Source organism: Mirounga leonina, unplaced genomic scaffold, assembly GCF_011800145.1.
Source record: "Mirounga leonina isolate KUSES-001 unplaced genomic scaffold, KU_Mleo_1.0 Mir_115, whole genome shotgun sequence".
NCBI lineage: Eukaryota > Metazoa > Chordata > Mammalia > Carnivora > Phocidae > Mirounga > Mirounga leonina.
In genome coordinates this window covers 59,801,956-59,946,134 of record NW_023270268.1, presented here as the reverse complement: position 1 = coordinate 59,946,134, position 144,179 = coordinate 59,801,956, and the positions used below count along the sequence as shown (strand labels likewise).

The 144,179-nt window shown below is 36.7% G+C and overlaps 2 protein-coding genes and 1 pseudogene across 3 annotated transcripts; 2 read left to right on the top strand and 1 right to left on the bottom strand.

Moving 5' to 3' along the window:
• The first annotated feature begins 13,694 nt into the window (after positions 1-13,694).
• Positions 13,695-13,927, top strand: LOC118000191 (annotated as a pseudogene).
• A 13,500-nt stretch (positions 13,928-27,427) lies between these two features.
• SERPINI1 (serpin family I member 1) lies at positions 27,428-98,237 on the bottom strand. The gene is made up of 9 exons (XM_034998494.1): positions 97,711-98,237; positions 54,495-54,761; positions 53,234-53,464; positions 51,040-51,234; positions 49,272-49,476; positions 43,101-43,198; positions 29,914-30,000; positions 28,211-28,300; positions 27,428-27,972 (listed from the first exon to the last, which is right to left on the bottom strand). The coding sequence occupies exons 2-9, from the start codon at positions 54,742-54,744 to the stop codon at positions 27,896-27,898; spliced, it is 1,233 nt and encodes a 410-aa protein (XP_034854385.1). The 5' UTR covers positions 54,745-54,761; positions 97,711-98,237; the 3' UTR covers positions 27,428-27,895.
• A 389-nt stretch (positions 98,238-98,626) lies between these two features.
• On the top strand, positions 98,627-141,428 carry PDCD10 (programmed cell death 10). 2 transcript variants are annotated; one of them, XM_034998480.1, is made up of 9 exons: positions 98,645-98,738; positions 99,198-99,281; positions 116,987-117,197; positions 125,932-125,985; positions 130,961-131,078; positions 131,731-131,857; positions 137,567-137,645; positions 137,938-138,020; positions 140,798-141,428. In XM_034998480.1, exons 3-9 carry the CDS (start codon positions 117,102-117,104, stop codon positions 140,877-140,879), a joined length of 639 nt encoding a protein of 212 aa, XP_034854371.1. In that variant the 5' UTR covers positions 98,645-98,738; positions 99,198-99,281; positions 116,987-117,101; the 3' UTR covers positions 140,880-141,428. The 2 variants fall into 2 exon arrangements, with proteins under 2 accessions (XP_034854362.1, XP_034854371.1); XM_034998471.1 differs by lacking the exon at positions 99,198-99,281 and having other exon boundaries at positions 98,627-98,738.
• Positions 141,429-144,179: the final 2,751 nt, after the last annotated feature.

Below are 144,179 nucleotides of genomic sequence, written 5' to 3'. Positions count from 1 at the left end.
TTTCATGATACTTTCATTAAAGTATGCATATCTCTATCACTTCACTTAACTCCATTTTTCCCGTATTTCTCTTTTCTAGACTATGAATAAATTGAGACCAGGTAATATGACATTCATTTTTGCATCCCTGTGAAATAGTACCTGAGAGAAAACAATTTAATAAATGCTATTGGAATGTATGAAATCAAGAGAAGTTCAGAAAGGCAACTGGAAGGAATCATTTTGATTTTGAGATACCAACAAATTCTTTAAGAAATAAAAAATTCAGAAAGCAGTAATTATATAGAGTAGAATTAAGAAGAAAATCCAGGGGCTCAGAATGTTGTGGTATTTAGGGTGCCTTTCATTTGCAAGTGGGATGCCTTGATTTTCCTCAGTCAGCAAAACTTGATTGGTGGTTTAAGAGATAATAGAGTTATTTAATTTTCTTAAAGCTGTGATACAAAATTCAAAGAAAAATTTTAGAAACTAGCCTTTATTTAAATAAGACAGTCAATCTGCAACAACATTTCTCTTAGAATTTTTAAAACAAGTGGTTTTCTAAATAATTGAATGGTCTCTAATTATTTAAGAGATTGTCTCTCCCAACCTCTTTTTTGTCTCCTACATCGCCTTCCCTCTCTACCACCTTTTATTTATTTATTTATTTATTTATTTATTTATTTATTTTTAAAGATTTTATTTATTTGAGACAGAGAGAATGAGAGACAGAGAGCATGAGAGGGAGGAGGGTCAGAGGGAGAAGCAGACTCCCCGCCGAGCAGGGAGCCCGATGGGGGACTCGATCCTGGGACTCCAGGATCATGACCTGAGCTGAAGGCAGTCACTTAACCAACTGAGCCACCCAGGTGCCCTCTCTACCACCTTTTAAACTAACCTTTTAAGACACAAATATATTTGTAATAAGCATTCAAGAGCAGTGTGAAGCAGTTTGACTGTGGGAGGCTTTCAGGGGAAGAGAGTCATATTATTTGAGGAGGTCAAAAGGAATTCATAATATGCACATATATGATTCATAGGCAGATAATCAAATCTTAGCCTGAGAAACACATTTCAGAACAATCCTGGAAGAGTAGAGGCTAATATATTTGAATATAAAATGGAATGGTTCCAGTGTACAATATAATTTCTATCATCTTAATCAGATCTATAAGGACATGATTATACTGCATTTTTATGCTCAAGTTTTTCATAAGCTTTCCTTGGAAGAATTCTTTAGGAATGGGTTGCATTTTCAGTATTATTTTTAGGCTTATTATCTTCATTTTCAAATTGAAACCTGATTTTCTTGAGATTTATTTGGATTACAGTATTCTATTACAGAACCTAGTGGGGGGAATGTCTTAGAGTTGTAAGAGACCTTGCAGCATTCCTAACCTAATCCTGGACAAGTTGAATAGAAAGACAAGTACTTGTCACAGTTTTGTGAAAAGAACATAAATTTTGTATCAAATAATCTTGACTGTTGTCCTAGTTCTACCACCTACCTTGTGGATTTTCTGTTAAGTGGGAATGAATTAAAATCATTGTCACAGTTTTGTGAAAAGAACATAAATTTTGTATCAAATAATCTTGACTGTTGTCCTAGGTCTACCACCTACCTTGTGGATTTTCTGTTAAGTGGGAATGAATTAAAATCACTAATTACATGAATTAAATAAAACTATTGGATTAGATTAAATGTTTTAAGTATTTTGATTGAGCACCTATTGAGTTAAATATTCCGATAGAATACGCACTCCAGTAAAGCAGGATTTTTTATGTTTTTCAGAGCCTGGAAACAATGCCTGGAGCATAATAGGTGTTCTATAAAATGCTTTAAAATCAATGGGTTTAAAAAAATTAGTTGCTGTGAAGAAATAAAACATTTTTTTGCATTAAAACTGTGCTGAATATAATTCAATTTTGAATAATTTGGAGTCAATATTATGATTTCCATATATTCTGATATCATTAAAATGTTTTGATTTTGAGGTGCCAGAAGGTCATTTTGGAGGTTCTGGGTTTATGAGTTGATGGAAATGGATTTTATTGGGCTTTAACCTCTGCTTTAAATTTGTTCAAATTTAGGCTTTGTATTAATGTGAGGCTGTTCTTGTGATTCATGGGAGAAGACCAAGAAATATGATTTCATTATAGGTAACAAAATTTTGGCAGCAAACTATCAAATAAATTTACTTATGAATCTATCGAGCCACCCATCTATCCATAACGTTTCTGTACTGGAAGCTGGCACAGTGGATGAACTGGGAAATGTATGGTGTAGAGTGATTCAATAAAGTCATCCTGTTTAATATTTATTGCGCCCCCCCTCCGTGTACTAAGCAACACACAGAATACAGATTAGATCACAGTTCTCACCTTCAAAAGTTAGACATGAGCACCTCGTAAAGTCTCTGTAGAATGAGGCAACTTGCCAAACCAACAACAACAAAAATAAATAAAAAAGCTTAAAAGGTAATGACTGCAGTTTTACTCTTGATTCTTGACTCTTTCTTGCTCAGTCTGAAGAAATAAATCGGAAACAGAGCAGATGGGGCATATCTAGCCTGTGTTCAGATACCAGGCCATTGAAAGTAGATCCATCCATCTGCGAAGGGTGACACTGAGCTGTCTTCATGGAAGAAAAGCTTGATTTGGGTTTTAAGAGATAACAAATTTCATCGATTTTTATAAAAGTTGTGATACAATGTTTAAAGAGAAGTTATTCTGAAAATTTGCCTCTATCTAATTAGGCAGTAACCTAAGTTAGAAAAAAATAGTCCTTTCAGATTTTTTTTTTTTTTTTTTTGAGAGAGAGTGAGAGAGAGAGAGAACAAGCAGGCAGAGCAGCAGGCAGAAAGAGAGGGAGAAGCAGGCTTCCCGCTGAGCAGAGAGCCAGATTCGGGGCTTGATCCCAGGACCCCGGGATAATGACCTGAGCCGAAGGCAGATGCTTAACTGACTGAGCCACCCAGGCACCCCAGATATTTTAAAACAACTGAGTTTCTAAATAATTGTTTAGTAAGTAAGGGCATATTAGGATGTGGTATTTCCAAGCCTGTAGAGAAAGAAGGAGACCTGCTTTAGGCATCTTCCCTTTCACTCAATTGTCTAAGCCACAAATATATGTATAATAGGAAGTTGGATTTATTCTATGCATGTTGTAAAGAACCCTTGTTAGCTTTTGTCACAAGATAATCTGTAATAACATAAATCACTTCGTCTAAAATGGCTTCTAGACACTTGGCATGAGTCTAGATCAAATTGAGATATTCTGTAATTATAAAATAAATACTAGATTTTGAAAACAGTATGAAGAAAGGAATGAAAATTATCTCATTAATAATTTTTTGTATTGATCACATGTTGAGATATATTTTGGATACATTGGTTTGAAGTATATTATAAAATTAATTTCAATTATTTTATCTCTTTTAATATGGCTACTAAAAAAATTTAGAATTGCATATGTGGTTTACATTATATTCCTATTGGGAACCAGTGTTGAATGAAACTTTTCCTGTTGCCCTGAAATTGGTTTCTAGGACCTATAGATAAGGACACGAAGTTCTAATTGGCCTCACATTCCAAAGAGAACAGCCAGAAATTGGGCTAAATTACCCTCTCAAAGGTGGGAGAACTATTTCTACAATCCCAAATTCAACCAAACAATGACTCCCAAGAACAATGTTTATAGACAGAAGCTTTCCCCACCTCCTTGTGTTCACAGTCCATCCACCCCCACAAGTCAAGGGGTAAAGTTTAGTGGTTCAGGATTGGGAATAAGAGCTTGAGGGTCCTTGAAAGAGATGGAGCAATGCATTTTACTTTTATCCCTGGTTGGATGCTTGATCAGTTACGGGATCTGGGGACCACTCTGGTGGAGCATCAGAGTACAGTGGAGAGCATGTTGAATCATTGGGAAAGTTTGATGGGTATACCCTGAAGGTGACTCTTGAACTGGAACATGGAGGCTGGTCTCTCCTTCTAGTCTAGAAATGTATGAAAGCAAGAAGCTTGCCTCGAAAGTTTGCTTAGCCAAAAGGACTATTCTATAATTTGCCTGTGAAGAAAAGCCAAAGGGAGGGAGGAGGATCATCATCCCCAAGTCCTGTGGCCCTTAGAAAGAATAAGAGGACCACTTTGATTCTCATGGCTTCATGCAAAGGGGCATGGAGGTTAGAGGAGGGAGTAGAAGCTATAGGGTTGTCCAGGCATCCTGGCCAACAGAGGGGCATTTCTCACCACCAAGAAGGTTACACTCCCTCTTTTCATTTTTCCCAGTGCTGCTTGTATGCGTTTGGTGGAAGTAGGGTGATAGTCAAGGGAAGTCAGGGTAAAGCCTGTTGACTGTTCGTTTTATAATATGAGACAGTACTTTGCACTGGTCTTCACCTATGAGTCCTGTTCCCAAGCACTTAGCCCTGGTCCCAACATGCTATTACATACTCACCCATGTCACTGTCCTACTCAAATGCTATTAATGGTTTCCCATTGTCTTCAAGACAAAATCCTAATTCCTTAAAAGATCAAAGTTGTAGCATTTGGTCTTTACCTATCTTTCTAGTCTCTCTTATCTGTTAACCTCAACCTTTCTGTTCTTTAATCAGATAGAACAAGCTGGAACTACTTACCTTTACTTGAAATCATGTTTTCACTCATTCAACAAATATATATTGATTACCTCTTATGCATCAGTCACTCTTCTAGGCAATAAGGATATAGTAGGTAAATCAGACATTCTTCCTCCTAACACAGAACTAATGAACAGGATATTTTTTTGTCTTGGCAAATTCTGTCCCTGCTTTTTGAATATGCTTCTTTCCCTCTTCCACCACAGATTAAATGTTACCTTCATTGTGAAGCCTTTCTTAAGATAGAATTTATGCTATCTGGCTTTGTACTTTGTATTTACTGTTTGATGGAATTCTGTCTCTATTACTTGATTTTCTCCCCACGTAGCCCGAGTCATCGAGAGGAGCTATGTTCTATCTATCTTTGTATTACAACATCTGGCACTTTATGGCTACTTAGAAAAAAAATGTATGCTGAAATGCCTCAACAATATTGTCTTTTATTTAATTCTTTCTCTCTTACTTTTGTATTTTTCAGAAGTTATGTAACATCCAGAGACTTCGCAAGCCAAGTTTAGTTCAGAACAGTTACACAATCAAAATATGCTTTAAAGAAGTCTATTCCAAGTAGCATTGGTTGAACGATTTAACATATTTCTTTCTGTATCTAAACAGTGAAGTCATTCCTGTCTTTTGGGTAAAAAGTAAAGTACATTAACTCCCCAAATTATTCTCAAAATTAAGGATAAACAGCTGCTATCGTTTGAAAATACAAAACTATTTTGACCATCAGAGGCTCATTTCAATGCATACAAAAATAGAGCTATATATAGCTAACACAGACTTGCATGTTGCTAAGTTATAATCACTGAGTCACTGATTAAGGAGTGGCTTACATCTGGGACTTGTCTTGAAAACAAGATTTTTCACCATCAAAATGGTTATTTCCCTTTCTTCAGTATTTGATAAAAACTAAAGTAATACAAGGTTTCAAATGGCAATCTGTGACACTTTCAAAATTGGCCATTAAATTTTATTGATTTACTCAATATGTAGGACTAGAATAAGAAGATACTGGTTGATTGGAGCCCTAGACAACCTCAGAATTTATAAGACACAGAAACATCAGGGGCGCCTGGGTGGCTCAGTTGTTAAGTGTCTGCCTTCGGCTCAGGTTATGATCCTAGAGTCCTGGGATCGAGTCCCACATCGGGCTCCCTGCTCAGTGGGAAGCCTGCTTCTCCCTCTCCCACTCCCCCTGCTTATGTTCCTGCTCTCGCTGTCTCTGTCAAATAAATAAATAAAATCTTAAAAAAAAATCTTTAAAAGACACAGAAACATCAGAATGATCTCAAGCATCTGAAAGTGGCATAAAAAGTGAGGGTCTCAGCCTCCACAGCACCTGGCATGGTATGTGGGAAGTAGAAGCAGTGGGCAAGATGGGACTGCAAGGAGGAACTCATGCAATAAGGTAGCAGTAATCTGTTTAGTACCAACAGGATGATGGCCAAGCCAGGAGAAGACAGGTGGATGGATTATGACATAAGACCAACTATTTGCACATACCCCGATGCCTCTGCTCTGTTCATGCCCCCTGCTTCTCAGCAGCAACTCCAGAAAAATGTCAGGAAACAAATCCTGAAATAATTGAGATTTATTTTTACCACCTGGTACAATGGGCTTGAAGTACAAATCAAGCTGCATTATAGCAAAAAGAAATTACATTTCTTATATATTTGAGTTTAGGAGCTGCTTTGCAAATATGTTGTACTATATTACTGTGCATCTGTATGTATTTCTGAAGGACATATTTATAGAAGTGAAATGCTGGCTCAAAATTTATCTTTCACATTTTGGTAGGTACTACCAAATTGTCCTCTAACGTTATATATTTTGTTATTTTTCTAATGATGATGTGTAGAAGTGTCCTTCGTGTGATGCCTTTACCAATATTTATCAATAGCTCCTAAAGATTCATTTACCTAAAATACCTCTTTTAGTTTATTCTCACAGAAATATCTCTTTTGGTTTGTTTGCAGAAGGCTTTGCCCAGAGATAATTACATTTAGCTCAATTCCATTCCAATCCAATGTCATTAATTCATTTTTATCATCTATTTCCTTTGCTTTGAAGACATGTGGAATAGAGGTGGAGGACAAGAGACTAACATTCATTAAGTGGTTACTTCGAATTGGGCACTTTACAACTAGTATTTCTCATCCTAATAACATTATTTCAGTGGTTCTCAAAGTGTGGTCTCTAGAGAAGCATCATCATCATAATCTGGGACCTTTTTCAGAAATGCAAATTCTCAGGTCCTTCACTAGACCTACTGAATCAGGAATTCTGTGGAAAGCCCAGAACTCCGTTTTTTCTTTTTACAAACTCTCCAGGTAATTCTAACGTACCCTAGAACTTGAGAACCACTGCATATACTCATCTCATAGATGAGAAACTGAACTGAAGAAGTAAACACCTTTCTCAAGGTTACTCAGCTATATGAGGTTGACCTAACTTCAAAGTCAGCACAATGCTTTTTGTGTGTGTGGAGGTGCATTTTAATAGGTTACAAGTGTAAGATGTGCTACTGGGGAGATAATATGGCAAAGCATGATAGTGTAGAGCTTTGAGAAAGCTAAGCAGCAGGGAAAGCCTGTAGATAATCATTATGGTCAGGCAGACCATAATGAGACAGAGAACACCAGGGCTCCAAAACTGGGAGAGAGAGACAGACTTTGCCAATATATCAGTTGGGACTGAAATCGACCTTGGGTTGGCAATTTCTTTTATTCTCACAAATATGCCAGAAATGTGGAGAATAGTCAGTATGCAGGGCATAAGCCCCTGATTTGTGGGTTAGAATCATTGCAGTGCTAATAATGTAGCAAAAGACAGGGGCAAAGTTGGAAGAAGACAAATTTATCTTATGCTAAAATTAGGGCATCTTTGTCAGAGATGATTATTAGTCACTGAAATGTTTGTAGGTTTTTGTTTTCTTAAGGAGAAATACTGCAAGTTTCATGGTAAAAAGGTTGGGTCACAGAAGTATATGGGAAATAGAGGGAAAAGTGCTTTCATTTTGGCAGAGGAGACAGTTCACTGTAATTCATTGTTAAATAAAAGGAAATAAGTTCTATGAGATGCAGACTTTCCCTCACTTGCTTTGCTTGCTCACATAGAACTACAAATCGGGCTGTATAAAGGGAATTACTGGCTACCATTCATTTGATTCAAGAATGTAACCTTGAAAATGGGGTTCAACCGATGGATCCATAAATTCAAGAGCCCTTTGAGTCTGGAAGTAGGGTAAAGACAACTTTGACTTCTTATCATATACCTGAGTACAAAGGCAGGATTTTTCTTTTTCTGCCAAATTATAAAACAACTAGAAAAAAAAATGACCAACTTAGGGGAAAATAGTGTGGGTATAGTGTGTAACGCGTGGTTCTCATACTTTAGGAGCATCAGAGTTACCTGGAAATCTTCTTAAACACAGGTTCCTAGTCTGGACTCCCAGAGTTTCTGATTCATTAGGTCTGGAGTGGGGCCCAAGAATTTGCTTTCCTAACATGTTCCCAGGAGAGGTTCATACTGAGAAACCCTGGTGTAGGGAAAAGAGTTTGGATTTGGGAATAAGAACACCTGTGTCCCTCTCCAAGTCATTACATGTGATTTCTGAGTACCCTTGGACAAGTCACTTAACCTTTCTGATTTGAGATTTCTCCTTTGTAAGTTATGCATGATGGTAATAACAGCAACTTAATGAGGTTTCCAGAATGATTGGGAGGACCAAATGTGATGGTGCAGAAAAATGTGAATGTTGGTTAATAATGCGTGTGATGGTCAATTTTATGTGTCAACCTGAGTGGACAAAGGGATGCCCAGATAGCTGGTAAGACATTGTTTTGGGGCATGTCTGTGAAGGTATTTCCAAAAAGGATTAGTATCTGAATCAGTACACTGAGTAAAGAAATCTCCCCTCACCAGTGCTGAGGGCTCTAACAGAACAAAAAAAGCAGAGAAAGGGGAAATACTCTCTGTTCTTGAGCTGGGATGTCCACCTTCTCTTGTTCTTGGACAGAGCAGCTCTCATTCTCAGGCCTTTGGACTTCAACTGCATTATATCAGCTTTCTTGGTTCTCCAGCTTGCAGACAGCAGACTGTGGGACTTCTCGGCCTCCATAATCTCATGAGCCAATTCCTATAATAAATCTCCTCCTATATATATAGATATATATATATATATATATATATCCTATTGGTTCTGTTTCTCTGAAGAACCCTGACTAATACAGTGTGTTTCTTCCTCTTTATTTTTATAGTTAAAAACAAAACAAAACTCCTCCATCCACAAATTTATCTCCAGATGGTTCTGCCTTGCTTTTCTCAGGCTGATGTAAGCCAGAGTAGGTGAGCAGTCTATCATAACGATAAATTAGAAATTCTGGTAGACAGCACTGGTAGCTTACCCAGTAGTCACCTCTTCCTCTTTTTCTTGTTCACAGAACATTAATTTTGTTCAAGGATGAGGTAGCTTTGTGCTCAAGGAATAATAGTCCTTCCCCTAGCCCGGGTTGTGAATAATGGTTGGTCTAAGCCCATCTTGGTAACCTCAGCTTTTTCTCACATGAATAATGCTAAGAGGGTCAAATTTACATTTACATTTACAAATTTTACACTCAACTTATATTTATTCAGTACTAAGCACTATTCTTGGTGGGGAGATAAATGTACAAGAGTAACTATTAGTTCCAAATGGGAGGCCTATGTTGAACAAATAATAACACAAATCATTTCTGCCATGAAGTAAAAGTACTGTGCATAGTAAGACTATGTAATTGGAATCCTAGCTTATTCTGGAGAAGCAAGAGGACAGGGGTGTCAAGGAAGATTTCTGTAAGTAAGTGGCACTTCGGCTGAGAATTAAGGATGATAGGAGCAAAAATATTTCAAACTTGTATAAAGTCTGTGAATGGGAAGGAGCTTTCTACATTACACAGATTGGTGATATCAAATGTGGTCAGATCAAAGAGGGAGTTAGAGGTTATGTTGGGCATTTCAGACTTTAGCTAAAAAGAATAAATGGGAAGTCACTGAAGGATTTTAGCTTGCAATTATAAGACAGATCTGCACTGAAAAAAAAGTACACTGACTGCCCATGAAGAATGAACTGAAAGGAAACCAAGTGGGCACGTGTGAAGCCCATTAACAAACACCACAAAAAGAGATGGTCACAGCTTGATCTAAAGCCACTCTATCCAATGTGGTCAGCACTAGCACTACTGAGGGCCTGAAATGTGGTTTGTCCAAATTACAATGTGCTGAGAAGTATAAAATACACACCAGATTTCAAAGACTTAGTAAGAAAAAAGGAATATGAATATCTTATTAGCAATATTTTATATTGATTACACGTTAAATGACAATATTTGGGATATAAATTGAGCCAAATAACATGTCTTACTAATTTAACTTCACCTGTTTCCTTTTACTTTTTTAATTTGGCTACCAGGAAATTTAAAAGTATATGTGTGACTTGTATGTGTGGATTACATTGTATTTCATCAGACAGTGCTGATCATCATGATGACAGTGCAGATGGAAAGAAGTAGACATATTTGAAAAGAGTTTCTGAGGCTAAATTGACTAATTTGACAATTTACTGTAGAGGAGAAAATTATCAAGGATCACATCTCTCTTTCTGGTATGAATAATTGGATGGAGACATCATTTCTTGAGATACCAAAGAGAGGAGATGTGCTAAGGAGAGTATGAAAGACAATGTGTTCACATTTGGTGGTGTTGAGTTTAATGTTCCCTGGAAAAGAAATCTGAGCAGAACATATGAAGGTAGGAGTTGCTTCTCTGTGGTAAATGGAACAATGGGAGTGGTTGGGTTCACAGGGAAACTGGTAGTTTAAAGAAAAGAGGAAGAGATTGAGAAGGAGCTGCCAGAGGGATAAGAGGCAAACTAGGATAGTGTGTTATCAGGAGAAAAGGAAGGTGATGTCATCATATCAAAGACTACTGAGACAAAACCAGCAAAATGCTGATGATTACTAAAATTCGGTGATGGACATATGGTTGTCCATTGTTCCTATTCTCTCTATATTTATGTGTATTAAAAATTCCTATAATGCAAAAATGTTGTTGAGTTTTCTGGAGACCTAGAAAGAAAAGGGCTGAAACATGTTCTTTGAAACATGATGATTCAGCCAAGTCATCCATAAATTTCTATCACAATTAAATTGTACACATTTATAGCTCAATTAATTAAAAAATACAACAGATGCAGATCTTAAAGCTCAGGGAGGCTTGTCCAACAAAGGAACACCTTATGTACATCCCCTCTTCCATGGTGATAACTGTAGAATTTCATGTAATTTGAGAAGGGAAAATATCAAAAAATGTAAGTACTTATTGTCCACAGGTGAGAATGAGGATAAGAATAAGAAAGTTTGGATCAGGGTGCCTGGGTGGCTCAGTCGTTAAGCATCTGATGTTTGCTCAGGTCATGGTCCCAGGGTCCTGGAATTGAGCCCCACATTGGGTTCCCTGCTCAGTGAGAAGCCTGCTTCTCCCTCTCCCACTCCCCCTGCTTGTGTTCCCTCTCTCGCTGTGTCTCTGTCAAATAAATAAATAATTTTTTTTTTTAAAAAGGAAAGTTTGGATCATATCCTTTGAATTTTCATCCTTTCCACTGACCCAAAGAAGGAACAAGACATGGAGGTATAAAACTGAGATTTCAATCAGTTGGATGATAACACACAGTAGCTTAAATCAAGGATAATATATCCTAGCTTTGCAGTTTCCTGTTATTAACATTTTAGCCAATGAAGAGTCAGTATTGTCTAAGTCTTCGTGCTTGATATATTGTAACTGCTGTGATTATAAATTCAGTTTCCTGGGATTTTCATTTTGATTATAATGATTCTAAATGTCAGGAGTCAATAGATCATGCCTCAATATTTTTTGTCTTCTCTAGGCACAAGTAGACTAGAATTCTAAGAGCAGTGAAAATAAGAAAAAGCAATAGTTCAAGTTATATCAATTGCATTAAAATTTTTAACACAATGTTAACTGTAGGAAAACTTATTCTTAAAGTTCTTTCAAAACCCTTAAGAACACAGTCACTTTCATGAGTATAGTCATGTGTAAAATTGTTCAATCACTATATTGTACTGTACTATATTGTTCTATATGTCAACTTTGTGTCCTGCACCAATAAAACTTTATTAAATAGAAAATTACAAGAAAAAATGTACTAGAAATATATCTTTTTGTGAAAAAATAATATTTTATTTGCCTATAGCAAGAGAATAGAAAATTCACCAACAGGATATATGAGAATAAAGTATTGAAAAAGATTCAAGCTAGCAGGTTAAGTCTGACTAGTCAATGAATGTCTTTGAGACAGCTGATCAACTATTTGTAATAATCTATAATAAAATAGAATAAGATTCCTAGCACCATATGCTCAAATATACTAAAATAAACTCCATATGTGTTGAATATCCAAATAGAAAGTGAAACAGAAATGCTAAAGATTACATAAATGACTATACATATAAGCAGAAAACATAAAGGGAAATATTGATAGATTTAACTTATACATTTCAAGACAGTAAAAATACTCTGAACTGAAAGGAAAGGCAAGCACAACATAGGGAAAATAGTCACAATGTATAAGAAAAGGTGAATATATTTAATATAATAATCTTATTGAACTATAAGAAAAAAGGATAAATGTCTGGCTAAGATATAGACAAAGGTGTGAAAAGGAAATTTCCAATAATAAAAAAAGTAAAATTCAATTTTATGTAACTATTAAAGATTTTTAAAATAAATGCTACTCTGAGAAATGGGCTCTCTCATATTATGTCGATATAACATAGTATCTTTGGGGAGAGCAATTTCAAAATATGCTTTAAATCTAAGAAAACTGTGTATAGTTTTGGCCCAGGAACTACTTATAAACTATATTTTAAGGAAATTATCATGGCTAGGTATAGAAAATACATGTAGAAGAACATTCACTAAAACATTACTTAAAATTATCAAAACTGAAACAGCCTGTATTTCCTGGAAGGAAGGATTGATTAAATAAAACATTTTATAGAAATACAATGAAATGTCATTCAGGAAAGATGTAAGAACGAGTATTTAATATTCTGAAAACATATTTACAATATAATTGTTTTAAATGGTAACAAAAAGTATTGTCCCATTTCCCATACAGAGGACTATAGAATACACACCAAAATGTAGAAGTGGCTATTCTGGATGGTAAAATTATGGTGATAGAATAATGAAAATTTCTTCTCTCCTTTTGGCTTGTCAGAATTTTTTTAAGTGATCTCTTATTTCTATTTTCAATAATTTACTTTTTAAAATTGTGACAGTTCAAATCTATAGAAGAGTATAAAGGATAATATAATAAACATCTCAGAACTGGGAAGTCAACGTGCCAGGTCTTAATAACATTTTACTATGTCAATTTCAAAGGTTTTTCTCTCTCCACTCCCCTCCCCTCCCCTCCTCTCCTCTCTTCTCTTCTCTTCTCTTCTCTTCTCTTCTCTTCTCTCTTCTCTTCTCTTCTCTTCTCTTCTCTTCTCTTCTCTTCTCTTCTCTTCTCTCTTCTTCCCTTTCTCCCCCCACCTTTTTGTTATTTTTCAGAATTAAATAAGATTTGCACTTCAAACCACAAGAAAATAAGAAGGTCAGGAGTTCCTTTCGTACCTTAAACAACTTGAAAAAATTAAATGATAGGAAAAAAGCACTTTCTGACATTGAACAAAAGGCTTTCATCACTGGGACCCTAGAATCACCTCTAAGTTCTACCTAGAGGGTAATTATTGATCTGTAGTACAGATAGATTTGATATCTTCCTCCCTCGGATGCCCTTCTTTGATCTCATTTCTAGTCTTTTCTCTCCATCTCCACTACCCTAAATTTGTTATCAATCCACACAGGTTTTCATATTTTTCCTATGTACATCCATTTAGTACTATATGGTATTGTTATATATGGCTTAAAATTTTATAGAAATGGTATCAGATGTAAGCGCCTCAGGTGCAGCATTGTAAACACTGTAACATCTCTCCCTTCCCGCCCACTCATCTGTCTGTTGGTTACTTGATGGCTCACACTATGGAACCACTGGCAAAGATGTTTAAAGGAGTTTTAGTAGTTGCACTTGTGAGCGTTTTGGGAGCACATTATTTGTTTAATAAGACGAACACAAGCCGAGATTTCAGGCAAACAATAAGCAAGAATTTCCCTTCATCTTGGAAGTTTATTACAAATCCATTGAACAGTCTAGAATGTACAGAGAACAAGATCAAGAAAAATGGTTGAAGAGCAAAAATTAGGACCAGTCATCAAATTCAGCCTCCCCTCTAAGCTGTTTGAGACCTTCGTGGGGGAGAAGAAAGATGAGCACACCACATTGTAGACTTCTGGCCCCACAGAACAAAACAGGAACTTTTCTGGTTTGCCAAGGCTTACAATCATTTCCCACCCACTATGCAAATCCCCTGCTTTTGTTTGTTGCTTTCCTTCTGCATTTATTGTTAAAGATTACTGTTTAACAACTAAAAGACTAGGACAAGAAAGAAAGAAAAAAAAGAAGTGGTATCATACTATATACATATATTTTGCTCAATACTATGTGTTTAATTTTTTTTTCCACATTAATCCCTGAAACTCTGGCTTATTTTCTTTAGCTGATACATATTGTTCTATTGTGTGAATCTGTGATAATTGACTCATCTATTCCTGTTTTGACGAACACTTAGTTCATGTTTTATACAATAAGTGGATATCACTTTTAAAAAAAATCACAGAAATTATTAAGATTATTGAGCAGTGGGGGCGCCTGGGTGGCTCATTCGTTAAACGTCTGCCTTTGGCTCAGGTCATGATCCCAGGGTCCTGGGATAGAGCCCTGCATCGGGCTCCCAGCTCAGTGGGGAGCCTGCTTCTCCTTCTCCCACTCCCCTTGCTTGTGTTCCCTCTCTCACTGTGTCTCTCTCTGTCACAAAATAAAAAATAAAATTCTTTAAAAAAAAAAAAGATTATTGAGCAGTGGTGCAAAACATTGCATGATGGATTCAAAAAATACATTTGGCTGCAATATCTTATAGGAATTACCTGATTTTTCCATGAAAATGCAAATACCTATGGATGAATTCTCCTATAGAGATGAACTCTGTTTAAATTCATAATAACTTAAAATTTTTTCATCTTTAATTTAATTTAATTTTTTTAAAGATTTTATTTATTTATTTGAGAGAGAGAGAATGAGAGACAGAGAGCATGAGAGGGAGGAGGGTCAGAAGGAGAAGCAGACTCCCTGCTGAGCAGGGAGCCGGATGCGGGGCTCCATCCAGGGACTCCAGGATCATGACCTGAGCCGAAGGCAGTTGCTTAACCAACTGAGCCACCCAGGTGCCCCTCATCTTTAATTTTAAAAAACCCTTTACTATCTGAAATACTAAGCAGAATTTAAAAGAAAAAACAAAAACCCATTTTAGACTCTGTTATAGAAGTTTCCCAGGCAATCACACATCTGGCAAAAAAGAGATAGTTTAAGCCTTTTTTAAAGGTCAACTGAATTTTAATGTACAATTCACCACCAAGTTGACATAGAGCTACTTATTTTTCTGAATGCAAAAATAGGACTAATGCTCACTCCTTATCCTAGGGGCCTGGTACATAATGGACAGCCAGGAACTATTTATTGAATAAATTGATATTGAATATATTGATTTTTGGCTTGGAAAAAAATTCCAGGACAGGGCATGTTGGTGTCAAAATGTGGAAATAAGGAGTGTGTTTTGTAATAAGGGGTGTGGGCAGAATATATATTTTAAATTTGTATTTTCCTAGAAATCTGAAACATAAGATTATGATAGATTAAAATGGATTCTTGTCTGCTTTGCTGGCCTTTTTATTCAATACCTGCTAGAAGTATCCAATGACAGTATATTGACAGAAACATCAACCTTCCCTTTAGGGAAGTATAGGTACGTATATATACATATCACTATATACTATATAGGCCATCCTTTTATTGGAAATTTTAAAAAGTTGATGTTATATTAATTCCTTAAAAAATTAATAGTTTCAATTTTATCAGTAATTATTTCTTTGTTGTTTACATTTATTCTTATTTTCTTCAGTATACACTCATATATCTTAGCCATACCTCAGGTCACAATTCTTGGCAGTTAATGCACACTTACCCTCTCTGAAGTATCTTTTATCTTCTGTTAAAATAGTGATTAAAATGGAGAGGTAATTTTGAAAGGAAATAAAGCATGTCTAACTAACTGTATGGATGGAGCCACTCTTTCAAATGTATTGAAGAAAATTTGCTACAGACAAATTTGTGAAGACATAGCATTATGTCTTGTGCATTTAATTTTCATTTATTCATTTGCTCCATAATATCTTTGAGTGCCTAAAATGGGACACATTTTGTCGTAACTGTACTGACTGCTTGATAGTCCTGAGCCCTGGGTTCTAACCATGACACCACAACCAATAAGCAGTTCGGTGCACTGGTTAAGAATCCGGGCTCTGAAGAAGGAGCCTCCAGGACTTATATTTTAGCTGTGTGCCCCTGAGCATGGTATGCAACTGCTTCGAACATTCATTTGCTCGTTCATAAGTAGGGTGAAAATAACATCTAGGATTGTTTTTTGAAAACTATTTTTTAAATATATGGCTCAAAGATCATATTTGATGACCTGTTATTTTCCTATACTCTCATGAAAAATTATTCTATTTATGTCCTTCTCTTATAGTATTTGGGGCACATAGTTTCGTTTTAGACTATTGCTTGTATTTGTTTGTTTTTGCTTGACATTTTGGGTTTCAGGGCTTTATCGGTTCTGATTTTGAAATTTATTCTCAGAGTTGATTTCGTATATTGATAGCTTGAACTCAATTTATCTCTCTGGGGGAAAGTGCACACAAAACTGCTAAATTGCTTGCAAGTTTTCACTCATCTGCTCTGTTATCATTTAGAGCTTCCATAGCCTGTTATATTTTCCCAGTATTTTAGCACTGTTTTAATTTGTGTGATGCCTGTGAAGGGAGAATGCCATAAATACCCCCAAAGTAGGTTAGTTTATAAAGGATCGGTAAACATCTTGATTTTTAAGGGAAAATAAAGGCCCAAACTACACATCAGAAATAACAGGTAAATATATTTAAATAAATGCAGTATGAAAACAAATCTAAAGGAAATGTTCCTTGCCGCAGAGGAAGGGAGAGGCTAATCGCAAATGTTATTTTTTAAAGAATGCTTTAATAGACTCCTTTTAAACAGTACTTTTTCGAATGTATTATGTTACTTACAACAAAATGCACAAGTCTCACATTTGCACAGCTCAATTAATTCTGACAAATATCACACACCCTCCACACAATCATAACTGCCTGTGTACATGTCCGTCTATCTCCCGGCTCTTTCTACAACAGTGTAAGCTCTCTTGAGGCTTGGGGCTGAGCCAGGCTCACTTGCTTCTCTGTGCCCCCGTAGAGCCTGATAGTGAATAGGAAGGGATTTGTTAAGAATTAATAAATAAGTAAGCATTCATTAATAGGATAGCCCATTATACTGCCTGGCTGCTTTTCTTAGTGGATCAGACCTGTAAGAGATGATGAGGTTAAAGATAGTCAGTAGCCCTCTGGCCACAGGCTGAGGGGGTGGGAGGTGATCCAGCAGTCAGGTCTCTTTTTCAGTGTAGTTCTGAGCTCCTCAGAAAGAGACAATCAGGAAAAAAAAAATGCCATGTCCTGGGGCAGACTGGTCCAGAAAACAAAAGGCTGCTACAAGTATTTGATTCTTACAGTCAGAAGTGGAGAGGTGGCAAAAATCTAATCAATACCTGGTAGTTGACCCACTGGGCCTGTGCAAGGGGGCTGATTAAGGGGCCAGCATTTGAAAATCCCTCCTGAAAGTAAGGTCCTGCATTATTTAGCCGTGTTTGGTGAGTGCAACCTTATAGAGATCAAGCACTAATTTAGAATAAATGTGTCTGCTATTGGGGACCACACTGTTACCTAGGATAAGTGTATTACAGTGTATTATTTTAGTAAAATGTCAAGGGAAAAAAGTGGAAAAAAGTGAAAAGGCATACAGCATACTTACGAGAAGAAATGGGTCATATATGTGCTCAGAGAAGCCACAGTAGGCTAACTGCCATAATAAACAGACTTGACTTGAGCTACTTAGCTATACAAGTTGTAGTGTTTGCTCATGCATTGGTTAAATGGGTGTTCTTGGTCTCATGGCTCTTTTGGACACCTTTTCTGCAAGTGGTAACTCAGGTAACCAGGCTCCTTCCCTCTTGGAGTTCTTCTAACTCCTAGGGCCTGAGCCCCTCTCCAGATATTCTACATCTAGCCAACAGGTAAGGGGAGAGAAAGAGGTAGAGGATAATATAACGACATACATATGTCCACTCACATACCTTTGGCCAGAATTTAGTTACTTGGCTGCACACAACTGCAGGGTATGCTGGGATATGCTGTGTGCCCAGGAGAAAAAGGAACTAGTGGTGAAAGGCTTTTTTTTTTTTTTTTTTGCCACAGGGCTGGGTCTGTCTTTTCCCTTCCTATCAACTGTTAGGTTTGTTTTATTTGCTTGTTTGTACATTTGGACCACCTTTCCCCATTTGCCCCCACTCTCCACGTCTGGCCTCTGGCAACCACCAGTCCATTCTCTCCTTCTATAAGTTCACGTTTTCTAGATTCTACATATGAGATCATACAGTATTAGTCTTTCTCTGACTTATCTCACTTAGCATGATGCCTTCAAGTTTCATCCATGTTATTGCAAATGGCAAACATTCCTTCTTTTTTATGGCTAATTAACATTCCATTGTGTATATATACCACATCTTCCTTATCCATTCATCCATTGTAGACCCTTAGTTTGTTTCCATGTCTGGGCCATTGTAAATAATGCTGCAGTGGACATGCAGGTGCAGATAGCTCTTTGAGATAGTGATTTTATTTCTTTTGGATATATATTCAGAAGTGGGATTGCTGGATCATATGGTAATCTATTTTTAATTTTTTGAGGAATCTCCATACTGTTTTCCATAATGGCTGCACCAATTTAAATTCCCACCAACAGTGTACATGGGTTCCCTTTCCTCTACTTCCTTGCCAATACTTGCTATTTCTTGTATTTTTTCTGAAAGCCCTTCTGACAGGTATAAGATGGTATTTCACTGTGAATTTGATTTGCATTTCCCTGATGATTAGTGATGTTGAGTACCTTTTTTTGACCTGTTGGCCATTTGTGTGTCTTCTTTGGAAAAATGTCTATTTATGTTCTCTGCCCATTTTGTGTGTGTGTGTATAAAATTTTTTTTTAAGATTGATTTATTTTAGAGAGGTGGGGGAGGGGCAAAGGAAGAGGGAAGGAGAGTCTGTTTCAAGCAGACTCCACACTGAGCATGGAGCCTGACACGGGGCTTGATCCCACAACCCCGAGATCATGACCTGAGCTGAAACCAAGAGTTGGCTGCCCCACTGACTGTGCCACCCAAACACCTCTATAATTGTTTTTAAATTAAAAAAAAAAAAAAATCCAATTCTCTGAGGCAAGTGTCTTCTGTTTGATAGAAGCTGGAACTTTTGCTTTAAGAAGAAGCCATCCCACGTGTTGGGCCAGACCAAAGAAGCCAGTTGGGGTTTCAGGGTGGATAAGAATGACTTGGGCCTCCTTTGCGTTGCCAGTGTGTGAGTTTGTGCTCCAAATAACAACGAAGCTGTGCAAAGGATATAAACAACAGCAGGTGTGGGTGGTTGGGCACAGTATTCCATACATCCCTCGTAGAAGTTGGCCAAGAGGTGGTGGTCCTAGTGACTTCATAGATGGAGATCTACTCGAGGCTGGAAGAGCATTAGGATGTAAACTTGTTTCTGTCCATTCCCAGCCAGGTCAGTGCCCGGTAAAAGCTTAGATGTCCAAGTTCTGGCCATAAAAATTCTTTCTGTGCCAGCACTAGAATAATCTCCCTTACCTGGGAGTAAACATCAGGGCCATCGATGCCTGTACTGAGTGAGGTTCTCCACAGATAGTTCTAACTGTGCCCTATCGCAGGTGAGAAGTCATTTTCCTAACTCTAGAGACTACGTGGTGGGGGAGGCGGGGGAGAACCTAAAAATGCTTTACTAATGGGGAGAGAACTTCTAGCTGACCAGATAAATTCATCTGGTCATCTAGCCATCAAAGTGATTCGTTAAGTCTTTTCCTTTCTCACAGGCAAGTGAATAAGCACTGGGTAAGCACCTTTTTTTGCAGCAAGGTATGTGCAAAAGCAAACAAGTATGGAGTTCAATATGAATATGCAGCCACAGCAGCATTACTTCAGAAGACACCTCTTTAGAAATGTTTTCTATCTTCAAGTGAATAATTTCTTACATTTCCTCCATGTTAGCAATGTCATGCAAATTAGAAAATGATTGGTTTGATTAATTAAGTAAATTTATCAAGCTGAAAAGAAAACTGAAGCCATGTATTTTCTCAGGCTTTCTTTCGGGACGGAGAAAATAAATCAGCATATCAAGTGAAAAAATAACCACCTGAAGATCTTTGTTGTCTCCTCTTAGGGATTTATATAGAACTGGACCTCTTTAGCCCATGTTCTGAAGAACTCATCATGTCATGTATGCCCCAGCTGCACCCAATACGAGCTTCTATCCTCATCATCTGATAACACAGTTGCCTTCTTCAGCTAGGTTTCAAGACTTTAAGAGTCTGTTGGCTCTATGTCTAATTCATCTTTGTATCTTTAGTGTATGTTAAATTAACAATTCTTAAGTGAATACATATGGAAAAACTTTAGTAAAAGGAAAACTGATCACCAAAGTTACAGATAGCAAAGGCTTTTACATACCTAGTTATAACGATTTCCTTTTTGAAATGTTTTCATGGAAACATTCTTTTTTTAAAAAAATTAAGGGACAACTTAAAAAAAAATTGCCTCCAAATCCATGTATGCCAGACAATTGTAACTATCACCTAAGCACTCTGAATATGCATTGTTTTACACATTCAGAGACATGGAAGAGCTTCCTTTCATAAATGATATGTTATTCTCTACCAGTAATGGTAAAAGCAATCTTGAAAGAACCAACTAAACACTTTTCCCCATGATTTTGTCACTATAGTTGATAGATTTTGTCACTATAGTTTATAGATGCCCCTTTCATTTGTGTGCTTTGACTATAGGACAGGAATCAGAAAAAGACTTTCAATGAGGAAATTAATAAGAATGGGTAGTTCAATTACTATTTGTGTCTCAAGAACATTACCCATTACCAAGCAGGATTTTTCTTTTCCCTTTTTTTTTTTTTTTTGGCCAAGCTGTGTTTTTCTCACAATTTTATCTCCATTCTGGCTGGCAATGGAAACTTTCATAGACATCGAAGACATCACAGAATGGGTCTAATGAGCTTCTACTGGATCTTTAACCTGGAGTTTTTATTTCCGAAAAGTCCAAAGTATCATTCCACTTCAAATCTGGATCAGAAATTGGCTAGATGAAATTGTGTCATGAAATGAAGATGATTTTCTTTTCAAAAGAGAGGAAGTTTCTTATTCTATTCTATTCTATTCTATTCTATTCTATTCTATTCTATTCTATTCTATTCTATTCTATTCTATGAGACTTGCCATTTAATGACAAGGGTTCACCCCAGGGTGCACTTTTTACAGTTATGTGTAGATCTGAAAAGATAGACTGTATGGTAGCAACTGTGTTGTGTCAATTGTGAGGGTTTTTCACCTAACTTCTTTAAACATTGAAATAAAAATGATTATTACCCTTATCCATTTATTAGGATTACAGTGACATCTTGTGGCATATCATTTTCCCTTTTAAAACTTGCTCAGGTAAGTAAGTATCTAACACTTTAGTTCTTGCTAAAGAATTTTAGCGCTCTGAATGTAATTTATACTGGTGAAAAACATTCAGAGACCACTACTTGAAGTAGAAGCCAAATGAACAAAATACATTTCACTTCATTTGCTTCAAGTAAATATTTTTAAATAATTTCAATTGGAATGATATTTTATTTCAAAGATCAACATCTAGTATTTATTTTAAACTTTCTTTCATTGGCATCATTAGGAGATAGGAAACACCCAGAAATTGGCTTCAGTGTAATCCATGTAAAGACAATGAAATTAAAAATTAAAAGTCTGCTTCCAAGGAAGTGTGGTGTGATCATAGCTTTTGCAAATTGTTAGACCAGCTAATTAAAACGATCTTATTGGAGAAAAGACTTTTACTGAAAGAGAAAAAATGTTTGCAGGGCAATATGAAACCTCTGCAATTTAAATCTGATCATTATCAGCCTCCTCGTGGACTGTCTCTAATGAGCATGGACTGTATGTAAAGTGAGAATGTTATTAAGCTACATTAAGAGATATAAATTTTTTAGAAGACAAACTGGATCCAACATTCCCAACTCTTCCCCTGCCCTCATAACACAGACATGTTTCGGTTATTAATGTTCACCTCTATGTGATGAAGACCAGAAACAATCTTCTTTCGGATATTTTTTTAATGACCAAGTATACCCACTCCAGGTACTGTAGAGTCATTTTGCTGAAAGCAGGTATCATTTGCAGGTAGCTTGTGAATATTTGCTTTTCTACTTCTTGCTTTCCTCCCTCACTTACCCCTCCCCTCTTTTTGAATTTGAACTTCTAAATAACCCTTCTAATAGCCGATAAAGGCACTCTTTTGGAAATTATAGGTGAAATTTCCACCTGCTATGTACTTTAATAAATGTGATTCCTTCAGAAGCGTTGATGTGAAGAATGTGCTATTTCATCCAATTCAAGACATAAATTGTAAGACACTCCTTTGTTTTATGTATTACTAAGAAAGAAAAAAAAATCATTCAAACTGTGGCACGTTGAGTAGAATAAACGTTTGTTTTATTTATTTATTTATTTTTAAAGATTTTATTTATTTATTTGAGACAGAGATAATGAGAGAGAGAGCACATGAGAGGGGGGAGGGTCAGAGGGAGAAGCAGACTCCCTGCCGAGCAGGGAGCCCGATGCGGGACTCGATTCAGGGACTCCAGGATCATGACCTGAGCCGAAGGCAGTCACTTAACCAACTGAGCCACCCAGGCGCCCTAAACGTTTGTTTTAAACTCATTCAAAACATTAAGTATCTTTTAGACTTATTTAAATAAATTTTATTACGTGTCATAGTTATGTACATTTTTAAGTGAAAATATGCAGAATCAATGCAAAGTAAAGCAAAATACAATGTTTCTAAAACACAGAGTACAGATCCAAGTCACTTTCCGTGCAGTGCTTGATGTCCGTGTTTGCCCACACTGTTGTCCTCTATGCCCCTAAGAGCATTGGTGACACAATCGTGCCCAGACTGCAATTTCTGTCTCTAGAACTTTCTTCTAAGCTATCGAAACTATTCTACCCATTTTGAAACTGGCGCTTTATCTTACAGAGAAAAATCAATGAAAGGTTTTTAGACAATAACCAGGATTTACGATGCTCTGTCAAATAGTCAGTATGATTTGTTCTCAAATAGTTTGCTAACTGAAAAGCCAAGGGACTACTGCTAGATGATCGTCATGCAACAAGATTACTACCTGCGTAAGCAACGCATCTATGTCATGGCTGCCACCTTTACCAGCCATTGTGAGACTCTATCAATCACTCCATTTTCGTAAGTGTTAAAATGTGAGAAGTTATGTGCCTTACAAGGTCTGCAGTACGAGACTGTTAATGCTAATAGCATTCCTTGAGTGACTAATATGTGTCAAATACTTATTATATTCCTCATGCGTATTATATAATTTAATCCTTAGTACAACCCTATGCAGTAGATGTTATTATTTGAAAGTATAGATAATACAACTTGTTCCAAGGACAGATATCTAGTAAGTGGCAGATCTGGTGTTTAAACTTGGTTCTCTCCCATATCACAGCTTGCGTTTCTTCCATAGCTATCTGGTTATAAATATTTAAGCAGAAAATGCCCGAAGAGGGGGGTCACTCAATCATAAAGAAAAAGATAATCTCTCCATCAGCAATTTTCTTTGAATAACAGATAGAGCAAAGAGCAATTGTGTGAACAAATGTCAGATTTATGTATCCATGAATTATCACAAAACTTTCAGAAAAGGAGAGAGATGAAACATTGTCTCCTATTTGAGGAAGAGGAAAAAAAACTGCTACATCAGCTGGAAGCTGTGATGACTGCTGAAGAAACATTTTCTGGAACATGCCATATGTCACACATACCCACTTTATTGCTCCCCAGTTAAACAAAAAAAACTCTGCAATTTTCAAATAGAGGAAAGGTTCATCTATACTTAATGTATAATAAAGGGTGTATTTGGACAAAGGACAGTACATGTTTTATTTGCACTGGTTTTATTTTCATTAATTAAACATCCTTTTCACAAATATATGGATCTTTGTCTCACCAAAATCAGAAACCAGTATGAACAGGATGCACTGTTAGTGCTTAGCTTATTAATGTTAAACTATCTCCTATACTTTGAGCCAAAGTAATTATTAAAAAACAAATAAACTGATTCTTCTGTGGAAAACTCTCTCCGTGTCTTCATGAAACACAGATTTTTTTTTTTCCATAAGCTATTTTTATGTGCATGTCGAGGCTTCAACATTCCTTCAAGAATAACTTTGTTGGCAGACTTGAAACAAAGTGGCTGGGCTAAGTATCATATTCTCCATGTTTGAACTCTTAGAAGAAAGCATAGGGAAAGAGCTCCTTGATATTGGCATTAATTTTTTGGCTGTGACACCAAAAACACAGGCAGCAAAAGCAAAAATGACATGTGGGACTCCATCAAATTAAAAAGCTTTAGCATAGCAAAGGAAATCATCAACAAAATGCAAAGGCAACCTACAGAATGGGAGAAAATACGTGCAAATCACATATATGATAAAGGGTTAATATCTAAAATACCTCCAAAGGAAACAGAATCAGTATCTTGAAGAAATATCTGTACTCCCATGTTTATTGCAGCATTATTCATAATAGCCAAGATATGGAAACAACCTAGGGGCCCACTGATGTATGAATAAAGAAAATGTAACATATATATTCCTTTGTAATATATGTACATATACATATATATACAAATAAAAGATTATTATTCAGCCATAAAAAAGAAGGAAATCCTGCTATTTGCAACAACATGGATGAATCTGCAGGACACTATGGCTGAGTGAAATAAGCCAAATCTTTATTTGAAACACAAAGATTGTATGATCTCATTCATAATGTGGAATCTTAAAAAAATAGTAGAACTCATAGACTGGATATTGCCAGGGGCTGGGGGGTGGGGGAAATGGAGAGACATTGGCCAAAGATGAACAAGTTATAAGATGAAAAAGTTCTGGGATTCTAAGGTACAGCATGATGACGGTAGTTAAGAATACTATATTGTTTGCTTGAAATTTGCTAAGAGAGTAAATGTGATGTGTTTATCAATTTGTGGTGACTATTTCACACTGTATATGTGTATGAAATCTCATTGTACACTTGAAATATACACAGTTTTGTCAATTACACCTCAATAAAGGTGGAAAGATTTAAAAGCAAAAGATTTATAATTGTTGTTGATTTTTCCCAAAATATATATTCAGAGAGAAAGAAATTTCCATAAGCTGTGTATAATGTGTGTGTGTGTGTGTGTGTGTGCCTGTGTGTGATCAACTACACTTTTTAAAGGAAGTGGAACTGAACTATGAGATGTTACCTTTTTAATAGAGCAGAAGATATTAAAAAAATATAAACAAAGTCAAACAATAGAAAAAACCTGGTACTATCAAGTATTCTATTTTTATGCATTCCACAGACATGCTAATAACAAGGCAGAATCCATTTTAATTTAAGGGAGATCTAAATTGTATTGAAATATGTTAAGGTAAACATTCTGGATGATAGAGTTTAATCTTATATCGGCTAATAAAAATTGCATTTGGGGCATTTTAAAATTCATATGCTCATCTAATGTTTACTCTTCCTTATAGGTAACTCATTTAGTTGACTGATGGACATACAGATATAGCAATGTATGTAATGCTTAACAAGTAGTGATATGGTAACGAAGAATATCACAAATTCTGAATATCAATACGGAATCAACAACAGTTAGCCCAATCTGTGTACCTTATAAATGAAAACAAGAGCACTGTTCTACAATAACCTCAGCTTTATGAATAAACTATAAGTCTTCTGAAAACACAAGCTGTAAAAGATTCAGTGTTAAGTATTGTGTCCTTGGGTATTCATAAATATTTTTGTGCACATTGCCTATAAATGTGTCTATATTTTTAAAAAATATATTTCAAGTGTTCTAATATGCAGAGGAAGTCTGCATTTTTCCATAGTACGTACATAAAAAAGAAGCTTTAGAATAAAACCATTTTTTCTCTTTTTGTGTAAGTGCATTGCATTTTTAATGTAGACTACTAGCCCACCCCCAAATCTCTCCAAGCTGTATGAATATTATGCAGCTTTCCTATTTCTACATATAAAAGTATCAAACATGCAAACCCTATGTTATGTGGAGTTTTGATACCAACCTGAGTCCATGTGCCAATAGCAATCACATCACCTGGGAGCTTGTGAGAAATGCAGAATTTCACGTCCCACCCCAGACCTACTAAATGAGGATCTGCATTTTTAATAAGATCCCCCAGGTTACTCTCTCACACATAAAGTTTAAAAAGCTCTGATACCTTACGATACTTTATTGATTGGTCTAATTTTCTATAAATTAACCATATCTAAACAACTACTATGTAAGTAAGCATTCCATGTGTATCCTTTATTTTTGTGATATTTAAGATTTAGTGTGTAACAAAATCACCAAGGGAACTTGTTAAAAACATAGATTTTCAAGTTTTTCCCCAGAGTTTAGAATTCAGTAGGTCTGGGGTCAAGCCTGGTTTCCCCGAACGGTTACTCCCCTGAACAGAATTAAAGTTAGTGATAATATCAGTTCTTGTTGACAGTTCCAAATCATAGCAAAATACCTAACACACAAGAGAGTCTCTGTTAAGTTCTGAAAATGTTTCAAACTTTTTCTGCAACCATTAATCATAGAATCAGAAATGTGGTGTCAAATGGGCCTGGTTCCGTTCATGGAACCTGATGAAATCCTTCTCCCTCAGCAACTTCCCCCACCCATCTCCTAGCCCCAAGGAAGATCATTATCTCAGCCAAAGGATAAGTCATTTACTGGCGACCTTAAGAAGTAGGACTCCACTGGAATTGACTACTTCTTGTATTAGGAAAAAAGACGAATACATTCTGCAAAGTACTTACTGTACTCTCTAGGGGTCCCAAACACAAATGCATCCAAGAGTCATCAGGTGACCAATGGGAGAAACCAGGACTGTGATACCCTAATTGCAGACATTCAAGTTCAAAACACAAAAACCTTCCACAAGGACAAACAAGAACCTCTCTGAGGGCAGCATTCAGCCCCTGACCTGCCAGTTTACTGTATCTGCACTAGTATGGTTTTTCTCATTAATTTTCTGGCGACCTATTGAAGGGCATATTTTTATTATTAATTTGCTCATATGGCTTATTTGGGGCCTTTGGGGAACTTTGTTGTAATTTGGATTTTACTAGCAGCACCAAAACATGGTGATATACCAGGTTTCTAATCTATATCAGGCTGCTGAAGCCCAGGGAGTTTTTAAAGACAGTAAATACGTTATAGCCATAATCTAGGGGTTTGCATAGTCCTATTTTTTTTCTATCAAGTTTTATCACAGAGCCTACAGAAGATGTTCAGTTTATATTCTTGTATACTACATTATATACCATCTCTGGAGAAATAACAATTAGAAATTTGGAGGAGTGCTTGTCTTCATCTGACCTGTTACTGCTTTATTACGGTAAGCATAATAAATAGTGCTAAATTGACTTCACGGCTTTGCTTTTGCCTGATTATGAAGATTTCAGATGTCCCAAAACATTACCATTTCCAAATTTTACCTAGAATTATCCTTATACTACAATTTGTAAAATGAAAACAGAGTTGTTCACATTATCAATATGCGCTTTTATTTTAAATACCAGCACAGTAGACACAATGACACCACGGGACTATTACCTCAATAATACTGAGAACATTCCTTGGCTTATGATTTACGTACATTGTTTTATCTGGAACTATTTTTAAATATTACCATAAGATATACTGTAAAACACAAATCTTAAATATACCAGTTGCAAACATAATGTGTTTAGTTACTATTTTGCATATGAAATGATTTAAAGTTCCTCAAAATCATGTCCACTTGTGTTCATTGTTTCAGGATGCATGACTCGGCCCATGAATAGGACTGTACCTGCATTGGGTTGGAAGTGAACAAAACAGGGTGTGAACAAAAAAATGGGATGTTTACTTTCCTTCTTGCTTACAATTAGCAGTATTCTAAAAATAAAAATATAAATAATTCTCTTTTTAAAAAATCATTTGAATGTTAGAAATTAGCTGATAAGTAATGTGGAAAAAATGATCTCAATTTTAAAAAAGTTATCTCTTTTTGGCCTATAAATAAAGTTCTGTTCTCATAACAGACTTACCTGTTCTCCTGTTCCTGATAAGAAAGAAAAATGGATGGTCGACAATAACTTGAGGGTACAGCACAGCCATCCTACTAATTGCAATCATTCCTACAGTGCAGGGAGAAAGCAATTACATGTCTGTGGATGTGCAGAGACTAATGAGTAATTTCTCCAAGACCATCTACATTTAATGCAAAGGCAACAATTTATAGGAAACAAAATTTTAAAGACTTTAAGAGAAAAAATTGTAAAGGTGGTAACATTTCTACTTGATCTTTAAACACACAACACACACACACACACACAGTTTCCTACCTCCATTCCACCAAAAATACTAGAAAAATTTATTCTGCCTCTTACAAAATTTTTATTCTCAGTTTCAGATAAATACATATGTCTTTACTAAAATGACCTTTGAGCTAAGGAAAGGGGGCGAATTAACAAACACCCCAAACAAAAAACCAAGTTTCCTTATATTCCCAAATCATTATTTCCTTTTGCGTAAAATGGGGATTTTTACACAGCAAGTCACCAGACTTCGAGTAAGTGACCAGAATGGTCGTGATGAAAGGGAAAATTCAGCAGTAAGAGAAGCATGATGTTTCCTACAGCTGAGAAACTGCATTCCCCTGAGATCCTTATTATGGGATAATCATTTTATACTTGCTGCAGGGTGATTCATTGTCAGAAAAAGGTCAAGATTAAATTATGTAAGATTTTCAACTTTCATGATGCCCCAAGACCACTGTGTTTCTATTTCCTCCTGAAAACACTGTTTTAACTGGTGATATCCTTTTATTGGACAAATTTATGCAGAAGTCAAAAAAAAAATGATAGTTTACATTCTACCAGAGGAAGGAAAAATCCTACTAAAATTTGAACATAGCAGTTGAACATGAGATTGAAACAGATCCAAAAAAAAAAAAAGGGAAAAAAAATCATTGGAAAAAATCATTCTTATTTAACTGGGGAAACCAAAACATTCAGAATAATCAAGGACATTTAACATTTTGCTTTGAACACATGATTTAGGTCAAAATTTTAGAATTATTTATTTAAAATTATTTTATCAGCATTATTCAGTTAAAATTATTTATTACATCTTGTTTATGTGTGTGCTTTTAAAAAATCATTGACAAAATTAAGAATTAGTTTCCAGGGGTGCCTGGGTGGCTCAGTCGGTGAAGTGTCTGCCTTCGGCTCAGGTCATGATCTCAGGGTCCGGGGATCGAGCCCCGTTGGGCTCCCTGCTCAAGGGGGCAGTCTGCTTCTCCCTCTCTGTTTGCCCCTCCCCCCTCTTGTGTTCTCTCTCTCTATATCTCAAATAAATAAATAAAATCTTAAAAAAAAAGAACCAGTTTCCACAAGTAATTAGGTAAGAAGAAGAATGTTTAAATGGGCGACAAGAAAATACTTAAAATATTTAAACAGGCAGCGCAGCGGGGAAATCTATTCCACAGAGCCCCCAGTGTCCTCCTGCCTCTCATTAGATATGGGAGTTACTCTGTATCGGGGCACTGCAGTTAAGTGCATGCTTCATATTCTATTTAGAAAATTCTAGCTGGTTCAGCATTAGCTTGATTTCTAAGTTAGAGCAGAGTCAGGTTTTTTTTTTTTTTTTAGCTTGGTTCTAAAAATGACCCCCACTCTTCACCCAAGATTGTTTTAAAAATACAAATCAAAAAAAGGTGAGAAGATTGTAGAAAATTATAACTTGGCACCTGAGGTTGCAGCAGCTTCTGAGCCTTCTTCATTAACCTCGATGAAGGACTTGTGAATTGCTTTGGAAAGGAAAATCTCCTTGTTATCTGCAAAAGAAAAAAAGAGAGAAAAGAAGCATTTCTTCAGTATCAGAAATAGAGGAGCATTTTACCCTTTATTTAAACAGCTTTGGAAAATATGAGTGACTTAAGGGACTGATATAAAAAGAAGCGATAATGTTGTTAGATTATATTATGATTTCAGAGAAGCCTTGAAGATGTGTTTTCTGATTTGTCCTTATTTTATATTCTCTTGTTAATGTTTCCCTTCATTTTTATTGATAATTTTCCCATTGTTTCTTATATTGCCAGAGAAAGCAGAAATGTGGCTCTGTTTTTAATAGCAACTTCAAATTAGTTCATAACTCAAGATAAAAACATTTCACACATTGCACTCTAATCTGAAATTGTAAAGCACAAAATTAAAACAGGTAGAAATCCACATATAATCAGAATAAGACATTTTAAAAATCTGATCTCTAATTACCGTGATAATGGAAATATCCTTGGCAAAGAAAAACAAAATTGACTCCTAGATTGTAGAAATGTGAATATAAAAGAGTTACTTTCCATTCCAGTTAATTGGCTTATCTAAGTATTCACAAACATGCTTTATCCTCATGTCAGAGGACAGAACACATTTTCAGGGTTAGGAGGGCTCTTTTTCCCTTAGAGTTGTCTTTCTATGTATGCTTACTTTTAAATGAATGGCTATTATGGGCTGAATTGTGTTCTCTCAAAATTCATGTGTTGAAGTTCTAGCCCCCAAGACTTCAGAATATGACTGTATTTAGAGATAGAGTCTTAGGTTAAAATGAGGTCATTAGGACGGGCCCTAATCCAATATGACTGATGTCCTTATAAGAAGAGGAAATTTGGGGCGCCTCGGTGGCTCAGTCGTTAAGCGTCTGCCTTCAGCTCAGGTCATGATCCCACGGTCCTGGGATCGAGCCCCGCATCGGGCTCCCTGCTCCGCGGGAAGCCTGCTTCTCCCTCTCCCACTCCCCCTGCTTGTGTTCTCTCTCTCGTTGTCTCTCTCTCTGTCAAATAAATAAATAAATAAAATCTTTAAAAAAATAAATAAATAAGAAGAGGAAATTCGGACACAGAGAGAGAGGGAAGACCATACCTGATGGCTAATTTTATGTGGCTAGGCCGGGATATCAGTACCCAGATACTTGGTGAAACTATTATTCTGGATGTTTTTTGCAAAAATGTTTTTTTGGATGAGATTAACATTTAAATTGGTGGACTTTGAGTAAAACAGATGAGGGCCTTATCCAATCAGTTGAAGGCTTTTTTTTTTTTTAAGATTTATTTATTTATTTGACAGATGGAGAGAGAACACAGGCAGGGGGAGCAGCAAAGAGAGGGAGAAGCAGACTCCCCGCTGAACAGGGAGCCCCATCTGGGGCTTGATCGCAAAACCCTGGGATCATGACTTGAGCCAAAGGCAGTTGCTTAACCAACTGAGCCACCCAGGCGCCCCCAGCTGAAGGCTTTAGAACAAAGACTGACCTCTAAGCAAAAAGGAATTGTGCCATTTGACTGCCTTTGGACTCTTCCCTCAATCTCCAGCTTGGCAGCCCACCCTGCAGATTTTAAATTTCTAAAGTCACAAGTGTGCCAGCCAGCTTCTTAAAGTAAATCTCTCAGTCTCATTGTCTCTTTCTCTGTAGAGATGTAGATATCTCTCTCTATATAAACACACACACACACACACACACATCCTGTTGGTCCTATTTATCTGGAGAACGTTAATACACTATAAAAAGACAGACCTCTACAAGCCAAGGAGAGAGGCCTGAGAAGATACCAAGCCTGAAGACATCTTGATCTCAGATGTCAAGCCCCCAGAATCATGAGAAAACAAGCATCTGTTTTCAAGTCCCCCAGTCTGGGGGGGACTTTGTTATGGCAGCGCGAGCAAACTATGCAATAGCTTTCAGCGATGAGTTTCCAACTTTTGTCCTCAGATTGAAACAAAATGAAGAGAAGATAGTTCAACTACATAAAAAGAAAAATAGCACAAGGAAGCAAGATACAAGATTATTCAAGTTTCTGCCACCACCACCCCCAGCCCCCTTTTCCCATTCCAGGAGGTCAAATTCAAATTTAAGATAACCTTGTTGCTGATGCACCATTCAGTAAAAGCACAGTGCATTTCTCATTAGGCTACTTAGTAAGACTTTGTCAGGAACCAAGTCCTATCCACAACATACATTTTCCTTTCAAGTTTTCAAAAACAGGTAATTATCTTATACTGATAGGGACTAATGTTCAACAACGTTTTTGGTACATCTGTTGCACAACACCTGCTTATTTTGAATAAAGCTCCAAGACAACTGAGTGGCAACTCTGAATATACTTTTAATAGGGATATTACTTCCTCAGCTTATGTTTAGTATTAAGATATAAGCATTGCATTTTGAAATAGTCTGTCTCACATATTATGATATTTTCTTCTAGAATGCATTTGATGACTAGAAGAAAAATAAAAAGCAATAGAGCTTTTACATTAAACAATTAAGTATAATTAGCTCCCTCAAATCCAGAAGACTAGTTTTTTTTTTTTCAACAAATAAAAAGAACAATATAAATTGCATTAAGTAACTAGTCAGATATATTTCGCTGGCAAAACAAATACATGAACTCCAAGACAGTAAAATATATTAACTATTTAGGAGTTAACTGATGCTGTGTTATATTCAGATTCAGCTACCCATTTTGTTCAGTCTGCCAGTGAAGGTGGGGTCACGCACCAAGAGCCAGTATTATGGCCCTGAATGCAAAAGTGACAGAATGTAGTTCCTAAAGGGTAATGAGTGTCCACCTTGCCAGCTAAGCCCTCTTTAAATATTCTGAGGGGAGTTCTCAAAGATAGAATGATACTTTAGCCATGTCAATTTGCACAGGAAAACCGCCTCCCAGCTCCTGAGCCTGATCTGTTGACTGCACTAGACACCTTGAAAGAAGGAATCTCATCCGTTCAACGCTGGCTTCTGCCACAAATGTACCCTCTTCCCCCAGTCATCTAACCTCCTATGTGCCCTCATTTGCCCCCACAAATGGTGAGAGGCTGGGGAGGAGGTGAGAGGCTGGGGAGGAGGTGCCAAGGCACCATGGCAGATAGATCAAGAAAGCAAGAATGCTGAGCATTCTCCCACAGAGCTAGTTATTTAAAAGATCATGAAATGGACAAACCTTCAACAAGATTCACGAAGAAGAGAGATTACCCAAATAAACGATATTAAGACAAGAGAACATGTCTAAAGATAGAATTTTTAAAAATCACAAAAAATACTTTGTATAATTTCCTGCAGATAAATGTAAAACAGCTTATGAGGTATAACCTATTTACTATGAACTGCATGTATTTACAATACAAAAATTAGGGGCGCCTGGGTGGCTCAGTCGTTGGGCGTCTGCCTTCTGCTCAGGTCATGATCCCAGGGTCCTGGGATTGAGCTCCGCGTTGGGCTCCCTGCTCAGTGGGGAACCTGCTTCTCCCTCTCCTACTCCCCCTGCTTGTGTTCCCTCTCTCACTGTCTCTTTCTCTGTCAAATAAATAAATAAAATAAAATAAAATAAAATAAAGAGTTACAATACAAAAATTACAATAAGGGAAAACAAAAATATATTTTACAGTCCACACCACAATTTGGTTAAGATTTTGTTTTCATTTTGGTTTTTTTTTTTAAAGATTGTATTTATTTACTTGACAGAGAGAGGGAACACAAGCAGGGGGAGTGGGAGAGGGAGAAGCATACTCCCTGCTGAGCAGGGAGCCCGACACGGGACTCGATCCCAGGCCTCTGGGATCATGACCCGAGCCAAAGGCAGACATTTAACCAACTGAGCCACCAGGTGTCCTTGGTAAGTTTTGACATATCTGTGAACCCACCTCCACAAATAAGATACAGAATATTTCCATCTCCCCAAATATTCTTGTGCTTCTTCATGCAGATAATTTTGAAAATAAAGAGATTTGCCATCAACCGGACAATTTTATAGAAATGTATAAATTATAAAATTGAATGAAGAAAAAAATAGAATATCTGGATAATCCAGTAACCATTAAAGTAGTTGAATGAGTAGATGAAAATTTCCTCCTTCCTCAAAATTAAAGAACGTGAGCCTAGGGGCACATGGGTAGCTCAGTGGTTTAAGTGTCTGACTCTGGATTTCAGCTCAGGTCATGATGTCATGGTTGTGAGATCGAGCCCCGCATTGGGCTCTGAACCAGGCCTGCTTGGGATTCTCTCTCTCTCTCTCTCTCTCCCTCTGGCCCTGCCCCCAGCCCCCTGTCTTAAAAAAAAAAAAAAAAATCCAAGCCTAGATGGTTTTCTAGGTGATTTAACCAATCCTTCAAGGAAAAGATAGGATTTTCTATTATAAATCCATTTTCAACTCTAGAAAGAGAATAAAAGCAATCTAAGTCATCTATGGATAGTCTTACCTTGATATTAAAATTGAACCAGGGCAATCTAAGAAAAGAAAATCATAGGCCAAGCTCACCTATTAATGTAGAGATAAAAGGGTTTTTTTTCTTTATTTTAAATCAGGACGTTAAACCCAGCAACATAGGCAAATACTTTTTTAAAACGAGTTTCCAAGGGACGTCACAGTGTATAATGGAACAGCAGTTGAGAACGGCTCTAACTGCCTCCATTTCACATCAAGCTTTCCTCTGGGATGATCTCATCAGACAGAAGCCAGTTTATGCCTCTCCAACCCTTCTTAAAACCCTGTCTCCCCTCTAGTGCTGGCTCTGCCTCCGACCTTTCCTTCCATATACTGTGTACCTGCAGACCTAGGGTACAATGTGAGGGTCTGTGAGGTTGCCCCTGCGTCACTCATTTAGTGTGCTTCACCCCACCCCCTATGCTCTAGGTGATTTGAACTGGAATCCCTAAGCATACCACCCTCGCTCACTTCTGTGTCTTTGCTTCCCCACAAACTCCCTCAACATTGTACAGTCGACCTAATCTACTTCTGAGGCTCAGCTTCAAGCCCTAGCAGGCCTTTTCTGCCCTCTTCTGGTTGCTGTTCCCCACCAAGGTAGAACGGACCACTCTCTCTGACTGAACCAAGGCTCTGATTCACATACAGCCTTTATGCTGTATCATATTTGCATCTACATCTCTCTCTTCCTGGACTGTCAAATTCCTGAAGGCAAGGATTGTGCCATTGCCCTTCATGTACCTGGTTTCTGGCACGTGGTGGGCCTCATGACTGAACTAACCTAAGAAAAGAGAGTTTGCTGGTAATGTGTAAGCTTCCAGTATTTAACCTAGCACGAACAGGAATTTAGGAATTGTTGAATGAAAGGGACTAGATATTTCCTAGTGTAAGACTTTGGAGGTTGTCCCTCTATGGGCACCATGACCACAATTCTGTTCACAAGTGTGCCTATAAAGTTTATTCTTGTAATAAATAAAACATATGACACTAATCCAAAAGTAGATACTCTAGAAAATGGATGGACAACAGCACTAGGGACGGAAAGAATACAAAGGCCACACAGGCTAAAAACTTAAAAATCCAATCGAGTAGAAGAGCTAAGGGAATGGGATCCAACAGACCGGTCATCATGTGTATTTCAAAGACAGCAAATAAAGATTGAATCCAACATTCCAACTCCCAGGAGTGATTAACTGCTACACAATGGACAGCAAATATCTGCAGATGTAAGTGAGACCTCAGGACTCTTAAGTTGTAGAAAACCACCACCCCTTTAGATATACCAGTAGGAAAAAAATGTGACAAATAAATCACATCACAAATCCTGAGGGGAAAAAAGAAAATGAAATTTTTTCTCTTGGGACAAACTTCAAGCAGTCACATTCAAATATAAGCTGAAAGTGGTTTAAACAAGAATGGGTCTGCTGCCCCGATCGTTTCGTACAGGGCTTCCTATACTTGTCCCGCAATATTACTCATCCTGATGTAATTATGTGCCATCAAGGCCACCTTTCCTGCTGGGCCGTTCACCTACTCCTTAAGGGCCTGGACCTTGTTGGTCCAATTTATCTCCTCCCTGCAATTCTGTGCACACTGCCAGGCACCAAGTAGGCACTCAGGTATTTGATGAACCAGAATGGGAGGGGAATTAAGGAGTTTACACTGATGAGCCCATCTTATCAATTAGAGAAAGTTCATTGTTCTCTAAAAAAGAAAATAAATCAAAGACAAAGCTACATTAAAAAAAAAAAAAATCCATGCACTGGCCCCAAGCAGTCTTCCCCTCTGGCCACAGCAGACATTGCTGCCAAATAACGGGTCCTACTTTCCTCTGGGCAGTGAAGAGCTGGGCTTTTCACAAAGGATAAGATCGGAACGGGGCCAGCAAACCCTAGGTTTCCCAGAGAAGAGCTGGGCAATAATTCAAGCTCTTCTGAAGAAAGCAGGGCAAAATACGAAGGCATTCATTCAGTCACTGAGCAAATATTTATCAAGCACTCTGCTTGTATGAGATATTGTGCAGGGCACCAAAGGCTCCAAGTATCTGTGATTCACATAACGTGGCTGGCAGGGCGGCCACCACACAAGTGCGTGGCCCCCGCTTCCTCTGTGGCACTGTGTCCTAAACACAGCCAATTGAAATAGATTTCTGCGTCACCAAGGCCATGCTTAAAATAACAAAATGAAGAGAGTTCCATAACAGAACCCAAGAATACTAAAAGCGGCTCTGTACTTGAGTTGCTAAAATATTTTTAGCGTCAGTCCCACCCATGAACTTTAGAAAGGTTTGTAGAATTTGAGCTCCAAGGTAGGAATCGTGTGGGTTTGTTTGTTTCTCTGGAGAAATGTTGTGATAGACTAGTCATTCATTCATTCATTCATTCATTCATTCATTCATTCATTTGGGTACTAAGTACCTCCTGTGTGCCAGACATTACTGATATACTGGATTTACTATGGTGAACTGAACAGTTCCTTCCTAAGAGGAGGAAAGCAAACATTAAGTAACAATGACAATAAAAAAGCAAATGGAGAAATGGCCACAATTTCAGGGTCTGGTTAAGTGTTATGAAGAAGCAAGATGAGGTGATGCGTTGGCTGGTGACAAGGGCAGGGAAGAGGAGCTACTTGACTTGAGGTGTTGGGAAAGGCATATCTGAGAATGTCAACTTGGCTGAGACCTAAGGAATACAAAGGAGCCTGCCATGGGAACACCTGAAGTTAGTTTCCAGCAAAGGGAAAAGCTAGTGTAGAGGCAGATACAAGCCAGGTGTGTTCAAGGACCCAAAAGAAGGCCTGTGTGGCTGGAGCGAGGATAGTGAGAAGGGCCAGAGGTTTGAGAGAAGCCTCCACACTTGGAGTGAGGTGGGCCCAGCAGCCCTTCTTACCACACGCACCCACCCAGCATCTGTTCCGCTCTCCACACCACTTGGGGCTCTAAGGACAGAAAGTCATCTATGTATGACACAGCCCTGGCTTCTGAGGAGCTCTAAGATCAGAAACAGGTATGTGAACAATCTAAGGAAAAGGTAGAACATGTGATAGCACTTTGCACTATGACAGTCCGGAGACGGGAAAGTAAACCATTTGGAAGGGAGAGATATCAAGGAGAGCTTCTCGGAAGCGGTGCCATTTGGGCTGGTTCTTGAAGGATAAGTAGAAAAGGGAAAGTCAGAGAGTCAAGGGAGGGCATTCCAAGCAGAGGATTGTACTTGTGAAGTGAGACAAGCAAGCAGCAATGACTTGAAGGTCCATCTGGAGCCTGATTACATCATAAGGAGGTGGGGAGTGGCAGGGGATGCACTCGATTTTAAGAGCTTGGACTCTGAGGCTGGAGAGCCTGGGCTTCCTCCAGAAGTAACAGGGCATCTCTGCTTTGATTTTAGAAGATACCTGTGCCAGGGGCTGTAAAGAGTGAACCAGATGAGCAAACAGCTAGGGGCAGGAACATCAAGTTTGCTAGCTGTTACAATAGTCCAGGCAAGAAAGGAGAGGGGAAATGGAGGTACGGCTCTGGAAGAGAAATACAGTCCTCTGGCTTACAGGTGCAAGGAGAAGCAGAACAAACAAAGGCAGGATGGAAGAGTCAGTCCGGCATAAATCTAAGCACTTGAGTCTGACCTGAACGTGGCTTTTGCTGTGTCTTCTTAATTCCTTTACTTTATTGGCTCCTTTATTAAAGCTCGTACTTTGTGCTAAAGGATTTAGTACTCTCTTTCTCCTTCCCCTTCCACCTTCCAAGAGGATTATCTATTAATCCAAATGCTGACAGTCATTCATTTCCATTACAAAAATAGCCCTACTCTATAACAGGATCCTCGCTGCAACTAGATGAGCATTTTAAATCGAGCCTGAGAAGAAAATGATTCTCAGCACTCTCTAGATTCCATGTTTATTGTATAAGTCTTTGCTGTGTTTTATGTTAATGGAATTTAGTGTAAAAAGCCATGGACATCAAATTGAGATGACCAAAAATAAGCACAATAAATACAGAGCATCTCATTCATTTCATTCAGTGAGTACTAGGCAGAAAGCACAGAACCGTGTGCTTCCTGAACACACATAAGGATCAATCTTGGCAGAAGATATCCGATGCATAAATAATGATAATATGAGGTCAGATGTGATATGCAGCATAAGAAAAAGTACAGAATGCTGTAGAATTTACGAAGGAGTTATTACTTCTGGTTGGTGTAATCCTGTGGCTTGATGAAGCTGGGGATATCTGTGCTGCAGATCCATTCAGGAGATATTTCGGGTGGGAGAGATTTTATAAAGCCGGGGCCCTGGGGAGACGTGAGGTGCAGCAAAAGCTGTGTGCGAGGAATCAGCCAGAGTTAAGGCTGGAGTGAGCTGAGGTCTGAACGCCCTGTGGAGTAGCAAACAGTGCACACAGCAGAATGAAGGGAGGCTTTGAACGGGAACTGGGATGATCTGAGAGCAGGTTTTAAGGTGATTAATCTTGGCAGTGGTAGCGAAGCCAGATTAGACAGAAAAGAGATTGGAAACCGTTTAGGAGGCTGTTGAAATCGTCTGGGGCAGCAGTAGTGAGAGTCTGAAAGAAAGGTGGATGCCATGGGATAGAGAATGAAAGAGTGGATTCAAGAGGTCTTAGCAAAGGACTCTCAAGTCACTCAATTTTTCCAGAAGCAAGAAAATGTGGAGCAGGGTTGTTTTTCCACTGCTAACTCATATTTGCTATTTTTAAAGAAAGATAAAATTTCATTGCATAATTTAAGAATGATAAATTCGTACTTTGTGCTAAAGGATTTAGTACTGAATTGTTTCCTGGGTGCTTTTGAATTTACGAATTCTACTATGCGATTTTTAAAAATTTTTCCCAGTTTTCAACTAAGAGTTTTAATTGAAGAAGTAATACGTGCACAAGGCAAAATCCCAAACAGTGCACAGTGATAGACGAAACAAAATCTCCGCTCTCATCTAGGGGCCTCTGTTCTGTATTCTAGAGGCAACCATTGCTATCATTTTCTAAGACATTATTCAAAAATGTTCAATGCATTTGAAAGCTTAAATGCATACCTATATTCTCCCCCTCCATCCTTTGAACCAATACGCTCCCATTCTGCCTGTTGACTTTCTTTTCCCTCTCTGCCTCCACAATGCTTTCTCTAGTATGGGGTTTCTTGGTTCATCACTATTGACATTTGGGGCTGGATTATTCTTTGTTGTGGGGTGTGTCCTGTGCAGTGTAGGTCACAGGAATGTAGAAGCATCCCCAGCCTTTACCGGATAGGTGCCAGGAGCCCTCCGCAGTTGTGACAACCCAAAAGGTCTCCAACTATTGCCAAATGTTCCCTGGAGAACACAATTGTCCTGGTATGTCCTGAACACACTGCTCCAATAAAACATTTCTATCCTGCTTCTTTTTATTAAATCCAACTGTTTATGTCTTTCTCCCCCCAAGTCTGTATCCTTCTTTAGAGCAGGTATGATATCTTAGTCATTTCTTCATTTTTATGACCTAGTCCTGTGCTCACACCAACTGACTCACGAAGAGTTATTAAATGAAAGGAAGAGACAGGGCATTGAATGTAATTAATGTATATCTGAGACACCATGAAATTATCCCCATGAAATTCATTAAGGTAGAAAGTAATAATCAAATACATGCTAATAATTTTCCTGGGTACTTGTAGGGGTTATTAAGCATCACAGACACTTTAATCAGTGGGGTTTTCACATCATTTGGAGAGGCAAAAACCTAGACATGTGAAAAGGACACCAACCATGTGGGGCAGAGCATACGGTGCCCAAATGAACGATGCAGGGAATAAATACTTTCAAATCTAGCGAAAGCAGAGAGGCAAGTTTTATTGTTGTGTCACTGGTTTTTGAATGAATGATTCATAAATTAATGTGTATGTGCGTGTGTGTGTGAGAGAGAGAGAGAGAGAGAGCAACTGAGAGAGCAAGGGAGAGAGAGAGAGGGAGGGAGGGAGGGAGAGGGAGAAAAAGGAAGTATTGTTTGGGGTGGGCTGACATGCCAAGACTACCAAGGTCTTGGCAAAACTAGGGAGTTAAGAATGAAAGAGTTCCCACTGAAAGCTTGAGAAGCTGACTTTAGACCTTTCATCAAGTTATCCTGAAGACTTGAATTGGGTGGTGGTTGAGGATGGCCAATCCTGGATTTCTTACTGATGTTTTAAGGAGTTCGATGTTTCAAGAAATGTAACGTAGAAGGTGGCTATGAAGAAATCTCTTGTCTCCTTCCCTCCCTCGTTTTGCTCCCTCAGTGGACATTGACTGTGTTCCGACTAGGTGTCAGCCAGGTGCCAGGCCCTAGGAATGCAGCTGTAACCACTCTGAGAAGGATTCAATTCTGACTGAGGTCTGGTCGAACAAACAGAGCCTTCACACATGGACTATGTGAACTCTGAAAGATCCGAGTGGTATTTCAAATTTCCAAACCATCTGCATTCATAATACATATTTATTCTCTATTGTCTCTGGACATACTAAAGGCAATTAAATATTACGTCATAAACCTCCCACATATGTCAAAAATTTTAAGCTACACTGACCACAATAATTGATTTACCACCACGGCATGACTCCCTCAGGACTGAGAAGCTGCAGATACTCTATGCAGGGGAAATAACTGCCTAGATGTTTGGGTGAGACAGTGAGGAATCTCTAATAAAACAGAAAATAGAGCCACGGTAAGAAAGTGGAATTTGGCCAGTATGGTAGACAGATTCTCTCAATTCCTGAGGAAGGGAACATAAGAACTTTAAATTACACTATGCTTGAGCCATGAATATATTTCTGACTCAAGCACAAAAGTACCCATTAGCTTTTGAATATCCACCAGTCCTACCTCCTTGACAACCCCACTGAAAAGTTCAGAGCCGTAGGAGCTTGGATGTGAGCCCTGAAAACCTTTACTAGGGCAAAATTTGCATTTCTCTAGTGGACAGGAACATTTATGTAGTAGACAGAAAAATTCTACTAGTGTTTTGAGATGTCAGTTCTCTAATTAAGGGGTAAAAGTTGTGGTATCAAATACATGAACATCATCTCATTGCTGAGTTCTGCTTGGAAAACAATCTGTCCAATTCTAAATCTGGGAGCGCAAGGCATTTTTTGATTATAAACTCCTTGAGAATTTCCTGAAAGCTATGAACCTATCTCCACTCTCTTTTTTCTTTCGTGTGTGTGTGTGTGCATGCAAAGGCGTGCACACACACACACACATGTACGTGAGTGCACACCTATATGCAATTTCCGGGGTAGAGCGCCCACTTCACTGAACTCAATCCATGGGTCCTCATATTCCAGGTTTAGAAGCTATTATTCAGTTGGCTTGATTTTCTATAGGCTCTTACTTCAGGAGAGAAAAACTAAATTCCCTCCCATAGCATATGAACTGCTAAAGAAACTTCTATGCCTCAGCTCTCTCTGGTTGGAGAGTTGGGTCCAATAAATTGCATATATAGAGGACTTAAACACTGAGTTCTTTTTTATCTTGATCCCATCAGAAAATAGATTCTTATATTTTCCATATTCTATAGAAATGATAGAACATCATTATATAAGCTAAGTCTTAAACTCACAGGTACCTTAAATGTCTTGGGGTTAGATGCTTAAAATATTTCCAAAAGGATTTTACATGTTCTAAGTACTTAATGTTGCTAATATGTTAATGATTTTTACCCTGAACAAATTAGGGCATCTGAATCCAATAATTCAACTAGGTCCCCCTGCTCCAGGATTTTAAAAATAAATTACTCAACACCCAATATGCCAGGTATATTTTGAAGTTACTTCTTCAAAACCGCTCTTTTCTTATTGAAGACTTGAGATAATCTTTATATCATCTCACTAGATATTCCTTTAAAAAGTGGTTCTCACAACAGGCATGCATTTATCCTCTCTTCCTTCTTTCTTTCCCATATAATTTACTGTAACTGGACATATTGAGGTATTAAATCAACATGTTTATTGATTATCTACAAGGCATTGTGTCAGATAGGATGGGGAATCTAAAGCTGTGTAAGACAGGTCTTCTGGAGAGTATCTACTATTGAAGATAAGACATGGACCAGAATAATATAAACTTGCTGTTCTCACTGTTATTTATAGCTTTGTGTATAGAAGGTAAATCTATTTGTTATATTTATCTGGCAAATGATAACTTTATTTTACCTCAGAACTCCATAGCAGATAGAGGGTTCGACATCATCACTTTTTTTTTTTTATTTTATTTATTTTCTTAAAAGGAGCTAGAAGTTTAGTGACTGTTCCATAAGGGGGCAGCAGGAAGGACAGCAGAGGGGAGGCTGCTTGCCAGGAGGCAGTGGGCAGGGGCTGCTTCTGAAGGAGGAAGGGGAGGAGGTATGACGACGTATGGAATTTTCCCTTTTTTGGTAACTGTGCCTGGTTGCAAGTAGCCCATTGGTTAGGTAGGGCCTATGAATACTTTGAGGTGGGCCACCTGATGTGCCTGTCTACATTCAGCCAGGTGGTCACTGTGGGCCCTTTTGCCTTGATCAAGTTTTTATTGGTCAAGCCTGTTGCCTGAAAGCGGCCTCTACATCCCCCCCCCCCCACCTCCCGCCGCACAATTTCAACCCTTAAATCTTTAAGGTGCTTGAGAACATCGTCATTTTTAAAATCTTTCATGAAATAATAACATTTTTAAAAAATCGATGTTTATTTCCTACCAGACAAAGCTGTCAAATTTGCATTTTTGATGAAAACTTCAGTTATTCCAAGAGCCTTCAAAACATCTTTTAAGTCAATTTCCTGTTCCACTGTGAACCTGGAGAACACAGAGGGGGAAAAGCATTTAGTTACGGCATTTTAAAAGTTTTTAGTTACAGCATCCTGTTACCTGGGACAAGAATAAAATGTTGGCTATGTTGATTTTAATGGTAAATTATACTAAAACTGGCTTTTGACTGCAAGTGGTATTCGATTGTGCTTATAAAAAGAGGAGACAGCAAAAAGAATAATGTATCAGAATAATATTAAATTATTAAGTAGGAACACTATTTGATGTGGACGCAAAACTGTAATATATAGGGTGAAATAAGTGTTTTGAGGTCAAGGATGTCAAACCTGTAAATGGGTTGCCTTCAGAATCATGTGACCTGGTAATAGATTTGATTTTTTAAGCTGTCAATGTCTTATCAAACATTTATCCAAGGCATTTCATTCTTTTCTTAGTGTCCTTACTCAGCTCCCTGTGGAAAGGGAGAGCCAATGCTGTATCCAATTGCTGTATAATGGATACATCTTACATTTCAACTCCATACACTCAGAGAAAGGAAACATAAAAGCTATTGTGTTAATAATATATATCTTCCTGGTTATTTTAACCTCCAGGACCAAAGCCTGTTTCCTTGGTACCATCACAGAAAAGATGTTCATCAACAAAAGTGAATTAAGGATTACATCTTAAAAACTGTACACTTTTACAATTATATTAGAGATTTTTTTAAGCAAAAGAATAACAAATTTGTATTTTTTGTTCTAATGGGCTTTATGAATTACACATAAATGTGCATCACATTTGCAAGAAGAAATAAAACATTACTTAAAACTGAAATGAAAATAAGTACAGTGGTCATGAGCAGAATATTAATTAAAAAAAAATGGTTTCCACAGAGAGCCTCATTGGTCCTAATATAGAGTCTTTCCCAAACCAGTGAATTGTATCTCCCATCTTTCTAGTGAAAAATACGGAGTAAACATGGCTGCATTAACACACAAATGCAGTTTTTTTAAAGCAAAGATTATTACTTTTTTATAAAAAGTGAGAACAACTAGAAGTAAATGTTTCCTTTTTTTTTCTAAGATGTTGCTTCTTGATCAATAAAAATCATAAATGTAAGTTTTTAGGCAATGGGCTATATCCTTAAAAAAAGCTAAGTTTGTGACAGTCACAAAACATTCCATTAGCATCATTTCTGATGTCTGGTTTTAAGAACAACAAGGGAATGGTTGCTATAAACAAGACTCAGACATCAAGAGGAATAGTCAGGGGAAAATAGTTTTAGCAGGTTCATGTTTATGGAAAATATGACAAATAGAGAAATAAATGTATAGCAAACATATTAAACCAAGTCCTGAATTTTATCTGTATCCTACACTTTTACTTGGACTTAGCACAGTCTCTTTTGTTTTCTACAAAAAGCAGATGTTGGTTGTGGAAGTAGAAAAGGGGGATGAGTAGGGAGGTATGGGATGTCTCAAAGAATACATTCAATGGCTTGATTAAGGTGTTTTGTGTGTGTGCTTTACATTTATTATTGATTGATTGATTGATTGACTGACCTACCAAAAACTATTCTAAGACTATAAAAGATTAATTTAAATATCCCTAAAATTCTTGGAGGTCAGTATTATTATTATCCTCAGTTAAGAGAAGAAGAAACCAAGGAAGAGAAAGATGAGATAACTTGACCAAGGCCATGTGGCTAATAAATGGCAGAGCAGGGGCATGGATCCAGGTCGTATTCTGTATGTCCTGATCCACCTAAAATAGGAAAGTGAAGGGAGAGATCAGTAGGGGATTCTTTGTATTTCTTAGGAGCAACCTGGTTTGTTTCACACTTCTGAGGTTTGCTGTTTCAGGTGAGGATGGTAATTTAGCCAGATTGAATTTGGGCAAGTTCCGGATTTGGCATGTAGAACATGATATTAATAATACCTGCCTCATGGTATTGTTGAGGGGATTAAATAAGGTTTCTAGAAGTCTTTTTTTTTTTTTTTAAGATTTTAATTATTTATTTGACAGAGAGAGAGAGAGAGAGTGACAGGAAAGGGAGGAACAGGCTGGAAACAGGCTCCCTGCTGAGCAGAGAGCCCGATGTGGGGCTTGATCCCAGGACCCTGGGATCATGACCTGAGCAGAAGGCAGACGCTTAACCCACCGAGCCACCCAGGCACCCCCCTAGAAGTCTTTAAAAAAAAAAAAATTATTTTTAAGTGATCTCTACCTCCAACATGGGGCTCAAACTCACAGCCATGAGATCAAGAGTGGCAAGCTCCATCAACTGAGCCATCCAGGGGCCCCAAAGGTTCCTAGAAGTCTTAGGATGGTGCCACTATGTAGGAGGCATGTAATAAAGGGCAGATTGTATTGATAACACTCACAATATTGCAGTTATGTATAACATTCACGTTATTATAGATGTTAAGGTGTTTTATATTTGCATTTTAGTAGTGGTGGAGTAATTTGATTAAATAGCTGTTTCATCTCTGCTGCTTTAGCTGTAAATTAGTCAAATACAGTATCTTTTTTTATTTCAATATCTGTAGTATCTGGCATAGGACAATACACATAGGTTGAAGGGAAAAAAATCTAGGTGACCAAAAAAAAAAAAAAAGAGAGTGTTTGTTCAAAGTTGAAGATAGGATGTGAACAATTTCCACTTATCCATTTCCCGTCTTTGTTTCCTTATCAAATTACAGGAAATAGCTATTATCCATTTACTCTTTCCTCTTAATATAGACTAATATGCATATAAATAATCATTATCATCTCCCATACCTGAGGGCTCACTATATCCCAGACACTATGCAAATCCTTTTACATATGGTATCTCATTTAATCATCCCTATGATAATGTCACAGAGTCCTGTGAGATTATGTATGGTTATCTCTATTCTACAGAAGAACAAACTGAAGTTCGGACAAGCTAAACAACTTGCCCTAGTCACACAGCTAGTGAGTGGTAGAATGAGGATATGAGCTGAGGTCTGTCTGACCGCAAAGTGCCCCACCACTAATAACTACAATTCTAACAACGGCTATTTAAAAACAATCAAACTATAGGTAGATTTTACATTTTGCCCACTGAATTTAAAAATAAAAAGCCACAACACTGCTTTTTTAAACCCAAAAGGCAAGCCTATTTTAACAATGTAATCATGCATTTGCAACTTTCTGAGTAAGTTGAAGAGGTATGTTGAGGGCAGAAGCATGAGAAACTCAGGTGTGGAGAGCAAGTGTTAGGAAAGTATAAATATATTTTACATATAAGGAGATTTATTCACCTTGTAAGCAATTAAGAAACTAATCAAGACACCTTCTGTAGAAAAACCTAATAAAAAGCACTCATGTTAAAGAACAAAATCAGATGGCGTATGTATTAGTTTTCTTTTATAAACATGAAACTAAAGTGCTTTATTTCTAAGACAATCATTTCAAAATAACAGGATGGTCTCTGCTTACAAAATAGAAAACCACTCTATATCTGTTGATTTCCAGCACTCTGATCACAAATGACAAATCTGAGACTACAAAAGTCAGAGTGGAAAGATACGGCAGCCAGGTACCTCTGCATTCCAAGTATTAAGATATTTGATTTTCATTTTAAAACAATCTTCTTGCACCTTATACAATGAAGAGGGTAATGTTCATTAGAACGAGGTTTTTAAAAAATCTTACTGGAAAAAAAGTATATATAAAGCTACCCATAGGGGGCGCCTGGGTGGCTCAGTTGTTAAGCGTCTGCCTTCGGCTCAGGTCATGATCCCAGGGTCCTGGGATCGAGTCCCACATAGGGCTCCCTGCTCGGCAGGAAGCCTGCTTCTCCCTCTCCCACTCCCCCTGCTTGTGTTCCTGCTCTCACTATCTTTCTGTCAAATAAATAAATAAAACCTTAAAAAAAAAAAAAAAAGCTACCCATAGATTAACATAAGGTGAATACTAGGACTTAAAATGTACACTGAAAATAAATAATAATAGTGATAATAGGTAATAACTATATGATGCTTACTCTGTGCTAGGCATTATTCTAAAGTGCTTTTTAGATATCTTACATATATTTTTTTATCTATACTGCCAAACTGTTTTTGCTACCATGAATAAATTGGAAGAATATCTGGTAATCTCATTTAAATCTTAGAAATGTATGACTGTGCATTAACCTTTTAGTATTTCACTGGATTTATGGTATCACATAGGTATAGCAATTTTACCCTCTCCTGAATAGCGTTTTGTATTTTGGATAAAAATACAATTTCAATTCAGCATCTGATTCCTGTAGGACTTATTGTTCAGGGGGAAAACTAATAAAAATGCAAAAGTAGTTGTCCCTTCTCCCCCCCTCAACATACCCTATACCTTTTAAGAAAGGCATTTAAAACCTATATGCAGGGCGCCTGGGTGGCTCAGTTGGTTAAGCGACTGCCTTCGGCTCAGGTCATGATCCTGGAGTCCCTGGATCGAGTCCCGCATCAGGCTCCCTGCTCGGCGGGGAGCCTGCTTCTCCCTCTGACCCTCCCCCGTCTCATGTGCTCTCTGTCTCTCTCATTCTCTCTGTCTCAAATAAATAAATAAATAATCTTTTAAAAAAATAAATAAAATAAAACCTATATGCATAAAATCTAATATAATAGAAAGTAAAAGTACCTGTGGAGCAGGACAAGAATGTGGTCAAATTACAGAAATGTAAAGTTGCTGTTTCAGAGTAATATCTCCATGCGAATAAATCTATACAAACATTTTAAGACAGACACTTGAGTAAACCTAGGAAATGGCTATTAAAACATTTTTACCCTTGCTAAAATGAGGTCACAAACATCATTACCGTCATTGGACATTTAGGGGATCCTAATACTGTAAAATGGAAGGGGTAGATCATTTCCTATTGATCATTACCTACACATAAGTATTTGAAAACAGTCAATTTCTTAAAAAGGGAAACCAGATTTGTGGTATCTAGCTATTTAGCCTTGCTCTCTATGCATTAACCAGGCAGAAGGAGAGTTCATAGAACTTCTGGAGAAATGGATACATGGTAATTAACTGTGCCTAGTTTAGTATCAGGCATTAATATGAGCAAGCAAGCTAAACTATTTCATAATTGAAGAGGATCTCTTAGAAAATGAAAATTTAATTTTCTTCTGCTGCCACATTCAATTTCTCAGTGGACAGGACCTGGAGGCCACATTTTTAGTGAATATGGTTGAATTAGAATATGTGATACTTATTAAGCATTCATTTAGGATTCTGTTAAAATACCCCTAAATAACTTTGCATCCTCACAGAATTGAAGCATTTGGACATGCTGCACTTAATTTATGGAATTTAATAAGGGAAGCATTAACACTGTACTGAATTTCTCATTTTATCAAAAAGAATTTCTTTAAAAATATACAGAGAAGTACACAATATCAATATCAGGCAAAGAAACATGAGAAGAGTATTTTAGGCCAAGGCAAAAACATGCATAGAGACCCAGAGGCAGGCAAAACCATGCGACTTGTATGTAGCATAGCAACAAGCACATGGATAGAACATGCTACAAAGTGTTTGTTGTGGTGAGTGGCCAGACACAGGGTTGAGAAGAGCATCAAGGCCCTGCATAGATTTTATTATTTAATCCACAGGGAGAATTATAAGCTTTTTCCTGCTTATTTATGGTTGCATCTTGGCACCGAGCACAGTAACTTGTTTGTGCTTCTTCCAACAATGTGGGAGATTATTTTCTCTCCAGCTATAATCAACTTTAAATATTAATGAAATACAGAAGACTGCCAAAGCAAATGATATTCAGAGACGATCTATTGAGAAATCTTCTAAAATGAAGCTAAGAATATTGAGTAGGATCTGAAACTAAGTCTTGGTAAATAGTACTGAGTGAATCGATAAGTGAGCTTGTATCTCTGGGCAGGACGTCATGAGTACAAAAGACTACTTTAAAAAAGGAGAAGGGAGAGAAGGAGAGGAGGGAAGGGGAGGAAACAGGAAGGGGAGTAGGGGGAAGAGAGGAGCTAAGACTTAAAATTCAAAGGCAGTGGCCAGAGTTTTCCTGAGTCGGAACCTACATTGAAATCTCTCCCTCCGTGCTATCAGAAGGAGTCCCACAGGAGCCTCTTACCTGGGCAGGTACACTTCCACTTTTTGTTTCTTCACAGAGTTTGCCCATTCTTCAATCAGCTGTGCTTTGACCAATGGCTCCAGAGTGGCCAGTGGAACTTCCTGTCTGGACAATGCCAGCATCATGCTTATCTCCTCTCCCTCATAGGGTATTTCTAGGACTTGGTAGATACCACCAGCTTCATTGGAGCCATCACTAAATTCTCCTAAAACAAAAAGAAAGGTGATAAAAGGCCCATATTCAAGCTCAAATAAAAGGTTTAATTTGTTATAACTCTCTTCCAAAATAGTATATAGAATATAAGAAATTCAGGCATCTGAGAAAAAAGGTATTTTTTTTTTGTTTTTTTTTTAAAAGGTCCTGAAATCAAGTGAATCTTCAGTCCTAAAGAATTTATTTTATTTTAGAATCCCCATAATTATATCACAATTGTTATAATATGTTCTACAGACTTACTTTTTATTTTTAAATGAGATACTTCAAATGAATATATAGTTAAAGAACATCTTTAGAAACGATGGTAAGTCCTGGTTAGAAAAATAAAGCCCTAGATCCAAGTAGTTGTAATTCATATTTGCCAATACCCACCTGATTTCTAAGAAGGGGGAAATTGACTATGTAATACCTGGGACTTTATCATTACCACAGCTAAAAGTTTTGAGGCCAAGATAGCATAGTCAAAATGAAATCTATTACATTCTACAGTAGTTATCCACAGTAACTGTGGTGCTTAAGACCTCCAAATTAAATAATGAGGTTAGTAAGGTAATGGGCTTTCTGTTCTAATAATTTAGCTAAATTCACCAGCCTTCCATAAAAAAAATAAAGAAGTCTTTAAAAAAAAGAGATCCTGCTGCTACCTCAAAATTACCCCATTTTCAAAAAGAAAATGTAATGCTTTTGTTATGAGTATTTTCCTATAACTGATTTAGGTCCTTTAGACCATTAAACATTTTGGTTCTCAAATATAGCGTGTAAGAATACAGTCCATTGTAGTGTGTAAGAAGGATTAACACTCTAAACTTCTGAAAAGTCCAATGAAATATCTTTGAAAATAATGCCAAGGATATTGAGTTGTATCACAAGTCATAGACTTTCAATAAACAAAACTATGAATGATTATGTCTAACCATACATACACAGTCTGAAAGCAAAATTTTATTTATTTATTTTTAAAGATTTTATTTATTTGAGATAGAGAGAGACAGAGAGAGAGGGAGAGAGAGCACAAGCAGAGGGAGCTACAGGCAGAGGGAGAAGCAGGCTCCCAGCTGAGCAAGGAGCCCAATGCGGGACTCAGTCCCAGGACCCTGGGATCATGACCTGAGCTGAAGGCAGACACTTAACTGACTGAGCCACCCAGGCATCCCTGAAAGCAAAATTTTAAAGAAATGCTTGTAATTCAAAAAGTGGTAAGGAATCCAAGCAAGAGCAAAGTGGAACATAGGGGTCACTGACAACCACCCCAAAGCCAATAGCTTTTTGGAGTAACTCAGAATGTTCTTATACAAGGTCAGGTGTTTACCCATGAATAAAGCCATTCTGCAGGTGTAATCAACTTTATAATTTAAAGAAGTATATTAGAAAACTGTCAATGCATATAATATTCACTTAAGGTCTAATTAGAGGCCTTTGAAAATGGAGCCAGGGAAACTGAATTGTAGCCCAAACAAGATTGACAAGATATTTGAGTAATAAATGCTTCATGTTCTTTCTTAAAAATTTATTATACTGTAAGAAGAGAGAAATAAAAGCCAGAATGTCTTACCATAATAAAATTCCCCTTGTTGATACATCATTGGAACTTGGACTTCACTTTCATCATCTTTAGTGAAGGAAAAGGTCCTAGTATTTTCAGGTCTAAATTGTGACTTCCAGTTCCCCTTGAAATAGATAGCATTGATGAGGGCCAAATGAGTGCCCGCATCAAAATCCCTCGGGGATACCAAATCCTTCAACAGACCTATTCAGGAAAAAATGAATAGATGAAAATTTATATTAAATTTGAAGGTGAATGGGGACCAAAAGATTATCAAACTACCATCTGATACAGTAATCCAGAAAAACTGTATACCACTACCAAATTTACAATAAAAATTAAAAGTATCTTGCTTTCAAAGGAAAAATGTTACACACACACACACACACACTTACAGATTAAGGGGATCTAAAACACACCTACCTGTAATAACACTGGTAGGATCTTGACACTTGCAGAAACTATAGAACCAAGTACAACAGAATCTCAGGCTTTACTACTTTCTAGTTGTAATGATGTATGCACATCTCTTAACACAGAGTAAGCATTCAATAATGATTACTGAGTTTATTCTTGAACAATGTACATGATTAAAATGTCAGCCAGTTCAAAAATTTCCCCCATATATATTGGATATCTTTCCACTAAATATAACAACTGCATTCGACTAGGTGAAAACAGATGAGTGAAAGCCAATTGAACTAGTGATGCCTTATTATCGATCATTTGAAATATTCCTTTACAAATCTATTGTCAAAGATACTGGCTCTTTGTTGATAGCTAAAAATGTGTAAAAAGATTTTTGAAATAGCTTGTAATCATTCAATCTATTCAAAGTGGATTATTATTCTTGACTTATTCTTTGAATGTTAAAATACAGACATAAGTTTATTTTATCCTACGTTTTAATGTCATAGTTGAAAAAGATAGGACCAAAATTTGTATTCTCTCATTTTATTAATGATAGCACTTCTTTAGGTGCTTACAAAGGTGCCTCGGAATTTTTGGGATTATAGGACATAGGGTATGTGGTCAGGTTTTTTTGTTATTGTTCCAAAATAAAATATATTAGATTGACATTATTTGAGGAGTTTTGACAATATGAATTAATTTAATGAACATCTGCAATCTACTTTCAATTTGGCTTCATTTTTTAAATTCTAATTTCAATATTTTGATGGTAAAGTTAGAAAATAAAATGGTAAAATATGAAACATTTGGAAAGCTTAAATACATTTTTAAAGACTAGATTAGAAACAAATTTTATTTATTTTTTAAAGATTTTATTTTTTTATTTTTTTACACCCAATGTGGGGCTCAAACTCATTACCCCGAGATCAAGCATCACATGCTCCACCAACCAAGCCAGTCAAGTTTAGAAATAAGTTTTAAAATAAATGTTCAGATTAGAAATAAATTTTAAATTAGATTAGAAATAAATTTTAAAATAAATGTATCTCTTTCTCATTCTCCACTTATTTGGGCTTAAAATGGGCTGCTCTTTTTTTAAGAAATCCTATACAATTTTTTTGATTACCAATCAAGTTCTGTTGTTTAGAAGCCCAACTTTGAGGGTGCCTGCCTGGGTAGTTCAGATGGTTAAGATGGCTAAGCATCTGCCTTCAGCTCAGATCATGATCTCCAGGTCCTGGAATTGAGCCCTACATCAGGCTCCCCGCTCAGCGGGGAGTCTGTGTCTCGCTTTCCCTCTGCCACTCCCCCTACTTGTGCTCTCTCTGTTTCTCTCTGTCTCTCAAATGAATAAATAAAATCTTTAAAAAAAATAAAAGCCCAACTCTGATTTTTAACTCTTTCTTACATTCTATTTTAAGTATATTTTTAAGAGGCCCACCAACTGCCATCCTAATTGGTATCTAACTTCTTAAACAAGTCAGCTCAAGCAAAATTCCATATAGTAGTTAAGATTACCATGCAGAGGAAAACCATGATTGGAGAGACAGATTTCAGACTGATTTATCATAGTGCCTAAATTCTTCACATGCCAAAAGATTTAAGTTCTTTCAAAAATGTTTATTCATAAGCAATGCCTCTAAAAAGACTGTAATCTATACAAAATAATTATTAGATACTCAACTAAATGCTAACATTCAAAAATTCAACTGGAGTGAAGAGAAAATAATTTCAGAAGTAGAAGAGAGTTAAAACTAAGCCACTAGAGAAAGAAAGGAACCAAATGACATACTATTTGTGTTATTCTCCACCCACTTATTGATATGGTTGGCCACAGCTATATTTTGACTGAAGTCCACATGATTTACTTCTGCTTTGAAGTATTTTTTCAGCATTTGCAAAAATTCCTCATTGACGTGAAATCCATTTTGCACAAAGAGGGAATTGGCAATTTTCATCACATACTGGCTCTCTTTAGCAGTTACCATGTTAGAAAAATCCTTCAAGAAGGAAAATTCGTCACCTGCAAAATGACAAACAATAAGTTTATTAGTGGAACAAACACAGTGAATGATCATGGGGATTGGAAAAGCACTAAAAAACAGCAAGGAAGATTGATGAGACAGGGGCCCAAGGGAAGAGCACTAGTTTATTCCCCATATCGACATGACTAGGAGGTTCCAATATTTGTGCCATTTCTAGATCTTCAAATTAACTTTGAGTATTATGAACTGGTATTATTTTTCGTTTTAATTGATGTCTTGGTAGAATCTATAGAGATTTTTTTGGTTGTCTCCTTTCAAAGTACTTAGGTTATTCTCATTAAATTGGTCTTCATTTTATAATTAATAGGAATAAGAATTAAGCTTAATTACCTAATTTAAAAATCAAAATATTCCTTGAAATTTTACTTTCACTGGACTTTTTTGCCTTATAACTAGAAACATGCCTTAGAAATCATCGAGTTCTTAACTTTTTAATGAGTCGATTCTCATGTATATTAAAAACATTAAAATAGAAATCATACATCATGTCAAAATGATTACAAGAACCTTTTGGCTAAAAACTTTCCCCAATACATAACATTTTCATAATAATAAAACATTTCAAAAAAATTCTTGGATGCTGCTTAAAAAATGAAGATACAATTGGTTTTAAGCAAAAATTTATAATATTCCTAGAGAATCATGTTGCTTTTCTTCATAGCAGTTATCACAGTTGTAAATATTCATTTATGTGATAATTGATTGATACATGCCTCTCCCTCTAGACTGGAAAACTCAGTAAGAACCAGGTTTGATTTTATTTGTCACAGTGAGTTTTATTTAAATAATAATAATAAAATCTACAATTTCCTTAGATTAACTCAGCTAAGGATACAGCAAGGAGTTAATACCTTCCTTGGGTTTCCTGATGGTTCTCCTAACCATACCATCTCAATGAGATCACTTTCTCACATTGTGTGAATATTGCTACCTGTGGCCTAAGACGACATAACTGAGTTGAAAGTTAAAGTCAAACCACCTTGAAAAATTAAACCTAAGGACACTCACCATTTTTCAGGCTGTCATATCCCATTGAATGACGGATTTCTTTCAGGGTAGAACCTTGGGCCCCAAGTTCCATCATTCCCATAGCAAAGGTAACACTCAATGGAGAGAAAAGAATATTTTCATCTTCCCCTGTGGCTCGAAGATGGTTATACATATTCACTGACAACTCAGCAATGGTCTCATCAGGGAAAGTGGCCCCTAAAGCCAGACTTTGCAGAACCAGCAAAGAGAAGAGTACAAGGAAAGCCATGTTGGGAGAGCTCAAGCCTGAAAAACAATAATTTCCATATTAATTATTAATTATCTCTGACAATGGAGTGAAAGGCAAAAAATAAAATAAAAATAAGAATTATTTCTTGCAAAGCTGTAAAGCAAACCAAATTTCTAAACATTTACATTGTTAATATCTCCTAACAAAAGCCCCTTTAAAGGATATGTTGGGAGATACTATTTTTAAAAAGGCAATTAATAGTCAAATGAACAAATAACATTGCTAAATTCTGAGGATATTTCCAGGAACAGGTAGCCCTGGTCCCCACCTTCATGGGGTTAAGAGTATGTATAGCTACATATATAATGGAGAATTTAGACCATGTTTGGTGAGGCAAATATATCAATTTTTCATATCTTCACCATATATATTTTGGTCATGATTTTAAAACAATTTACTCTAGCTTACACTAAACTACAAAGGTCCAGGAAAACTATAATGGAAACCAAAAGATATTTACAGGGTTTAAGATGAACTAGTGAAGTCAGGCATTTGAAAATGTCGCTCTACTCATTCACTACAATTTATAAAATTAATGCACCATGCAACTGGGTTGCCAACTGGCAGGAAAAGATCAGACACACACCTGCCACCGGCCCTAGTTTGTTCAGCCCAGGCTGCAGAACCCACAGGAAGTGGTAACCTAGAGAAACACATTCAGCACATCCTTGTGCTCCTTTCTCTTCCACTGTGGCTACCTATGAGGCTGTTACTCCTAATGGTGATCTCGGGGCAGGGAGGGGCCTTCTACCACACTGTCCTTTTATACTTAGGCTGATATTACCATTTCAGCTTATACCAGAACACGATGCTTCTATTTCTTTCTTTCTTTTTTTTTTTTTTTTTTTACGATGCTTCAATTTGAATGAATATTTCTAAATACGAGGTTTATCTGGTTCTTGAGCCATTTCTCTGTGGAAAAGAAAGTGTCAGTGCCAGACATCTCTGGTTGATAGTTCTTCCTCCTGGCACACCAGTGTTCCCGAAGCCCTGTCCACCCACAAACGGCACACACTGACCAGCACACAGCTGGGACAGAATTTCCTTTTTCCTTGTATTCTCCTTCTTTGTCACTGCAGGCATCTAAAAGCTGAACTGCCTAGTCAAACAATTAAGCAGCTTATTTGTTCATGACCTTCAAGGAAAAAAAAAAAAAAACTATCATGAAAACAACATGTAAAGTGATACTGAGCGAACACATTTGGAAAATTGTATTTCAACGAGCATGGAACATTAACAATCCCCTTTCCTCAGTTAACAGAAGGCATACACATTTTACTTAAGAGCAAGGTGTTTCTGACAGGGGTTTGAGTCAGAATGTCCTCCTCCCTCCTATCACGTTTTTCATTCCAACTTCTGGAGAGCTGCCTATTAGTTTGTAAGTCCTTCACATTTTAGGGTTCAGTTTTAGGGATCAGTTTTGTTTTGTTTTGTTTTGTCTGAGAAATTCCAAGCACTGCTGTCATCCCTCTGCTTTTGTATTAAGGTTTAGATCAGTCTCCTTTGTTTAGGAAGGAAAGGCTCAGCCTGCATGTAAATACGGACTCTCACAACCCCTGCTGTGGGAGACCCCACTGTGGGAGATGGGGATGGCTGCCTGTGGGAGATCAAGTGCACTGCTGCAGAGCAGTGTCTGTGGTGGGACTGAAGCCCGGGGCAGAGAACACAGCTGCCCTGCCAGCCGGCAGACTGAGGCCATCAATGCGAGGCTGCCCCAAAATTTCCAGCCCCCCAACCCCCTGCTTCTGTACTCCAGAGGACTCCAGGAAAAGGTGGAAGCAGAATAGGGGAACTTTCTCAATGTCTAGATTCAGATGGAAATTTAGCAGGTACCCTTCTAACTTGAAAGAGACCCTAAGATATATCCGGTATTTAATACTTAGGTTACTAGAACTCAGAAATCCAAGTCAGACTCAAAGCCATGCTCTTAATCATGACACTATCCTGCTATCTGACATACCCTACAAAGACCCAAAGCTGGGCCTCATTACTTTCGTTTAATGTTATCTAGTAGTTAATGAAGTTAAAGTCACTATATGGTGGTGGTATCTGTCCCTCAGTAACATGGCTATTTGGAAACCATTGCTTTCAACATGAGTATCAAATTTTAGATGAACAAAAAGATTTCATTCGGGGAGCCTGGGTGGCTCAGCCGTTAAGCGTCTGCCTTTGGCTCAGGTCATGATCCCGGGGTCCTGGGATCGAGCCCCGCATCAGGCTCCCTGCTCTGCTGGAAGCCTGCTTCTCCCTCTCCCACTCCCCCTGCTTGTGTTCTGTCTCTCGCTGTGTCTCTCTCTGTCAAATAAATAAATAAAATCTTTAAAAAAAAAAAAAAGATTTCATTCATATAAAACAAAAACCAACCTATTGCCAACCAACAAGCATTCTAGAAAAACAAGGTCAAGTCTATCATATTCATCAGCATTTTTATTTACAAATGAATGTGCCATGAGATAAATAAGCTAACACATGATGTATGACCTTTGGCAAATCACATGCCTTCTCTCGGTCTTAGCTTCCTCATTCATGAGATGAAGATGCCAATTTCTACGCCACACAATTTTTTAAAAGATTTTATTTATTTGAGAGAGTGAGAGAGCACACATAGGGGAGCATCAGAGGGAGAGGGAGACACAAGCTCCCCGCTGAGCAGGGAGCCCAACTCCACACAATTATTGAAGATGTAAATGAAATAGTGCCTGTTTGAAGCATTCATTTTAAGCTACAAACGTACTAATAAAAAACATTGTCATTAGAGAGTATGTTTCCTAGGTTTGTATATTTGCTGTCAGGGAAGAGGCTCTAGAGCCAAAATGAGTATTTTATTCTTCCTGTTGGCTCATCTAATGTAGCACTATTAAATGCCATTCATTCAGCCAAGATTGAAAGAGGTACCATGAAGATACTCAAATGTACAAGCACGGGATCTTGTCCTCAAGAAACTCACGGCATTGTACAAGAACATGTAATCTATTATAGTGGTTCTTCTCTTTTTTAAGAAAAGAGATTCTTTTAAGAATCAGGAGAAGGGTAAACAATCTCTTCAGAAAATGCATGCATATGGCTAACAGAACATTACTTTCACTGGCCAGGATATTTACTGGCCTCAGGTTAAGAACCCCCTGGTCTGTAGCAGATGGTCCAGATGCAGAAAGAAGCAGTGTTTGGTGGACCTGCAGCTTACTGGGGGAAAGCAATGTCAAAACTACTAATGTATCTTCAGGCTTGTGGCAGAATCCTGGAAAAAACATCCGTATGTCTGTGAGAAAGGGCTCTTCCCAGGGTAGTGGGCAGCAGGCCACGATTTACATGCTCTGCTGGGGAATTAGAAGCATTATGGCAAGGAATGGTGGAAGTGAGTTATATCAGGAAACTCTTTAGTCAAGATTTAAAGAACTCTGTTCTGGAAGCACACATTTTATCTATATTTAAGTGATCTTTCCTTCTTTTAAAGGCAAAATGTCCAGTGTGCAAGAAAAAAAAAATGGCTTCTGCCAGACTGGCCCAGCCTTTCTGATGCTACCTATCCCACCCCTAGCCCCTGGCTCTTTCACCTCCGCTGCCTCCGATTACTCCTTCTGAGGATTTTTTCTGGGGAGAAGGGAAGCTTCCCCCTTCTTCTACCTTCTAAGTGGGGAGTGTTCTCCAGGGTTCTATTCCTGGCCCTCTTCTCTTCTGTGTACTGTTCTTCTCGTGCCTGCTGGTGAACTTCCCTCAAAACAAAGGTACTTCAACTATTATCCCTGTTCATATTGTTCCCCAGTAAGTAAAATTCTAGCTCTGGCTTTCTTTTTATCTTAATTCCTGATGTGCATTGCAAATTGTTTTGGGAGTGTCTTAGTCTTTGATTCTTGTCAGCACTTCAAATTCAAGGTGACTCAAACTGGGCTCCTTGTTTATCAATCAGGCCCATTCTTTTTTTTTTTTTTTTTCCTTTTTTTCTTAAAACATCAGAGTCCTTTGACTCCTCTCCATGTCCCTTTCCCTTATGTTCGATGAGCTGTCAACACTTATTCCATACTGTGCTCTGGACACTTCTACCCATTATCCATGACCATTTCTATAGACGTTGTGGCAGTTCTTCTTAATGCATTCTCAAGGGCTCCACCAATGACTTCCATCCATTCTCTGAAGCCCAGGGTACTGCCCTCCTCAATCCAATGGATGCATAGTCTCCGGATGAATTGTTTTGAATTACTGTTATGAACAGGTATTCCTATATTTACAAAACCTCAAAATCTTACTCATGCCTGTAGAGTAAAGCCCCAAATCTTTAGTCTCACTTTACTGTGATCCAACATGTTTCTACCCACTACTCCCCTTCAGGGATCCTCCAATTCAAGCCAGACTCCTTTTTGCAGTACATATCCCAGAATTTCTGTCTCATGGTGCTGGCTTGTGTAGTTCTCTTTCTGGAACTACTTCAACCTGGTTCCATATGTTCAAATCCTAACCACTCCTCAAGGTTCTGCTCCACTTCCATTTCCTTCATGAATACCCTCCTGGTTCTTCAGTTACAACAGCAATTTCCCCCTCTGAAATGTTGGCACATTTTATCTCTACCTCTCCAACAGCACATATCACTGCTTCCCTCTATTACAGATAATTCTGTACACGAGTCGGCTGGTTTCCTCAGCTTTTTGAAGACACAGATAGAAGTGCATTCCTCTTTGTCTATCTTAAAATAATCAGAATAAGCACTTAATACATTACATATCGTAGGTACCAAATATTTGTTGAATGAATGTAGCTCGAGATGTACAGGCTCACGAATGCTGCATTGGAAGGAATAGCAAGAGTAGCTGCTTCTCCTCAATTCTCGAAGCTAATTTAATCTTAGTCCACAGGTAGTGGCTCATTTCCATTTTTTATTCCCTTTGATAAAGTGTTTCCTTATTGAGTCTGAGACCATCTTTCCAGTCTGACAAAGTGGTACTGTCACCAATGCTGGCCTACTGCAACGCCTGGACATGGGATGCATTAACAAACAAGTGCACCACCTTGAAAAATCACAAAAGGTGCTACCCAAATGTTACTGTATTAACATTAGTCTACAGAATGCCAGGGCCCCACCACTAATCATAATAACCAACACATTCTAAAATGAATTACTCTCACATGGAGCATTACTTTGTAGTTCATTATTTTCAAGCTACTGAATAAAATGCTTTACAGAAAAACAAGGGGCCGCAGGACCAGCGTAGTAGTAGATTGTGCTGCTGTGCTAGAAAAGGCAGAAGTAGTTGAGCTACTAATAAATTGCCATTAACTCTTGCATCTCTCCTTTACGTGGTTTGGGGCATGTGTGCGTGCATATCCTGCTTTGTCAAACACTTCATTCAAACAGGCCAGGGAAATAGATCTTATAATTGAGGTGTGAGTGATCACAAAGTGGAAAGCTAGCACAATAAGGAAGATGAGTTATATCAGGAAGATTTAAAAAAAAAAAGCTTTCTTAGTAGTTAATCTTATTTATAGAAAGATTGATACTCATAAATGCAACTTGTTGTTTTTTTTTGGATAGCGCAATTATTTGAAATGTAAAGAAGATGGTTTCGTAATTGTGAGCTAAGTAAAAAAGGAAGGTATTCTTTAGAAGGTGAAAAAAAATGGCTGAGGAAGATCCTTTCTCCAACAACAACAACAACAACAACAACAACAAAAAACAGCCATACAAAATAACTCAGGAAAAAATGCCTAAAGCAAAGAACACTATCTTGAATCACTCTGGCGTATTAATTCTCAGATTTTTGCATGTAGTTATTTTTTTAATTGAGGGAACCAATATAAGGTTGCTCAATTTTTATTTTATTAAGCAAATACATTGGAATGGGGGCAAGTTTAACAAAAAGAATGCCTCTGACAATCACATAAAAGAATGAACATTTCATCATGAAAAGAAGATAGTTCTTCAAAGTGGATATGTTTGAATTCATGGTTTCACTACTTTTTCTTTCTTCTCCCCCCCGCCCCCACCCCCCATGGGTTGGCACTGAGTGTTTGGAAGCCACTTCCAAAGTGGAAGTGTTTGGTTAGTACCAGTTCACTTGGTGAAATTTGGAACAGGTTGGTCTCCAGATGTTTGTTCTCTGATTTACTAAGAGAAAGGGTTGACCTAGATCAGCCGCAGTGAACCTGGAAAATTTGTCAAAGAATTTATCACACACAAAAAAGGAATCATGACCGGGATGCCTGGGTGGCTCAGTCAGTTAACTGTCTGCTTTCGGCTCAGGTCATGGTCCCAGGGTCCTGGGATGGAGCCCCACATCGGGCTTTTTGCTCAGTGGGGAGTCTGCTTCTCCCTCTGCCCCTCCCCCTGCTCGTGCTCTCTCACTCTCTCAGATAAATAAATAAAATCTTTAAAAAAAAAAAAAGGAGTCATGACCTTGTGAAACAACCTGTACTTTAGCAACCTGTAATTTAGCACAGTTCCTGAACCACAACATATGTAGTGTACCTCCCCACACCCAATTTTAACTCTTCAGAAATTAGAATAAATCTTATGATCAATGTCCAAAGAAACCAGTCGATCTCAGAGATGCAGCTGTGCCACTGTGATCATTTCCTGTGTAAGCGTCATAGCCTGGCTAAGTGTAAACTTTTGGCTACTTGTTTATCCTTGTTTCCTCAGTCGACTTATTTTCATTGGTGCTGCCTCCCACAGTCGAATTTTTGCTTACACTTGGACCCAGAATTGTCCTCAATAGCACTGTATTGTATGGCAGCACTGAAAAGAAAAAGGGCCATGGACCCAGGGAACAGAGGGGAGGATGTAAGTTTACTGTAAGTGATGCAAGCATTTATCACTTGAGAAATGAACCAACTGATTTTCTTGTAACACAACAACTGAGTATTTTACAAGGATCCACGAATATAAGACCCATGTATGTAAATGAATTTGTGCAAGAGATATATCTCTTGTCCTTAGGATATGTACAAAAGAACTGTTGGATGCCTAGCAGCACAATTAGAGGCAGACGAATTTGCCAAATCTCTCAATATAAATCATAGTGCTTTCAAAGTGAGGAAAGGTGAATGACCAATGCATGCTTTGTGAAGGACTATTGCTCAGGTGCTAGGCTGTCAATAGCTTCCTGGTAACTTTCAAATTAGCTGTATAAATGTGTGGAGGGGTGTGCAGGTGGAGTAGTCAAATAATCAAATGGAAATGGAGAGAATACACCAGTAGTCTTTGAAATGCCTTAAGATTATATTTTCAATCACAAAGGTGCTAAAAGTTTTTATCAGAAAATGCATTATGAAAAGTATCATGTCATGTGCCTGATAAACAATGGCCAGAAGTGATTCAGAAGGATGAAAAGAAGGCTCAGACTTAAAATCTTAGTTATTAAGGGCATAATACGCTAGCGTATAAAGATACTCCATTGTGCTATATTTTAAAAAGAACTGTACATTTTTCTCCTTAAAATGTTCTTTCTCCCTAAAAAGAAGATGCTATGTAAATTGAGATATATTTTAATACCAAGGGACCAGAATCAAGGAGAGAAAGGAGTGCAGGAGGTTTAATTCTGTAATCATGGTATCTATGAAATTATGATTCTTCCATCTTTTCCTCTTTCTTTTGCTTCTCCCCCCAGCTATCTAGCCCACTGTGATTCTTTCCATACTCTCTTACACTTTGCAAAAAAACACATCTTTATGTCCTTTTTCCTGTTCTATTGAATCAAGCAAAAAGGAAAGCTTATCAGGTATCTCTTAAACAAGGAGTAAATGGCCAGGTAAATCAAAGGGACAGAACTATGGAGAGAATAAGTTACAGATATGTAATTTACCAGAAAGAATTATGAAAGACTTGAAAATGCCCCAAGATGATTGCTGGATGTCTTCAATGAAAAACTATGAATTATCTAGAACATAACCTTCCGGGGTATCTGACTATGAGTTTTGGGCCCTTCGTTGTCTTTGAACAACTTCACCGTTCTCCAAGTTGAAGATAATTGATAGTGATGCAAATGATTCTTGTCTATATAAATGCACAGTGTACATGTATGATTGAATGCAATTGATTGTTGCCCTGTGGATATTGACCAGTTCTGCATTTATTAAGCAAATGTGTTTCAGTATTCCTCATGAGTTTATATATTCATCTGCTTTTTGGATTCTTTAATGAATTGGTTGTAAGAGCTTACTGATTCTCTCATTAGTTAATGAGCTAAATAAAATCTTTGATATCTTTTCATTTTATATTTGTTTGAGAGTCAAGATTATAACCTTTTAACAATAATTATCCTTTAACTAATTTTAAAAATCCTTACAGTTAGAAATTTTTCTTTCAAAAAATGTTTATTTTCATGGGATAATCCAATAATCAGAGTAGGAGGGAACTGGAATATTAGTCTTTTCTTAATCACTGAATATTCCTTAATCATTGGTTGAATTAGTACTATACCACTGGTACCCCAAAATGATTTAGTAGAACTCTGTGGCTTGGAACTACTGATCACATAGCAGCTAGCACTGAGCTGGCGGTGCTAGAGGTCTAAAATTCTTCGGTATTTTGCATGCATCCAAGAGGAAGGTTAGGTCTGGAAGAGACTATGGTAGTCTGCTCATTTAGGGACTAAACAGTCCTGGAAATGTTGAGAAACAACCAAGGGAAGATGTGCTCAAACTCCCCAGAATTTTTAAAGTGCTTTGGTAAATATAAATATATTAAGTCTGAATTCCTCAGCAACCAGAGGGAGGCTAATTGGAATGAAGATGGACCGTGACTCACAAGAGTTCCTTTCTTTGCTGATACGCAAGGCTTCCAAGGAGCTTTGGTGATTTTTTGGCACCAAACATCCTCTAACTAGTAGGAGATAAGGGTTATAAACTTTCAAGAACATTTCACAATAAAGATAACCTCTTGGGAAATTGTTTGACTTAATAAATAGATGATGAATAAGTAAGTCTCTAGTCAAACATTTTCCCATGTTAGGCTGTAACAAATTTCTAAAATCAAAAACCAAAATACTCAATTATTCTGTGTCCTTTAAAAAGTTAGAAAAATGCCGTCCAACAGAACTTTCCGCAATGACGTAAATATTACATATGTGTACTGGTCCAATAAGGTAGCCATTTGCCACTTGTGGCTATTGGGTATTTGTAGTGTGGCCAATACAACCGAGAAACAAGTATTTTAATTTTATTTAATTTTAATTAATTTCAATAGCCATATATGGCTCGTGGTTACCATATTTGACCATGCAGAGTTAGAAGTAGGCCACATAGATCTACTTCTCATAACATTGGTTCTTGACCAAATACAAGTGTTTAAAACAAAAACAGAAAAAAAAACATAGGTTCTTGACCTAATACAAGCGTTTAAAACAAAAACAGAGAAATTAGTAGCATGAATATAAAACATGTCTCCTTACATAAGCTGTTTTATTTATAAACATACTCCTTTTCTTCAAGAGATCTCAATTGATAAAGAGGCTCCATTTGGAATTCCAAAGGCTTTTGATTAAAGTAGGTGACTACTGGGAAAATAAAGGTGATGCCAACAAGCATCAGTGAGCTGGCAGATCCCAGCCCTCCTGGAAACGTGACTTGGGCTTTTCCATAAAGTGGTAATGAATAATTCTGTTTGGCACAAGCAGGGAGACTTTGTCCTTGCCAATGAATGACTTCCTTTGGAATACTGTCAGGAGAGCTAAACAAGTGACACACAAGCCCTAAGGCAAGATTCAGGGAGTAGTTTCAGAGAGATGGGTTAAAAAGTCATCATCAGTCAAGGTCATGTGTGGCTCAAGGCCATTTTGGAAGAAGCCAGGCATTAACGGTCTTAGCTTACCCATTAATGCTTTAAGAAATCCCTACTGATTGCTCTTACCCAGCCTATGGGCTTAGCTGTTTAAAAGACTGCAGAATGTTCCTGCGGGAAACACCTTGACCAGACCCTCATTTTACAGGTGAGGAAACTGAGTCATCTGTACTGAACAACTTTTTGTACACAAAAGATGTTTAATGAGCTACTATAGATACGAAAAAACATAAACTTTAAATGTGAACGCAATACCTAGAATTTAATTTACTCATTCATTCATTCATTCATTCATTCATTCATTCAATAACTACTTATTCTTGACAACTACATACCAGGTCCTGTACTAGGTGCTAGGGATACAGAGGATAACAGGATGATGCAAAAGATATGCTTTTGTGGTATTTTCCTTCATGTATTAGGTATATATATTCTTTAAAGAGATCTCCAACTTTTTATTCAGAGTTTTAAAAATATTGGAATTTCTAATAAATAAAATCTTTAAAAAAAAGGGGGGGGGGGCGCCTGGGTGGCTCAGTCGTTAAGCGTCTGCCTTTGGCTCAGGTCATGATCCCAAAGTCCTGGGATTGAGCCCTGCATCAGGCTCCCTGCTCAGCGGGGAGCCTGCTTCTCCCTCTCCCACTCCCCCTTCTTGTGTTCCCTCTCTCACTGTGTCTCTCTCTGTCAAATAAATAAATAAAATCTTTAAAAAATAAATAAAAATAAAAATATTGGAATTTCTAATTTCTCAATATTAAAATATTGCTTGTGTAATAAAGTTTTTAAAAGCTGGCTATGTCCCTGAAAATCTGAAAATACTCAGATATAAGGTTGCTTCTCAATTACTTTGTTAATGGAGGGAGTATTAGCCTAACTTACCCTCCAATTATTTGCTAATGCTTGAGTATATCCTGAAGGGCTGGGAAAGGAGGTAAAATATCCAGAGAAATTATTTAAAGAAAAAATTCTCCCAGGAAGACTTTCAGAGCGTTCAAAGCCAGTTTTAACCTGTCTTGATAATGCAGTCAGAACTGTAAATACAGTATTGTAATGTGATGATACCCTAACAAAGGACAGTAGTAGTTAGGGCTGTTGGCCATACACACCAAAATAGCCCAGATTCAAAGCATTTATTTTTGTATTAAATTATATTTGGGTTATATTTATGGTGTTTCTTGTCTTTCTTTTTTGAATTCTCCATCTCTCTGCACTATTTTACTGTCTTAGCTTTAAGAGCCCTCACAGCTATTGTTATTTTTCTCTTTTAGCTTTAACTTCTTGCTTTATTTTATAAGATTAAGTGTGAGGGTTTGAGGACATCCCTAAACTCTCCTGAGGTGAAATGCGTAGTTTCACTTTGCCTCAGTGTCTGTTGAGACCACACAAAGCTATTTTCTTATCTTGGCTAATAACTATAATATTCCCAAGACCCAAGTGTTCTTTTAGTAAAATGGTGTAGGCTCATGGGTTTCTTTTTCTTTTTTTTTTAAATTTTTTTTGAAGATTTTTTATTTATTTATTTGACAGAGAGAGACACAGAGAGAGAGGGAGCACAAGCAGGGGAAGTGGGAGAGGGAGAAGCAGGCTTCCCGCGGAGCAGGGAGCCCGATGTGGGGCTCGATTCCAGGACCCTGGGATCATGATCTGAGCTGAAGGCAGATGAGATGCTTAATGACTGAGCCACCCAGGCGCCCCTCTTCTTCTTTTTTTAAAAGATTTTATTTATTTGAGAGAAAGAGAGAGAGAGTGAGAGACCATAAGCAGGGGAAAGGGTAGAGGGAGAAGCAGACTCACCCCTGAGAGCAGATCCCAGCGTGGGGCTCCATTCCAGGTCCCTGGGATCATGACCTGAGCCAAAGGCAGATGCTTAACTGGCTGACCCACCCAGGTGCCCCTAGACTCAGGTTTCTGACACCAAGATGATTATAGAATTATTATATATATTAACAATAGGCTGAATTTTGTGAAATTGCCATTTTTATAAGTCAAAGTGGTCAAATATTGGCATGTTCATATGCTTCAACCTACTATTTAGTGAGAATTTATTGTGTGTCAGGCTGAAGATTAGAATTTTTGTATGCTGTTTTGCTACCTTTTATTTAATACAGTTATTTCAGTGTTTTGAAAAGGCATCATATCTCACATTTTTAAAATGCATACTAGTTTAGAAATCTGGAAAAATTTATTATGATTTTCTTAGAATTCTTTTCACTTTGTGCTAGAAATGCTAGAAACTGATGGAGAGAACTCTCTAACTGACATAAAACACAAACTTAAATTAGGTGGCTCTTTCTTTAAAAGAAAAAACAAAAAAATACTTGTGGCTTACTTATTGTACCCTGGGGAAATTAAGTTACCTACATTATTTTCTAGACAGTCTTTTGCAGGACTACTATGGTGAAAATGAAAGTGAGAAAGAATGTGTCAAAAAATAATTTTACTGCTTTGTTTTTTAATACTCCTATAAACAAAAAATACAAAATTACCTTGATATCCACTAATGTATTGTTACCTGAAAATATCCACCTGTTAAGTCTATTTATAAACCTGCCTCACACATTGTAATAGGGGGATTTCTAAAAAAAAAGTTTGGTTTCCTCTTCCTGTTCATCACTGTCAGTGTCTGAAAAGGCAACTTGAAATTTTTATTGCAGAGTGTGGGCAAACAAGTAAAACATTAAGTGGATATAAAAAGGCTCCATGAAAGTATTCTGGTTTCATTTCCCTGTAATTTTCAGAACCACATTTATAATATAGTAACAGCGTTAGAAAGTGTGTAGAAAGATGAATTAAGGAAATAAGCCAATATTAATGTCAGATAGGAAAAAAAAAAGAGAGAAAGAAGAGGAAATTTGGGGAGATAGTGTACTTCTCCAAAAAGCAGTTTCAAGCAATCTAACTAATAATCAACCCCTCTCATTTTCAGAGATCTGGAGAGACATGGATATAATTATTTTCTTCTGAATCTCTTCTAAGTTTAACAATCCTCACTGACAGGAAATTGTCCCTTATCAAGCTCCTTACACAGCAGCTCGAGGCTTTTCCGTCATTGGGTGGGTAAAATGGGAGGGATATTTTATGGATCTTATGTTGAGCACTAGCACTCTCTACCCTGGCACCCCGTGAGAGTGTGTCGCTCTCCTTAGTTAACCACTGAAAGATCGCAGAAGCGTCATGGTGAAATGCAGGCAAGGATGTTGGCTTTTCATTGGGGGGCCGCTTCTTACACGTCTTAAGCATTATTGAAAGTTAAAGCTAGGTGTGTCAGAGAAATTACACAGAATATTTTTAGGACTCCAAGATATGTGTCAGGGTCTTTCTTGCAAATGACTTGTCTATAAGTTAATTAGAATAAAATGAAATAGTTCTCTCAAGTTGGCTTTTTAAAAAATACAGATAATTGGCCCTGCAGAGAATGACTGAATGATGGGCATCAGGTTGATACAAGCCTCATAGATTTTACACTGAAACACATCTATAGATCTATCTTTTAAATATACAGTTATAGTTTCCAGTAAGAAAAGCAATGAGAGTCAAAGCTCAACTTGAGTTAAGCTCAAGAGAGGCTACCCAAATAGGATGCGATATGCTGTTATTATTTTTTCATTTCTGGTATTGCTTGAGAGTCTACATGTGAGAGTCTGGGAGCTTGAAGACTAGGGAATTGTTAATAAAATTCGAGAATATGCTAGGAATATCTAAATTTCAAAATGAAAAGAGAAATTCTTCCTATAAAATAGATTCTCTTACCTCAGTTTTCTCTCCAGAGATCAATTAACTCAGGGACTTCTAGAGCTAAAATCATATAATGAACTAATCATTTATACATAATAACAAATTATTGTTAGTCTTCATAACAAGCTCGAAGGTAACCCCATTTTGCAGATTAAGAAACTGAAACTTAGTGAGTTTAAAAAATTTTACCATGTTCACACACCTTACTAAGGAGTAAAAAGGGGATCTGAGCTTTTATCTGAAGGCTTCAAATCCCATGCTACTTTTTTTTTTTTTTTTTAAAGATTTTATTTATTCATTTGACAGAGAAAGACACAGCGAGAGAGGGAACACAAACAGGGAGTGGGAGAGGGAGAAGCAGACTCCCCGCCGAGCAGGGAGCCTGATGCGGGACTCGATCCCGGGACTCCAGGATCATGACCTGAGCCGAAGGCAGGCGCTTAACCAACTGAGCCACCCAGGCGCCCCCCATGCTACTTTTTAAAAAGATTTTATTTATTTATTTGAGAGAGAGAGAGAGCGCAGGGGAAGGGGCAAAGCATGAGGGAGAAGGACAAGGAGACTCTGCCCTGAGTCAGAGCTAGATGTGGGGCTTGATCTTGGGATCCTGAGATCATGACCTGAGCCGAAATCAAAAGTCGACCGCTTACACAACTGAACCACCCAGGCACCCCCCACCCCACCCCATGCTATTTTTGCTATGCCTTGCTGTCCCAGTTGGATGGGATTTAGAGGTCACTTGATACACTTCTCATACTGAATTCAGGAATTCCCTCCACAAGACTGACTCTGCTCAAATTCCTTGTGTGTATGTCAGCTTTGTGTTTGTGTGTGTATGTGTATGTGGGACATCTCAGTGTTTGACTGGCTTCCATGCTGGCAAGATAGCTCATAATGTTTGGATGAAATCTCACTCCCTTTAACATATTGACCCTACGTTTGCCAAATAACACTACAACAGGCTTTAAGTATAAAATATATTAATTAGGATCTTAACTTGCTATATAGAACATTACAATACTTCAACTTTGTTAATAAAAAAAAAAGCTAAATTGGTAAAACATTCACAGACAACAAAATTCAAAAGTTTTGAAAAGGCCTATAGTGAAGACCTCTATCTCCTATTCCCTAGTTAGCCAATTTCTCTTGGTGGAGCCAACCAATGTTATCATCCAGAGATACCTTATGTATATACAGTATATATAGTTCCTTTTCTTTCTTCCAGAAATAGTAACATAATATACATCCTATATACACTGTTTTGCAACCTCATTTTTTCATGTAGCAACATGTCTTTTTTTTTTTTTTTAAGATTTTATTTATTTATTTGAGCCAGAGAGAATGAGAGAGAGAGAGAGAGAGCACATGAGAGGGGGGAGAGTCAGAGGGAGAAGCAGGCTCCCCGCCGAGCAGGGAGCCCGATGCGGGACTCTATCCAGGGACTCCAGGATCATGTCCTGAGCCAAAAGCAGTCGCTTAACCAACTGAGCCACCCAGGCGCCCGTGTAGCAACATATCTTGAAAACTATTTGCTATCATACATAAAGAGCTTCCTCATTTTATTTTATTTATTTATATTTTTAGCAGATTCACAGCATTTTACTGTATGGGTACGCCGTAATTTACTCAATTAGTCTCCTACCAATGGGAATTTAGATTATTGCAATCTTCTGCTATTACAAATAATGAGGTAATGACTAATTTCAGAAATATATCATTTCACAGATATGCAATTATCTCTGCAGGATAAGTTCCTCGAAGTTAAATTGCTAGGTCAAAAGGCACAAGTACTTGTAACTGCCCTCCATTGAAGTTGCATCATTAAAAACCCTAGGAATATACTTAGAAAGAAATAAGGAAGAAGTATACAAAAGAAAAATTGAAATGCTGCTTAAAAATAGACACAAAGACTAGAATGTTTCATCTTTTATGGAACACTCTTCCTAAAATAAGGTAGATGAACAAGTTAAACAATACCATAGGGTTACAGTTAGCAAGATCCAGGCCATGGGAAACTCCACAGTACAACTGATTCAGTTTCAACAAATAAAATGCAGGAATAAAGGGCAGCGAGAGCTGGGAGGCAGGAAGCCAGTGGCTTCGAAGAGACTTGAGAGACATATCAATAGATTGCAATGCCTGGCCTTTATTTGATGCTGGTCAAAACAAACAAACTTTAAAAATTACATATGGTATTATGAGACAATGGGGGAAATGACTAGGATAAATGGAAATGGACACCTTATTCTTAGATAGGAATATTCAAGATCATAAAGATATTATTACTCTATACATTTAGTGCAATTTCAATAAAAATAGCAACCTTTAAAAATTAGACAAGCAATTCTAAAGTTCACATAGAAAAATATTAAGCAAGAATAGCAAAAAAAAAATTCTGGGGAAAATATAACAGTGATGAGATACTAAAATGCATTTAAAAACTATAATAATTAGAAGAGGGTGGTGAGAAATATAATTTAGTATATGATAAAACTTGGCATGTCCAATCAGTGGAGTAAGAGATCATCCAATAAGTGCTAACTGGTGTTGGAAGAACAGAATATCTACATATTAAAAAATAAAGAAGATAAGTGCTTTGTACTTTAAATCGAAATAAATACCAGGTGGGTCAAACTTTAAAAGTAAAAGTCGAAGCTTTGGAATTCCAAGGAGAAATCCTGGGAACTTACAAATATATTTATATGTAAGTATACACACATACACATATATTTTCCATACATAAAACATGTATATATACATATGTATGTGTGTATATGTTACATTTACATATACATATGTTATGTGTATATATATGTATATGTACTGTTTAAATATTTAAAGAAGTATTACACACACACAGTGTTGAATTAGAAAAGGCCTAAGTGTGACAAAGACCAGGAGCCATTAAAGAAAAGATTAATATGACTATAGGCAAAAATTAAAAATCTTTACAGCAAAAACATGAGTGAAGTCAAAGGCAAGTGGCAAACTAAAAAATCTTAAATTACAGATAAAATGATAATTTTCCTACTTTATACAAGACCTATATAAGTCAGTAAAACTAACAAAAATCCTATGGAAATTAAGCAAAGGACATGAATAGATCTTTCACCAAAAAACTCTTAAACACATAAAAATATGGTCAAACATTTTGATAATTATCACTTAAAAGTAAAACTACACTGAGGTACCATTAGTTACATACCAGATTGATAAAAGTAGTATTAAGGCCTTAGCTCTTAATATTTAAGAATGGCCCTAAGGCCATCTGACTTGTAGAAAAAGTGGTTGGGGCAAAAAAGCAGTAACCTCTTAGAAATCCTAGAACACTCCAGTAATCTCTAGGATTAGTGCTATGGTTCTATCTCACACAAAGCTTACGACATCAGGTGATCTCTCTAATCCAGAATGCAATGGAAAAACTAGAAGAAACAAAATCTTTAAGTTTTTAAAAATAGTCAAAAATAAAAATCCATAAAAATACACATTTTTTTTGAAGCTTGTATACTTGACTCAGAAGGGCATACTTTGGTCCCTACTCTTGAAAGCTTACTTTTATTCTATATACAATCCTAACATAAATGTTTGTTTTGGTTTGGTTCCCCATCTTTAGCAATTAAAAGAAAAAAAAAATAGAGGGCATCTGGGTAGCTCAGTTGGTTAAGTGTCTGCCTTCGGCTCAGGTTATAATCCCAGGGTCCTGGGATCTAGTCCTGCATTGGGCTCCCTGCTCCTCGGGGGGGCCTGCTTCTCCCTCTGCCTCTCTCTCTCTCTGTCTCTCATGAATAAATAAATAAAATTAAAAAAAAAAATAGAGGAAAAGGCTTCTGGAGACAGGCACAATGACTTTAGGAAGAAGCCACAAAAAATGTTGTTCTACAATCAAAGAAAACCTATGCAGATCTGACATAAAGACTGAAAGCCGAGGACGATTTACTATAGGCACATTTCCTATGAGAATCATGGTATTACTGCAGCACCCAGTGTAAGATATTCATGAGGATGCCCTTCAGCCATCTCAAAAATAATTCTTACTCTGTTCAGTACATCCCTCCATATGGGATGTCTGATATATGTGTGATAAACTACCATGAGCCATCAGAAACAAAATATTGGGGTATTTACCAAGATACATTTCATTTGTCTGGAAAACTCAATTGTACAGTAAAACAAATTTCTCCTGGGACACAACTAACCTGTGATATGACTGTAGTTTAAAAGACAAACAATAAATTGTCATTGGTGTGCTTTTGTTTTTTAACCCACAGGTCAGATTTTCCAGGCTTCAATAATTCTGAATTGAATAAAACCTAACTTACCTTGTGATTACTTACTAAGGAATAGTTCTGTGGGTTTATGACCTTATCACAGAACATGTCGTATTTCAAAATTACTTGCCTTAACGTAATGATGTTAATGAAATGAAATTACGTTCATATTTGAATCTGCATGGCTTAATAATGGCAGTAGTTAGCATTGTCTGTTGATGGCTCTCTGCAGTGTCTATGGTAGGAAGGCTCCCTTTTCAATTTTCTTTTTTGGGTTGTGCTTCTCTTTGATGTCCCTCACTTTTTAGCAATGAACATGGATGGCATTTTAAAATTACTCAAGTATTTTTTTGCAATGAAGCTACTCTACTAGGCAACAAAAGATGTCCTCAGAGGGGCAAGTTACTTTAAGACTGAGAATCTCGTAGGATTAGATAGCATGTGTGTAGCCTCTAAGGATCATTAATATCATTAATGTGAGGCAAAAGTCCCAGACTAAATGGCTTCTGGGGAAGCATAATTTATTCAGAATGACATGACTCTAAAATGTTTTTATAACCTAATATTAAAAAGGGAGCTAATAAAACTATTTCTCTAAATCAGCACTTCCCAGTGTGTGGTCTGGGAACTTCCCCATCAGAATTTCCCAGGAGAGGAGGAAAATGCAGGGTAGGGGCCACATCACCAACCTCTTGGATCAGAAATTCTAGACATGGGCCCCAGTGTGTTTAAAAGATATTTCAGGGGATTGTTTGACATACCCAAGTGTGAAAACCAAGTTGGTAAGATACCAACGAGGATATGCAGAGTGCTAATTAAAACGAGGCATTTCACAAGCCAGCTCGTTTACTCCTTTACAATGTGTTGGGCTGCTATGTTTATTTAGCGCATTGCTTGGCCTGTCTGCCCTCAATATTTGCTGAATGAATGATTTATGTATAATATCTCCACTCACAGAGGAGCAAATTGAGACTTGGAGAGGGTAGGTAGACTAAGACCACTTTGTTTATAGTGAGTAGAGACTCAGGGCTGGTATCAAAGCCCAGGTAGTTTTCCCTCAACAGCCCTACCTTGTTGTGGGTAATTGGATTTGTTTGTAAAGGAGACCTATATCAACTTAGCCTGTTAACACTCAAATCCTCAAAAATCCCTGTAGTGGAGTTTATTTAGAAAATATAATAAGTTATATAATATTTTAGAATGTGATAAATATCCTAGGGTGGAGGGGTGGGGACAACTCAGCAAAACGGGATAAGAGAGTGAGAGGGTGATGAGGCCTATTGCAGGTTTGTTTGTTTGTTTTAGTTTCAGAGGTAGAATTTAGTGATTCATCAGTTGCATATAATACCCAGTGCTCATTACATTAAGTACTCCTTAATGCCCATCACAGAATTAATTATCCCTGCCCCCATCTCCCCTCCAGCAACCCTGTTTGTTTCCTAGAGTTCAGCATCTCTTATGGTGTGCCTCCCTATTTTCATCTTATTTTATTTTGTAATAAAAAAGATGAGGAAGGCTTCACTGAAAATATGAAGGGCCCCTTCAAGCTCCTGATAACTAGAGCCAGAGACCAGGGTTTAGCAAGAGCATATGCCTGAGGAAGGAGTGTGTCTGTTTGGTCCCAAGATCAGCAAGAAGCCAACCCAGGTGGAATGGAGAGGGCAAGGAGGAGAGTGGGTGGCTATGGAGGAATGGGAAGAGAGGATCTAGGAACTGAGCAAAGACAGCCCCTTTGAAGAACAGAGAAATCTACCAGTAGCTGGATGGACACTAGTCAGGAGAGGGTCTACTTTGTTTGCTTGTTTGTTTGAGGTACAAAAGAAAACAGGATGCTCGTCTTCTAGTAGCAATGCTCTGAGAGAGGGGGGATTGATGATTCAGGAGAGGGCACTGTGGAAGGGGAGAGACGATGAGCACCTGTGTAGAGGTAGGGAGTGGCCTTGCGTAGAAGCACAGATAATTCATCTACAGACACAAGGCAAAAGGTAAAGTATGTGGGTACCAATGCTTTTAGGTGGGGAGCTGTGGTAGCAGGAGACTGTGGAAGATTTTTAATGGGTTCCCTTTTCTCCATGAAATAGGATGCAGGGTCATTAGCTGAGAACAAGCCAGGGAGCAGGTGTGAGAGAACCTGCCTTCAGAGCATTTTTCACTGAGCTTACTTGTATATAAGCACTGAACTTGGTACTTCTGCTTAAACATATGGAAATATCTTATGCACATACTCTTGCCAAAGCAGCGTTACTCATCTTTGGTTAGAATTAGCTTGGAAAGTAAACTGTGCAAGTAATGAATTTTGAAAATAAATTAATACAGATTGAAAACCTTCTTGTCTGCTCCCACTTGTACTATAAATTTATTCTCTCAAAGTTATTTCATGTTCTGAATGTCATTGAGGAATTTAGTAGATCACTGAGCTGCACCCCAGAAGTGGGCTTCCAACCATAATTTAATTGGAAGGGTTGTAACTAAGTTTCACCATATGGGACTGCCAGATGTAATCAATGCAATATAAGTTTGAAGACGACATTATTGAGTGTGTCTAAGCACATTTTATAAGCAATGAAATCTATCATTTATGCAACAGAAATCACTCTAATGTCTTATGAAATTAGGACATCAGTAGAATATTTAAGTGTTAGAGGGTTAATGTAGATCAAGTAATTTTGGTTGAAAGATAACACACTATTTAAAGACAAACATTAGTCAGATAATATTACTCACCCCTCCTCCACCCTAACACATCAATCAAATTTGTAAGGCTAACATGGCTTACAGTTTTTATACTAATACAGTTAATGATACACTTGGAAGCTGATACAGTTGGGACTTTAAGTTTATTAAGCAGAATATCTGGGCAAATTCCTCAGTCAGTAAGTAGAGGCCCACAAAATTTTTAATCTGGGCCAATGAATAGTTTAACACGCTGAAATTGCCACCCCTGAACTTTTAGTTTGTTCTTTGGACTCTTCAAGACTTAAATGTGTTGCAACTCAGTGGTTAATCTTGCAATGAATAAACTTATAACAAAATCGTGATCCCAAAAGTCTATTACTCACATACCTAAAGGCAGGCTCAGAACAACAACAACAAAAAATCATACCTGAGTAAACCATATAAGCAGCACTGTTTTCCCTCTGCTCTGGGTTAGGCTGACGAGGACTCTTGTACAAGCGAAGAGTTCATTGGCACTAATTGTGTATCGGTAACTGTACTAGTATTAAATTTTGCTGAAATACAGATGCATATATCCTCTATGCTATCAAAACAATGGCACTCCAAAGCTAAAGATTCAAGACTATCCACCATTCAGAGATTAATCCTTTGGTCTTATTCTCCCTGACTTTGGCCACTGTTATTTGCAGAATTGTGGTGAATAAAACATAAATGTTACACCTTAAATCATCATGATGTTGAACTCATCCCCTGCAGAGGCTAATGAGAACATATGTGTGAAACCAATGAAGGAAAGGCAAATTCAGATCCTTTGAACTGTATAATCTTTGGTCAGATTAGATAAATACAGGAGAGATGTTCCACTTAAATAATCCATACAGTTTAAGCAGATTAAGGATTTTAAAGCCGTTAAGACCACACATGTGCGTGCACATGTGCACCCCGCCGCCCCCCCTCCCCCCCCACACAATTCAGAGCAAGGCTACCAGAACTGAAGAATCTCCTGCTGCCAGCCTATGAATTTTCAACCCAGGAATAGTGTGGGAGGATTGGAGGCCTGACTTATTCTCTGGTCAGTTGCCTTCCTCTGCCCTGGTGTCAGGACAGCTTATGATGAGTTCCAAAGCCAGGTAGGTGCATCTTCTTTTGACTTCAGTTGTCTAGCTGGTGGCTGGCTCTTCTCCTACCAGAACCATTATAACTTTAGTAAGATCTGATTGATGGCACCATACAGAGGAATTGATGAGGCTAACCAGCTGGACTACGGGGATATTCAGGCAGCAAGATGAATTTAGGCTTGCCAGTGAAGTAGGATGTAAGTAGATTCTAAAACAATCCCCAGAGCAAAGTCAATATGAAGAAACTGAAGTATACTTTTCAATAGTCTCTAAGTGGCCTTTCACTGGTGCACGGGCACTAAAAGTTTACAGAGAAGTAATAAATGGGACCTCGAGGATGCTGGGGTTCAAGGCCAATTCTGTTGTACTAGGCCAATTCTGTTGTACTTGCTGCCATCTTTGGAGGCTGAGTTACTACGGTTCCTGCTTAGAATGATATTTCTAGCCCTTTCCCCCTGGTTAACTTCTATTGCTTCTTCATAACCACCTCATTGAAGTCGGCCCCCCAAAGTCATTTCCATTTTTGTATGCATAGTGCTCAGTACAGGGTTTTGACTGGAAGATTCTAAATAAGTGTTTGTCGAATGAAAGAGAGTAATAGAGAAATAGCTATATTTATGGAATATGAATGAAAAGAAACTGGATTAAGAGTAGGAAGACTTGAACTTGAGTTATAACTGTACCACTCACTAAGCAGCAAATATTTTCCTCTTGCTGTTTCCAAGTCTATTAAGTAGGAATAATAATGCCTTCTCCATCTTCTTTGTGAAGCAGTTATGAGAACAAAGGGGCTATAGTGAGAAAAACGAGATCTAACAGAAACCTGGCTCCATGATGGGCAGCCTTAGGCAAATCACTGAAATGGCTGGCACGTATTTCGTATTTCAAGTGTGGATCAAAAAACTTCTCTATCTCTTAGGCTTCTTTTATAAAAGGCCATTCAAATATCAGAAAGGGTTATGGCCTTTTTATTTATTTTAAAAAATATTTTTAAGTTTTAATTTGAAATAATTTTAGACTTATAAAGACATTGAAAAAAAGTAGGGTTCCCATATATCCTTTACCTAGTTTCCCTAGTTTCCCCAAATGTTAACATCTTACTTATAACTGATGCACAATCATCAAAATCAGGAGATTAACTTTGATATGTTACTATTAACTGATGTATAGACCTTATTCAAATTTTTTCCAATTATTCCATTTCCTTTTTCTGGTCCTGAATCCTTTCCACGGTCTCACACTGCATTTAGCTGTCATGTCTCCTTAGTCTTCTCCTTTATTTATTTATTTATTTATTTATTTATTTATTTATTTATTTATGAGCACTCACACACGAGAGAGAGAGAGAGAGCGTGCATGTGCATGCACATGAGTGGGGGGGGGCAGGGGGAGAGGGAGAGAGAGAAGCCCATGCAGGATCCACTTCCAGTGCAGAGCCTGATGCAGGGCTCAATCTCATGACCCTGAGATCATGAACTGAGCCAAAATCAAGAGTTGGACACTTAACCAACTGAGCCACCCAGGCATGCCAGTCTCCTCCAATTTTTTTAAAAAGTATCTTGTGGGTAGATATACTAAGACTGCAAATATCCTATTTCTCAACATGTTTTTGGCCACTAATTTTCACATCCGTTGATTATTCTTATCTGCAACAGTTAACAGGGTGTTTGTCAAATGGTGATTTTTCTACTTCCATTATTCTTTGTACATTCATTAATTGGAATTCTACTGTAAGAAAGAGCTATCCCTTTTCTCTCATTTACTTATATATTCAAATTATTTATTTGTATCAGTATGGATTCATAGGTAGTTATTTTATTCCATGGGTTATATAGTCCATCACTATCATTTATTGTCCTTCTCAGGTTGTCCTAGATTTGCTATGGCTTTTTAGATGGCTCAACTCAAACGAATCAATGCCTTGCTAAAAATCAATCTACCCCAAGAAATGCCTGTTTGGAGATGTGGCATATGATAAAAAATTAAAATGTATAGCTGAAAAAAAAATGTCTGGGGTATCAAGGACACAGGGATCCAGATACTAGCAGCTCCAAAAATGAAGACAAAAGACCTATAAGGATACAGAGGTTCAGGGTACTGAATATCCTAGACATTTGTACTCTAGCTGGTGATTTACCCATCTGGCAATTCGCAAGAAGTGTGTGTAGGGACATTTATATCCCTGGTTCATCTGAATATACAGAGGCTGGCAAGAAGTAATTAAAGATCAATAACTATATCTTATGGTGTGTATGTACGTATGTGTGGGTGAGAGAGAGAGAGAAAGGGAAACAGAAAGAGAGAGAGAGATTATTACCAGTTTAGGCTACTTTAATGCAAACTTTTTGAAAACAGATAAAGCTAGTCTTGAGTATGATTTGTGTAACATAAATCCCTGTGCAACAGAGAGGTGATCATGTTTGTTCATAAAGTTACTTATTAATTCATCACACACTTATATTTTGAATGTTTAATATGTCCCTGGCACTGTGCAAACACCATGGATATAAACAATTACATACTGTCTTTAGTGACCTTGAAGTTCAGTGGAACTGAAGTCCTTTCAAAAAGCTGAGATGTTCCAGGTGGTCCTAGAAAAAGCTCTTGGCTTTATCAGTAAAATAGGAGGGTTAGTCTTTGATCTTTAAGATTCTTTTCAGCAGTAAAGTCATTTGATACTGTGATTCACTGATTTGATTATTTAAAAATTGCTGTTTAATGTGCCTTTCTCTCAAAATATCCTAATCAGTAATAGATGCACTTTTCTCTTTAATAAGTCCTTTGTAGCTGTTTAAATACTTAATCTCACAGAGCTGATCCCCTTTGGGTGGAAAACCTCATTTATATACAGCCCTGGACTCTATTTTTCACACAGAGGTTCAGACTTGTGACATGAGAAAAGTCAGTGGAGACTCAGAATACATTATTTTTAAAGTCAGAGGCAGACAGTTGGTTGCGTATTGCAGTTACTTAGTTTTCTTCTTTTGATTAATGGAAATCAAATAGCTAATCTAAATAATTATAGTGGTAGACTAGAAATTGCTTTCATGGCTATGACTGCCATATTAATTACAAGGGGCATTTGCTTATCTGCCTCTTCCAAAATCAGAAAGATGACTTATCCTATGACTGATGGCCAGATAGACTCACTTGGAAGTTTAATTTTTTAAAAAATTAGAAAAACAGTATCACCTACTCATTTTAATAGCAAGTAATAGCTAGTACTATAATCTCAGAGGTTACAGAGAAGAAAAGTAAAAAACAGATGAAAACCAAGATATTTTTAAAAAGACGATTTATGTCACATCAAATTCACATTTTATATTTGCTACAACTCCAAGTATGAACAGTGATATTGGTCTGCATTATACAAGGTTCCAGTCCTAACCACAGGCTTCTTGTAGTTCCCTCTCTCCCTAACATGTTAACCTAAAATAACAGATCTTTATAAAAGCATAACAATACATCAATGAGCTCATTTGAAGGAGTCTAATGCTGTCATTTAATTTCTTTAAAACAAGAACTTATTTTCACATGTAAATTGATTTTAAAATATTGAATCTATCAGCATGATTGGTTACTTGCCAACTCCAAATCAGAGGTGAAGCTGTGTTGCAGATAAAAAAAATCTTAACTTACTCTAAAACGAGGTCAGGTTAGAGGGATTACAATACCATGTGCTTTCTTTCCGTTCCTTAATTAGGAAGTGCTTCCAAACCTCTGTCCTGAAAAACATTATGGATTAAAATGTATCATTTTTCCCTTTACAGATACACTTATGAAATGTAGATGGGGGGGTTATATGTGTAATGCTTATTGTGAGAGGTATGACCTAGTAACCTGCTAGACTTGAAATATTAAAGCACAAGAGGAGGAGGAGTAGAGTTGCCGAATGAATATATATCTTGACAATATTAGTTCCGACAACAGAATGGCTCATTGTGCTGCCTGAGGCTGCAGGAAAGTCATCAAAGATGTTTGTGAACAGCAGGAAGGGAAGAAAAGAAGTAACTCAGGAAGGCCAACGAGGTTAGGTGTCAGTCACAGGCAAAGAGAAAGTGCTAGAGGGAATCCAGGGGGCACACAACTACTGGAACCTGGGGGTGGAGGCTGGGGACAGGACAAGGTCAGTTTAACCTTGAAACCCATGGGTGGGCAGGTATGCAGACCAGCAATGAAAGACTGAGAAACCCTAAAGTGGAAGGAAATGAAAGGATTTAGTTGTTCAGATCTGGGAGCACTGCAGAGTGGCAGCAAGAAAATGACAGACGGTAGAACTGCACGGAATCGTAAGGATGTGTTCAGTTAACTTCTCTTCTTGACTATAGCTCTACCAGAAGTAGTTTTACTTCTAATGGATTCATCTGATTAGTGACATTCCCAGGGTGTCCCAAAGATGTGCAAATTCAGATTTTGCACTGTGGGTTTTCTTAAAGCCAGGTCATAAACCTTTATGTTATTCTATGTTGACATTTAAAATGTTCAAATTTGAACAGCCTCCATAGACTATAGAAAGAAAAGCTTTATGCTAGAAACAGCAACTTATGAAAATATGTGCTCCACAGAAGTAGGGCACTTTGAATTGCCTAAATATTTCAATTGCATAAATAATCCAACTGCTTGTCAACATTTTACAATTATAGACCAGTAGAGGGCTTTAAGAGGAGCTTTCATCTATTCTGATTGTCGAAGTCGCGTCTCTGTAGCCAGGGGTCTGGCTGGGATGTGTGGCTCTGTTGGCTGATGAATTCCCACTGCTCCAATTTCTGGGATTTGTGGACATCCTGTGGTGATTCTAACCCTCATCCCTCTCTCTTGCCTGGATTTCATGCCTAATTAACTGACATAAAAATGATTGCAGAGCTCACAAATGCTTAAACTGAGATAAAACAAAGGTAAATGTGGCATAACTGAGTCTCTTCCGATCGGTCCTTGGAAGTATAAATAGTTCCCTTGAAAAAGGAGCTTGAAGTAAGGTTCATACATGATTTCAGAGAGGAAGAAATGTACTCTCTTCCCTCCTTTCCCCCCTTTCTAAGAAAAAAATACGGACTAGCAACTGTCTTTAGGATTAAATCCAAGGTAATAGATCCAGAGGAACACTCTACCAAGCACACATTCTGGTATTTCTCACCAAGAGAAAGACAGTAGCACTGCTAAAGAATCACTGCAGTTCCACACACACACACACACACACACACACACACACACACACACACTTTTGACTAACAACATTAATAGCCTTCTGACATACAGCCCTCATTTATCAGATATTTCAGTGACACTGGTTCTGCCTAGTTCTGCCTAGAACTAGGTGTTTCTTAACCTCTGCTCTAGCACACCCGAGGAACAGAATATGTTCAAGAATAGCCACTCTGTAGTAGGCAGTGGAGGTGAGGCGAGTGAAGTTTAGGTAGTTTGAAAAGAGCCTCAAAGGTTAATGCACCCATCTCACTGCCCCTCATTCTCAATTTTTGTGGGAGCCCAGAGCTTTAGAGAATCAGTGGTGTAAAAAAAAAAAAAATCAGAATTACATTTTGAAGATGTTAGGATTTCTGGCATTTAGGGAGTAGCTGCTATGTACTAGGCACTTACTATGTTTGTTTTTTAATTGAACCCTTTGTCATGAGACAAGAACTTTGCAAAAGAGGAAACAAGTTCATTCATTCAACAAATATTTATTAAACATCTACTATTTACCAAGCACTTTTCTAGGTGTTGGGGATACAGTAGTGAACAAAAGAGACAAAGTATCTGCTTTCAAAGCTTATAATTTAGGGCCTCAAATAGTTGTGTTAACTCACATGAAGTAAAGATGAGATTTGGGAGCAGCCCGTATTCCATGTACTATATACCATACTTCTAGAGGACTGTCATATCACAACCTCTTCCGAACAATCTGGTCTTCTGCAAGTACAAACATCTAAGATAGACTGTTCTTCACTTTAAGCAGGTACCATCTACTATGTTCTGGGCCCTCACTGTGGTGAGCACAGCAGACAAGGGCCCTGCCTCATGGAGTTTACACCAACCAAATAAATATACATGCAAATATCTCATTGTAAATTATGTTAAGTGCAATGAATAAAACATACTGTGCTATATGAAAGATTCATGGGGGCCTACTTCTTATTGGAGAGGGGATCAGGCAAGGCCTCTCTGAGCGAGGATCACGTAGACTGAGGGCTGAAGGATAAATAAGAGTTAAAGAGGGAAGCAGTATTCCAGACAGAGGGAATAACATGAATGCTCAAGGGCAGGAAAGAGCTTTGTGACTGCGAGGAACTGAAAGAAATCAGTAAACAAAAGGGAAAGAGGAGTCCAGCTTAAGTAGGTAGGGGCCAAATCATATAGGGCCTTGTAGGTAGCAAGGAGGCTGCATTTTCCTAAAATGTAGAACAATTTAAGAAGCTGATATTTACAAAATGGATTATAGGGAGTCCAGAGTAGAAGCCTAAGGACAAATTAAGTGGTTATTACAACAATCTACGTGAAAGGAAATAGTAGCTGTATTGATGTAGGTAGAAAAGGAGCAGACAGATTCTGGACATTCTTACTAAGAGAGAGACTGGACAGGCCTTAGGTAACAGAAAGGAAAGATGATTTCCAGGGTTCTCCTAGACCACTTGGGTGGGTGAGGGTGTCCTTCTCTAGATGGAGAAGGTTGGACCAAAAACAGAGAGGGTTGAGAGAAGGTCATCAGGAATTGTGCTTTGGTTAGATAAATCTGAGATGCTTACGTGACATCCCCTTTGGGAGTTAAGGAAGCTGTTAGATAAACAAGGTTAGCGTTCAGAGCACAGGACTGGGACAGAGATATATTTGGAAGTTGTCAGCACATTTCAGACTATCAGGATGGATGAGATTTCCTGTGAGGTGTGGGGGAGATGGCCTATGGTGAAGCTCTAGGAAATTCCATTATGTGTAAGACTTGGGAGGATAAGGAGAGAAAATTATCATCCATGTGAGAACAGGGCCTGGCAAAAGGGACACAAGGCATGTTTATTACTCACCTAGAAACAGTTTCCCTTGAAAAACACATTCCCAGTTTGGAACAATACTATGTAGGTTGGAATAGCTGATGTATTAAGTTGAACCATGTGAATTGCCTTTTTTTTTTTGTTAGGTCAAAACTAGTCAAATCTTGGCAACTTCATGAAGTTCAACCTAATACAAACACAATTTGGAAAAAAAAAACAAAACATTTAAATCATGGGATAGTATACAGTTCTAAAATGTTGCCCTTTCACATATGAAAAGTAATCTTTTGCTTACATTAGAGGCTCCTCTATTACCTGAGATATTACAAAAGACATTAAAACAAATCATACACACTAATGCTATATACCACTTACCCATTAGTTCTACCCTGACAATCGGGCTGACAGCCTGAAAATGCCATTGACAACCTATCACCATATTCTGACTGTTGAGAACCCCAGGAATCCTATTCCCTGGTAAGCACATTCAGCAGGGTAAGCACTTGCAATTTCACACATCTCCAATTTTCTGTCTGGCTTAAGAAAAATCTCTTCACCAAGTTGTCAAGACATGTGCCCTTCTGACAATTACACTTTTTTAGTTTTGCAGTTTTCTCCCCCTCTCATTTATATCAGAGAGGGTTTACATTGAATCATTGTTAATCTGTCTACACATACAAATTAAATAGTAAACAGTCAATTAAACAGTTTATTGGAAATAAACAGGCTCTGAATAGGACTTAAGGGCCTAACAAATAAATGTAACTTTTACAGCAACAAATTTGGCTGGGTTGTGAAGCTTACTTCCTGGGTTCTAAGGTTTGGTGTTTTGGTAGGAATTCTGGATCCATTTGATAAGTGAAATCTTAAAGCTTTTCATTTACAACTTATTTTGATGGGGAGAAAGAAAACACTTCTTAAAATATTAGCTGGTATACTATTAAACAAATACAAAAAGAGAAACTTGTGTTGTCAGCCTTACAACCAAATGCTTGTCTTCACTTGTATAAAGATAGCAATTACTCTGGTTTGTTATATATGGTTACTGATTCTCAGGGATGGATTGATTACTCACGCTAGTTAGCTAACTGAATGTTATGTTCCTATAAGGGTAAAATACATAATTAATATTTTGTGGCACTCAGAAAGCAGGTATCAAACCAAAAACTAAAATTTTCCAAATAGGGTGACATAAAAGGAAGGTGATATGAATATAAACTAAAGCAACAACAAAAATTTTAAGACTGAAAAAAGAGGAAATGAGAATTTTAAAGTTGACTTCTTTGCTTTGAAGGCAAAGGGAAATTTTTACATAGTCATGTATCAATGTCTCAATAAGCCATTACTTTTTATAATATGAACCAAACTGAATGCAGATGAATAAATACAATCCCCTTAAGACAAACAGATTTAAATGCTTCAGTAGATTTATAATTGTTGCTATCTCTTTAGGTTTCTAAACTTACATTTTAACGTGATAAAAAAACATATTAAAATTCTCCCATCTTAACCATTTTTAAGTGTATGTAACTGTTACTTTTTGAACAATTATTCTCTTATTTCTCAGACTCATGACTTTCTTAGTCATTCTTCCTTAGCCATTCCCCTTATCTTATTCCAGGGGTCACAAACTGAAATGCCTACAGAAGCTGGGGGCGTAAGGTAAATGACCCTAAGTAGCCCCATATAAGACAAAAGGGAATGGTGGTGATTGTGGAAAACTGGTATTCAAATACAGTAGACAGACACAGACACACACAAACACACACACAACTTACCTGTGGGCTGACTTCTGACTTGTTTCGTAATCTCTGCACAGTAGCTAACACAAGGACAAAAACTGTTGTGTATCCCACATTTTCCCTGAATCTCCATCATCATTACTGCCATTTCTGGGTCAGCACCTTGCCTCTGCTTCTTCCCAAGTCCATTTCTGTCCTCTCTTTATTCTTTACGTTGTATGTTTACTTGTTTCCCTTGAATCCAGATCTGATACCAAGGCCATATTTTCTTTTCTGTATTTTAATTCTATATTTTAATTCTACACAATCAGGATAAATAGGCTCATGGCTATTAAATGTTCAGTATGGATTACGTCTTTACCAATATAAAATACCTTTTTTTTCCCCACCAAATTAAAGCCCTTGCCTTGAACTCTGTCTTGTTTTAAAAATATGGCCACCTTATATTTTTAAATTAATTTTTGTCTATTAGTGCTTTGCCACCTTTTGACTTTAAACTGGTATCATTTTGCCTAGCTTTGTTTCTTTTAAAAACTAATAGTTTTTTTATTTTTTTAAGATTTTATTTATTTGTCAGAGAGAGAGAGCACAAACAGGGGGAGTGGCAGGCAGCAGGCTCCCCGCTGAGCAAGGAGCCTGGGATCATGACCTGAGCCGAAGGTAGCCGCTTAACCGACTGAGCCACCCAAGCGTCCCTAAAAACTAATAGTTTGATTTTGTTTTTCATCCAGTGTGGTAATTTCTACCTTTCAATAAAAGACTAAATCTATTGGTAATTATAATACATGTGTTTAGCATTTTGTCATGCTGTTTTTCTTTTTGCATTGATCAATTTCTTTCCTATGTTCTGAAATATATATTTTCTATGAATGTGAAAAAAAAATGTCTACTGAATCCATGATTTACACAGTAAGGCATTTAATTAGCTTTCTTATATAGCCTCCTGTTTTTGAAGTGATCTGAGGTATTTGATCCAAAGTATTATTAACTTTTTCCTACCATAGGAATCTTATTTCATAAGAATTAATTTTAACATCTTGTTTTAAAACAATAGCAGCAACTATATAAATGTCATTTGTTTCATTATTTCATAGTCCCAATCTTGAATTCTTAATTCTCATTATTTGGCAAGTAAGTATGCATTTTTTGTTGGTGGTGGTGATGGTGGTGGTGGTGTGTCTGCCTTTGTATGACTGAGACATATTGTTCTTGTTCTTATGAACACTGAATCATAGCCCAGCTGGATAAGCAGTTTTGAATCATAAACTTACTCCATTGCAATTCTGTACACATGGGTCTATTACCTTCCATTACTAAATGCTGCAGAAGGAAAGTCTGATGACAAGCTGATTTCCACTCCCTTTATTTTTATTTGCAGTTCTTTAAGGTTCACCCTCCCCTTTATTTTAAAATAAAAACTAACAAATGAAAAAACAACTTTAACAAAGTGTGGCTAGATCTTTGTCTCTGTTCATTAATTTTGCCTGGTGTTCTGAGATTAAATTATATAAAATGAGACTATTTCTCTATTTGGTCTGCTAGTCTGGGTTCCTTATAATTCAATCTTTCATAACTCTTTCCTATATATTTTTTTCAACTTTATAATATATAGTTGGCCTGTGAACAGTGTGGGAGTTAGGGGCTCTGACCTCTGTACAGTAGAAAATCTGTGTATAACTTTTGACTCCCCCAAAACTTAACTACTAATAGTCTACTGTTGGTCAAAAGCCTTACTGACAACTTAAAACAGTCAATTAATACATACTTTGTATATTTAAACACTGCATTCTTTCAATAAAGCTAGGGAAAATATTAAGAAAATCATAAGGAAAATACATTTATAGTACTGTATTTGTCAAAAAAATTGACATATAGGTGGACCTGTGCAGTTCAAACTTGTGTTGTTCAAGGGTCAACTGTATTCACATTTTTACATGCACATTTTTAAGGTATACAGCTTAGTGGGTTTTAATGTATTCATTAAGCTGTACCATCACCACTATTTAATTTTAGAACATTTCATCATCCCAGAAAGAAACCCTATAACCATAAAATTAAAAAATTAAAAAAAAAATAAGTGACTCTACATTTCCCATGTCTCTTGGCATTATCTGTCTTTATGGATTTGCCTATTCTGAATATTTTATATAAAACATAGCCTGTTGTATCTTGTTTTTCTTTTGTTTAGCCTACTGTATTTAAGAGACATACATGCTGTAGCATCTATCAGTTCTTCATTCCTTTTTATGGTCAAATAATATTCCATTGATGGCTATACAAATTCACTGAGGGGCAGTGGGCTGTTTCTGTCTTTTATTTTTTAGAAGGGGAGTAGGGAGAGGGAGAAAGAATCTTAAGCGGGATCCATGCCCAGCAGGGAGCCCGACACGGGACTCGATCTCACAACCATGAGATCATGACCTAAGTTGAAATCAAGAGTCGGATGCTTTACTGAGGCACCCTAAACCACCCAGGTGCCCCTGTTTACACTGCTTTTCGGCTATTAATAATGGTTCTATGTAACATTTGTGTACAAGTTTTTGTGTGGACATATTTTTTCAATTCTATTAGGCATATGCCTAGAGTGGAATTGCTAGGTCACATGCTAACTGTATGGTTAACATTTTGAGTACTAGCCAAATTGTTTTTCAGTGTGGCTGCTCTACTTTGTAATCCCTCCAGGAATTTATAAAGGTTCAATTTTCTTTACATCCTAATACTTGTTATTGTCTGTCTTTTTTATTTTAGCCATCTAATGGATGTGAAGTAGTATCTCATTGTGGTTTTGATTTGCCTTTACCTAGTGACCAGCATTATGTATCTTTTCATTTGCTTATTTGGAGAAAGAAATGTCTATTCAAGTCCTTTGCTTAATTTTAATTGGGTTGTCTTTCATTTTTGAATTATAAAAAAGTTCTTTATGGTCCTTTGGCTGTAAGTTTCTTCCCAAATATTTGATTTACAAATATTTAATCCCTTCCCGTGGTTTGTCTTCTCACTTTCTTGATTTTGTCTTTTGAATCACAAAAGTTTTAAATTTGATGAAGTCCAATTTAGATTTTCTTTTGTCACTATGCTTTTGGTGTCATATCTAAGAAACCGTTGACTAATGCAAGGTGATGAAATTTACTCCTATGTTTTCTTCCAAGCATTTTACAATTTTAGCTCTTATGTTTAGGCCTGTGATCCATTTTGAGTTACAATTTCTGTACATGGTGTGAGGTAGGGTCCAATTTCATTCTTTTGCAGGTGGATGTCCAGTTGTTTCAGTATTATTTGTTGAAGACTATCCTTTCTCTTGTCAAAAATCAATTGACCATAAATTTAAGGGTTTGTTTCTGGACTCTCAAAGCTACTCCACTAATAAATGTATGTTTGGGTACACTGCATTTTCACGTAAGTTTTAAGATTATCTTGTCAGTTTTTTCAAAAAAGATCTATTTCGATTCATTGGATCTGCAGATTAATTTAGGAAATAGCAACGATATTGAGTGTTTCAATCCATAAACACAAGATATCTTTCAATTTTTTTAGGTCTTCTTTAATCTCTTTTAGTGATGTTTTGTACATCATTTTATGTTTTTGGTGTACAAGTCTTGTACTTCCTAAGTATTTAATTTTTTTGATGCTATTTTAATTGGATTAAAATATTTTGGTTTTGGATGTTCTTAATTTTTTGGGTGTTCATTGCCAGTATATAAAAATACAGCTGATGTTTTTATCTTATATCCTGCAGCCTTGCTGAACTTATTAGTTCTAATAGTTTTGTGTGTGTGTGTGTGTGTATGGATTTTTTAGGGTTATCTATATACAAGATCATTTAATCTGTGAATAAAGATAGATTTACTTCTTCCTTTCCAATCTGGATGTTTTTTATTTCTTTTTCTTGCTTGACTATGCTGGCTAGAACCTCTAGTACAATGTTGAATAGAAGGTGGGAGCAAACATCCTTCTTATTCCTGATCTTAAAGTAAAATATTCAGTCTTTCACCATTAAGAATGCTGTTAGCTGTTGGGTTTTTGTATACGTCCTTTATCGGGGGGGAGATTCTTTTCTATGCCTAGTTTGTTGAATGTTTTCATCATGACAATGAGTTGCATTTTGTCAAATGCTTTTGTGTCTATTGAGATTATCATGTGCCTTTTATATTATATTAATATATTATATAATATATATAATATATATATAATATATAATATATATTAATATATTATATAATATATAATATATTATTATTTTCATGTTAAACCAACCTTGCATTCCCAGAATAAATCCCACTTGATCATGGTATATAATTTTTATTTGTTGCCAGATTTGATTTACTAGTATTTTGTTGAGGATTTCTAAGTATATATTCATATTTTCTATTTCTTTTTCTGTTTTGGTAGTTTGTGTTTTAGTAGCAATTTGCCCATTTCATCTAAGTTATATAATTTATACCATATAATTGTTCACAGCGTTCCCTAATAATCTTTTATTTCTGTAAGACTGGTAGTGATGTCTCTTCTTTAGTATATTTACTTTTAAGTATCATTTTCTTCTAAATTCTAATAAAGTATATTAACTTCTTTCTTAATTGACTGGCATGGCTTCCTACAATATTCAATATGCTGTTCACTCTTAAGTGTATTTTAAAGATTGGGCTTTACTTTTCCATACATTGAAGTTGTTTCACTTTTACATTGATCACATTGTACCCATACAATATTTTTTGCAACACTTGAAAATGTTTTACAATTAGATGACACCCTTCCCAGTTTCCTGAACATTTATTTGAGCAGTAGAGAGTACTTAAAGAGTTTTTAGTTTTCATTTGAATTAAAAGTTATAGTTCACTTAAAATAATAAATCATAACAAAATAAAATCTAACATTTAATAAAATAACATTTATGAACAGGCCAGGTATTCTGCAATGCACTTTGTGTGAGATCTTATTTCATCAATATAAATAGCCTTTGAGTCAAGTTACAGATTACAAAACCAAATTTGAACCCAGTTTTGTTTGACTGCAGAGCCCACATTCTTAACTAGTAGTTGACAAAGAGATTTTTTAAAAGGGCCAGATAGGAAATAGTTTAGGCTCCGGGCCATATGGTCTTTGTCACAATGACTCAACTCTGCTGTTGTATCAAGAAAGCAATCTTCATAATATGTAAACGATGGGCATAGCTGTGTTTCAATTACCAAAAATGTACTGTGCCTGCAGGCCACAGTGTGCCACACTGTCCTCTTAACCAACACACCACACTGCCCTACTTCCTCCTCAAAGCTGTCCCAATTGCCACATTAGATCAATTTTCTTCTGCTTCTGGATTGCTACTATAGTAGCTGTTGTAATACCAGTCCTAAGTCACATATCCTTGTTTTTATATAAATGTGTCTCACAATGTCTTCTTTTGTTAACTGAATTGACAAAAGATTATGCCAAGGAATAAGTGACTTTATACATTTTGTTGTATCTCTCTAAGGCCCCCAACCCCATACTACAGATTGTAAAAGTAGTTTAATAATTTATATATCACTCTATCTGTAGAATTTTGATAAAGCCACTCACTTGAAATCACACGACAGAAGTGTAAAAAATGAAAAATAAGATGTTGATATGGAAAAGTAGACAACTGTAATACAACCAAGATTCTATGGTCAACTTCTTTGATTATGAGGGTTTTTTATGTAGAAAAACTATGTATTTGTTTCCATTTTCTTAATTTCCACTTTTTCCTCAGACTTTCCTAACCTCAAGGAATCAGTTTTATCAAAAAATCAGTTTATCAAAACTGTAAGTCAAAGATGTTTCCTTGTAAGAATTAGTCAAAATTTAGGTATTAATTACTGTATGGATGTTGATAATATTTTTCACATTTAAGGAATGAGTAATAACACCATTTTCCAGGATTAAAATTTTTTAGAGTGAGCTCCTCTCTATGAAACAATGGCTTATTTTGCTTTTCCAGAGCTAAACAAATCTTTTTTAAAAAGAATCTTAATATTCAATTGTTCTTTCATTTGTTCTCAAATGCAGGCTACATGGAGATTCTTTGACACCTTGAGGTTTAAAGTAGTTTAAAGTAGACAGAATCATCCTTTCAAGTGTTATTATGTCTGTAATAAAAAGTATAGGACAAGTATTAAATGTGGTATGGGCCAGATGACCTTTAACCAGAGAAACCATCAGTCTCCGATGAATGCCTTTGCTCAGAGACTTGAAGTTTGGTAGTCATAGAAGTGAAAACCTGGGTGTAAGAAGGTTAGCATTTTCTAACCTGAGGGAAAACAACAACTAAACATGAGGCAGAGTCAATTAGAATGAAAAGAAATACAAGTTAAAGTTAACATGGTTTTAATTATCAGACAACAGCTGAAACTATGAACTGGTTACCCCCAAATCATTCTCAAACCAGTTTCCCTGCTTTATCCACCACAAAGGCCAAAAGTTCTTGATACCTCAGCTTATCTTAAATAAGTAGGGCCGTCCACATGCTAGGGGCCAGCAGGTCCAGAGTAGACATTTGCAGGAGGAGGATGTTAGGAAAGCTATTATTTCCTGATAAAAAGAGAAACATTCAAGACGTACAGCCATTCCTATTCTTCCTACCCTGAACTAGAATATGATATCTGGATCAGCAGGAATATCCATCTTGCAGCAAGCATGAGAAAAAGCATGAGGACAAAATCCTTACAACATGGAGCCTCTAAACAAAAAGTAAACCACTACTTCTAGACTTCTTATTTTGTAATAATAAATCCCTATTGTTTTATGTTATTGTATGTAAAACTTGAAGCTGAAAGCATTTCTAATTCATACATACTATAAAACTTTTTTTAAATTGTCAATTACTTTTGGGCCATATGAGTAAGAATTTGCTTTCTCAGATAATCTTGATAGTAAGATTTCTTCTCATTCAAAATGTTTAACTTTATATTAGTAATTATTAGCTAAATCTGCTGTTATAATAAAAAAATGAATAGTTATTATTAGGCCTTTATGATTTTAGGTTATCAGCATTTTATTTTTAATATAATTTTTAAAAGTACCCTGACTTAGCAAAAGCAAAAATTATACCATTGTTATGTGGCTATAAGGATACTGGTATTACCAAAATTTTATCCAGTATTATATGTCAAATGAGTTATAAGATATAATTTAACCTGCTTTGAACATAGAACAAGTAATTTAATATTTGTAAGTAATTTAGGATACTTTGTACAGGTTTCTTAACTAGAAGGCTGACTCTATCTAAAAAACATTAATTGCTTCAATGATTTTAGATTGCTTTGTGAAGTACACAACAATTAAACGAATAGCAAAATTATACATCATAATACAGTGTTTATAGCACACTCCTGAAAGGTGGAAAAAAATAGAGTTTATTAACTCTTCAAATGACATAGGGTTTAAAGACCTCGAATAAAACTAGTTAGTTTTTCAAAGGAAAATTTAGGTCATCAAGAAAATGACAGAAGCAATCCAATGTGGGCAACATATCAAAAATACTCCAGTGAGCTGTTTTGGGCCCATTCAAAAGAAGCCAAGCTGCTAGGAGGGAAATGGGCTTCAAATTGTTAGGTACTCATTAAATTGTTAGATTGTGCAATAGGTATCACTTTGTGACGCTTGAGTCACTGTTATTGAGAACCCTGGTATGAGATGTATCTGAGAAAAACAGTACACTTAGGAAAATGAGATTATTAAGTCAAAATAAATTCCATCTGCTTTCCTTCCCACACTAAATTAGGATCTGCGAGGAGCTCAGAAAGCTCCTTCCCTAGGCAGAACCAGAAGGAGGTCTTGAAGCAATGGCTGGAGTTAGAGGTACCATTCAGCAGTTTTGATGTACAGAAGGCTAGCACTGAGCACTGTTAATGCCAAATCTCAGAATTCATCCCTTCCCCATGCTTGCTCAAAGATGACAAATACCTGTATAATTTAGGATTAAAAAGCCTGAGTCAGGCCTCCCAAGGTAACCATTTCACTAAAAATTGAACACCTAAGACCAGTTAAATTTTAGTTAAGATAAAGCCTTATATTACATGTATCTGTTTTTCTCTAAGTATTTCTGTGTCAAGAAAAAACAAGTCATACAAAATGTGCATATGAATGTGTGGGGAATGTTACTTAAAAGTACATCTTTAAGTCAGCAAAATTTTAGAGGCAGAGAGAAACCAAATTCCAAAAAGCATGCAATTAATAAATTTATATCTAAAGTACACTCATATGTAATGTTGCAATTAATAGCAATGTTTGCTTTATTCATTCACAAAGTCAACAGTAGACACCAATATTTATATTTAGCTCTATATAAGCAACTGTTGTGGGCAGAGGGCTGCATTTGGTGCTAAAACAGATGTCTAAGGAAAATTCACTTTTCTAGTTGTACTTGTTTTTGAACAATGTAAAATGATGTTTCATTATAGGTTGTCAAATACTTAAACAAATTGTTACCAAGTATAGACTTTATATAAGGCTCTTAAATAGAAAGGCAAATGAAACTCAGTTCTGAAGTTACTAAGCATCTGGTGAGGAAGACAGTTATGAACTCAGCTAACTCCATACAAGGCACAATGCTAAGCATGAAGAGTAATGCCAAAGGAACATGAAGAAGGAAGGTTAATCAATCATCAATTCTAAGCCAATTTGTATCTATTTGTATGCTGAAAAGATGTTAAAAAGAAAAAAAAAAAGGCAGTTAAATATCTGCTGTTATTAAATTTACTACTAAAAAACTATCTATAATTAACTCAAATTCTCCAGGTCTTATAATAATGAAAGGAAAATCACATTTGAATTCTTCATTCTAACACTAATCAGATTAATTTGTTTCTGGAAGGTTGAATGCCAAAGACAATAAATGCCCAACTCCACCTGTGCTTAAACACAGTCTGATTTCTTTTCTTCTTGTTTTTTTTTTTAAAGAAATGATTAGAAAAATGGAAGAACAAATTTAGTTTTATGGAATGAAATATGTGTTTCATGAGTAAACTTCAACAAAGGTATCTTACTTAGGTAAAATGGCGTTGAGCCATAGGCTTCTTTGGCTAGAAAATGCAGACCTTGTTTGCCACCAGTGGGAGAGAGCCCTTTCCCCTCATCCATATTCCCTATCTCTGGCATGAATTTAGAAATGTTGGCACACAAAACTGTAGATCAGTCTTCACAGCCCACACAATCTAAATGAAATTGGGCCCAATGGACACTTTTGCAAAGGCCAACCAGCACAGATATTCTCAGAAAGCCTAATGTACAGTAATTATTCTGAGGTCAACTTAACTCTTGTCTATCAAAATGCAAAATGTCTCAATGTGTACATTACAAAAGTCTTAGTAGTTCTAATTCAGTAAGTGGCTACAGGGCCACTTCTTAATGCTGAGTGTGACACAGGATGCTCAGAACAAGCAGGAGATAGGAAAGAAGTATGTAGTCTCCAGGGGCTAATAATCTAGTTACTTAAAAAATACTTACCGAACTTTAAGGACTAAATTTTGAAAACATTAGAAGATTGAAAACAAAACAAAAACAAATCCTTACCTTTGTATAATAATTAATCCTGATCCCCCAAAGCACTCTTTAACCTTAGAAGTTTGCTGTAAAAAGGGGGACAGGGGTGTTCTTGCTCATTTTTAGTGTCTGGTTCAAGGATCTCTGTTATGAAGGGGGGAAACACCTTTTAGGTTTTTACTTCTTTTTAATATTATGTCCAAATAATTAATTCAATTAGAAGTGAATGTATACACAGAGGATCTTTTTTGCTTTGCTTTAATAACCCATGATTACTCAAAATCTAATGAATTAATGTCAGTCAGACTCCAGTTTAAAATGACAATATAGGAAAGTACTGTCTCCCACTATGGGTATTAGGCTTCTAGTAATGATTGGGGAAAAAAGGCCATGGAACCACTTACAGACATTTAACAAAACAGATCAAATCTCTTTTCTCTCTTGCTAAAACAGTTTCTCAAACTGTTTATCAAATAGTACTTTTCGTATCTATTCCCCTCTATAAATCACCCTCCCAACACACCAAAAATATTTGATCTTGAACCTTTAAGTCTCACTCTTTTATGCTGCATGCATCAGTGAATCCTCCTGTTAGAATGAGAAATCCATGCTACTCAATTATTTTCACTCAATAAGCTTAGAGTCATAATTTTGTATAAAAAAGTTCAAAATATATTGTAATTTGAAATTAACCAAGTCTTTTGGCTAAAGAACAGTGATCCCCAGAGTACTGTCCATTCCAGAGAGACATTCTGCACTCTGTTGGTTTTCTTTCTCATCATATCATATGCTCACTAATAGCCATACACAAATAGTAAAAATCAAGGGCAGAATAAATAAGATGCTTTTAGCCTAAGTAGTGCTTTACATAAAATTATAAACTGTCACATAAAGAATCACCTCAACACCGTAACATACAGTCAAGAAGTCTTCAGATTATCTGAGATTTAATATGAACACCAATTTAAAATCTCTTGAGACAAGTTCAAGGTAACAAAGTACTATATATTGCTAATGATTTTCTCCTTTATAAAAACATGCTTTTACTGCCAAATGATATAGGAACCCAATCTCTTTCATTGATAAATTAAAGAAGATCCAAATCTTGGAAGCAGGCAAAACATCCAGTGCTTTAATACCACAAACTCATCCACTCCTAATGAGATTCTATCCTTATGATACCTCACAGCAGAAGACCTAAAAATAGTTGGGATTCAAAGTACATCCGAATTTCAACTGTTTTGATATTTTTTCTATCCCATTTACTTGATTATTAACTGATTCCCAACCAAACTCCTTATAAAGGCTCTCTGAAAGAACTTCATTGCCAATATTATTATTAATTATTATTATTACATGGGGTAAATAAATTAGTGACAGCAAGTGTTCAATTTCACAAAATCAATCAGTGGCAGAGACTAAGAAAGATTCTAAGACTCTGATTCAGAACAATCTGCTTACTCACAAATAACAAGGGTAAACACAATCTTTTCCAAGCCTCACTATACTCTAGTACCCATTTTTTTCCTCCTAAAATCATTTACATAGGGTCTCATCAGCTACGTGGATTAATAGATTCTCCCGTGATATAGCAAAGATAAACTTGGATCCTTACCGTGGCTAAGTTTACTGGTTACTGTTGCTTTTCTTTATTCTAAGCTCTTTGCTGCTTCTAATACCTGATCTGCTTGGGGACAATCTAAAAGCAGCTGTTTTTCTAAGATCTGTCCATCTATATATTTCTCTGGTGTGTAAGAATGTGGCAGGGGGTGCCGGAGGAGAGGAGTAAATACACTGATAAGTCTTTTAGGCTTATCAGTAGTAGCACTCAGTAGGACAGAACTTTAATCTATGAAAAGAATTCCTTCTGGCCATTTCTTTTTTAAAAAGGAATTTTGTGTGTGTTACAAAAATAAAATCCAAAAATCCTAAGTAAATGAGAAAAACATGAAAACAAGGAAATAGAAGGTAATTACTCCATTGTATTGATCCTAGTTTAAAAAAAAAATAGATTATTTGCAAACCCTGAATACACAATTGTCACAAGAAAGCATTTCAGAGCAAAATGTGCTGCAATATGCTACTGTGATTAAAAGCCATGCAAACTGAAAGACCTCTGTAACAAAAATAAAATGACTAGGAAAATAGCTATTTACATACTTTTCTAAAAAGAAAGACTGCAATTTTGTGATAGTTACACAAAGGGAGGTGTGACTTTCACATTTACCTAGTATTAAAACATATTTTCATCCACAGGTATTTAATAACATTCAAAGAAATTGCACAAGGTTTAATACCAAGAATAAACTATGATTTTATGATGTTATTACATGCGTTTTAAGCCTAAACCCATCACAACACATACTAAGGGTAATCATTTGGTACACACTCCCTAAACAGAAAAGATCCTCACAGTTTCTCTTGTACTTTAGTTTTTTAAATTGTACCAATATTACCAGACCCAAATGAGAGAATAAGGGGCAGCAATGAAGTACACCGTATGTTCCCACTGGAGGCTGAGTCCTGGTCTTTGTTCCAATATTCTAGAGCCACTGGAAGGAAAGCTAAGTATCCATCCATTAAAACGTTTTTACATTATTGCTGGCAAAGTTATACTTCTGACAGGTCTAGTCATCTTGATTATTCCTGCCTGCATTTGCTTCCTTAATACAAATCTCTTTCAATTTTAGGAACCTGCAGTAAACCACCCTGGAAAACAGGTCGGTAGCAGGACAATCTGATAAAACAACGTACAGGGTAGACATTGAAGAATGCAAAGTTATTTTCCTAGTGAAAGAGTTCTGAAGTAATTCTATATCAATGACAATTTTTTTTTTTAACCAGCTACGCACCTATCCAGATATCATCCACCTTATCCTCAATTACCAGGGTTACCCTCAATCTTAAGATCTCCCAGAACAGTTTTAATGGTATAACTCACACCAAAAACACTAACCACGCCCTTTATACCCAGAATCAAGCCACCTTTTGCTTTTTCTCCCCCTACAAAGTCCAAAATGTACATCTTTCATCTAAAAGGGTTCGCACCAGTTCCCTAACCCGAGTCAGAGACTCTAGCTGTGCCTTGACAGAATTCCTATTAGAAGACGCTTTCTCCCAGGCAGTGTGAGGACGCCCAGAAGAGACACCCACGCTTACCTCCCACACACCTGCAACCCCTGGCGGGATGCTGGAGCTGATGTCGGAGGACTGCGCTCCGCTCGGCTCGTGCTCCTACCTCTCGCCTCTCCCGGGAAACTCGAGCCCAGACTGCGCCTCCGGCTGCTTACAGGGACCCAAGCTCCGCCTCCCCCTCCTCTAGTTGGCGAATTCAGCAGCTGTTGCTCCTCCCCCTGCTGTTCCTGCTGCTGCCCGGCTGGTGGCGGCGGGAAGCTGCTGCCCTAGTACCTTCCCGCTCCCTGCACTTCTGCAGCTGTTCTGCCGCTTCCCTTCCCCTGGGACCCCTCTCTCCTCAGTCAGTGGCCTCACACCTGGAGCTGCCTCCTGCCCCGCCCGGGCGCCCCCTCCAGAAACCCAAGCTCACACTATCCCTTCCCGACGACCCTCAGGTCTGGCCGCCTGGTGTGCCTGGGGCTTGTCCGCTTTCAGGGAAGCTGCTCCTCCGGCCGGGACGCGTCCCCACACCGCTCCCTCGCTCTACGCCGGCGATCCCCCCCCATGCTTCCTCCCCCTGGTGCAGCGTCCACAGCTCTGCCGCCCCACGTTACCCGCCTCAAGCTCTCCCCCCAACCCCCTTCCTTCCTCTGCTCTGCTAGCCCGCCCCCACAATGGGTGAGTCGCCTGCAGGGCCGACCCAGCACCCTGATTGGTGCAGGTGAGAGCTGACCCCTCCCTTCCTCCTCCTTTCGAACACCCTCTCTCTCGGTCTCACCTCCTCCCGCAAAGGCAGGGAACTCTCTTACTATTGGCTGGAAGTGTCCCCACCCATCGCCTTAGGCTCTGCCGCACAGCCTGACGGGAATTGTAGTCTTGCGTGTGCAGAGATTGCGGACGACGGCTGAGAGTGGGACTACGAGTCCCCATAGGCCCCTGCGCGACTCCGGCTGGGCAGGATTCCGGACAACGCCTGGTTCCTCTCGGGTCCTTCCGGCGTCGCCGGAGTGAATTGATCCGGGAGTTGAAGAGGGCTCCAAAGGTGGGAAGTGAAGTCAGGGTCTCAGTTGCCGGTAAGGTGTGGGTCTTCTATCCCAGCCTCTGTAGCCCCGAGCGGAGCAGAAGAGGTGTGGGGTCACACAGGGGCCGTGGCTGAGGCACTTGGGCTTGGTTCTGGCAGGCGGAGCGGACGAGGCTGGGAACGGGGCCCTATGGGCGTAAGCGAGGTTACCCTACGCGAGTGGCGTAAAGCGGGTTTGTAAGTGCTGCCTGCCCTGCTCGGGCCTGAACGCCTCCAGGAAGTCTCCTCTAGGTGGGGGCGGGAGGGGAAGGGCGAGGTTGGCCTCTGGTGCCCCTGGAGAAGGGAGAGGGCGGATGTGTCTGGGGTGGGGTCCTCCGAAGGTGTGGCTTGGGGCGGGGAGATGTGGCTGCTGTTTTCCCCTGCTTTAGAAGTAGGATAGGGAAGGAGTGGAGGAGGGAAGGGGCGCTTGGGAGTCTGCTCTTGGGGTGACTCAGGTTATGCCCTTTGAAAGAAGGGAGAACTGTAAAGGAAGAGTCAATGTTGACAGAGATCTGCGGATTCAGTTCCAGTTTCATGATGTGGCCCTTCTGAGGAGGTAATTTTGCCTCTAAGCAGAAAACCTTAACCTTAGGTGTAATTCCAAAGGTATCTTTACACCCGTTCTGTTTTTAAAGACACTGTTTTCGGATGCCTGTGAGAAACTGAGGGGATAAGTGACGTGCCCAAGGTCACACACGTAGGGACTGATTTGAATCTAATCCAATTGTAATCCAGTTTCTGAATGAGGGCTGACGCACCAGAAAGAGAGAATAGGGAGGTTGGTGGTTTTTTGAAGTGAGTGGGGGAAATTGCAAAGTAATGCATTTTATGTATTTCTCAGAAGCCCTTTAAAGAGTTTTTTGAGTTGGAGGAATTCCTCAATAAAACAAGGACACACTCTTAACTTTTTCGAACAATGAGTGAGTTTCAGCCTACTTATTACGGGTGTACTAAGTGACGGACTGTACCACCATTTCAAACGGTAGATAACGAGATAGGAGAATGTAAAAAAAATATACCCCATCCTTACATTTAAAAGGTGTTCCTTTTCCTCCCTACCTTAGGACTGACGGTTTTTCCTATGATTTTGTAAAACTGACAACAGTAGTATAGGAATTCTGTCACAGAACTTATTTTACACGTTTTTCAAGTAATAATAGTATCAAGAGAATTTGGTGTGCTCATTACTAGAAAAGAAGTTACTTTGCATTTCTTGGACGTAACATCACATTTTGTTGATTTCTGTTTACTTTTCCCCTTATTTTCTTGACTCCAGTGTGTGTGTGTATGTATGTGTAAAATCATGAAGCGCCTACTTTATTTTTCTTAGCATTATAAATGACTTTTAATTCATCCTGTTTTTACTAAAGAATGGGAAAGTTGGACATTTATATTTTATATTGAGCAGAAAGCAGTATTCTTGTAACTTAACCGTCTTATCCTTTATAATTGTTAGTGTGACCATTTATAGCTCATGAATATTACTGGATCTTTAATAGAATTTTAGGTGTGTTTTTGACATCAGGATTTCTTTTGTGGTAAGTTTATATACAATAATTCAGTATCTGCTGATAGCTAGTAGTTAATCCTTGCTTACTGTTGTATAAGTTGACCATATGCTGTTTTTTGAATGTACTCTGCAAATATTAACAGTGTTTAACTTTTGAATGCAAAAACTCTTTCTAGGATCATATATTGTATATTGCTCCCCTATGATTGAAGTTAAGATGGTCTGGAGATTAATATAACATTTAAAATAGAGGTATGATATTATAGAATGAAGTAGGAAGTATAGGAGTAACATAGCACCATGAGTAATGCAGTACACAAGGAAGGAAGACCAATTAAACAAAATTACATTGGGATAACTGGCTCCATGCTGTATTATAGGAGGAAATGGTAGTTTACATAGAGCGTAAACTGAACATGAGTTAGTGATAGTAAAGCAAGAATGTTAATGTGTTTTCTAGATGGCAGTGTAGGCATTTCCTTTTTGTTGGGGGAAGCGTGAGATGAGTTCTCTAACTTTTGGCATGCAGCTTTGAGGTTGTGGAATGAGCTTTTGAATTAAAAGTCAGGAAGATTTGGAAATAAGTAAAATTAATTTAATGCACTTGTTCAGTGTGTGTTAGTTTTTGTCCTGGGTTCAGTTCTATCATTACTCTTCATCTCTGAGGCCCATTATAGTTTTGGTATTTCATCTATATTGTAAAATGATGGAGTAAGGTTGTTACTGTATTTACAATCTTTAAGTCACACTGTGGTCACTTTGGATCTCTGCACATTGAAGAATTTAGGGTTCCCAGAGTTATGTGAATACTTGTATTTTTAAAATAGTTAGCAGTTCACCAGTATCCACATTTGTTCTCATTTTTGGTTCTGCAGGAGCCTTGCGTCAGCTTTTGGACATCATCTCTTACAGGACTTAGGATGTCTCCCACATGCATCTATCTTTGAGGGTAGAAGGTCATGAGAACAGGATTCTGTATTATCATTGCATTCCCAGTAGGTAAAATAATTGAGTACCTGTTTACACAGAGAATGAAGAAGTTCAAACTGGCCAAGTGTAAAGTCATGAAACTAGTGACTGGTGGGATTAAGGCATAAGCCAGGTCTTCTGACTGTAGATCTTACTATTACAGAATAAAGACTCAGTTCCCAAAATTATTTATTTTACATGAGAAAAGGACTTAAATGACCCTAGTATTCAAATTCTTTTACCCTCATACACTTTTTAATGCTGACAGTTTATTCTTTGCCTCCTTTCCAGCTCTCCACACTTATTACCAACCTTTCTTATTTACTACACCTTTCACTTACTACATACATAAGTTTCTTCCTGACTTGGGAACCTTTGTACATCATGTTCATCTCCCTGCGGGACTGCTCCCTGTCTCCTTCCTAAATCTGATGAACTCCTAGTTATTTGCAGATCTCAGTTTAAATGTCATTCCTCAGGGGAACCTTTCCTGACCTTCTTTGACCCTTCCTTCCTAAAACTAGAACTTACTATATAGTAAGTTCCCAGTGTATCTTCACCAGCTTTGTACGTCTTTGTAGCATCATCACAATAGGAACTTAATTATTTCTTCACTTATTTGATAAATGTCTGTCTCTCTCACTAGACTAAGCTACCTAGGTAGGACCCTCTCATTTGTCATGTGCCTTACCTCATTACTTAGACAGTATCTGGCACAAAGGAAATTTTCAGTAAATACTTGCTGAATGAGTGAGTAAATGATTGAATGAATGAGTGCATTCATGCACAGTGCCTCCAGCATTGCTAGGGATGGAGATACAGAAGTAAGTAAAACAGACTTGCTTTCCTCCCTTAGATGAAAGGACTTATGACAGAAGTTTTATGATATAAATTGTAGAAAGATGTTTGTTCTTTTTGGAGGTCTCTTAAGATCAGGATAGATCGTTTTCTATAGGGAAATGAAAAAGGAGTCATTTTCTGTTACAGCAAACTTTGTGTGTAACACAGCATTTTGGAGACCTTATCACTGTCCTCCTTTTTGCGAGGAACATTCGTTATAACAAAATACAGATGTGGAGGAAACAAACTTTTAATGGATTCTATACTTCCTAATGTGATCTCATTTTGTCCTGAACAGAATTCATGCTTTTTTTCTTTTTTCTTTGTTGTTTTATTTTGTTTTTAAACCATGGTATCTTTTGAATTTTACTTTTAATATCATCTGCTTTAGACAAGGTGACTTTGTAAAATGGAGTCATGGTTGTTTCAAAGGAGCTTATATTTTGGGCTTCTTGAAAATTTTCATATTTCACTGGGTCTTAAGGTAATACCTTATTTGCTTTAAACTTAGATACTTATGAGACTAAAGTGATCATTATTTTAAAAACATGCAAACCAAATTTCAGGGATAAATTTGTGTTAGATTTTGGTTGTGAAAACAAATTCAGTAATCCTTTGCAGTACTGTAATAATCGCATAGAATAAATTGAACAGCTCTGAGTTGCTGTAACCTTATATGCTTTCATGAATTCACCAATTCCCTCTCTCACAAGAGATAGTCAAAAAATGATTGCTGGCATTTGGTTTTAAAATTTGATAATGCTCCCGGTTTTTATTAATAATTGTTAAGTCTTTGATAAGTCCTAAACTTACCTTTTTTAAAAAAAGTCAGTTTTTATGTTATTTTTTATTTTTTTATGATCTTTTTTACCAAAGAAATTCATATTTACCTAGTATAACTAGTATATGGAGAATAAATCTGAAGTACCGCTTCTTACATGTTTTTGGATCATTAGGGTCATTATAATAGGTAATGTTACTAAGAGTTTAAAGCTAATTTCATGGTAAATAAAATTAGAAGTTAAGTAGTGTGAGGTTTGTTTTTTTTTTGTATATATTACTGCATTTGAAATGTTATAGAAAGTTGCAGTCTTAAATATTGATTTTTTGGGGGCACACACACAGTGTAACTAATGAAAACACCTTTATTGCAGCATTTAGAAATAATTTATTTGCAGAAAGATAAGCAATGTAGTTTGGTGGTCCATTTTTGTAGGAAAATGAAAAATTCAGTTTTTAAATTTTAGCTACGAAATTAATTGCATCTTTGATGTAGTGTAGTGTTACAATCTTATTTTCAAAATCATCCTTATATTTTTGGTTTGAATAATAACCTTTTTTTTTTTTTTAACTACCCAAAAAGTGAGTTGAATCTATTCAGTCTTAATCTTACTTTTCTGTGGTTGCTTAGAATCAATTAATTGTTGCTATTTAAAAGAGAGAAAAAAGAGGATTTTATCAGCAAGCTTATGAATTATTGGGTAACAGCAGTGCAGTATATTAAATGGTAGTCACTACTGTTTACTCAGGCCAATTCCTTGGAAATAAGTTTGCCAGAAGTAAGTATAGATTGCTCAATAATATTTTGGCTTATTCATTTGTCAAATATTTATTGAGTATATATTACATGTGAAATTATCCTAAATGATTAGAATGAGCTGGGATATAATCTGATAGTTGCATTAAAATTTTTTTTGGGGGGGGGCGCCTGGGTGGCTCAGTTGGTTAAGCGACTGCCTTCAGCTCAGGTCATGATCCCAGGGTCCTGGGATCGAGTCCTGCATCGGGCTCCCTGCTCTGCGGGGAGCCTGCTTCTCCCTCTCCCACTCCCCCTGCTTGTGTTCCCTCTCTCGCTGTGTCTCTCTCTGTCAAATAAATAAATAAAATCTTAAAAAAAAAAAAATTTTTTTTTTTTTAAAGATTTTATTTATTTGCGAGAGAGAGAGAATGAGAGACAGAGAGCATGAGAGGGAGGAGAGTCAGAGGGAGAAGCAGACTCCCCGCCGAGCAGGGAGCCCGATGCGGGACTCGATCCCGGGACTCCAGGATCATGACCTGAGCCGAAGGCAGTCGCTTAACCTACTGAGCCACCCAGGCGCCCTGATAGTTGCATTTATTGAGCAGTAACTCAGTGCCAGGCATCACACTAAGCATGCCACATGATGTCATATAATCCTTGCAACAGTCCTATGAGGTAGAGGCACTATTATCCCCAATTTAAACGGGAGAAATTAAAGTACAGAGAGTTTAAGCAACTTGCCCAAGGTTATACAACCAGTAATTGCTTGGAATTAGGATTTGAATCCAGGCTGCCTCACTCAAGAGACCATATTTTAAGTCATTGCCATAAAAATGATGTAATGATTGAGCTCTATTGGAGGGCAGTTAGATTTAGAGTTGCAGTTAGAGAGAATTTTTATATTAGATGCTAAGGTCGGTATTGCAGGCAAAAATTTCTTACATTCAAACTTCCTCGAAAAAATCTTGTAGGGAGTTAGGGCATTGGAGACTAACATAACTTTCACCCAGCCAGTTTTTCTTTAGCACTGGGATAGAATTACTTTTCCTTTGAGTAGTAGGTGAAGCATTTGACTTGTTATTCAGAGTCATGTTGGAAAAGAAATATGTATAACACAGGAATCATAGTGTGGTGAGGTGCTCATAGTGAGAGGTACTGTGTCCCTAAGTCTGGCAGGGGGAATAGCAGATCCGTGTCTGTCCTGTCTTTCATTCTGGGACTTACGTGCGTGGAATGGATTTATGATCACCTTCGGATTTCAATAGTTCTCTTTTTTGTTTTCTTCAAAAAATGTTAGGCATGCGTGTTGAACTTGTGTACGATAAGTATATGTGTAACATGAGGCAGGTGTGCTTGAGGAGTTATGCAAAGTGGCAGCTTGACGTGTTGTATTTCTTTATTGTTCCTCTTCCCTGCGGGACCGCACCACCCTCAAGGGCATGGACTCTGACTTTTCATCACCAATCTCCACCTAACACTTGCTAACTTAGACTGACTATGCAGAGTACTGCACTAGCTACTAGGAAATAGAAAAAGGAATAAAACTTCTCTTTAATGCGTTTATCATTTAGTGGGTAGAAGGGGAAGGGGATGGGAAGACTGTTACACGGGCAGTTTTTTCCTGTTTTTTTTTTTTTTTTTTTTTCTTTTTATCTTTGGACCTCTTTTACCCCCTTCCTTACATATTAATGTACTTTTGCATGCACCAATTCATTTGATAATTTTGGGTCAGAGCTAATAGAAAGGGAAAAAAATTATAGTTTCTCTAACTTACCATCTGGTCTCTGGTACTGAAACACGCCTTCCTGCCTCATTCAACCATCCTGTCTTCAGGATGAACTGGAACTCTAGTGGAGATTGGAGTTAAGGAATGACAAAACCCTAAGATGTTACACCCCTGCTGCCATCTTAGACTTATGTAAGGTTACTACCACAAAAGCCAGTTGGGAATGGTAGAGGAGTCAGACCTGGCCTCTAGGCTGCAACTGCTCCCTATACCAGTTGACAATGTTGCAAGGTTTAATTAAATTCCAAAGAACTTCGAATTTTGCTGTGATCTCTTATTCAGAAATACATATGCTTTCTGGATGTCTTTATCCATAATAAAATTGGCATTCTGGCAGTGTTGTCAAAACTCTAGATTTCTGGGGTCCTATCTTAATTTTGATTTGCCTCCTTAAAAAATTACAGTTTTGAAAGGAAGGCTACAAGAGGAACTATATATACAAGCAGATATCCTCATTTTTTGTGTGTGAATGTAACTAATAGCATTTGTATTTGAGATCAGGAGCTAAAAGTGAAGTTAAATGCTATCATCAAGATAAAACCTTGTCCTGGGCGCCTGGGTGGCTCAGTTGGTTAAGCGACTGCCTTCGGCTCAGGTCATGATCCTGGTCATGATCCTGGAGTCCCGGGATCCAGTCCCATATCGGGCTCCCTGCTCAGCAGGGGGTCTGCTTCTCCCTCTGCCCTCTTCCCTCTCGTGCTCTCTGTCTCTCATTCTCTCTCTCTCAAATAAATAAATAAAATCTAAAAAAAAAAAAAAAAGATAAAACCTTGTCCTCATTAGCACCTAGTTTTAAACAAATGACCCAGTGAATTTGTTATCTAGAGCTAACAATTTTATCAACATTTGAGTGCCTTGTGGCCGTGTTGGTGCAAAGAAATTTTGTAAGTAAGGTAAAGAAAATACACATTGCATTTGGTAGAGGACCTTAGGCAATTAAGAGTCATTAAGATAAATGGTAGATATTATAAGTGATACAAGGCAGGGAGGCCTAGCCCATGTGGTACAGTCTCCTTAAATTGTACCTTCAAGCATAGGGAACATAGGAACAGTATGAAGGTTTAAGTTTAGTTGAATTTCTAAGGGATTTTAAAGGAAAGCTTTAGCATTATATTGGAAAAATTAAAACGGGAGATCACAAAATAAAAAGGAAAATAGAAAGATGTACCTCAGACATTTGATGAGCCACTAGATTAAGAACTTAGAAAAGATGAACATATTCAAAGGTTGAATTTGTTTCCTGCCCTACAACAAATGTTTTCATTTAAATTTTGTTCAGACTAGGATTTAACAAAAATTTAGGCATTGGAATAGGAAAATTGAGGATTGTCACAACTAAAAAGATGTACTGTTTTCTCCTGAAATACTTGTGCAGAAGTATCTTAGAAGCCGGTTGTTGCTACTTTTATTGTTCCTATTTCCTGTCAGGTAATTCAGAGGTAACAAGCCCTTTGATTTTGTTGTCAGCTATTTATTGTCTTATGCCCTTTTATGAATTCGCTTGAATCATCTTGAGGTCTTTGGTTGCATCTTTATTTCAGTCTGCTACCCAGTCTGCTTCTGGGTCAGTTTTCTCTATTAAAGTTGATTTATTTACATGAAGAGAATAAAAAGTAATTTTAACATAAGCTTGACAGACAATTTTAAAATTCACTTATTGACCAAAGCCTTTTAAGTATTCTAAAACTTTGTAGCTTGCTTTGGATGATATGTAACTTTTTTTTTTTTTTCTGGTAGTCCAAGTATTTTATGCCTTCACTTTGGCCAAATGGGGGAGAAAAAATTTTTATAAATATGCTATGTGAAATGACCTTTATGACTTGTGATAACCAATAAGAGGTTGTCATTGTGTGTGCTATGCAGGTGTGGACTAGTGTGAGGTAAATGAGGGGCCTAGGGTACAAAATTTAAGGAGGCAGTTACTCTGTGTCATGCAAGTCAGAGCTAAGTTTTGTGCTCTGAGTGGTCTGGTTTGCCTCACCCTAGTTCCAGTCCTTTTGCTATGTCAGATTCATAGAACTCTGTCTAAAAATGTCAGTAACTGGGGTTATCTGGGTGGCTCAGTCAGTTAAGTGTCTGCTTTCAGCTCAGGTCATGATTTCAGGGTCCTGGGATCCGCCCTGCATTGGGCTCCCTACTCATCTGGGAGCCTGCTTCTCCCTCTCCTGCTCCCCCTGCTTGCGTGCGTGTGTGCTCTCTCTGTCAAATAAATAAATAAAATCTTTAAAAATAAATAAATAAAATGTAACAATATGAATTAAATGCTTATTGTGTCAGCCACTTTATTAACTGCTTCATATGTGTTTAGAACTCTTAATAACCATGTAAGTTGAGTACTTCAATATTTTCGTTAATTTCTCAGTATAGAAAGAGAAATGAATAACTTAAATGATAACACCCAGCTGAGCAAAAATTGAAACTCAGGTTCTTGTTTCAAATTTGAGAGCATACCTAGTGCTCTATACTGTCCCATCTGTGTGTAGAAAAATTTAATTCTTGTCTGTTTTATAGATTTCTGTATTAAGAAACAATACTCCCCTTCCCCACAAGAAACTATGCTCTCCAAAATATGCAAGTGCATACACTGACATGATGCAGTTAACTTTTAAGGTGAGTGAGTCAGAGGTCTCAGCAGCACCAAATTGAGGATCCACAAATTTGTGCTGCTTAGTAACACCTTAAATCAGAGCCCCATTCCTGCTGGTTTCAGTCTTCAAACACTGTACGTGGAATTTGGGGGTTGGCTGTAAGCAGATTGACCCGTGGATGACTTAAAGATCAGGGCAGGTTAGTCTAGAAGTAGTTCATTTGGCAGACTAACATGTCCTATACAATAGGCTATAGTAGCTCAGTAGCGTATTTGTTTAAAATGTCTGTCACCATTCTGTTTGCTTTCTTAATGTGAGTGTCTGTGGACATTTCTAAGTTGTAAAATTTGGAGATTGGATGAAATAATATATAATGGCTGTTTTCGCTTTAAAATTTTAGGGTCTTAACATTTAAGTTTCTTAACTGAGTTATGGAAAAATCTGGGCCCAGAGGGGCTTTTGCCAGCACTCGACCTTACTTTTGGGACCATCCGTTCCCCTTTGTTCTTCATAATGCTTTGTTTATAAAGCTTGTGTCCTGATTGTCCTAGAGCAATAGTTTTCCAACTGTGGAGAGAGAGTTGCTGAAGAACTCCTATGAGAAGGAGGGGCTAGGGGCTGGAAACTAGTTACTTCATCCATTTATTGCACGAATGAACAGTTTAGTGTATTTTATCTCTCTTGATAAAAGATTTTACTTGAAAAACAACAGTTCTGCTGTTTTAAGGAGGCTTAAAATCACTTACCTTTCTTTATTTGTCTGGCTTTCAAGCATTCTTGATTTGCCTGGCTAGATGATTGTGCAGGAGACCTGATTTCTAGAAGGAGATCTGATTAAAATGTAGTTATAATAGCTAATATTGAATAGTTACTATGTGCCTTGCACTGTTCTGAACACTTTATCTGTAATAACTTGTTGAATCATCACATCAGCCTTAAGAGAGAGACTATTATTCCCATTTCATAGATGAGAAGACTGTAGCACAGAGAAGTTAGATAACTTGCCCCAGGTCACACCATATATTAAGTGGTAGATCCAGCATTGAATGTAGGCAAGTCTGATTCTAGAATCACTATGCTTATTACTCACCTCTCTAATGACAGTGTTACTAATGTTAGCTAAGTATAATGGAAGCAGTCATATTCCTATTTTCCTGTAGGTAACATTGTGGATTTTGAAGTGTTTTTTAGAATCTTATTTCTCCACAGAAAAAATAAATCGTAAGTTTTAAGTGACTGATTTGTAAGTGTATGTGTAGTACCACGTCTGCTTATTAGTAAGGGAACACCTATCTGTGACAGACATGGGAATTAACAAAGAATGATAAAGGAATGGAGTTAAATTTAGAGCACTTCTATATTTTGCATTTTTTCCTTTATGGGTCATTGTGTTCTAATTTGCCAGTGTTACCTGTTTTCAAAGACATCTTAGCTTTCAGATGATGTTTTAGTTAGAGCCTCTCTTACTTCTTAATAGCTTAGCAAATGCTTGTTTGGTCAATCATGTTAACAGAGATATTGAAGACTTTATCTTTTTTATCCTGTTTTTTAACAAAGCATAGCTGGAGTCCTTCAACCGTTAGTGGTATCAGATACCTGGAAATTGTGTTATAACAGAGAGGGTGCCTTTAAAAATTTGATCGAGAGGTTAGACCTTCCAATGAAGTGATAATTCATAGTGGAATGTGTACTTTCTTTGAATAGTTATTTAAAAGTACAAAAGCACAGTGCTTAGTAAATTACAGGTATTTAATATAGAAGTTTTATGGTTTGATTTAGAAATCACCTCATCTTTTATTCTAACTACATCTCTTTTCAAGTATACAGCTTGGTTTTTGTCCATTTTAAAAAAGAAACTAAAACATGGAGAGGTGAAGTGCTTTGCTCAGAGATAAGATGGTTTATAATGACAGTATGCAGAATTTGAGCCCTTGTTTTCAGACCTTAATACTTAGGCTTTTTTTTCATAGCTGTGCACAGATTCTCCATTGATATCTTGAAGATGTCTAGAAAAAATTTTGATATATGTAAACAAATATGGTGGCAAAGTGTCATATGTTACACTTAACCATTAACAAGGGACTGTTTCTAGATGTCCCTAAATGCAAAATTCAGTAAAAACTGAACTGATTGTAGGGCGTGCTCAGGAAGGTTGAATTCCACATAACCTCATTAAAAAAGAAAACTACATATGGAAGACCTTGAATTATAGGAAATATAATTTGCAGAGGAAGGAGAGAGATGTAGGTATATCTTGAAGGTTTTAAGCTTATTTTGGTTTAAGTAGGATCCACTTAACCCTATTCCTCTGCCTCCCTTTTTCCTAGCTTTCTCCTCTAAATATTTTGGCTCTTGTTTAAAAGTGGCTACAACATTTTGAGGTGAGAAGGCCCTAAAAAGTAGGTTGTGATTATCAAAGGCTCACTTTTCAGCTATGCTAAATGGCCAGACTGAGCTACACAGCCTTAGAATAAATTTAGTTTTCTAGGAGCCTGATGGGTATGATTCAAGCTCCCAGGTGCTTGAGAGAATGCAAAGAGTTGTCAGGTATTTGAGACCTTGAATCAACCAACTACTGGACAGGCCCTCTCTACTAGAAAACGTAAATCGTTTTTGTGATCTGATAAAAAATTTTTTTAGTTTCCCATGAGATTACTTTTGAACCTGTGGTAGATCACAGTAATAACATTTATTATCACTGAAATTTAGAATACCAGAGCCTTTAAAATGATATAATTTTATTCCCTCTTTGTTTCTGTTGGGAAAACAAGGCCAGTGATTAAGTGAAACTTCCACAAAGTCAGAACCAAAAAGAACCCCTGTCTCAGGTACTTAGTCAATTTTACCCAAGTCCCGGAGCCTGGCCTTGGCAGCTAGTTTTTCTGACTCTCTAGGCACTGTTCTTTCCATACCAGTGGTTTCCAGCTTGTCCTGTTCATGAGAATCACTGGGGTTGTCTGCTAAAAATACAGCTTCCTGGACCCTATCTTGGAGATGCTGATTGAGTCATCTTGGGAATATTTTTAATGAGGACTGAAGTGATTGTGATGGCTTAGGTCGTCCAACATTTGGAAACTACACCAGTCCTGCATCCTTTCCCATAAGAGAAAGTTTTGCTATGGGCTGAAAGCTGGATAACTTTTTGGATCTTGCTTATGTATAAAGCCGGGCTAACCTATGTTGGAAATTCTTGCATTTTGAGAATTTTGTGAACTATTAAATTATATGCCAGTTTTATTCCATGATCTAAAAGATATCCTAGCAGCCCTAATAAACTAATTTATAATCTCTGATTGTTTTATTTTTTCTTTAGTTTTCATGTAAATTTCTCTTGGAATTCTGATTTTAGTTGCAATCATCTGATGCTGATATTCTCTTAGCTTACCATACTAGGAAGAGCTTGGGATAGCAAGAAGTAGTAAAATCTGCTAAATGTGACTGGTAAATTAGACTCTGTTAATAGAATTAATTAGATTTCTATGTTTGTTTTGTTTTGCTAGGCTTGATATTTGAAAAGTGTTAGCAAGACTGATTCAACTTACAAATTGCCCATCTCTTATCTCATTAATTTCATTCAACAAACATTTATTGTCTACTATGTACCTTCTATACTGACTAATGTCCCTATTGGGAAAAAGAAATACAGATTTGGTGGCATAAACATGGATTCTGCTTACTGCCAGAATGAATAAACTTCTTTTAGCTAAGTGTTCATGAATAGGTTGTGGGTCCAATCAAAATCAAATCAATCAATCAATCTTTCCCTCTTCAAGGAGGGAAACTAAAGGAATTATAAGAATTTAAGACCAGGTGAGAGGGCTAAGTTTTGGATTCGACTATACATAAAAACAAGACAAATATACCTGCCTACAAATGTTTTAAGTGTAGAATTTATTTAGGAGCCTTCTTTTTTTTTTTTTTTTTTTAAGATTTTATTTATTTGAGAGAGAGCTAGCACATGAGGGGGGGGCGGGTCAGAGGGAGAAGCAGACTCCCTGCTGAGCAGGGAGCCCAATGTGGGACTCGATCCAGGGACTCCAGGATCATGGCCTGAGCCGAAGGCAGTCTCTCAACCAACTGAGCCACCCAGGCGCCCATTTAGGAGCCTTCTTTTTCTCCCCAAGAACTGCATATTTCAGTACCAGGGACTTCATTTGTCCACTCCTTATATTTGTGAGCAAATAACTTTAGCTCTAGAATTATCTCCTGCCCAGTTGGATTAAAATGAGGCTCTCTCAGAAAATGCTGATTCTGACCCTTGAGATATATCTGAGTATAGTTCTTTATTTTTTTTAATTAATTATTTTTTTTTTTAGATTTTCTTTATTTATTTGACAGAGAGAGCATGCACACACAGCAGGGGAAGTGGCAGGGAGAGGGAGAGGCAGGCTCCCCACTGAGCAGGGGGCCCAATGCGGGGCTGGATCCCAGGACCCTGAGATCATGACCTGAGCCGAAGGCAGACGCTTAACCGACTGAGCCACCCAGGCGCCCCTGAGTATAGTTCTTTAAATGAACAGACTCCTGTTCTTTGCTCAGGGCCGGATAGAAACTCCAAAGACTAAGACTTTGGCAGTGGGATGGCCAGGAACCTATTTTTGTTTTCCCCTCACTTTAAACAAATAATAATGGTCTTAAGTGCAGGAAGGTATTTAATACTTATGCATCTTATGTCAGAAATTAGTGCTATTTTGAACATTGAAGGAAATAAGGGGGAAAGTATAAATGAATCGATTGCTTATATTCTATTTGTATAGGTATTACCATATCACAGAGGGTGTTTTTGAAGAAAAATTTGCTTAAAAGTATACGTTTTGTCTAAGTTATTGACATCTATAGTTCTGGTTTTTTAAAAATGTTGTGATGCTAACTTCTCAGGAAACAAAGCTTGCTTTGAAATGAAAACTTTTCCCCCAGCGCAACACATTGGAAATAGGAAACTAAGTAGCTCTTGCTGTGTTGCCACTATACCCACATTAAATTTTTATTATTTATTATTACTTAGCAATTATAATCATGGCAAGTCATTTTTTGGACTGTGGTTTCTATTGTACTACATGGTAGATGAGGTGACTTTTTAAGGCCTTTCCAGATTTGGGATTTGGAGTTACTAATTGTTAGTTGGCTCTGTATGCATGATCAGCACTCACCTCAGAAACCAGTATCCCTTAGAGAGCTGAAACTTTGGTAATGTGCTGCCCAGCTGCCCTGGGCCTGACGTTACCCGTGGTGAAAGTAAGAAACCTTCTCAAAGGGGCAGGGACTCAAGCTCTTGCTCAGCTCAGTTGACCCTTGCTCTTCAGGTTAACAGGCTCTGTTGCTTGGAGTAATTGCAGGTTGTCCACTGAACCATTTCAAATAAAGAAGCATGTAGAAGGAATGACAGCATATTTTAACCTGAACTAAAATTGGCGTATTTAAAAAGACTTATTGAAATTGTTGATTTTTAATCTCATATAAACACTAATGAAACTGAGTGGCCCCAGTTTGTGAATGTGTGTTCTGAGAAGTTCAGTTGTAACCTGGTTCTTTGGAACATTTTCCAGAGGAACAGTATTAAAAGGTAGATTAGTATGATGTAAGACAGACACCTATTTAGCTCATAATATTGCTGTAATTCTTTTTTTTTTTTAAAGACTTTATTTATTTGAGAGAGAGAGAGAATGAGCAGTGGGGAGGGGCAGAGGGAGAGAGAGATGCGGGGCTGATCCCAGGACTCCGAGATCATGACCTGAGCCCAAGGCAGATGCTTAACCAACTGAGCCACTCAGGCACCCCTATAATACTTTCTTTTTGATGACAAATAGTAGCTGATAGTACTGTAAGTTGGTCTTAGAGGCAAGAAATACATATATATGTTTGGTTTTTCTTAAATTTAGATCATAAATATGTTTTTTTTTTTTTTAAGATTTTATTTATTTATTTGACAGAGAGAGACACAGTGAAAGAGGGAACACAAGCAGAGGGAGTGGGAGAGGGAGAAGCAGGCTTCCCGCAGAGCAGGGAGCCCGATGCGGGGCTCCATCCCAGGACCCTGGGATCATGACCTGAGCCAAAGGCAGACGCTTAACGACTGAGCCACTCAGACGCCCCTAGATCATAAGTATCTTAAGTGAAATTCCTGACATGGCACAATACTATTGATTCAACACAATTAAAAAAAATTTCAATGCCACTGTTTACAAAGGTAAAAATTAAGTATTTGAACAGGTTTAGTGGGGTAGATAGGTAGGTGCCAGCAGGAATTCTGAGTGACTCTGGCTACTTTTACTGATCCCTTCACTTCTGTCTGCCTTTATATATGCAGGGATACATACATGTTCAAAAGAGTAAAAGACAAAAATAATCCAATTGAGCCTACTTTAGGAATTCACCTCCTTTTTACTGAGATCACCTCACTCACCAGCTCACCGTCTCAGTTCCTACAGATAGGTAGTTCTTGCTCCCGGTATACAAGTGACATTACTCTTCCAGCATTATTCATGACCGCATCAAGAAATCCAATCATTTTTTAAAAGTTACTGTCCATGCTTGGGAGCATTTAAAACTTTGGACCACCTTCTCTTTGAAACACCTGGTTTCTGTGATGCTGGTTCTGTCACCCAGTTCTCCAATAGCAGTATAGCATCTGCACTTCTCCCTTGTTGATACTGACAATTGTTCACTTTCTGGCTTTCCTTTCATAGTATAAGCTCCATGAGGTCAGAGACTGTCTTGTCTTGTTCACTGCTCCGTAGCTAGTCCTAGGCCTAATTCTGTATAGGTAATGGATAAATATTTGTTAAATAAACGAATGATTTTTTTTCTGTTACCCCATGAGCTGGCTCTTCAAGTTCTGGTGTTGACCCTGTTCTGCTATTTCTTGCTTGTTTTTTTTTGTTTTTTTTTTCCCATTGATACTGATGCCTTCAATTACTGTCTATACCATGCTTCCAGTATCCATCATTTTCATTTTGACTACTATCCCTGCATTTCAGCCCCTCTTTTTTGTTCCAAGTTTAATATGAAAAAGTATTCACAATTTATTTCTAAAGTGGAAAAGAAGATTACCGAATGGCCAGTTAAGTAGTTAATTAGAAACAGCAGGGTCACAATTGATTATTTACCTTCTTCCTCTTGCTACTTGCTCAGGTCTGGTTGGTCTTTTATATAACTATACTAGGTCTCTTAAGTTTCCCCTGCCATCAGGTTATGTTCCTCCATTCTATCCTTAACAGTATGACCAAAGCAATCCGCTTAAATAAATGATCTGATCAGGTAATGGCTTTCTGTTACCCTATAGAATAAGACTTAGGAATTGGCCTTCTTATTTTTATTTATTGATTTGGTTCTGTGAGGTCAGTGAGCAGCTTGTAGCCCCAAAACGAAAAACTTTCCATATTTAGAACTACCAGAAATGGGACTAGCCTGTTTCTGTAGGTGTCAAGTTCCCTTTCACTGGTAGGGATTATGGAAGGATAGTAAGCAGTTCTCAGATGGGATAAGTTATTAGAGCTTTTTGAAGTTCTGCATACTCAGACCTTTGATTGTATCTTTCAAACTGCTTAGGTCTTCCACAGTCTGGCCCAGATAAGATTTAATGATTAGGACCACATCTTAATCACCCCCCCCCCCCCACTGCATCTTTTACAGAGTAGGTGCTAAGCCTACATTTATTCAGTGAATGAATAACTTCTGGGTATTTTCTTGGGTAGATGAGCTGAGATTCTTTGTCTCTACTTCAAACTTAGTTTTTTTTGTTTTTTTTTTTTTTTTGTGGAATTATTAGATCTGGATTGAGAGTATTAGGATCAAGTCTTGGGCCTCTGCATGTGTGTTCTTGGTCAAATCATTTATCATCTCAGAACCTGAAATAAGATTAGAATGACAGTTAATGTAAAGTAATTGTGAGGACTAAAAGTGTGTGAAAAATGTTTTATAATCTGAAAATGCTTTATAAATGATAGAAATTATTCAAAATTGATGGTTTTGAAATATATATACCAATATACATTGTTTAAAATATAGATATGTCCCTAATATTACTCTCTTACTTTATAATTAGGCTCATTTTTTAGCCTAGCAAAGGAAATAAACACAGTTGCTTTCTTTTAAAAACCAACATACTTCCTCAACTATTCAAGGCAAAATTTCTTTCTTATATTGTTGAATTCTCAGTATATTGTCAAACTATCAGTGTCTGTGGATCTCTCTACTTAGGTTTTGTGCCAGGTTTGGACAAAGATTCAGAAATACCACTGGCAAAATTAAATAACATTTTTTCCCCCAAATAGACAAATTTATAGAATTTTCCCAGTTTTAAGATTTGTCTTAAATCTTTGGTGCTTGGCTATGCTTTTGTTGTTATTTTTTGGTGGCAAAATCAATGAACTATTAGCAAAAAGATTTTAATCTAAACACCTTTTTTCTTAATTTTTTTTTTTTTGTAAGATTTTATTTATTTATTTGACAGAGACAGACACGGCGAGAGCAGGAACACAAGCGCGGGGAGTGGGAGAGGGAGAAGCAGGCTTCCCGCTGAGCAGGGAGCCTGATGCGGGGCTGGATCCCAGGACCCTGGGATCATGACCTGAGCCGAAGGCAGACGCTTAACAACTGAGCTACCCAGGCACCCCTTTTTTCTTAATTCTTAATGCAGTTCTCCATTAACATTTATGCTTTATGTATTTCACAGTTATAGTTTTATGTTATGTATAAGTGTCATAATTATACACTTTGTTGATAATTTCTTGTATTAACTTTTTTGATTGTATATATGATAGAATTAGATGCATCATTATTCCATGGTGCTTCAGGGAGCACTCTCTCTAAGATGAGTGGATTTTTGAATCACAGCTTCGTTAATGAGGGAAAATTAGTTGTAAGAAAGGGCAAATTCCTGAGTCTGAGGAGGAAAAGAGATGTCTTACTGATCAGGGGTACCTTCACAAGTAAGATACATTAACAAATCAGCTGTTCATAAGATAGAGACACTGGAAAAGAAAGTTATTGGTGTTTGTAGTTTTCCCTTAATAGAGGAAATCTCTGTTCTTTCTTTCCTTTTAACCAGGTCAGTATATATTTTGTGCCCTGTTCTTTTATCACAAAAGAGAAAAGAAATACTGCAGTGAATGAAGATTCCTCTGCATTTTAGCACTGCTTTTTCTACTGTAGTTGGCTTTTGAATGAGGATGACAATGGAAGAGATGAAGAATGAAGCTGAGACCACTTCCATGGTTTCTATGCCCCTCTATGCAGTCATGTATCCTGTGTTTAATGAGGTAAGTAGGTAAACATTTCTCATATGATCTCTTCAATTCTTGATGCCTGCGTCATTTATTCATTTGTTTGTTCCTTCATATAACAAATACATAGATGAATTTCATCTGTGTGTTAGGCATTGTACCAGGACTGGACATAAAACAGTAGGGAGGGGGAACCTGGATATATTGCTTCCCATCTGGAGGTTTCATTATAGGGGGAGAGACAGACATTGAATAAAAGAATGCAAGTAATTATATAAATAGAAAGTTGTGGTAAGTGCTATGAAGTCATGAAAAATTGTATGTTCAATAAAATAGCAGGTGGGATCTGCTTTAGGGTTCAGGACCAGCCTCATTCAAGATGAGACATAAATGCTAAGATCGAAAAGAGGTAAGTAAGGGTTTGACAGTTGAGTTCAGGATAAGCACATTTTAGGTAGCCAGAAGAGCAGGCACAAAAATATCCTGATGAATTCTAGTCAGTAGAGACAAAACATATTTTTACTGATAAATGGAAGCTACTATTGCTTTAGTATCTAGAGAAGATGTAGTTGCTTTTTTATTTGAGGAATTTTCTAGGACTTAATACATTTTCGGTTTTTCTTTTAATTTAGAGAATTAGAGCTGGAAATTCCTTAGAAATAATTTAATCATGCCCCTCCTTTTAATAGTGAATTGAGTTCCTAATATGTGAAATGGTGTTCATAAAATTACCTAGAACTAAAATCTAGGATTCCAAATCAGTGGCTTCAGCCTTAGCCTTTCTGTATATTTAATTAGGGTCTTTCTGTTTTTGTTTTGCTAATTATAAAGCTGTCAACACCATTGACCTTATTGTTGCTGCTGTAACTTGGAAACCCTCACCATTTCCAGTGACTGTTTATTCCTTTTTGTAAAGTATTTATATTAGAGTAAGATTCTGGATTACAAAACCCTTTCTCCCACATTATTAGGTTTAATAATAATGTATTTGATGCATTTGTGGTCTTAAGTCTTGGGGACAATAGAGAGTGATTCATCCTCTTCAACTTGGAAATCACAGACCTAGTTGCCATTTCAGACATACATTTTGAAATTCTAAATGCTATCTGTCAAATAGTGTTATTAGGTTTGGTGATCATAAAAGAAAAAAGCAGTTGCTTGGATAAAAGTTATTTCTCTTGCATAAAAATTATAGCGATAAGTGGTCCAGTGCTAGTGTTATTATGACTCGGTATCCTAGTGCTTACTTTGCGTTATCAAGGTCACCTCAGCATGTGGGGTAGCTGCTGAATCTCCATTCATTATGTCCTAAGTTGTTGTCTGGAAGGCACAAAAAAATGGAATAGAGTTGGGGGTGTTACTTCCAGCCAATTAAGCTTCCTTCAAGTAACGTTTTTGAAAGTCCTATACAAGACTTCCATTTACATCTCATTGGCAAGAACTTAGTCTTATGACTACACCTACCTGCAAAGGAGGTTGGGAAATTTAGAAGTTTTGTTACTAAAGAGGAAGCAATAGGAGGCATCTTTTGAAAAACCTGTCCCTGTTATAGTAATACTGTGGAAGCATTGGAGGCACTCTTTTAGGGCTGGTAATACCCATCTCTGGCAGGTATAGCCAACACCCCAGTAATTAGTTCCACCATTTTGTTCTAATACGTACCCATTCATTACAAGACTACAGTTACTGTTAGAAGCAAGTGCTTAAGTTCTGTTTAGTAAATATTTACTAAATGTCAGCCATTTATTTGCTGAGTAGTCTGCTAGGGTCCGAGGATGTGAAAAAGAAAAAGGCATTATACCTCTTCTTAAGAACCATAGGGAACTATTTTCTTAAACATCTTAAACAGATGTTTAAGCAAATACATTATTTAATTATCCTTGTACCAGGTATGAGGTAAGAAGACAGTCACTGAAACTATTAAGTAATGTATGTTGATGTTTAGTGTTTTAACTTCTCAGGTACTTCGAGAACCATTATGGCAGTTCTACCCAGAAGTGCTCCCTCTTCTTGGGTCTGTATAGCTAGCCACCCCTGTGGACTTTTGGGCCAAGTTGTATGGGGCATTTCTGTATTTATCTATTATTTTGAGTCTTTACTTGAAGGAAGGGCAATTTACATTGCAGAGCTGTTTGGTCCTCTAGTTAGTGAAGAGGAGTGAGAGAAGTTTTTTTTCTAACAACTAGAGTGATCTTTTCCTACATAAGGAAAATGGATTTTATTTGAATCTTAGCTTTGGAAAATAGTTATATAGGATATGAGATTCTGATAAAATGAACTGTTGGGATTAATACTGAGATATCTTTTCTAATTTATTCATGTGTAAGAAAAATTAATTTGAAAGAAAAAAGGCTATGAATGGACTGGTAAATCTCTTCCAGAAATAAAGGCAATGATTCTTGCCAGATGACATCTAAAAAATATGTGGGTTAATGGGCCTGGAATTAGAACGTGTTGCCAAATGTTTCATAGTTGGTTCAAGAATTGCTAGAACTGAATTTGAAAATGAAATGGCTAGATGTAGCAGACTGAGAGATACTGTGTCAAATTGTCAGGGTCTAGCTCTCAAATTTATGATCTAACATCATGGTATCAAGCTTTTTATAAAAATTATTTTTGTCACGTTACAAAAACAAGTGTTCAGAAATAACAGGCTTTTAGGAATAGTGGTAGTAGGTCTCCTTTTTGATAGAGATATGAAATCTGGGGCTTGATTTAGGAATGGAATAAAATAATTGTGCCTTCAAATGTGAAGTGTGTGGTTGAGAAGAATAAAATACTAGCATTGTTGTCTGACATTCCAGTGTATTAATGTAACATCTAAAATAAGATACCTAGTCAGTTAAACATTAGATTTAACTATAGTTCAAACATAGATTTTTCTACAGATCTACTAATGGGGAAGTTAGAATTTAGTTTGGCTCTGTTTTTCTGTGCTATACGGATTTAAAGATAAAATGATTGTCAAATTAATCTTACAGAAAGTAGTACCAGAGTAGGGATGAATGTTTAACTCTGGAGCTAAATGATACACTTAATTTTGTCCACAGTGTATTGGAAGAGTTAAAAAAACGTACCCATTCTCACCTTACCATAACATTCATAGTAGTAACAATGGTAGTCTGGAAGTCTTCTTGTAGAACAGATTTTTAGATAGTAGGGCATCCTTATATCTGGGAAATTTTAGTACTGTTACTCCAGCTCACAAAGCAAAGTTATTTATGGCATTCTGGGAGTTTGATGTTTGCTAAACTTAATGAAGCTATGCCAAGACAGCTGAGAAAGGAGTAGGTTTCTTATTTAATCAGCTGCTGCAGAGTTCAGAGTCCAAGTATATTGCATGTGTTGTAAATGTACTGTGAAATAGGTCTCCTGGTTACCTTATGAAATAGTGAGTTTATAGAAGTGTCATGACAAGTCTTAGGTCAGTTCTCATGTACTGTATTACTTTCTACTGATCTTTGTGTATGGAGGAGAGAGGTGTAGTTCAATTCTTCATTCCAGGGAAAGATACATCATGAATCATCGTTTCCTGTGACTTTTTAGAGGAATTATTTTAAGGTGAAGTATAATTTCTGAAGAAATATGTATTGTGTTTTGAGATAGGAATAAACAGTTTCGCAAACAACTAAGAATTTTAGATCACCAAGGGTTTATATGCTTGTTTATAAATCACACAAAAATGGTACTTCTGAATAAGTAATTAATATTATATTCAGAAGCATCCAACACAGTTATTTCAGCCAACTCAGCAGAATATGCAACTCTTAATTTTTTCCAATAAGCAAATGAAATCTGTGAATACTTCTCCAACTTCACATACCTAACCATCCTTTTTTTTTAATTGAAAGAAAAAAATCAAACCCCAGAATTGGAGCATAGTAAACATACTTCTCCATAGTGAAGGCATGGGTTTTACCTGCAGTCCCTCCATCCAGAGGTGATCGTAGTTAATATCTTGCATAAGAATTACTGCTCTGCCCCTTACTCTAGGCTATGTAGTCTTATCTTTCTGACCTTGTTTATAAACTGATGATAAACAGTAATATACTTATTTCTCATAACTCTGTAAAATAAATGACTTAATATATTGTAGTACCGAGAATAGTACCAGGCATGTAGTTAAGTGTTAGAGCTGTTATTCAGAAGTCTTTGTGCAATTTTCTGGATAAAATTGTGAGCATTCCCTAGAGTTTTACATTCTAGTAAGCAATTTTTAATGAAACATATTTGTGATAGGTGGCTCTGCTTACATTTTTTGCTGGAAAACTTGGCAACCCCAGAAACGGATTATTTTGGAAACATTTACTATGTATAAAACACATGACTGCATCTCTCTTCTTATGGCAGCACAAAAGTTGATAGGTGGCCTCTTGAGTCTGTCTACTTATGTTCTAGCTTTTTTTATCTGACTTGCCTCATTTTCATTTGAGTCATAAGAGATGTACCTTTTATTCTTGTGTCTTTTTTTGTTAAGATTTATCTATTTATTTAAAAGAGAGTGGAAGAGAGTGCGCACATGAGCGGGGGAAGGTCAGAGAGAGAGGGACAAGTAGACTCCCTGCTCAGTGGGGAGCCCATCTCTGCTAGGGGCTCCATCCCAGGACCCTGAGATCATGACCTGAGCCAAAATCAAGTTGGATGCTTAACCAGCTGAGCCACCCAGGCACCCCTTTTCCTTGTGTCTTGGCCATGTATGATTCCTTTTAAAGAATAGGATTAATAGTGTTTGTGGGGAGGGGAGAAGGTTGTTAGCATGGAGAAATCATGCCTGATTTTGAGGAAGCCAAATTAGTAGATAATTCAGAACCAACTAACCTAATTATTTTGACCTTAAAAAAAGAAAATACTTTCAAAAGATTTTATGCAAGACCTATAAAACTTGAGTAACCAAAGAGTTAAATGGATTTTTTTTTTTTTTATGGGTGTAAGAGACAGGCTTGATAACTAGAAAATAAAGTATAGGAATGAGCTGATACCTTTGGAGGGAGGGACCAGTGCAATAAATGGAGGGACCAATGCAATAAATGCACTCTCTATGGAATCACAATTATGTGTAAGCTTTTGAAATATTTTTATAAACATTCTAGAGAGTTAAATTTGACAAGTTGGTAGTTAATAGTGCTCTCAGAAGCTATCAAGAATAAATTACAGGAGGAGCTCACAAAACAGAGTAGGCAGAACGTGAGGTTGGGGTGAGAGCCCTGCTGTTAGGTCCACCCCAGCCTATTATTTCCTTCTAGCTGGGACTTCAGGAGGTACTTTCTTTACCTTTTTGGTGAAATGAGATTAGGTGCCCTGTTCTCTTGTGCTTATTCTCTTTTTGCCCTTTACTCTTTTACTGGTGACATGGAATTCCTAGATGGCTGAGGCCCGAGGAAAGCCTCTCCTTGTCCAGATATCCATTAATGCAAGGCGTAATCATATGTTCCCTCCTCCTCCTCTGAATTCAGAATCAATTACTACTAAGAAATGATTGAATTGTCTCTTTAAAGATAACCTGGCCAACAACTGTTACCTCAAAAGCTGAAAAAAATTACTGGACTAATTAGTGGAAGTATTGGAAACAAAATGGAAATTCTTGTCTGTTCTAAACTTACATAAAAACTTTACTCCCACATGTGTTACCCCTGAAGAAACCCGTAAGTTTGCAAATGGCCCAGGAAGGTGATTTTATTTTATTTTTTTTTAAAGATTTTATTTATTTGACAGAGAGAGACACAGCGAGAGAGGGAACACAAGCAGGGGGAGTGGGAGAGGGAGAAGCAGGCTTCCCGCTGAGCAGGGAGCCCAATGCGGGGCTCGATCCCAGGACCCCGGGATCATGACCTGAGCCGAAGGCAGACGCTTAATAACTGAGCCACCCAGGTGCCCCACCAGGAAGGTGATTTTAAGAGTCTGTGTTCTTCAGGGACCAGTTCAACTTTCACCGCCATAAAGACTTTTTTTTTTTCTACTTCAGTTGACAGTGATCCCATTAGTTTCCATGTAGCTGCTTACTTAAATTGATCTTTTGGGGTTCCAGGACTATAATCTATTTCTTTTATCTCTCACACTGACTTTCTTACACATGGGAGAAACTCAGGCATTTGTTAGTTCTTCAGTAGTTGAAGAGATTCAGTGAGAGAGTGGATGCCAGTGTGGGAAGGGTGAATTCAGGGAGGCAGGGTAGCATTAAGTGGCTTGTGCACAGGTTTTAGAGGCAGACAGATTTGTTATGAATCCTGCCTCTGTATGCACTAGCTCTTGAATATTGGATAAATTTATGCAAACTGAATTTCTGCCTCTGTAAAATAGAGATGATGATAGCTAGTTACAGATTGTGAGGATGAGATACTCTCTATGAAAATACATAACAAAATTCATTATAGGTGCTAAGTAAATGATAACTGTTATTAGGATACTGCCAGAACCTTATACTGTCATGAAAGGTAAGGTGAACGTGATTTTATCATCAAATCATCTATCACAAATGAAAGATCTAAAGGGGAAGCACTTTTTATTAGGGAAGATAAAAACATATCTTGCTAAGTATTACAGGCTGCAAATTATAAGTAGATTGAAGAACAATTTAGATAAATTTATGGTTGAGAGATTAAGTTCAATTCAAAAAGTAGATAGGTGCCTGTATGCCTGGTACTTCCTGGGTAGTGGGGATATCATATGAGTAATGAAGCCTAGTGGGTTTACTGCAAGATATGTGGGTATATAATGTATCCCAAAATGACTCCCTGCAGAGTTCTGTTTGAGGTGCTTCACAGCTCACAGATTTGATTTAGTATATGCCTGACCTTTCCCTTTCTTTTCTAAGACACATATATGTAAACTTAATCTAGAAATCTGATGTCTATCTTGGCTAATTTTATTAGTTCTTCACAGACTATTCTGGGCCTCCTTTATTTGCCTTGACCCTTTCACACACCAGCCAGGGCAGTACAGAATGAGTTAATGATGCAGATACTTGAAGGTACACATCTGACTCAGACCTTTGACTTCATGAAAGAGGTCGGAGTGTGGTGTAAGCCCAAATAAGGAAATGGTTCCTATCAGACTGGAAACATTCATCCTGTCTCTCTGCCTCTCCTTCCCTTACACAACAAGAACTTGAGATCAGAAGAGCTGTATTATTATTTTAATCTTAAATAGGATTCATTACAATTAAATGAATTCCATGGAAGAAGAGAATTTTTCATTTGTGGCAGCATATTTTCATTAATTTTATAAACTTACATAGTTGCTTTTTTGCTGTATTTGCCTACCTTGTCCTCTTGTGTTTTCCCTTTTATCTACTAAGGCAATGTTAGATTTTACTGGATTTGTAGAAGCCAAGTAAAAAACTGAGTTAAATGGCCTTTTACTTATTTTTGGAGATAAAGTGTTTATCTTGGCACATTTTGTTGCTTTTTTGCTGAAGGTGCGTAACTTGTAGGGAGATAAGGTTCTTGGCATTTCTGTCTTGTTTAGAAAATAAATTGATTTAATAAAGTGTAGGCCATTCCTTAGATATGTGTATGTGTATATATGTTGTTTATAAAGGAAAACTTACATTTATTTCCTCGAGGGATTGAAAGGAATATTTATTGCAAGATATGATATGTTCCTAAGATTTTTGTAAAAAGATTCCACTTGCATAAGAATCCTATAAAAGTTAACATTGTTTTTGAACATTTAATATTGTCCCCAATAAAAAATATATACATTGAGCTTTATTGAGTTAATTGGCCCAATCTTTAGGGACTAAAAAAATAGGAATTTAACTGAAGGTAGTTGTTTTAAGCCTAGCAGTTAACTTTTCAACAAATGGCATTATTTTTATGGAATTTTTTTTTTTTTTTTTTTGCTCACTGAAAAATGAATTCTGTAAAGTGTATAATAAGGACATGTGTCTTTCAAAATTGTAAACCTCACATATTTGATATTAAAATTAAAAGCTTTGGGATTGAACTTTTGGTTCAGTATTTTAGGTAACCTTTTTTTAATCTAGATAACATAGAGGACAGATGATCCACAGTCTTTATTTAGTATCAAACCTTTTGTCAGTGCTGTTTGCTAATTAATAGAATAGACTAATCTCAACTTAATCCCTGGCTGAGGGATTGTAAAATAATTAAAAAGGAGTAAGGTAATAAATACAAAAAATCTTAAATAATAGATGTTTTCTTGGTGTTGGTCATTTTCTATTCAGTGCACACCACATTTGCCATATACTTGCAACAGAGCATTGAGAGTTGATCTCGAACCTTATTTTCAGTAATTGAAGTAAATATGTTTATTCTTTCTATAGGGACTTGATATTATTTTGCATTCTGTGCTTATCTTAAATCTACTTTTAAGGTAGAGTGTGTTTTGTTTTTAAAAAGAAAAAGAATGAAGAACTCATACATCCTTTAATTTCTTATGGTTTCTAATGAAAATTTTAGATGACCTGTGTATTTCAAGAATTAAGGTAATTTAGAATAAATAGCAAGTGTATCTGAAGAGCTTTCCTGAACTTGTTCCCATCTTGTGTTTGTTCCCATCTTGACCAGTAGTGATGAGGCTAAAAATCTGAAGCCAGGTTACTATCCCTTGTTTTAGAAAGATGTATTTAACTATCTAAGTACAAAAGTTTACCCTCATTCTACACATACTGGATTTGTTTCCTAAAGGTCACAGTCATTTGTTGATCAAATGATGGATTTATCAGTGTTATTACTGTAGAATGGAATATCAGAAATGTGCTTTTTCTGAGGAAATTGATATTAATAGTGATTTAAAATTTATATTGCAGCTAGAACGAGTAAACCTGTCAGCAGCTCAGACACTGAGAGCAGCTTTCATTAAGGTGAGGTGCAAATAATTTGTTATGATGATTAAAATGTATGTTGTATGTAAATCTGAATACCATGTGATAATTGCCACTTTATTTCCTTTTAGTGAAAACCTCTTCAGCTGTCTCACGTCTGTTTTAGTGTACTCTGTAAAGCTTAAAACCTTTCCCAAAAGTGAATTGAAACAAATGCTGTTTCCTTAGCAATCATCTTTTTGTCATACTTTGTTTTGGAAACTGACTTCTTTGGAGTCTTTTCTCTTTAGCTTTAGAGTATATTTTTTAATTTATTTTTCTGTTATTTGACTTGATAAAAATTTTTGTAAAGTTATAACTCAAAAAGATGTTCTTCATATTGCTTAATTATAGAACATAAGTATAAAACAGTATTTTTGATGGGAAAACAAGACCTGTGTGTGGGTCAGATTAAGGGTACCTTACAAACATACATCTAAGTCACTCTGTCAGAGTGAACTTTTTTGTTGTCTCTAGACCTGCACTGTTTGATAAATACTAGCCACATGTTGCTAGTTCAAATTGAGTTGTACTCCAAGTGTAAAATACACACCAGATTTTGAATACTTAGTATAAGAAAAAGAATGTAAAATAACTCAGTAATAAGTATTTTATATTAATTATATGTTGAAATGATAATATTTTGGATGTACTTTTAAAATGATTTCACTTATTTCTTATTTTGTAACATGGCCATTAGAAAATTTAAAATTACAATGAATGATATTTGTTGCTTACGTTATATTTCTATTAGACAGTCCTATTCTATATATTAGGTGTATTCTTTCATGTAAAACTTTATCCATCCCCCTTCCTTTCCCAGTACATATCAGGGTACCCAAAACTTCAATATTATTTACTTATTGTGTGTTTGTTCCCATTAATATCTAAAATAACTTCTATTTCAGGTATTTTAATGTTTAAATCTAGAATAAATTTATAGTTAAGTTTTATTGGATTAGAACTATAAATCCATCAAGCTTAAGTTCTTTTTATGGCAAAGATTGTTTATTGATACCACTCTTAACTGCTAGGATAGATACTGTCACTAGACATCTCTCTTCATCACAAGAATTTACATTGTATATATTATATTAGAGCTATTTTGATGTTATTAATACTCTAAAATGCAGTGCTTGTGTATTCATACATAGTAGCTTAATTAAAATATGTTCTGACAAATCAGTGGGTTAATGAAGAGAAGGAATGAAGCAATATCATCAATTTTTTTTTTTTTTTTTCTTTTTTCTTTGAGCTTCAGTGTGGCTCTGGAATGGCATATTTGGTTATTAGGGAGGCATGATGGAAACTGTTTTAAACTAACTTGCTATTTTCTTTGTGGCCAAAGAAAGGAAGGAAAGGCGACCTATTGCACAATATAGTATTGATAAGGAAAAGTCAGTTTTTTAGCTTTTCTGATAGCAAGAACAGAGAGAAATTTCTCCTGTGGATCGTCATAAGGAGGACTCTGTCTGAAGTAGTAGATGGTATCTTCAATGTCATTTCTAAAAGAGATAAAATAACAAATTTCATTAAGCTTTTTCTTACAAATATCCTTACATATAATCTGATGTTTTAACACTAAAGTACATTTTAAAAGCAAATAGTATGTTTAAAGTATGTGCTTTGATAGATCTGGTTTAACATATGGATAAATTTTATTATCCATGGCACTCATTGTTAATTGGGCAAAGTGGAAGTTATTTGAGAGGAAAATAAATTAGTCAGTTTTGCATTGATTGATTTTTATTATCATATTTAATTTGTTAAATTTCAAATGGAATTAAAAGGGTATGCATTAAGAAGATGAAGATTTTTGTGTTTTTAAAACTACAACTTATTTGAAAAATTTAAGAGTCTCACCCAGGAGCGCCTGGGTGGCCCAGTCGGTTAAGCATCTGCCTTTGGCTCAGGTCATGATCCCGGGGTCCTGGGATCGAGCCTTGCATGGGGCTCCCTGCTCAGTGGGGAGTCTTCTTCTCCCTCTCCCTCTGCTTCTCCCCCCCTCCCCGTACTTTCTCTCGTTCTCAAAAAATAAAAAAATAAATGCCTCACCCACCCATATATCCCTATTAATATTCCCAAAATATATGTCCATATTTCCAGTTATTTGACCACAAGTGTCATTTATCAAGGTTTGATATTTTTATTATCACGAGAAAAGGGATTAAAATTGTTTTCCCCAAGATAAAATACTAATGAATATTATCTTTTAAGATGTCTATTCTCTTTGATTCTTTTCTCCTGTGGAAAGTTCTGATAGGTTGTGCTGTTGAGAATCACTGAATCATGAGAGTGGATGTTACTGCCTTTGGGGATAGTTTTCTTTCATAGTGGGATTCTTCATAAAAATTGGATCCCCACAGAATTCAAGGTTGTAATTCTGGGAGAAAACCTGAAGGTATAGGTAGTTAAAAGTCTCCGATTTAAGCACAGATCTATTTATTTTGTCAGTCAGAGACATTGGGTAAATTTCAGGCTTTTAAAATGAAAAGTAAGTAGCTTAAGGATTTCAGCCAGAAGATACTAAGACGGTTGTTCCTGAGCTAGGTACTGAGGCACCCTGGGGCCCCACAGCAAACTCAGAAGAGTGCTATGAGTTATTTTAAAACTTTAAAGGAACACAGTGATACTAAACATCTGACACTGTGTGAACTATGCTAGCTTGAGGTAGTTTGCAATTTCAACATACTAGATCGGGCTACATTCCTTGCAGTGATGTCATATTTTTGTAAAGTTGGAATTTTGGCCATTTCTGTGATAAAAAGTAAGTACTACAAGAAAATCAGTGTCCCAATAGGAAATGAGGATTGTAGGATCCAGTCTAATTCCAACATTTGAGAAATTGTGTAGTGCCCAACAGGTGAATGCATCTCATTAATAAGTAATCATGGTTATTTAAGAATGAAATAAAATGTTTTTCTTTCAATTTGTGTATTTTTAGAACCTGCTAGGTTCTTAAGAGTTAGGACACGAGTACTTACGAGGTTATTTGAACCTAACTACTACATAGCCACTATTTTCTTAGCCCTAAGAACACTTGTGAACTGAGAAAGTTAGAGACCTCTGTAAGATTTCTAGAATGCTCTGGTTTTGGCAGTTTGGGGCTCCACACAACTTGGTGTTGAAAACTTTATTCTCAGGCTTTCAGCATTTAATGACTGTGGCAGTTTATTATAACTTAATCAGAGAGAGATTATTGTTCTGCTGGCATATTCTGTAAGCACATGGAGAGTACTCCCCTGCCTCGTAAGATGATGCATTATATAGGTAATTTAATGCTACTTAGAGAAAGAAGATAAACCACTTTATCAAATGCTGACTTATCTAAATAGTGTATATAGTTTTGTGGCAGGTCACCAAATTAATAATGTTGACACCATCTTAGCCCATGTTTGTACAACTTTTCCTTTAAAGGTAACCCTTGTTTTTTAAAAATAGATTCTATCTTAAATATATTCATGGAAGGAAAAATCAAAACAGGTTATAAAGGAAATGGAATTCAGTAGGATACACTTTATTGTTATTAATCATCTATCAAAATGATTTCCTTGAATAGCATATGACAGCAGTTAAAATGATCCCAGGATTGAGATAAACGTGAATATTTTCTTTTCCCATTCCATTCCGAAACCTTTCAGTTTCTGATACTTGAAGCCTAATGAGAAACAAGATACTTTAATGGACAGAGCAGTAGGAACAGGAAGAAACTGGATCTGCAGTGATACCAGAATGGAATTGAAAAGGCAGAGGTTAAATGTGCTTGACACATATGGAAGCAAATAGATTGCTGTCTGATTAGGATCATAAATTGTGTTTCTATTTGCTGTTTAATATTGGGCAAAAAAGATAGGAAATCATCAGCATAATGATTAAAACTGGCAGGCATCCTAAAAGAAACAAACTTAGAGTGTCAATACAAAATTTTTAAAAATAATAAAATGGGACAGAATTACTGGGGAAAACCCAAATCTGAAAATTAACTATGATAAACTCATAACTTTCTGTGTTCAGTCTTTTTTTTTTTTTTTAAGATTTTTTTTTTTTTTTTAATTTTATTTATTTGACATAGAGACAGAGAGAGAGGGAACACAAGCAGGGGGAGTAAGAGAGGGAGAAGCAGGCTTCCAGCTGAGCAGGGAGCCCGATGCGGGGCTTGATCCCAGGACGCTGGGATCATGACCTGAGCTGAAGGCAGACGCTTAACCGTCTGGAGCCACCCAGGTGCCCTTCTGTGTTCAGTCTTGAGATGGCTAGAAGATTTTAGTGTCCTAGTGAGTGTAAGTAACGTAGAAGTAATGCAAACTCATCAGTGAAACAAGCTCAGGAGGTAGCAAAAGGATTAAATGATGTTCTGTAAATTATTCTTGCTACAAATATTCTTGCTACAAAAGGAAATATTCTTGCTACAGAAATAAAATAGGAAATGAAAATTATTACATGGAAAAGTAAAGGATTATATGGCTTAAATAAAACCTGCAAAAGAAATCCTGTCTTTTTGTTTCATTTTTGTTTTTCTTGACATTCTGTTCATTTAAAAGAATCTGCAAAGTACTGGTAAGATGAATTACAGCTTGATCCTCAAGTTGAAATATTAGCTAATGAAAAAAAGCTAAAAGTCCTTAGTATATTTAAACTACTGAACAGAGTAATTGATGGATTACCAAAATATATAAAAATCTTTATTTCTATTTTTGTTACTGGTTTAATTGCAAGTGAATGTAGAGGAGAAATAGGAAATGTTAAGTACTTTATGTTCAAATGGCAAATGGGACCATGGCTGTAATAAGTCACCGATGCATAAGCTCTGACAAAACATAAGTGAATGCTATCACCACACCTACTTTATAAATATTTCTGCTGTCATAAGTTGATTACTCTAAGAGGTTCCCAGCAGGTTCTAAACAATTAAGTTTTGACTTTAAAATGCTGATTAAGCTTCTGTATTTTAAAAATAGCTTTCTCTTTTTTATAGGCTGAAAAAGAAAATCCAGGACTTACACAAGACATCATTATGAAAATTTTAGAGAAAAAAAGTGTAGAAGTTAACTTCACAGAGTCCCTTCTTCGAATGGCAGCTGATGATGTAGAAGGTAGTCAGTCTTATTTAATTTTCTTACAGTTGTTGAAAAGCACTTCCTCCAAGTCTTTATTTGACAGATGGGTCTTCTGCCCCTCCCTTTTCTTACTGTTATTGTTATTATTGTGATGATAATGGGGCAGACATCTATATAAATTATTGTGTGTTTTTAAGTGAGATTTCAAGAATGTGCTGAAGATATTAGTAGGTTGTTTGGGTTTTGATATCATGAACTCATTACATATTCAATATAGATGTTGGTTATTAAGCTCTTCTTCCCCCTTGACAGATACATATTGTCATTATATTTGTTATGAATGTCATTACGTTAAGGTTTCCTTATGAAATACAGCTTCAGAGGCCTGGTAAATTTGATTGAGCCTGTCTTTTATTTATTTGTTTGTTTGTTTAAGATTTCACTGAATTTCCATTTATCCCAAATTGAAAATGTTTAGTCTTTCATCTTTTGATCCTTTACTTGGGAAGAGCCATAATATTATTTCTGAACTAAGTTGAACTTTAATGAATTCTGCCTTGCAACCTTGTCTTTCCTTTCCTTTCCCTGTCTCTTTTTCCTCCACCTCTTTAACCAACATTCGGAATTCGTAGACCTGAATTTGGCAGAGAGTTGCATGATGGTTTTTTTTATGTATTTATTTTATCAGAGTATATGATTGAACGACCAGAGCCAGAATTCCAGGACCTAAATGAAAAGGCACGAGCACTTAAGCAAATTCTCAGTAAGATCCCAGATGAGATCAATGACAGAGTGAGGTTTCTGCAGACAATCAAGTAAGCAACTTTTGGCTTTGGTTCTTCTTTTCTTGAAAGTACTTCAAAGGAACCACTCATTCTAGGTGTTTTATTTTGGTACGACATTAATACTAAATGGAAATTTTAATTTGAAATCAGACTTGAAATTTTTAAATGCTGCCTTTTGATTATTAACTCCTAAGCTGTGGTATTTGGCTTTAGAGTATGATAAAATTTTTTAGAATGTTCATATAAAAACAGTGAATGAAATGTACATAAATTGGAATGTAGTTAGAACTACAAAAAATAATGCAAAAATGTAAATGTCAGATTAAAGTAAATAGGGAAGTTGGATAAATTATAGTATTGGTAACAAAGGATACCAGTATTGTTTTTGTTGCAGAAATGGCATAAGTTATTAGAATAAGTAATATACTCTTAGGCTTGAATAGCATTTTTAAGTATTGGCCAAATTGTAAACCTCCAAATCCTTACCTTTGGGGGATACAGGTTAAATAAGACCGAGATTACGCTTGGGGCCAGAAGGCTGACTGGTGAGCAGCAGCAAGATGGGTCATCCTTGAGCAGTGGCTCTCAAACCAGGGGCACTCTCCTCAGGGGTTAAGAGGGTGGGAGAATCAGGGGAAAATCCAAACATAATTTCTGGATGAGTAAACAGTTTCAATTTTCTTCAGCCCCACTGGATATACTATGAAGAAAATTGGGAATAATTAGAGCTGCACTATCAATGCAACCTTTTGGTGAAACCACAAGTAAAAATTGCTGAAAAGGAAGGATTTAGCACAGGTTTTGTTGTTGTTTTCTGAAAGAGGCCGCATCATCATACTTCGTATCTTGAAAGAATGGAAAGAGGTTCGCTTGTAGTAAATATTAACATTCATCTCTTGGAAACAGTATTTTTTTGTAATTCCCACTGCAAAATGTTATTTTAGCTAGTTTGGGCACCTATTTTGAGTGGTATAGGGGGCAGAGTATCCCATCTTAGAAAGTAGTGGTTTATGATGGGTACGCAACCCAGCTATTAAGGAGTCTCTTTTGGGTCTTCTAATTGAGAACCTGAAAATATGAAAAAGATTTTTCATTGCCTAGCTAAAATTCATGTCACAGGGAACAAATCCTGAGGTAAATATTTTACCTTTATAGGAAAGCCTCAACTTCCTTTAACTATTTTTAATGTGTGAAAAAGGAAGATAGTCAACTGTTTTAATGGTTTTTTATTTTTAGTCTAATATAAAGTAAACTTGTTTAGCTCATAAAAGGATAAATTGCCAGTTACGTGAAGCACAGTTGTTTAAGCAACTTATTTTTAGAATTTTCAAATACTTTAATAAAATTTTAATTTGTTTTGATGATCATATATTTGATTATGATCTGTGGGGCATTTCTATGAAGATCTGACATTTTAAAAATAATATTTTCAGCAAATTTTGCCTCGGGTCATTGAAGGAGAGGTTTATTGAATCAGTGCCATCTTAATAATAGTAGTCACTTATTAGAATTACGTTCTCAGTGCTCTTTTAAGCATTTTACATATATTAACTTATTATAACACTGCTATAACAGGTGAAGAAATTAAGTAACTTTTCCAAGGTCACAGAGCTGGTAAACTGATAGATCTGGGTTCGAACCCAGGCAGATGCACTCCATTGTCTTCTCTGCTGCTTCCCAATCTGAGATGAATAATGCTGGTCTAACTTGGTAATTGAAAAAAGTTTTAGCTATCTGGAAGAGGTGTGATAAAGGATATCTTAATATAGAATGCCAGTAGGTAAGAGAGAGAAGAATGTTGTGGTTGAAGCTGGGGTAGGTGTGGTAGGCCCAGAGCCCTCATCCTGCTACTTTGACACCATCTTACCCCTTTGAGGGAGTCCCCAAGGCATCTCTGCTAAACCCATTGTGGCTTTAAGAGAGATATATTTGAAAAACACTGTATAAACAGCCACATTTTAATCATAGGGAAGTTGAGGTCAGGAGCCTAAGAATCTTATCCATAGTCATTGACAGAGGCTGAATTAAGGGCTTTTCTCTCATTTATGGGGCAGTAGTAATATTTCAGTTCTGTTTTCTGGAGTGTACTCCGCACAACTGAATTAAGAGTATTGGCAATTAAAATTTATTTCTTAACCATTTTAGGAGGTATAATTGGCCCTGGAAAGTTTGTTGATAATATATGAGACCATGTATAAATTAACATAGATAGGTAAGGTGTGATTATTTGTATCACAGATATATACTCACACATTTTGATACATATTGTCTCCATGGTTAGTTGTTTAACAAATTAGTGGATAAAATTGCACCAAAATAAAAAATGGCTTATCCTTCAGGCACAACGTACTGTGCAGTTACTGTTTTTTCTTTAAAATATTTTACTTTTTCATACTTAAGGTAATTATCTTCTTCATTTATTTTAGCAGTATTTTCAAGAAACATGTATAAGATACTTACTATCCAAGTACTATATGTGATTTCATAGGTTATATTAAGTAGAAGGAAGATTCCCATCAGCTAACAAATATCCAGGTATTTGTGTGTATGTTAGCAGACCTAGGTTTGAATTTCCATTTCCACATTTAGCTGTGTGACCTTGGATAAGTTGCTTAGCTTCTGTTTTTCTAGTTTCTGCCTATAAAGATGAGGGTAACAGTTTTAAGAATTGAGAGAAAGGACATACACAAACATACATAAAGTGGCTCACACAGAACCCAGTATGTGCTCACAGCACATACTAGCTTTGTGAAATAAGGGTATTTTTCCCCCACTTTTCTCTGTGGGATTGATTAGGAAAAATGATCCAGCAAATAAATATCTTAAAAGTTCTTTTGAGGGGCGCCTGGGTGGCTCAGTCGTTAAGCGGCTGCCTTCAGCTCAGGTCATGATCTCAGGGTCCTGGGATCGAGCCCCACATCGGGCTCCCTGCTCCGCAGGAAGCCTGCTTCTCCCTCTCCCACTCGCCCTGCTTGTGTTCCCTCTCTAGCGGTCTCTGTCAAATAAATAAATAAAATCTTAAAAAAAAAAAAAAAGTTCTTTTGATTAATGAATGTTTCTGTTTGACTACATTTAAGCTTATGCAAATATTTAATAAATTTAATTGCATAGGGTTTTTTTTAGGTCTGATACATTCTAATGACTAGTAGAGACTTGTGACTTAATAAACCAGAAAGCCATGCATTTATCTGTTTACTATGTATTTGCATATTCATGCGCTAAAATTCACCAGAGTTTGGTTTTCCTGATGGCTGCAGAGTAGCTTTTCCAGAGATGTCCAGTCTAGACCTAACTAAACACACAGCATAGGAATTTTCTTCCTTTAGAATGTTCACATAAATATGTTATATAAATTTGAGTTACATGATTAGAAAGTCTACTATTGCAATTTTTTTATAAGATGTATGTTTATAGTTCCTCTGATGCCTGTCGTCTTCTCTTTTGAGTGTATGTTTCCCCAAAGTTGCCTCACTAAAAGCTGCAAACTGCTAAAATTCTGTCCTACTATATGTCCCTTGTCAGAGAATCACTTAATTCCAGACTGTTTGTAATTACACTGTAGTTATTTTCTTTAATTCTTGATCTGTTTAATTGTCTGAAGTATTTTTTAGTGCTGATTATTTTCTCTTGTAGGAAACAAACCCTTAGTTACTAATATAATTTAGCTTCCCTGGTGCAAACCCTAGCACCTTAAATGAAAATACCGTTCTGTGTACATACAGATGATGTAATATTTGATATAAATTGCCACAGATTGTTTTTAGAGAAGGCCAGGCCTGGGGATAAACAGCCTGGGTCATTCTATAGAGTTCTTTATAAAGTTCTGTGGCTAGTGATATATCAAACCTTAGTTCTAGGCTCTAGGTTTCCAAACACGGGTTTCCACATTTGGTTCATCAGCAGAATCACCTGGGGGGCTTATTTTTTAAGTTTTCTTTTAAAGTACAGATTCCCAATACTCATTAGTAAGTCTGTGGTACCTTTCAGAAAACCCTTTTTTTTTTTCCTTACAGGTGAGTGAGAACTCACTGCTCGTTTGACCTATGGAATCTAGCCATTATCATTGTATATGGAGCATATGTTCATCTTGTCGATTAGCCCTGAAAGCACATTTTTATAATTCCCCCTTTTAAAGCAGAATATTAAAGTATTCTACAAAGTAGTTGTGTATAAACACCTCAGTGTTTGATCACTGTAGTTTGCTTCATTATGTTCTGCTTTAAATGGGCTCATTGTGGGTTTGAAGTAACTTCCAAATATTTGTTGAAATTGTAATTTTTCTCATGTCATGGTCATATGACATTTTATTAAGCAGTGGTTTACGCACATAACAGCAATACAGGAGTCAACTTACTTGAAACCATAAATGAAAGGAACAGTTATGTAAGTTAAAACTGCTATTCCTAAACTAGAGGCAAAAAGAGAAAAAAAAAAAAATGAGTGGACAGAAACCATTTCCAGGTATTCATTCATTGTCCTATTTGAATCTAATATTTTAATTTTCAGCCCAATACCAGTGTTTGACATACAGGAGGTAATAAGTAATTATTTATTAAAGTATTTAATACAAATATCACTACTATTTCGAATAGGCTAACGTACTTTTTTTGTACTCAAATACTGTATACTTGTAATTCTTAGAAATCCTACATGCTTATTTACTAGGAAAATGCTGTGAAACACACACATATAATCTGGATACAGAGCTTTTTGTGTTTTTTTTCTTTAGTAAAGCTGAAATGTTTTAGGTATGAAATAGCTGAAATCTGACATTTGTGATTAAAAAGTAATGAAAGATGTTTGGGATGGTTTAGATTTATGTCCTAATAATTCATATCTTCACACTTGCATTGCATTTGCACAGCAGAAGTTTAAGTTCAGTTTGGCAAAAAAAAAATTGTTATGCAGTTAGAAGATGAAAGTTGAAAAAAGCATAGATAGAAAAGACAAGAAAAGTTTAGGAAAAAAAAATGGTTAATGGATAGGAAGAACAGTCAACTCATGAGAACTATTGATTTCTTCTCTTTATCTGCTTAAAAGGGGAGGAAGGTGTTGATGCATATATAGTCCAAGGATAATTGCTGAAAGGTTAAGGTAGAAAAATATTCTGATACTGTCTCTCTCAGGAATTTAAATATATTTTCCAAAGGAAATAATGATAGCAAAGTTTTTGGAAGAGGGGTATAGGCAGTTGTTAGAAGGTAGATGTGTCTTAGAAGAGCTATGTAGGTATGTAACTTGAAGTGCTGATAAATACAGAAGTGTGGTACACGTAATAGTAAAATTTTATGTAATTGTTCATGACATAGCAAATGTAGAGAATATACTAGCTTGAATTCATCAAAGGAAGGAAAAATCATAACTGGAAAAGATGAGAAGCAGAGGTAATTCTTATAATACATTTGAGTAAGTAGTGCTGAGTGAAATGTTACTGATTTGGGAAGATTGAAATTAGTTATAGAACGTTTGGTCAGCCTGCAAGAGAAGTCAGGATCATAAAAGGGTACAGGCTAAAATCCATCCAACCAACAAGTCAGATGTTTGGGCTTGATGCAGTGTTAATGTGATAATTACAGTGTGATTAGTAATCCTTAAAAAATATATATATATCTATAGATATATATTTATATATATATATCTATAGATATATATACCCATATCTATCTATATATATATAAAATAACACACCCCTCTTCCAAATATAACTGATTTTAAGATTCTTTTTTCCTTATCCAACAGGGATATAGCTAGTGCAATAAAAGAACTTCTTGATACAGTGAATAATGTCTTCAAGAAGTATCAGTACCAGAACCGCAGGGTAAGTTTAGTAGAAGCCTTATATAAGCTGCCACCCTAGATGTTGATTTACACTTAGTTTTATTGAATTAAATACTAAGATGGTTTGATTATTGAAAATAGTTTTGTATCATTAACCACTGGTTTTGTCCTTGAATTAAAATATGTTTAAGTAAATACTTCTAAAAATTCCAATTTGTAATATATAAAGTCCATCCTATATTCTATATAATCTCTTGTCTTTGATTTTGGCTTTTCTGTTATTTCTCTTTTCTTATTTAATATTTTTTTCTTACTCTGTTTGATGTCTGTAGGCACTTGAACACCAAAAGAAAGAATTTGTAAAGTACTCCAAAAGCTTCAGTGATACTCTGAAAACCTATTTTAAAGATGGCAAGTAAGTAGTGTCATTTATTATCCTTTTTTAAAAAAATTAAATTATGTGGTTTTATACAATACTAAAACCGTATAAATTAAGCCCTTTTACTATATTGTTCATACTCAAGTTAGCTAGTAACTAAGATAGACTGTTGGTTGATAATCTAGCCATAACTAGTCTAGAGCAGAAGTTGGCAGAATTTTTCTGAAATAGGCCTCATGGCAAATATTTCGGGTCCACCTATAGGTGGGCTTGTCAGAACTACCTACTTCACCTCTGCTGTGGTGTTGTGGTGCAAAAGCAGTCATAGTATGGAAACAAGTAGCATTATGGCCGTGTTCTAATAAAACTTGATTTATAGACACTGAAATTTGAATTTTATTTTATTTTCACCTGTTACATAATACTCCTTTTTTTTGGTCATTTAAAAATATGAAAGTATTCTTAGCCTGCAGGCTGTACAGAAACATGGGAAGTGAGATTTGGCTTACTAGCCTACTTCACCAGCCCCTGAAGCTGTGGTTCTCAAACTTTAGGATCATCAGAATCACCTGGAGGGCTTATACATGTAAATGTAATTGCTTTTGGAGTTCCCCTCCCTCCATTCTATAGGTCTAGGGTGGACCCAAGAATTTGCATTTCTCTTTTTTTTAATTTGAAAGAGGGAGAGAGAACATGCGAACTGGGGGAGGGGCAGAGGGAAGGAATCTCACGCAAACTGCCTGTGGAACTCATTTCGGGGCTGGATCTCACGACCCTGAGATCATGACCTGAGCCAAAATCAAGAGTCAGGATACTCAACCAACAGAGCCACCCAGGTGCCCAAAGAATTTGCATTTCTAAGAAGTTTTCAGATAATACTGATACTGCCAGGTCTGTTGAGAACTGAAAGTTAAAGCAATGGTTCTCAATCCCATTTGCATATTAGAATCGCTTTGGTTCAGTTTTTTAAAATTCCAGTGCTTTGGTCCCAGCTTCAGGGGTTCTGATTCAGGTAGCTTGGAGTGGGACCAGGATTTAATAAGTCTTTTATAAAAAGTGTTCCAGGTGATTTAGAAGTACTACAAAGGTTGTGACCCATTCTGGAAGGAGGGAGGCTTTCACTGTTGTTCTGTAAGATAAGTAGTATACTAAAAAGGTAAATTGGATGTTGTTTTTAAGTTTAGGCATACAGTTATCTATAGAACACTCCAGAAAACCAAAAAATTTATGTGTTTTTACATATACATTTTACACATGTACATATACTGTATAAGCTGATGGAGGGGCCGTGTCTTCTGTAGCATTGTACCTTATAGAGAGCTCTTTGTATCTCAAGTAGAATACTAGAAATTTTGTGAACAAGACCATTTTCTGACAGTGCTTAGGGTCAGAAAAACAATCTAAATAGTGATTATTTCATGTATCATTGGCAGGGACCTCTAACATTTATCCTACCATTGAAGTTTAAAGATCCCTATATCCATGTCAAACATTACAATATTATTATAATATAAAAATACATTAGAATGGTCTGTTAATTTTCATTTGTTTTTAACAGTTCAAATAGGTTGAAATCTTTACAGTTCTTTACATTTATATTATGAATTAAAGGTATTGAGGTACATTTTATTAATGATTTTTGTTACTGTTCAGATAGTCTAGGGGAAATGCTCCTTGATGACTTAGTTTAATAAGCTTACAGGTGTGTTCTGAAAATAAACTTATATCTGTTTTTTCTTGGTCTCCACTGCTAAGCCAAAATAACCAAAACACATCAAAAGAATAATTTACATGATGGGATCATTATTTCTGATTCTAATTAAGAACTATTGTGAAATAAGCACATAGAAAGGTAGAAATTCCTTTAGAGCCTAATTTTCATTAATCTGAAGTTATGTACGCTTCATATGGATTACTGAGGCTCTGCTTTTTCTTCATTCAGTAGCTTCTTTATTTGTATATGAATAATGTGCCATTATTTTTGGTTTTAGTTTTGTATCTGTTTTCTTGAAACTGAAAACTGTTAATAGAGCCTGTTCTTTGAGCCATCTTCCAGTAAGGGTATGAATTTGCATTGATGCAACTAATTATTTCTGGTCCCTCTTTTTTGAGAAATGTCTAGGATGAAGATACAAGTTTTAGCTATGATATTGAGAAACTGATAAGACCACACAGTGGGACTAGGGCATCAGTTCTTTGTTCCAGTCACATGAAGATGGGCTGATAAGGAGAAATGTGTGCAGCACAAAGTAATTTTTAAGAATTTTTATATACTGTCAGCTCTTAAATATTGAAACCACATGATTATTTTGTTTTAATAGATTTATTCTAAAAGTAGTTTAGAATTCTCATAGTTTTTGTTTTGTTTTTTGTTTGTTTTTGAAAGAAGGTAAGAGAGATATGTCCATTGAAGGAGAGATTTTGAGGCTGAGTATAATACTGGCACAGATATTATTTTGGTAACTTATATGAAACCAGAGCTGGAGACTACATTTGAATCCTCTTTGGCCAGTTACTTGTTCAACCTCAGGAAATCCGGTTGTTGAGGCGCCACCTATCATTAGCAGCCCACCAACACCTTATTGCCAGCTGGAACCACTAGGGGGCAGTAATTCCTAGATAGTTTCAAATGATGCAGGACCATTCAATTCCAAGCTGGTGTAAAACATGATCCTTAGTACTAACTTGCCTCTTTTTTTTTTTCCCTAAATTGATTTCATTGCTACTGTTAGTGGATGGCATCAAGTATAAATATTTTTAAAGGATGAATTTTTTTTTGATAAAATTAATGCCTTTTTTTTTTTTTTTAACAGGGCAATAAATGTGTTCATAAGTGCCAACCGACTAATTCATCAAACCAACTTGATACTTCAGACCTTCAAAACTGTGGCCTGAAAGTTGTATATGTTAAGAGATGTATTTCTCAGTGGCAGTATTGGACTGCCTTTATCTGTAAATTTTAAAGTTTGACTGTATAAATTATCAGTCCCTCCTGAAGGGATCTAATCCAGGATGTTGAATGGGATTATTGCCATCTTACACCATATTTTTGTAAAATGTAGCTTAATCATAATCTCACACTGAAGATTTTGCATCACTTTTGCTATTATCATTCTTTTAAGAATTATAAGCCAAAAGAATTTACGCCTTAATGTGTCATTATATAACATTCCTTAAAAGAATTGTAAATATTGGTGTTTGTTTGACATTTTAACTTGAAAGCGATATGCTGCAAGATAATGTATTTAACAATATTTGGTGGCAAATATTCAATAAATAGTTTACATCTGTTAAACATTTCTTTACTTGAAAAAATACATATATATATATATATATATGAATATATATATATGATCAGAAGACCAAGATGACTTGGTGTAATGTCTAAAGAACTAACGGGAGCTTACTAGCAGTTTATCAGATAATAAAGCAACAAGAATTCTATTTTTTGGTCCTTAATCACTCTGGGCAAAAGGTAGTCAATGGAAATATTTTTGTTAGTTAATATATATGAGGTACTGAATATTTTTGCAGCCTGTTTTAAGAGACTTATGAGAAAGAAATGGCAATTTATAGTGTCTTCACACTCTAATGTCACTTTTTCAACTCTATGACAATGTAAAATTAAGGTTTTCTGGTATGCTGGGCCCTAATAAGCTTTGTACCTTTTTTCCAAAAATAGCCACAACTAATAGTAATTTGAAGCTATACCAGTGCTAGTTGGTTTGAAATTGTCATGAGTGTTATAACTGTTATACACACTCTTTAAATATATAGAGCTTTGTTTCACCATAGAGAAGTTTTAAGGAAATTATGTATCAAGTGATCATGTTAAGTGGTTTCATTTTTCAATTATAAAATAAAGGGAAAATCAGGATTTGTTTATCTTTTATAAAGATTTTAAATGTTAAACTAAATTTCTGTTTGGCAATATACATTTCTTTGCTATAATGCAATTTAGTTATTTTTAAACTTTTTTCTTTATTTTTAAAAACAGATTTTTAAGGAATTACTGTCAATGGCAGTATAAAAGGAAATTGTCCTATTAGATGTGAACAGGAAATATATGGAAAGAAGCAAAAAAAAAAAAAAAATAGACAATTGGGTGAAATCTCATAATTTATGGACATTTTGCTGAGTTGATTTTTTTTTTTTTTTTTTTTTCAAAATACACAGCTGGTAAAACAAATGGAATTGGTGATTTTAATACAGTTTATTTTTTATATAAATTATTCATTCTTGGAAATAGATGGTTGTTTGCAAAATAGACTTGTGACTATATGAAGAAAAAATACACTGTTTTATCTTTTTCTGAGCAGCAAATTTTTCTAATACAGACTAATACTATCTTCCCTCCAATTGTCTTGACCTCTTTAACAGAACTCACCAGTTAACCAGCCATTCCCCAAGTCATCTGTTTTTATGAGCCATCTATCTTTCTATTTCACTGTCCAGTATCTCTGGCTTCTGTTTTCATGAAGTTTATCGGAAAGTTTACTCAGAAGGAAGGTTTGTTCTCAGGATAATGCTGTTTCTTACATAATCCTAATGGGGGGCATGTTTTGATCAATGAGGAAAAGGCTAATATGGCCCCAGTCAGATTCATCTCCAGAGAACAGAAAGAAAAAGGAGAGATTTGTTGAGCACCCTTCTCTGTGTCAAGTGCTATTTTAGATACATTAATTTAATTCTCTTAACAGTCCCATGATTAAACTATCTGTCTTGCAAGTGAGGAAACTGGCTACAAAGCTGGTAACTTCTGGCACCAGGATTTGAATTCAGTGTTTGCCTCCATGCTCTTTCCACTGATCTGTACTTCATCCATTGCTGAAAACACACCTTGTTTAGAATACTAATTCCCTAATACCAAACTGACAAAGCTCCCCTTGTCCACAGGGAAATGAGAAAAATTAGGATAATGTGATAAGTTTTTTTTCTTAAATATGAATTTATGCATTTTAAAGGACCATTCTTTTTTTGGGTATGACTACTATGTTTTGCATATTTAAAATGCCCCTCCTCACACTTTTCTTTTTTTAAACAAAATGACATAATGGTCAGTGGTAGTTTTTTTTTTTTTTTTTTAATGATTGCAGTTTAATAGCCTTGTTAGCAAAACATGAGGTTCACAGCCCAGTATCAGTTCCTCCTAATTGTTTTTTTTTAACTTTCTACATGGAAATGATTTAAAATTTACCAAAAATTGGCAAAATTAAGAATAATACAAAGAACATCAGTACATCTTTTACCCAGATTCCCCTATTGTTTAAACCTTACCATTTTGTTTTTATCATTTGGTGGTTCGTTTGCCCTCAAATCCCCTCTACTCTGGGATCATTTCCATGTCCCCCTTTGTCTTTTATGGCATTGATATGACATTTTTGGAGAATGCAGTCTTTTTGTCCCCCTCCCCCTCCCCAATAGAATGTCCCTCATTTGGGGCTTCTGCATTAGGTTCAGGTTATGCATTCTCAGAATACTCCATCGGTGATACTGTCATCAAAGCATCACAGCTGGGGGCACAAGGTGTCCATCTGCTCCTCATTGGTGATGTTAATTTTGGTCACCTGGGCAAGGTGTTTTTCAGTTTCTCCAATATATAGTTACTGTTTTTTACCTTGTGTCTAATAATCTGAAGAAGACTCTCTTAAGTCCATGCTATAACCAGAATTTAGTAGCCTTTGGTGATTTTTGCTTATCAGTCTTTGCTAGTTTCAAAATGCTGATTTTTCTAACTCCAGCGTTCCGTCCTCGTCTACCATTTGGCACTCAGCATTCTACTGTTAGCAGGAACCCTTTCTCCCCCCAGCCATCCATTCGTTCATCTATACCTATGCGTGTATGGTTTTATATTTACTATTGTTTTGGACTCTTGGTTGTCTGTTTTTTCAGTGGCTTATAATTCATTACTTACTTTGGTGCTTAAATTGTCTTAAATTTGCTCAGTAGGAGCTCCTTCAGTCTGGCTCCTATATCCCTGTGACATCGTTTTAGTCTTATTTATTTATTTATTTATTTTAGGACATTCTCTTAAATAAAAGATGTTCCAGAATCTGGAATCAGCAATTTCTCCAAGAAACCCTGGGGAATGACATTAGACACATAGCTCTGGTTGCTGGGTGTCATCTTCTAGGCCTATTCAGCAGACAGAATTAGGAAATGTGCATGTACAACCGTAAACACAAATATGCATGT

Coding starts and splice junctions, on each gene's coding strand:
- SERPINI1 (XM_034998494.1), bottom strand. CDS start 54,744: ATGGCTTTCCTTGTACTCTTCTCTTTGCTGGTTCTGCAAAGTCTGGCT. Junction 53,465..54,494: donor ATATGACAGCCTGAAAAATG/GTGAGTGTCCTT, acceptor GTCATTTTGCAG/GTGACGAATTTTCCTTCTTG. Junction 49,477..51,039: donor ACAAGGGGAATTTTATTATG/GTAAGACATTCT, acceptor TTTTTGTTTTAG/GAGAATTTAGTGATGGCTCC.
- PDCD10 (XM_034998471.1), top strand. CDS start 117,102: ATGAGGATGACAATGGAAGAGATGAAGAATGAAGCTGAGACCACTTCC. Junction 131,079..131,730: donor GGCAGCTGATGATGTAGAAG/GTAGTCAGTCTT, acceptor TTATTTTATCAG/AGTATATGATTGAACGACCA. Junction 131,858..137,566: donor AGGTTTCTGCAGACAATCAA/GTAAGCAACTTT, acceptor CTTATCCAACAG/GGATATAGCTAGTGCAATAA.